This window comes from Coregonus lavaretus (genome assembly GCF_964263955.1).
Source record: "Coregonus lavaretus genome assembly, chromosome: 18".
Classification (NCBI taxonomy): domain Eukaryota; kingdom Metazoa; phylum Chordata; class Actinopteri; order Salmoniformes; family Salmonidae; genus Coregonus; species Coregonus lavaretus.
In genome coordinates this window covers 48,720,572-48,854,663 of record NC_140005.1, presented here as the reverse complement: position 1 = coordinate 48,854,663, position 134,092 = coordinate 48,720,572, and the positions used below count along the sequence as shown (strand labels likewise).

The 134,092-nt window shown below is 42.3% G+C and overlaps 1 protein-coding gene across 2 annotated transcripts; it reads right to left on the bottom strand.

Moving 5' to 3' along the window:
• Window positions 1-25,249: 25,249 nt before the first annotated feature.
• Window positions 25,250-71,562, bottom strand: LOC311145886 (molybdenum cofactor biosynthesis protein 1-like). Of its 2 annotated transcripts, none has more exons than XM_084182246.1 (11): window positions 71,235-71,562; window positions 61,154-61,289; window positions 52,398-52,565; window positions 44,564-44,728; window positions 43,018-43,079; window positions 42,228-42,339; window positions 37,772-37,884; window positions 34,563-34,673; window positions 33,569-33,689; window positions 28,033-28,095; window positions 25,250-26,964 (listed from the first exon to the last, which is right to left on the bottom strand). In XM_084182246.1, exons 1-10 carry the CDS (start codon window positions 71,451-71,453, stop codon window positions 28,040-28,042), a joined length of 1,263 nt encoding a protein of 420 aa, XP_084038372.1. In that variant the 5' UTR covers window positions 71,454-71,562; the 3' UTR covers window positions 25,250-26,964; window positions 28,033-28,039. The 2 variants fall into 2 exon arrangements, with proteins under 2 accessions (XP_084038372.1, XP_084038371.1); XM_084182245.1 differs by having other exon boundaries at window positions 28,048-28,095.
• Between the last annotated feature and the right edge of the window lie 62,530 nt (window positions 71,563-134,092).

Below are 134,092 nucleotides of genomic sequence, written 5' to 3'. Positions count from 1 at the left end.
CTCCTCTACCACGTCGCATTCCCGAGGACTCACTCCCAGACGGAATTTCACAGAGCGAGAGCACAACACTTCCCAGTAGAAACGTGTGGGGGAGTACCCGTGCCCCAAAGTGGGACTGTGCTACAATTAAGGGTCAAGTTCACCTTTTACTATTCATTTGTCTTTAACAATTTGAAGAAGAGAAGGATTGTTTTGGCATTACCCTGTGCCAAAGCAACAGAAAAACACTATATATACATACAGTACCAGTCAAAAGTTTGGACACACCTACTCATTCCAGGGTTTTTCTTTATTTTTACTATTTTCTACATTGTAGAATAATAGTGAAGACATCAAAATTATGAAATAACACATATGGAATCATGTAGTAACCAAACAAGTGTTAAATCAAAATATATTTTATATTTGAGATTCTTCAAAGTAGCCACCCTTTGCCTTGATGACAGCTTTGCACACTCTTGGCATTCTCTCAACCAGCTTCCATATGTGTTATTATTTCATAGTTTTGATGTCTTCACTATTATTCTACAATGTAGAAAATAGTAAACATTAAAGAAAAACCCTTGATTGAGTAGGTGTGTCCAAACTTTTGACTGGTACTGTGTATATATATATATATTAATACAAAAAGTACTGCAATTAGGAAGCCATTTATATATTTATATTTAGAAGCAAACATGCTAATTGCAAAGAATAAGGGTTTTTATGTTTCATGGCATTATGTTCTTGTTTGTACTCCTGATGTATTATTTGTTGGTGTCTTTCAGTTCACATTTCAATCGGTTAATGTTTTTTCTTTCATTTATTTGAGCTTTTTGTAAAAGATCATGCCCTGTCTTTTACATCCAGGTTTCATTTGCACTGGTTTGTCTCTGAAAACCCCAAACCCTGCGACGCTCTCCTATATGCTCTTCTCACCCCCACAGCCTCTATTATTTAACCACTAGGCAATCAAACGTCCCCTGTCAAGTATCATCTATGTTTCCTAACACATTGATAAAATGGTACATATTCCAATGGAGCTAACGCAATGCATTTTGTCACTTTTATCCTCTAATAATAATTATGTGCTAGGTTGGTTATACCACAAGCAGCTAACTCCATTCTGATCAAAATGGTGGTTACTGGTACTAAGATTTGGGGGTCACGATTAAATAACAATAATACATATAATTGAAGGGGCATCCTTTTTCTCGTCTCTTTTCTTTGGACTTTGTGATTTGTGACCATCCCATCCAGTGGGATCTCAATGTAATTGTAACGTGAGGATGAATGTACACAGCACTTAAAAGGGTGAAAGATTTCTTGGAGTGGTCTCAAAGCAAATTGGTAGCTAGCAAATGTTGCTTCTAAACTAAAATATGATGCGCAACTGACTATAGGACTGACAACAGGCAAAACAGACGAGCGGCGACACCTGTGTTTTTAGCCTGGAAAGACTTCCTCCCTTTATCCTTCACCCCTTATTCCCTGGGTCCCCCATGTATCTTTTAGCTTAAGGGATCGTTCTTCTGACAGTAGGTCAGTGGTTCAGACAACTCCATGGAAGAACAAGGCCACACAGTTCACATACTGCAGCCCACTTGGGTATTTTATTTTATTTGTTTCAGTTTTGATTTATTCCTATTATTTTGTTGTTATACACATTTCTAATACTTTAGCAGTAGGCAGGACAAAGGCTGCATGTATGTGGACGTTTGGCTCTTTTGGCAGTCCTGGGGTTGGTCTGTATATGTTTGTCTGAGAGTTTGGGCTTCTGAGGTGAATTATGTGGATGTGGAGGGAGGTTAGAGGAGAGGGGGGAGGAATAGAGGTCCTCTCCCCAAGGAGAGAGCTCCATTCCTGGGGTCATGATTTCTCTGTGCCATGGGGGATTGGCTCTCAGACATAGTGGTTAGGGAGATGAGGCCAAGGGGGTAACTAGACCATACTATGGTCTGGACTGTCAAATGAAGGGGCAGACATACTCTAAACCTATTTAGACTAAAAAACACCCACACATATTACATAGAAAATAAACATGTACACATTTTGTACATTCAAAATATACAAAAATACAGTCACATGTGAGCAGTGCCTGACACATACTTAACCCCGCCCCTACTCACACACACACACACATAAACCCAATGAAAAGAAAATTCCTTTCCACTAAAATTAAAGCACATATCCTGAGGGAGACATTGGAGCAGATTCCTGGAGGGCAAAAGCCTGGGAACCCCCATGAAACCATGCTAGGGATCAGAGTGGAGCGGGCCCGAACACAAAAACAAACATGGCCACCGTCCATCATCCATGTCATAACACTGGCTCTCTTCTTGCTGAGGCCGGGCAGAGCAGAGACGACAGGTGGGCTGCGTAGCACAGTAAAGGTCACCACTTTTCCACATCCAGTGAACTCGAGTCGAATTAGACATTGAATCTCATGAAGTTAAATGAAGACAAGGCACTTTTCAATAATTGACCGTTCATTGCACAGGAGGCTGGTGAGGGGAGGATGGGTAGTAATAATGGCTGGAATGGAGTGAATGGAATGGTATCATTTGATACCATTCTATTTATTCTTTTCCAGCCATTACTATGAGCCTGTCCTCCCCAATTAAGATGCCACCAGCCACCTGTGGTTCAGTGCTAGAAAAGGTTGGCAAAATTATGATTATTCTTAGTTGATTACATCGGTGTTGTTCTATGATGGCCCCTCCTGTTCTATGGTTCTATGGTGACAGTTATACAGTATGTGTCCATATGTGAGGAGCCCAACAGTGCAGTAAGAGGATTGGACTTTTAAGGGTAAATAGAAAATTGAACACATTCTGTGATAATCTCTTCGTGTGTGTTTAACCCTCCCTGGTGAATGGAAGAAGGCAGTGTTCAAGACATGTTCCCGCTACACCCAGGGCCTAGAATATTACCATGCGGCTCAATACTGCCCTATCTAAGCTTTAGAGACTGGACACTGGGTCGTGTTCAGTAGACCCTGGAAATTCTCAATTGCTTTTTATGAGGCAAAGGGGGATGAATTAACATCCCATGTTGCAGTTCCGAAGCAGATAAACGGGTATCCAGAGGTAGAACTAACAATCACACTGGTCCCAAAATGAAACAGAATCATCAATCTCGATATTATGGCATCACTGACATAAGAAATATGGTCGGTGAGGAGGTGGTGCAAAGGGGGGTGCTGTGGGATTATTTAAGATACTCTTTGAAGCGGAAGGGTTTCGGAAGATTGGCAGGAACTCTGCTGTCCTATCTTAAGGGGGAACAGAAAAGACTTGGACTGGGCTGAGCGGGAGCTGCCCTCCCGTAGTGGTGGGAGGGCCAAGAGACCAGAGGTGGCAGAATAGAGTGCTCGGGTTGGGGTGTAGGGTTTGAGCATAGCCTGAAGGTAGGGATGGGCAGTTCCTCTTGCTGCTCCGTAGGCAAGTACCATGGTCTTGTAGTCGATGCAAGCTTCGACTGGAAGCAAGTGGAGTGTGCGGAGGAGCGTGGTGACATGGGAGAACTTGGGAAGGTTGAACACCAGACAGGCTGCAGCGTTCTGGATAAGTTGCAGGGGTTTGATGGCACAAGCGGGGAGCCCAGCCAACAGCTAGTTGCAGTAGTCCAGACAGGAGATGACAAGTGCCTGGATTAGGACCTGTGCCGCTTCCTGTGTGAGGTAGGGTCATACTCTACGGATATTGTAGAGCATGAACCTGCAGGAGCGAGTCACTGCTTTGATGTTTACAGAGAACGACAGGGTGTTGTCCAGGGTCATGCCAAGGTTCTTATACAGTACATTAAAAAACATGGGAAACATGCCCCCCCCCCCATCACCACCATGATTCCTCCTCTTAGCCACGCTTTCCTCCTTTTCAGTTTTGTTCACCTTTAAGTGCATCTTGATCTATTTTGGATGTGTTCCTTTCCTGCCGTCATTGGTTTTTCCTGAAATGTCGATGGTTATTAATATGGAACTGAGAAACAGTGGATAGGTTGGAAGTGTGCAGAGATTGGATAGAAATAAGCACCTGTCTTGGGGTTTTGGATGGTTGAGAACCATGTCTACCCACCCTCTACTCCCATAGTGTGTAGCTCAGTTGGTAGAGCATGGCGCTTGCAACGCCAGGGTTGTCGGTTCGTTTCCCACGGGGGACCAGTATGAAAATGTATGCACTCACTTAACTGTAAGTCGCTCTGGATAAGAGCGTCTGCTAAAATGTAATGGGTTGACCTTGCATTTTGTGCTCTGGAGCTTAAAAAGTACTACATCACCCAGGTATTATTTTCAACCCAAAATACTCCCCATTCCCTTTATAGTGCACTACTTTTGACTATAAGAGGAATAAGGCGCCTTTTGGGACTCAGTCATTATGTACAGTATGTCAGTTATGGTATTGATAAATTCTGTTTCATAAGGGAAACTGGAGTTTAAGGTTTTAGTAATCTAACCATGAGGTTTGCCCTGCCATCTGTGTGCTGAAATCCCTCTTAGGACCCTTCTCTTTACGTCCAAGGGAATAACAGAAGCTTGAATCTATCCATAATCAATCATCTTGCACTTGACAGAGTCACAGAGTTGAATCTGCATTAAGCGGAGCTTTCACACTGAGGTCCCGAAAACAATTTTTCCGCGTCATGTCTTTTTTTGGAGAGGGTGAAGAAAGGATCTTGCCGTCAAGTTAGCACTCACCCCACTCCTTGATGTTAATTGTTATACCAAAAAGAAAACCCACTCAAACTTTGTAGTGTTGCTCCAATTGGAGAAAAAAATATTAAGACCCAACTGAGGAAAAATCTAACATTTTGACAACATAATTGCTCTTTCCTCAACATCAATGTATATTTGGCATTTAGGGCTATTCTATTTTCCATTCTTTTTCTTTTGGCTTTTTATTTATTTTCATTCTTAGGCGAGCGATTTAGCAGTTGCTACTGGTAACAGTCCATTGTACAACATTATAGTTTTTCGAAAGCTTTAATTGTTTTTATACACGACATGACCAAAAGTATGTGGACACCTGCTTGTCGAACATCTCATTCCAAAACCATGGGCATTAATATGGAGTTGGTCCCCCCCCTTTGCTGCTATAACAGCCTCCACTCTTCTGGGAAGGCTTTCCACTAGATGTTGGAACATAGCTGTGTGGACTTGCTTCCATTCAGCCAGAAGGGCATTAGTGAGGTCGGGCACTGATGTTGGGCGATTAAGCCTGGCTCGCAGTCAGCGTTCCAATTCATCCCAAAGGTGTTCGATGGGGTTGAGGTCAGGGCTCTGTGCAGGCCAGTCAAGTTCTTCCACACCGACCTCGCTTTGTGCACGGGGGCACTGTCATGCTGAAACAGGAAAGGGCCTTCCCCAAACTGTTGCCACAAAGTTGGAAGCACAGAATCATCTAGAATGTCATTGTATGATGTAGCGTTAAGATTTCCCTTCACTGGAACTAAGGGGCCTAGCCCAAACCACGAAAAACAGCCCCAGACCATTAATTCCTCCTCCACCAAACTTTACAGTTGGTAGTGGGGCAGGTAGCGTTCTCCTGGCATCCGCCAAACCGAGATTTGCCATCAGACTGCCAGATGGTGAAGCGTGATTCATCACTACAAATAATGCGTTTCCACTGCTCCAGAGTCCAGAGCCGACGCTTGGCATTGCGCATGGTGATCTTAGACTTGTGTGCGACTGCTCGGCCACGGAAACCCATTTCATGAAGCTCCCGACAAACAGTTATTGTGCTGACGTTACTTCCAGAGGCAGTTTGGAACTCAGTAGTGAGTGTTGCAACCGAGGACAGACGATTTTTATGTGCTTCAGCACTCGGCAGTCCCGTTCTGTGAGCTTGTTTGGCCTACCACTTTGCGGCTGAGCCATTGTTGCTCCTAGATGTTTCCACATCACAATAACAGCAATTACAGTTGACCGGGGCAGCTCTAGCAGGGCAGAAACTGGCTTGTTTGAAAGGTGGCATCCTATGACGGTGCCACATTGAAAGTCACTGAGCTTTTCAGTAAGGCCATTCTACTGCCAATGTTTGTCTATGGAGATTGCATGGTGGTGTGCTAGATTCTGTACACGTGCCAGCAACAGGTGTGGCTGAAATGGCCAAATCCACTAATTTGAAGGGGTGTCCACATACTTTTGTATATATAGTGTACTTACAGAACTGAGGGGTATTTAAAAAAAATCAACTGTATTATTTTATGTTTGTATTGTACACATTTGGTATAGGTATATGTTATTTTGGCCATTGACTGGCAGTGCGGAGTTGGAAGAGAAAATTAGAGAAAATGTAGCTTGTTGCTGAATGCACTTTTAATATGGTTCATTTCCATTCAGACACCAATGCGGGCCACCCATTTGCTCCCCAGGTGAAAGGGTGCAGCTTGTGGTGATTCTGTGGCGATAACCCACGTGAAGATGGAGAAAGAAAAAAAACACGTGAGGTTGGGTATTACCGGCTGGGCTGCTGGTGTCACACTAGTAAAAATTAGAGATGGAGAGGGCGGGACTTGTGCTAGTAGGCAAGCGTGGGCATCCCTGGTGGGGATGCTCCAACTTAGCAAGACTGAATCAAGTTTTAGGTCCTCACTTTTCTTGTCTGCATCACTTGCTTTGCATCTTTTGGCGTGCCTAGAATGTTATTCCACCACATCTGTCTGATTATGCACTTGGTATTGGCCCACATGCCCAAAAAGGGGTGCACAAAGTGTGATCTTTTGACTTTTCCTTTCATTTTAATGCCTGCAACATGCCTGCAAAATGTTACACATTTGTATTGCTTGAGAAAAGTTGCACCCGATTTTAAGAGGTTGTAGAATTGTACGGAGTCAGTATTTTTATGGTTGATTTGACAAAACGCTCCACCGAAAAATGTACAGTTCTAAAAAAGAAAAATGTACACCATTATTGTTGTTTAAGATAAGGTGAAAAGGTAAAAAAAAGTTGAGGAATGTTCACTTTTCCTGTAAATTGTACCTCTATTTATTTGCCTTATTTAGTTTGCTATATTTTGTATGTATACACAGCATAACAAAATGTTATAATAAAAAATATAAATATGAATAATTATTATACTGTGGTTCTGTGTATGTTGGATAGTTTCCAACTGAATGAGAACCTTTTTTTTCTTAATTTCTATATTAAAATCATTGCTCGCCTTGTCATTTTGTAGGGTTGCAATAAACTTTTGTCCCTTGCACTTTGTGTATTTCGTTAATATCCATTTAAAGGTAGACTCAGCGATATGATGTACGGCATAGTGGGTCAATTTCCTCTACAACTAAGAGCATTGAAGTGCGAGGCTCAATTCCTCTTTTTGGTCCCCTGGCTACCACGCGAACCCATGCACATGTGCAGATACTGTGTGTGACCGTGTGAGAGCGAAATCTTGCATCTCGCTCATCTCAATATCTGCAGTGCTGCTCATGTCAACTTAATTTCACTGAGTTTACCTTTAACACAAGCTGATACTAATTATCCTGTGGTCTAACAACTTCCACCACATGAAAAACAAGGGTACCTAAGCTAAATACTGCCCTCTACTGCTGGGAGAATGCAGTCTACAGTGTGGTCACAGAATGGGCATTGCACACTGAAGACAGTGGGAGCGTCCCCATATCGCTAACACTTTATGTTAAGGGTCAATAAGAAACCCTTTATAGCCTCCCGAGTGGTGCAGCGGTCTAAGGCACTGCATCGCAGTGCTTTAGCTGTCACTACAGCCCTGGGTTCGATCCCAAGCTGTGTCACAGCTGGCCATGACCGGGAGACCCATGAGGCGGCGCACAATTGGCCCAGCGTCATTAGGGGAGGGTTTGGCCGGCCGGTATTTCCTTGGCCCATCGCGCTCTAGCGACTCCTTGTGGCGGGCCGGGCAAGCTGACTTCGGTCGCCAGCTGGACGATGTTTCATTTTAGTCATTTAGCAGACGCTCTTATCCAGAGCGACTTACAGTTAGTAAGTGCATACATTTTGTCATACTGGCCCCCCGTGGGAATCAAACCCACAACCATGGCATTGCAAGCACCATGCCCTACCAACTGAGCTACACGGGACCTCAGACACATTGGTGCGGCTGGCTTCCGGGTTAAGCAAACAGTGTGTGAAGAAGCAGTATGGCTTGGCAGGGTCGTGTTTCGGAGGACGTATGGCTCTCGACCTTCACCTCTCTGTAGGGGAGTTGCAGCCCTAACTACCAATTGGATATCACAAAATTGGGGAGAAAAAGGGGTAAAAGTACAAATAGAAAAATATATAAACTCAGCAAAAAAAGAAACGTCCCTTTTTCAGGACCCTGTCATTCAAAGATAATTTGTAAAAATCAAAATAACTTCACAGATCTTCATTGTAAAGGGTTTAAACACTGTTTCCCATGCTTTTTCAATGAACCATAAACAACTAATGAACATGCACCTGTGGAACGGTCGTTAAGACACTAACAGCTTACAGACGGTAGGCAATTAAGGTCACAGTTATGAAAACGTAGGACATTAAAGAGGCCTTTTTACTGACTCTGAAAAACACCAAAAGAAAGATGCCCATGGTCCCTGCTCATCTGCGCGAACGTGCCTTAGGCATGCTGCAAGGAGGCGTGAGGACTGCAGATGTGGCCAGGGCAATAAATTGCAATGTCAGTACTGTGAGACGCCTAAGACAGCGCTACAGGGAGACAGGACGGACAGCTGATCGTCCTGCAGTGGCAGACCATGTGTAACAACACCTGCACAGGATCGGTACATCCAAACATCACACCTGCGGGACAGGTACAGGATGACAACAACTGCCCGAGTTACACCAGCAACGCACAATCCCTCCATCAGTGCTCAGACTGTCCGCAATAGGCTGAGAGAGGCTGGACTGAGGGCTTGTAGGCCTGTTGTAAGGCAGGTCCTCACCAGACATCAACGGCAACAACGTCGCCTATGGGCACAAACCCACCGTCGCTGGACCAGACAGGACTGTCAAAAAGTGCTCTTCACTGACGAGTCGCGGTTTTGTCTCACCAGGGGTGATGGTCGGATTTGCGTTTATCATCGAAGGAATGGCAGGTCCTCACCAGACATCAACGGCAACAACGTCGCCTATGGGCACAAACCCACCGTCGCTGGACCAGACAGGACTGTCAAAAAGTGCTCTTCACTGACGAGTCGCGGTTTTGTCTCACCAGGGGTGATGGTCGGATTTGCGTTTATCATCGAAGGAATGGCAGGTCCTCACCAGACATCAACGGCAACAACGTCGCCTATGGGCACAAACCCACCGTCGCTGGACCAGACAGGACTGGCAAAAAGTGCTCTTCACTGACGAGTCGCGGTTTTGTCTCACCAGGGGTGATGGTCGGATTTGCGTTTATCGTCGAAGGAATGAGCGTTACACCGAGGCCTGTACTCTGGAGCGGGATCGATTTGGAGGTGGAGGGTCCGTCATGGTCTGGGGCACTGTGTCACAGCATAATCGGACTGGGCTTGTTGTCATTGCAGGCAATTTCAACGCTGTGCGTTACAGGGAAGACATCCTCCTCCCTCATGTGGTACCCTTCCTGCATGACAATGCCATCAGCCATACTGCTCGTTCTGTGCTTGATTTCCTGCAAAACAGGAATGTCAGTGTTCTGCCATGGCCAGCGAAGAGCCCAGATCTCAATCCTGTTGGATCGGAGGGTGAGGGCTAGGGCCATTCCCCCCAGAAATGTCTGGGAAGTTGCACGTGCCTTGGTGGAAGAGTGGGGTAAACATCTCACAGCAAGAACAGGCAAATCTGGTGCAGTCCATGAGGAGGAGATGCAGTACTGCAGTACTTAATGCAGCTGGTGGCCACACCAGATACTGACTTACTTTTGATTTTGATAGGGACACATTATTCCATTTCTGTGGAACTTGTTCAGTTTATGTCTCAGTTGTTGAATCTTGTTATGTCCATACAAATATTTACACATGTTAAGTTTGCTGAAAATAAACGCAGTTGACAGTGAATGGACGTTTCTTTTTTTGCTGAGTGTATTAAATCATTGCTCGTACTTTTGTAAATTTAGTAAGCTAGTTATTCACACATACAGTGCCAGAGCCGGGAGGTAGCTTAGTGGGTAAGAGTGTTATGCCAGTAACCGAAAGGTCGCTGGTTCTAATCCCTGAGCCGTCTAGGTGAAAAATCTGTCGATGTGCCCTTAAGCAAGGCACTTAACCCTAATTGCTCTTGTAAGTCGCTCTGAATAAGAGCGTCTGCTAAAATGTAAATGTATTCAGACCCCTTGACTTTTTCCACATTTTGTTATGTTACAGCCTTATTCTAAAATGGATTTAAAAATATATATATATATATATATATATTTTATTTTTTTCTCTGCAGATCCTCTCAAGGTCTGTCAGGTTGGATGGGGAGCTATTTTCAGGTCTCTCCAGACATGTTAGATCGGGTTCAAGTCCGGGCTCTGGCTGGGCCACTCAAGGACATTCAGAGACTTGTCCCGAAGCCACTCCTGCGTTGTCTTGGCTGTGTGCTTAGGGTCGTTGTCATCCCAGTCTGAGGTCCTGAGCGCTGTGGAGCAGGTTTTCATCAAGGATCTCTCTGTACTTTGCTCCGTTAATCTTTCCCTCGATCCAGACTAGTCTCCCAGTCCCTGCCGCTAAAAAACATCCCCACAACATGATGCTGCCAACACCATGCTTCACCGTAGGGATGGTGCCAGGTTTCCTACAGACGTGACGCTTGGCATTCAGGCCAAAGAGTTCAATCTTGGTTTCATCAGAACAGAGAATCTTGTTTTTCATGGTCTGAGAGTCTTTAGGTGCCTTTTGGCAAACTCCAAGCGGGCTGTCATGTGCCTTTTACTGAGGAGTCGCTTCAGTCTGGCCACTCTACCACAAAGGCCTGATTGGTGGAGTGCTGCATAGATGGTTGTCCTTCTAGAAGGTTCTCCCATCTCCACAGAAGAACTCTGGAGCTCTGTCAGAGTGCCCATCGGGTTCTTGGTCACCTCCCTGACCAAGGCCCTTCTCCCCCGATTGCTCAGTTTGGCCGGGCGGCCAGCTCTAGGAAGAGTCTTGGTGGTTCTAAACTTCTTCCATTTAAGAATGATGGCGGCCACTGTATTCTTGGGGACCTTCCATGCTGCAGGAATGTTTTGGTACCCTTCCCCAGATCTGTGACTAGACACAATCCTGTCTCGGATTCCTTCGACCTCATGGCTTGGTTTTTGCTCTGACATACACTGTCAACTGTGGGACCTTATATAGACAGGTGTGTGCCTTTCCAAATCATGTCCAATTAATTAAATTTACCACAGGTGGACTCCAATCAAGTTGTAGAAACATCTCAAGGATGATCAATGGAAACAGGATGCACCAATTTCGAGTCTCATAGCAAAGGGTCTGAATACTTATGTAAATAAGGCATCAGTTTTTTATATTTAATGAATTTGCAAAAATTTCTAAAAACCTGTTTTCACTTTATCATTATGCGATATTGTGTGTACATTGATGATAATTTTTATTCATTTAATTCATGTTAGAATAAGGCTGTAACATAACAAAATTTGGAAGAAGTCAAGGGGTCTGAATACTTTCTGGAAGGTCTACCAATGGCATGAGAAATTACACTGGTCACTCAAAATATTTATAAAGTATTTAGATTATGGACAGCAAAAACTTTACTAATGATTAGTAAATGGTCTATAAATGTGGGAGTATTGATTAATAAATGATTAACACTATAAATGCCTTAAATTGTTTATTATGGTTTTTATTACTATCTAGCCCAGTGGTTCACAAACTGTTGGTTGTAGGATGACATTATTTGTGCATTGTCACAATTCATGTCCAAATCATCATAAAGTATGTACAATTGATTGTGTAACTCAATCAACTTGTAGATTATTTGGACATGAAGCGCAAAAAATGCTAATATCGGCACCATTGACTTGCGTTGGATTTGGAAACAGTGGCCAGGTAAACAAAACCAAAGCATGAACTGCTGTCATACCTTGTACATAGACTGCTTACAGGGTAAGGAAACCAATATTTGTAATGTGGGTGAACTACAGTGGGGGAAAAAAGTATTTAGTCAGCCACCAATTGTGCAAGTTCTCCCACTTAAAAAGATAAGAGAGGCCTGTAATTTTCATCATAGGTACACGTCAACTATGACAGACAAAATGAGATTTTTTTTTCCAAAAATCACATTGTAGGATTTTTTATGAATTTATTTGCAAATTATGGTGGAAAATAAGTATTTGGTCAATAACAAAAGTTTCTCAATACTTTGTTATATACCCTTTGTTGGCAATGACACAGGTCAAACGTTTTCTGTAAGTCTTCACAAGGTTTTCACACACTGTTGCTGGTATTTTGGCCCATTCCTCCATGCAGATCTCCTCTAGAGCAGTGATGTTTTGGGGCTGTCGCTGAGCAACACAGACTTTCAACTCCCTCCAAAGATTTTCTATGGGGTTGAGATCTGGAGACTGGCTAGTCCACTCTAGGACCTTGAAATGCTTCTTACGACGCCACTCCTTTGTTGCCCGGGCGGTGTGTTTGGGATCATTTTCATGCTGAAAGACCCAGCCACGTTTCATCTTCAATGCCCTTGCTGATGGAAGGAGGTTTTTACTCAAAATCTCACGATACATGGCCCCATTCATACTTTCCTTTACACGGATCAGTCGTCCTGGTCCCTTTGCAGAAAAACAGCCCCAAAGCATGATGTTTCCACCCCCATGCTTCACAGTAGGTATGGTGTTCTTTGGATGCAACTCAGCATTCTTTGTCCTCCAAACACGACGAGTTGAGTTTTTACCAAAAAGTTATATTTTGGTTTCATCTGACCATATGACATTCTCCCAATCCTCTTCTGGATCATCCAAATGCACTCTAGCAAACTTCAGACGGGCCTGGACATGTACTGGCTTAAGCAGGGGGATACGTCTGGCACTGCAGGATTTGAGTCCCTGGCGGCGTAGTGTGTTACTGATGGTAGGCTTTGTTACTTTGGTCCCAGCTCTCTGCAGGTCATTCACTAGGTCCCCCCGTGTGGTTCTGGGATTTTTGCTCACCGTTCTTGTGATCATTTTGACCCCACGGGGTGAGATCTTGCGTGGAGTCCCAGATCGAGGGAGATTATCAGTGGTCTTGTATGTCTTCCATTTCCTAATAATTGCTCCCAGTTGATTTCTTCAAACCAAGCTGCTTACCTATTGCAGATTCAGTCTTCCCAGCCTGGTGCAAGTCTACAATTTTGTTTCTGGTGTCCTTTGACAGCTCTTTGGTCTTGGCCATAGTGGAGTTTGGAGTGTGACTGTTCGAGGTTGTGGACAGGTGTCTTTTATACTGATAACAAGTTCAAACAGGTGCCATTAATACAGGTAACGAGTGGAGTACAGAGGAGCCTCTTAAAGAAGAAGTTACAGGTCTGTGAGAGCCAGAAATCTTGCTTGTTTGTAGGTGACCAAATACTTATTTTCCACCATAATTTGCAAATAGATTCATAAAAAATCCTACAATGTGATTTTCTGGAAAAAATTTCTCAATTTGTCTGTCATAGTTGACGTGTACATATGATGAAAATTACAGGCCTCTCTCATCTTTTTAAGTGGGAGAACTTGCACAATTGGTGGCTGACTAAATACTTTTTTCCCCCACTGTATGACAGATGTGTATTTGGTTCACCAGCTTGCTAGCTAGCTATCTAGCTACAGTGCCTTCAGAAAGTATTCATACACCTCAACTTATTCAATTTTTTTTTGTGTTACAGCCTGAATTCAAAATGGATTAAATATAACAAATAATCTCACCCATCTACACACAACACTCCATAATGACAAAGTGAAAGCATTTTTTTAGAAATGTTTGCTAATTTTTTGAAAATTATATACACAAACATCTCATTTCGATAAGTATTCACACTCCTGAGTCAATACTTAGTAGAGGCACCTTTGGCAGCGGTTACCACACCTGGATTGTGCCACATTTGCCCATTATTTTCAAAATTATTCAAGCTCTGTCAAATTGGTTGTTGATCATTGCTAGACAACCATTTTCAGGTCTTGCCATAGATGTTGAAGTAAATTTAAGTCAAAACTAACTCAGACACTCAGGAACCTTCACTGTCTCCTTGGTAAGCAAATCCAGTGTAGATTTGGCCTTGTGTTTTAGGTTATTGTCCTGCTGAAAGGTGAATTCAAAAGATAATTTGTTTATCTGGAACCATTCAGAAAATGTGTCCATGCCTGAGTTGGCTTCATTAATTAGTGAATCAAAATGATTGTAATAAAATCAAATTGGTATCATCAGCAAAGAGAATGGGAAGTACGGTAGAAGACACAGCAGCAAGGTCATTGATATAGATTAGGAATAACAAAGGTCCATTTACCGAACCCGGTGGGACATCTTGGCCCTGTAGATGCACAGCTGTTTGCATAAACACATTGTTCTCTATCATAAACATAACTATATAACCAATTATGAAGTATGTATAATCATAAAAACATAATGCAATTTAGAAAGTAATATTTAATGATCAACCGTGTCAAATGCTTTGGATAAATCTAAAAAGATGCGAAGAGCGTATTCATTGTTAAGGACTGTAAATATTTTATCCACAAGTTGCAAAAGCGCCATATCTGGGGAATAGTTTTTATGGAAACCATATTGGTCAAGAGTTTTCTTTTCCATATATATTTAAAAAATGTTAGAATTTTTGTGTAGATCGTTTCTGAAGGCACTCCAAAAGAAGGACAACCATCTCTGCAGCACTCCACCAATCAGGCCTTTATGGTAGAGTGGCCAGACAGAAGCCACTCCTCAGTAAAAGGCACGACAGCCCGCTTGGAGTTTGCCAAAAGGCACCTAAAGACTGTCACGGCCCCTCCTCTGCAGTGCAGGGGCGGTCCCTCCTGCAGGCAGAGGGGCGTTAGTGATTGGAGTTGGTGTGATTGGAGCCACCTGGGCTCAGGGTATTTAAAACTGCTTCACTAACCACTCTCTCTCTCTCTCTCCCTGCTCCTCCAGGTATGGTCCTGTTTTGTTTGTTCCTTTGTTGGTTTACTTAGTTTCCACTCAGTCATGTTCACACACAGATTCATGCATCCATGCACCTTACCTACACCCTACATTATGACATTTCCACACCTCATTCCTTTTTCTTTGTTTAAAGTTAATAGTTTTTGGTTTACAATAAAGAACCTTTTGATTGGCCTATACCTTTTGTTCATGTCCCCTCATTTTTGCCACAGGCTATGAGCCGGCCTGTGACAACTCTCAGACCATGAGAAACAAGGTTCACTGGTCTGATGAAACCAAGATTGAACTCTTTGGCCTGAATGCCAAGCGTCACGTCTGGAGGAAACCTGGCACCATCACTACGGTGAAGCATGGTGGTGGCAGCATCATGCTGTGGGGATGTTTTTCAGCTGCAGGGACTGGGAGACTAGTCAGGATCGAGGGAAAGCTTAACGGAGCAAAGTACAGAGAGATCCTTGATGAAAACCTGCTCCAGAATGCTCAGGACCTCAGACTGGGGTGAAGGTTCACCTTCCAACAGTACAATGACACAGCCACAGCCAAGACAACACAGGAGTGGCTTTGGGACAAGTCTCTGAATGTCCTTGAGTGGCCCAGCCAGAGCCCGGACCTGAAGACGATCTAACATCTCTGGAGAGACCTGAAAATAGCTGTGCAGCAACGCTCCCCATCCAACCTGACAGATCTAGAGAGGATCTGCAGAGATCACAATCTGGGTCAGCTGGGCATTATTTTAAAGCCTGTTCTATTGCCAACATGACTATTTAAGTTATAAAATACGATATTACAGTGTTTCATAAAGCATTTCAGGGAAACAGAATTTTGGTGCGCATAGAAAGGAATCATGAGTACATTCAGGTGCGTGTGCCGCTGTGAATTTTCTTCACAATAGACAAACAGGCTCACATTGTTCAGAACAACCATGTTTGATTTAACTGTACATCAAACACAGTGATCATAAACGTTGACACTGTATATAACATGAGCTTTATATGGAAATGTACATAAGGGTCCTCTTCATTTACAGTATTTCCCTCACTCGGACAACAAAAAATTAGCTAAATTTGGCCAATTAACGGGAGGGATGGGGGCAACTGCTTGCCGCGCGAGGTGCTCAGTCAAAACCCATACATCATGTGAAGAGCAGAGCCAGAGCTCTGACTTCATGTACAGAATGTTACTGTACAGCCACTGCGTTTCAATTTAGGCATTTATCAGTGCCCAAATCTGCCATTTTAAACCTGTATATGGGTACAAGTGTAAAGGGTTAAGCACCAATTTCAGTTCAATAAAGGTTTTCTGCAGGGCAATAAAGGCAAATTTAAGCTCTGACAGCCTAGTCAGCTGTGAGAGCAATAGCATACACCACAGTGTCATCTGCATACAGGTGAAAGTTATTATTTATTTAAACCAATATTGTTCATTTATATTTTATTTTTTTATTTCACCTTTATTTAACCAGGTAAGCCAGTTGAGAACAGGTTCTCATTTACAACTGCGACCTGGCCAAGATAAAGCAAAGTAGTGCAATAAAAACAACACAGAGTTACATATGGGGTAAAAAAAACATAAAGTCAGAAATACAACAGAAAATATATATACAGTGTGTGCAAATGTAGCAAGTTATGGAGGTAAGGCAATAAATAGGCTATAGTGCAGAATAATTACAATAGTATTAACACTGGAATGCTAGATGTGCAAGAGATGATGTGCAAATAGAGATACTGGGGTGCAAAAGAGCAAAATAAATAACAATATAGGGATGAGGTAGTTGGGTGGGCTAATTTCAGATGGGCTGTGTACAGGTGCAGTGATCGGTAAGGTGCTCTGACAACTGATGCTTAAAGTTATTGAGGGAGATAAGAGTCTCCAGCTTCAGAGATTTTTGCAATTCGTTCCAGTCATTGGCAGCAGAGAACTGGAAGGAATGGCGGCCAAAGGAGGTGTTGGCTTTGGGAATGACCAGTGAGATATACCTGCTGGAGCGCAGACTACGGGTGGGTGCTGCTATGGTGACCAATGAGCTAAGATAAGGCGGGGATTTGCCTAGCAGTGATTTATAGATGGCCTGGAGCCAGTGGGTTTGACGACGAACATGTAGTGAGGACCAGCCAACAAGAGCGTACAGGTCACAGTGGTGGGTAGTGTATGGGGCTTTGGAGACAAAACGGATGGCACTGTGATAGACTACATCCAATTTGCTGAGTAGAGTGTTGGAGACTATTTTGTAAATGACATCGCCGAAGTCAAGGATCGGTAGGATAGTCAGTTTTACGAGGGCATGTTTGGCAGCATGAGTGAAGGAGGCTTTGTTGCGAAATAGGAAGCCGATTCTAGATTTAACTTTGGATTGGAGATTCTTTATGTGAGTCTGGAAGTTGAGTTTACAGTCTAACCAGACACCTAGATATTTGTAGTTGTCCACATACTCTAGGTCAGACCCGTCGAGAGTGGTGATTCTAGTCGGGTGGGCGGGTGCTAGCAGTGTTCGATTGAAAAGCATGCATTTAGTTTTACTAGTGTTTAAGAGCAGTTGAAGGCTACTGAAGGATTGTTGTATGGCATTGAAGCTCGTTTGGAGGTTTGTTAACACAGTGTCCAATGAAGGGCCAGATATATACAAAATGGTGTCGTCTGCGTAGAGGTGGATCTGAGAGTCACCAGCAGCAAGAGCGACATCATTGATATACACGGAGAAAAGTGTCGGCCCAAGAATTGAACCCTGTGGCACCCCCATAGAGACTGCCATAGGTCCAGACAACAGGCCCTCCGATTTGACACACTGAACTCTATCTGAGAAGTAGTTGGTGAACCAGGCGAGGCAGTCATTTGAGAAACCAAGGCTATTTAGTCTGCCAATAAGAATGCGGTGGTTGACAGAGTCGAAAGCCTTGGCCAGGTCGATGAAGACTGCTGCACAGTACTGTCTATTATCAATCGTGGTTATAATATCTTTTAGGACCTTGAGCGTGGCTGAAGTGCACCCGTGACCAGCTCGGAAACCGGATTGCATAGCGGAGAAGGTACGGTGGTATTCGAAATGGTCGATGATCTGTTTGTTAACTTGGCTTTCGAATACTTTCGAAAGGCAGGGCAGGATGGATATAGGTCTGTAGCAGTTTGGATCTAGAGTGTCACCCCCTTTGAAGAGGGGGATGACCGCGGCAGCTTTCCAATCTCTGGGGATCTCAGACGTTATGAAAGAGAGGTTGAACAGGCTAGTAATAGGGGTTGCGACAATTTCGGCGGCTAGTTTTAGAAAGAAAGGGTCCAGATTGTCTAGCCCAGCTGATTTGTAGGGGTCCAGATTTTGCAGCGCTTTCAAAACATCAGCTGTCTGAATTTGTGTGAAGGAGAAGCGGGGGGGGGCATGGGCAAGTTGCAGCAGAGGGTGCAGAGTTGGTGGCCGGGTTAGTGGTAGCCAGATGGAAAGCATGGCCAGCTGTAGCAAAATGCTTGTTGAAATTCTCGATTATTGTAGATTTATCGGTGGTGATAGTGTTTCCTAGCCTCAGTGCAGTGGGCAGCTGGGAGGAAGTGCTCTTATTCTCCATGGACTTTACAGTGTCCCAAAACTTTTTGGAGTTAGTGCTACAGGATGCAAATTTCTGTTTGAAAAAGTTAGCCTTTGCTTTCCTGACTGCTTGTGTATATTGGTTCCTAACTTCCCTGAAAAGTTGCATATCGCGGGGGCTATTTGATGCTAATGCTGTACGCCACAGGATGTTTTTGTGCTGGTCAAGGGCAGTCAAGTCTGAGGAGAACCAGGGGCTATATCGGTTCTTAGTTCTGTATTTTTTGAATGGGGCATGTTTATTTAAGATTGAGAGGAAATTACTTTTAAGGAACAACCAGGCATCCTCTACTGACGGAATGAGATCTATATCCATCCAGGATACCTGGGCCAGGTCAATTAGGAAGGCCTCCTCGCTAAAGTGTTTTAGGGAGCGTTTGACAGTGATGAGGGGTGGTCGTTTGACCGCAGACCCGTTACGGACGCAGGCAATAAGGCAGTGATCGCTGAGATCCTGGTTGAAGACAGCTGAGGTGTATTTAGAGGGTATGTTAGTCAGGATGATATCTATGAGGGTACCCATGTTTAAGGATTTAGGGTTGTACCTGGTAGGTTCGTTGATAATTTGCGTGAGGTTGAGGGCATCTAGCTTGGATTGTAGGATGGCTGGGGTATTAAGCATATCCCAATTTAGGTCACCAAGCAGTACAAACTCAGAGGATAAATGGGGGGCAATCAATTTACATATGGTGTTCAGGGCACAGCTGGGGGCTGAGGGGGGTCTGTAGCAAGCGGCAACAGTGAGAGACTTATTTCTGGAAAGGTGGATTTTTAGAAGTAGAAGCTCAAACTGTTTGGGCACAGACCTGGATAGTATGATAGAGCTCTGCAGGCTATCTCTACAGTAGATTGCAACTCCACCCCCTTTGGCAGTTCTATCTAGACGGAAAATGTTATAGTTGGGGATGGAAATTTCAGAATTTTTGGTGGCCTTCCTGAGCCAGGATTCAGACACTGCTAGAACATCAGGGTTGGCAGAGTGTGCTAACGCAGTGAATAACTCAAACTTAGGAAGTAGACTTCTGATATTTATGTGCAAGAAACCAAGACTTTTGCGATTACAGAAGTCATCAAATGATAGCTCCTGGGGAGTAGGAGTGATACTGGGGGCTACAGGCCCTGGGTTAGCCTCTACATCACCAGAGGAACAAAGGAGGACTAGAATAAGGATACGGCTAAAGGCTTTAAGAACTGGTCTTCTAGTGCGTTGGGTACATAGAATAAAGGGGGCAGATTTCCGGGTGTTATAGAAAAGATTCAGGGCATTATGTACAGACAAGGATATGGAAGGATATGAGTAAAGTGGAGGTAAACCTAAGCGTTGGGTAACAATGAAAGAGATAGTATCTCTAGAGGCATCAATTGAGTCGGTCTCTGAGTGTATGGGCGGAGGGACAAAGGAGCTAACTAAGGCAGGTTTAGCTAGGCTGGGGGGTCTACAGTGATATAGTACAATTAGAAATAACCGAAACAACAATAAACTAACCATGTTTGGGCTGAGGCTAAACATAAACAGGATGTAGTACCGTAAAAAGGAACAGTCCAGCAGATATCAGCTGTATAGCTGAGTTATCATAAGGTCCGGTGGTGAAGCGCTAGTGAGTAAGAGGCCACGGCTAGCGTGTGCTACGTCCGTTTTGTTGTAGCCAGCTGGTAGCGATGAATCCGGAGTTAAAGGTCCAGTGATTCAGTGATTCCGGCGGAAAAACTGATATGTTCTGGGTCGATAACGCGCTGTGCAGACTGGCCAAATATCCGGTGATCAATGTCCAGTGATTAAAAATTAATCCCGCGGAAAAAAAAATCCAATATTCTGGGTGCAACACCGCTAGCTGTGGCTAATAGCAAGTAGCTAGTTCAGTAGCTAGTTCAGTTTAGTGAGTAAGAGGCCACGGATAACGTGTGCTAACGGGCCAGGGCTAGCAGATGGATGGAATCTTCGTGGTTAACGTCGTAACCACATCAGACGATTTCGTCGGCAGACCAGTCGTGTAGGATCGGCGGGGCTCCGTGTCAACACTAGGTGGTCCCGTCCGGTTGATAGAGAGGTAGATAGCCGGGAGATGGGCCTAGCTCGGGATGATTAGCCAGACCACAGCGTCCGTTTTGTTGTTGTTGTAGCCAGCTGGTAGCGATGAATCCAGAGTTAAAGGTCCAGTGAATCAGTGATTCCGGCAGAAAAACTGATATGTTCTGGGTCGATAACGCGCTGTGCAGACTGGCCGAATATCCGGTGATCAATGTCCAGTGATTAAAAATTAATCCCGCGGAAAAAATCCAATGATCTGGGTGAAACACCGCTAGCTGTGGCTAATAGCAAGTAGCTAGTTAGCTGGCTAGCTAGTTTCAACTGGAGATTCTAGATTCTAGATTCTAGATAAAAGGTAAGTCAATAATAGAATCCGTTCCACATTGAGTGAGGCGGGTTGCAGGAAAGTATATTTTGTAGAAGGATGAAAAGTCTGATAGGGAAATATGTACGAAAAATACAAAAAAACAGGGTATTTACAGGCTATTTACAGACACACGACAGAAACAGGACTGCACTACTTCGCCATCTTGGATAATTTAAATAGTGAAAAGAACCAGACCAAGAATCGATCCCTGTGGGACACCCTTTGTTATGTCCAGAAAACTTGATTTAACACCATCAGTAAATGCACACCGCATTATGTCCTTTAAATACTTTTCAAACCAGCTACTGGACAGGCAGCCTGGTCCAGGCCAACTGATGAAAGCCTCTGAATAAGTAATGAGTGATCCACAGTGTTTCTTCGTATTCAAACAATTAAGAACAGCATTTAAAACCAAAGAAGTAGCAGAGACGGTGCTATGACCTGGTCTGAAACCTGACTGATGTACATTTAGAATCGATTTTGTAGTTAAAAAGGATCTAAATTGAGTATTTACCAAGGATTCTTGATATTTTGCTAGGCAAGAGTTTGGAAAGGGGACGATCATTATTTAGGTCACACAGGTCACCACCTTTGTGAAGGGGGAGTATATAGGCCGCCTTCCAGAAGTGCTCTTAAACACTTGTAAAACTAAATGCATGCTCTTCAACCGAACGCTGCCTGCACCCGCCCACCCGACTAGAATCATTTCTCTCGGCGGGTCTGACCTAGAGTATGTGGACAACTACAAATACCTAGGTGTCTGGTTAGACTGTAAACTCTCCTTCCAGACTCACATTAAGCATCTCCAATCAAAAGTTAGATCTAGAATCGGCTTCCTATTTCACAACAAAGCCTCCTTCATTCATGCTGCCAAACATGCCCTCGTAAAACGGACTATCCTACCGATCCTTGACTTCGGCGATGTCATTTACAAAATAGCTTCCAACACTCTACTCAGCAAATTGGATGTAGTCTATCACAGTGCCATCCGTTTTGTCACCAAAGCCCCATATACTACCCACCATTGTGACCTGTACGCTCTTGTTGGCTGGCCCTCACTACATATTCGTCGCCAAACCCACTGGCTCCATGTCATCTATAAATCACTGCTAGGCAAATCCCCGTCTTATCTTAGCTCACTGGTCACCATAGCAACACCCACCCGTAGTCTGCGCTCCAGCAGGTATATCTCACTGGTCATCCCCAAAGCCAACACCTCCTTTGGCCACCATTCCTTCCAGTTCTCTGCTGCCAATGACTGGAACGAACTGCAAAAATCTCTGAAGCTGGAGACTCTTATCTCCCTCACTAACTTTAAGCGTCAGTTGTCAGAGCAGCTTACCGATCACTGCACCTGTACACAGCCATTCTGAAATTAGCCCACCCAACTACCTCATCCCCATATTGTTATTTATTTTGCTAATTTGCACCCAAGTATCTCTATTTGCACATTATCATTCCAGTGTTAATTACGAAATTGTAACTATTTTTGCACTATGGCCTACTTATTTATTGCCTTACCTCCATAACTTACTACATTCGCACACACTGTATATATATTTTCTGTTGTATTTCTGACTTTATGTTTTGTTTACCCCATATGTAACTCTGTGTTGTTTTTAATCACACTGCTTTGCTTTATCTTGGCCAGGTCGCAGTTGTAAATGAGAACTTGTTCTCAACTGGCTTACCTGGTTAAATAAAGGTTAAATAAAAAAATTATTTAAAAAACCTGGGGATGGTACCAGAAATAATTGCAAGGTAAAAAATGTGTTAAAGATTCTGCAATCAGAGCAAAAATCTGCAGCAAGAAAGGACAAGCAAATCAGCTCCAGACCAGTGGATTTTTCTTACATCAATCTTACGCAAGGCGTCTAGCACATCACAAGTAGAAAGTTGTTGAACTGAAACAAATATTCATTAGAAGTTCCATCGAGCCAACTAGAGGCTTGGAGAGGGGCAGGCAGTCGACTAGCTGACCATGGTCAATTAAACCAGCATTTATTTAAAATAAAAAGCCTGCCGAGATAAGTGATGCTTTTAATCAGCATTTTATCTCATTTTTCTCAGTAATGATGACAGACTGACAAATTGCTTAGGCAGGGAAGCAGAGGAATTTCCACACCTCAGTGCATTAACTGTTTTCCAAAATTACTTGTAGGGGCTATTTGTCAGAACTAAGTAAATCAGTGAGGAGTTTGCTGGATTTTTTAAAAACATTTATCCGTGTGGGTTTTGCGATCAGTTGAGTCACATTAAAGTAAAAAAATATACATCTTAAAATGGTCTGAGGCCGGGGTAAGCCAATCTAAGTTGAAATCCCCTAAAATTACTAATTCAGATGACAGAAAATGTTTTAAATACTCAGAAATAGTAAAAATAGCTAGAGCCCTGCACGGGCATGACTTTTAAGCCCTGCATACTCACCAGACATGTCACTCATTGAGCAAATTTGGAATGCTCTGGATCCAAGCGTTCCAGTTTCCGTCAATATCCAGCAACTTCGCACAGCCATTGAAGAGGAGTGGGACAACATTCCACAGGCCACAATCAACAGTCTGATCAATGAGGCAAATGGTAGTCACACCAGATACTGACTGGGTTTCTGATCCACGCCCCTACCTTTTTAAAAAGTTATCTTTGACCAAGAGATGCATATCTGTATTCCCAGTCATGTGAAATCCATAGATTAGGGCCTAATGCATTTCTTTTATTTGACTGAATTCCTTATATGAACTGTAATTCAGTAAAACCTTTAAAATTGTTGCATGTTGCGTTTTATATTTTTGTTCAGTGTAATATAACATGGGATAATGTTTGACAAATAAAGGAAACTCCACATGCAGAACACCAACTACTAGAGTTTTGTGTGGTCTTTAAATATAGATAATGAGAGCAATGTTAACATATTAGCTTATTGTTTATTTAATTAGTATTCCATAGGTGCAGTGCTGAACAATGACAAAGAAAAGATAATGCATATCACATGATAATTAGTAACTTTGAATATATTCAACAATCAGTGTACAGCACTTAACTGTATTGTGCGAAATTATCAAATTAATTTAGTGTCACCTTAGAACATGGGTGTCAAACTCATTCCATGGACGGCCGAGTGTATCGTCATTATTTCCTTTCAATTTGTATCCAATTAAGACCTAGACACCCAGGTGAGGGGAGTTCCTAACTAATCAGTGACGTTATTGATCAATCAAGTACAAGGGAGGAGCTAAAATCCGCAGACACTCAGCCCTCCATGGAATGAGTTTGACACCTGTGCCTTAGAACATGAGGCAGCAAACATGAAGTGAATCTGATTGTCTTATCACAGATGGTTGAGAGCAAGGGTTAAGTTTGAGGGGTTAACACACACCCTAGTCCAGGGTTCCCCAACTGGTGGGCCAATTTTCTGAGCAAAAATAAAATAAAAAATGTTTGTGTGGAATTTTCATTGTTGGACATAAGACTGTAAAAACAGCAGGAAATCAGCTCCAAGTGATTGTAATTGAAGAAATATGTTCCCAAGTATTCCCACGCATAATAGAGAGACGTGATCGTATACAAATGTAAGCAAGGTTTGAAATTGTTACGTTTTAGTCAAAGATGCAGGTATCGGTTTGGGCTTCTTGCGGTCAATTTGCAGTCTAAACTATTTGTAATGTTCCAGCCCCCTGACCATCCGCTCAAGAAAAGAAAATCGGCCCACGGCTGAATCTAGTTGATGATCCCTGCCCTAGTCCATAATTATTTTCTTTATTCACTTTCCCAAAAAGGACTCCAGCCTCAACGTTATGGGTGCATCACAAAAGTAGCTTCCTCATCGCCATTCCTTCATCTGCACTGATTTGGAGAAAAAATGTGTAACCCACACTTTCTTTGTGCGGGTCTGGGACATACTGTATAAAAATAAGGGTCGTGTTCCAGAACGATTATATTGCAGATGCTGCATTGCGTATTTTAAGGTCATTTTTCATACCAGCATACTGACCTCAAATTGTGTGCATTGGTATGCAAAATGCGTGCAGGTTGGCAGGTCTGCAAATGTACTGTACACATAGCCAGCGTAAACATATCTGATCCTAACAATCTGGTACAATGGAAAGATCAATACTGATCAGCAAGTCATGGCACCAGCCTACCAGCCAGACAATATGATTTGAATCACATAGAAAAGGTCTATGGAGTTTAAGCTTAAGATGTACTTAATCAGTGGATGACTTACAGTGAGGCATTTCTTGATCCTCTAAAAAATTTGGGATTCTGAAAGGAGATGTACCATGCAGGGTTGGGGGCTTGATTCAATTTTTTATTCAGTCAACTTGGGAAGTGTAGTTCTCAATTCACCACCTGAGTTAAACCAACGAAATAAAAATATTGTATAGATCAGGTAAGAGTTTGACCAAAACAACCACACATGCGTTCCCCACATAGATAGATCCAGAATCTCTGCATTGCAGTCCATCAAAATATGCCAACATTTAGGCTTTCATTTATGTGTATTTCACACCATGTTGGGGTAAAAATCAGAGTACAATGCTTGTAAACCCCAATACATGTTCATGTCACCAATCAACTGCATTACACTTAAAAATGACTAATTACCACCACTGATTTCTATATGGTATGCTATGCTACCAGCTTATACAAGCATTTAGCAGATTTTTTTCTAAACCCGAAAAGGACAACTTCTAGATATTATACAGCAAAAACAGCCAAATATATTCAAATCAGATTTTAGTTAACACATTGTGGGCCTGTTAGAACACATAAATCATGACGGATTTGACGAATATCCACTTTGTTAGATCAGATTTGAAAGGAACGGCATCCTTATTCTATCCCCCATGGTCTGCATTCCATTGATCCCTTTACCGTATGTGCTGACCCCCAAATCTGGTGCCGTGGAGATCAGGTTCCAGTCAGGGGTTAGAGGTCAGGGTTCACAGTGGAAGTCCCTTTTGCACCCCGTCAAGCTTGATGTCTGTGACGGTGATGTCATGACTCACCACCTAGCACATGTAGTAAAGCGTCAATGTTGCCACTGCGACCACAGTCAGCGCCTCCATCTCCATGCTGGTACAGTCTGTGATAAGGGCGGTCGTCGTAATAACGGCCGCGTGGCGTCGAAGGCGACAGAGTACTGGTCTAAGGGCAGCAGGTTGCAAAGCGGGATGAAAGTGCTGGTCTGCTTGGCGCCCATGATGCCTGCAAGCTGCGCAACGGCTAACGCGTCACCCTTGGCTAACTGGTTGTCCCGGAGCAGGAGGAAGGCAGTGGAGCCCAGGTGAACGGTAGCTGTGGTGCTTCGACGTGTGGGGGACTTGCTGCCCACATCCACCATGGAGGCTTGGCCTTTGGCGTCAGTGTGGGTCAGTTGGGCAGTGGAGGTGTTGTCCGGCTTGGGGGAGTCAGAGGAATTTGCGCTTGGAGGTCATCTCTGGATGTTTGTCTGTGGCACTGCCTTATGCTATGCTGGCTTAGGCGGGGCCCTGTTTTAGCGTTTCTCAGTAGTGTGCAAAGGGAGGGAATCTTGGGGGTCCTTGTAGAGGCATTCTTTGTTAAGTTTGGATTCCTGGCAAGTGCGTACCTGAGACAGTATATGTCATTGTGACTCAATGCATTTGTGCGTGTGTCAGAATCAGCAGCCTTGGTTTGAGAACTGGGGGTTGTCAGTAAGTCAATCCCATATTTTCTGAGGGGGGCTACACTAGAGGCAGCGGCACCCCTGTAAAGGATTATTTTGACAATATGGAACAACTGAGGGCTCCTTTAACACTGGTGGGTTCCCGAACCGCTGACATCAGGCAGCACTGTTAAAACTGTGTAGCCTAAAAAGGCACGATACATCCTTACTGGGTTAGCCATTCCGCTTCTGGAGTGGTACTGTTGGATGGCCATAGCTGAGGTGAGGACTGCAGGATCTGGACATAGAAGAGGGTGGAGAGGACCACTGGCAGACTCTGGACTTGGGCAGGGACAGGGGCCTTTGGGGTGTGGTGTCTGAGAGACAGGGATGAAATTAAGATTAGCGTTTAGGAAGACAACTCTAAATAACAGTATTGTAATATGGTAAAGCATTATCATTATTGCCATTCAATCAGTGTTAGTAATTTTATTTAAAAAGTTACAACATGATTTAGAAGTAAAAAGGCCTCTATCCAAGAGGATCATGGTTTCCCATTTTGTATGCCAGAAGAATACGATGTAGCTGGAAACACCACTCATAGAGATTTACTAGAGACCACATCTCAATGGCCGAATCTGTGAGAACATGGGCAGCACCCTTTTGGGATAGTCTGCGTGGGACTTGCTAATCAGGAGGGGTCAAGACAATGAATTATACTCCTGTGCAAACATTCCATCAAAGATGGTGGATAAATTAAGATGAGCGACTCAAACCATTTACCATGTACATTTCTTTTTCAAGGTTCCTGTTTGTGTAAGTGGGTGTTCCCTCTTTCACAGTTCCTCCATAACCTCTGGCATGTTCACGCGAGAGAGGGAACTGCTGGCTCTGGTCTACTTATTTTCCCTTCCCGCTCACCTCCATGCGACCAGAAAATATGAGCCGGTGTATCCTTTCTCCGCCTTCTCAGGGGCACCCCCTCCGCGGGGCGGGGGCAATAAGTATACCAGAGCAGCCACGCCCCGATCAGAAAAAAATTCGGGAACGGGATGACTAGCTTTCTCTACCATCTGTGAGTCCATAACTAAAGGTGGCAGTAAATCACCTATCTTGGCTTTATACCTGTTCAGACTATACACACTCCAGCACAGTAGGTAGTGGAATGCACCTTTTCAGTTTATTAATGAACTTCCAATACACTCATAGAAGTAGAAAAATCTGGAATGGACTACTTTAAAATGAAGATTTAATCACACCTGATGAAGTCACCTGATGAAGTGAACCCTAGTAAAACTATTGGTTCACTTCATCAAATTCAATCAAATGGACTGAGGGTACGAGATTAGAAGGAGAGAGGGAGCGAAGGAGAGAGAGGGGGGTGAGAAGGAGAGATAGGGGTAGAGGAGAGAAAGAGGGGAAACGAATGCGAGAGTGTTACGTACAGCCGCGTCACCCACCGATGAGGATCATGGGTCTGTTCTTCATCTGGGAGATGCTGAACATGCCTGTGGAGAGGGACGGGGAGAAAGAGTGAGTTTGTGAGGACTTCAATGGAGGACATGGGAAGGATAGGAGAGGAGAAAATAGAAAAATAAATTATGATTTGTGCGGGAGCCTCACCCACCACCCTCTCTCTACCTGTTCTTCCCTCTAAATTCTGTGTCCCATTCTACATTTCAACCTGTCTGGAAAAAACTACATGTGAGGACATCGGAGCCCCTGGTATCCTTTACAAGAGAATATATATACAGTATATATATATATATATATATATATATATATATATATACACACAGTATATACATACAGTATATACATATATATACAGTATATACATATATACACACACATACATACACAGTACCAGTCAAACGTTTGGACACACCTACTCATTCAAGGGTTTGTCTTTATTTTTACTATTTTCTACACTGTAGAATAATAGTGAAGACATCAAAACTATGAAATAACACATATGGAATCATGTAGTAACCAAAAAAGTGTGGCTATTCTTCAAATACTTTGTCTTGATGACAGCTTTGCACACTCTTGGCATTCTCTCAACCAGCTTCATGAGGTAGTCACCTGGAATGCATTTCAATTAACAGGTGTGCCTTGTTAAAAGTTAATTTGTGGAATTGCTTTCCTTCTTAATGCGTTTGAGCCAATCAGTTGGGTTGTGACAAGGTATTTTGATTTGTTTAACACCTTTCTGGTAACTACATCATTCCATATGTGTTATTTCATAGTTTTGATATCTTCACTATTATTCTACAATGTAAAAAATAGTAAAAATAAAGAGAAACCCTTGAATGAGTAAGTGTGTCCAAACTTTTGACTGTATATATATTTTTTTTAATTAAGGAGGGATAATACATTAAGAGTCAGTGGATGTCCAACAGAGGGAGAGAAAAGGAAAGAAGTCATAATCTCGTCTGGTTTGAAATCTACACTGAACAAAAATATAAATGCAACTTCAAAGATTTTACTGAGTTACAGTTCATATAAGGAAAAATCAGTCATTTGAAAAATCAGTCATTTGCCTCATGCAGTGCGACACATCTCCTTTGCAAAGAGTTGATCAGGCTGTTGATTGTGGCCTGTGGAATGTTGTCCCATCCCTCTTCAGTGGCTGTGCGAAGTTACTGGATATTTGCAGGAACTGGTACACGCTGTGATACACGTCGATCCAGAACATCCCAAACATGCTCAAAGGGTGACATGTCTGGTGAGTATTATTATGCAGGCCATGGAAGAACTGGGATATTTTTAGCTTCCAGGAATTCTGTACAGATCCTTGCGACATGGGGCCATCATGCTGAAACATGAGGTGATGGTGGCGGATGAATGGCACAACATTGGGTCTCAGGATCTCGTCATGGTATCTCTGTGCATTCAAATTGCCCTCGATAAAATGCAATTGTGTTCATTGTCCGTAGCTTATGCCTGCGCATACCATAACACCAACACCACGGGGCACTCTGCTCACAACGTTGACATCAGCAAACCGCTCGCCCGCACGATGCCATACATGCTCCATGCTCCTGACCTCCTGAGTGGCGCAGTGGTCTAAGGCACTGCATCGCAGTTCTAACTGTGACACTAGAGATCCTGGTTCGAATCCAGGCTCTGTCGCAGCCGGCCGCGACCGGGAGACTCATGGGCGGCGCACAATTGGCCCAGCGTCGTCCAGGGTAGGGGAGGGAATGGCCGGCAGGGATGTAGCTCAGTTGATAGAGCATGGCGTTTGCAACGCCAGGGTTGTGGGTTCGTTTCCCACGGGGGGCCAGTATAAAAAATTTTTTAAAAAAAAAATGTATTCACTAACTGTAAGTCGCTCTGGATAAGAGCGTCTGCTAAATGACTAAAAATGTTTTTTTTTTAAATGCTGTCTGCCATCTGACCGGTACAGTTGAAACCGGGATTCTTCCGTGAAGAGCACAATTCTCCAGCGTGCCAGTGGCCATCGTGAGCATTTGCCCACTGAAGTCAGTTACGACGCCGAATTGCAGTCAGGTCAAGACCCAGGTGAGGACCACGAGCAGATGAGCTTCCCTGAGATGGTTTCGGACAGTTCGTGCAAAAATTATTGTGGCTGGTCTCAGACGATCCCGCAGGTGAAGAAGCCGGATGTGGAGGTCCTGAGCTGGCGTGGTTACACGTGGCCTGCGGTTGTGAGGCCGGTTAGACATACTGCCAAATTCTCTAAAATGATGTTGGTGGTGGCTTATGGTAGAGAAATGAACATTCAATTCTCTGGCAATAGCTCTGGTGGACATTCCTGCAGTCAGCATGCCAATTACACATTTTAGAGCGACCTTTTATTGTCCCCAGCACAAGGTGCACATGTGTAATGATCATGCTGTTTAATCAGCTTATTGATATGCCACAACTGTCAGGTGGATGGATTATCTTGGCAAAGGAGAAATGCTCACTAACAGGGATGTAAACAAATTTGTGCACAACATTTGAGAGAAATAAGCTTTTTGTGCGTATGGAACATTTCTGGGATCTTTTATTTCTGCTAATGAAACATGGGACCAACACTTTACATGTTGAGTTTATATTTCTGTTCAGTATAAATCAGTGTGTGATCGAACCCTCTGTGATTAGGGTGCCGTTCTGATGCCATTGAAACACAATGAGCAATAGAAAAGGATCCAATTTGATAGATCCACAGCGACCCCAGCTGTCGAGCTGAGCCCAACTGTGGATCCGAGTCACAGCACCAGTATAACCGGCATTACTGTGCTAGCTTAGCATATAGCGCTGCCTCCCTGAACCTGCCTCTGACTGGGCTTGAACCAGGGTCCTCTCCCTCGCCAACACACGACAACCCGCTTCACAACATATGAACTGATTGAGCTACAGTGGGGAAAAAAAGTATTTAGTCAGCCACCAATTGTGCAAGTTCTCCCACTTAAAAAGATGAGAGAAGCCTGTAATTTTCATCATACGTACACGTCAACTATGACAGACAAATTGAGAAAAAGAAATCCAGAAAATCACATTGTAGGATTTGTAATGAATTTATTTGCAAATTATGGTGGAAAATAAGTATTTGGTCACCTACAAACAAGCAAGGTTTCTGGCTCTCACAGACCTGTAACTTCTTCTTTAAGAGGCTCCTCTGTCCTCCACTCGTTACCTGTATTAATGGCACCTGTTTGAACTTGTTATCAGTATAAAAGACACCTGTCCACAACCTCAAACAGTCACACTCCAAACTCCACTATGGCCAAGACCAAAGAGTTGTCAAAGGACACCAGAAACAAAATTGTAGACCTGCACCAGGCTGGGAAGACTGAATCTGCAATAGGTAAGCAGCTTGGTTTGAAGAAATCAACTGTGGGAGCAATTATTAGGAAATGGAAGACATACAAGACCACTGATAATCTCCCTCGATCTGGGGCTCCACGCAAGATCTCACCCCGTGGGGTCAAAATGATCACAAGAACGGTGAGCAAAAATCCCAGAACCACACGGGGGTACCTAGTGAATGACCTGCAGAGAGCTGGGACCAAAGTAACAAAGCCTACCATCAGTAACACACTACGCCGCCAGGGACTCAAATCCTGCAGTGCAAGACGTGTCCCCCTGCTTAAGCCAGTACATGTCCAGGCCCGTCTGAAGTTTGCTAGAGTGCATTTGGATGATCCAGAAGAGGATTGGGAGAATGTCATATGGTCAGATGAAACCAAAATAGAACTTTTTGGTAAAAACTCAACTCGTCGTGTTTGGAGGACAAAGAATGCTGAGTTGCAGCCAAAGAACACCATACCTTCTGTGAAGCATGGGGGGGGGGAACATCATGCTTTGGGGTTGTTTTTCTGCAAAGGGACCAGGATGACTGATCCGTGTAAAGGAAAGAATGAATGGGGCCATGTATCGTGAGATTTTGAGTGAAAACCTCCTTCCATCAGCAAGGGCATTGAAGATGAAACGTGGCTGGGTCTTTCAGCATGACAATGATCCCAAACATACCGCCCGGGCAACGAAGGAGTGGCTTCGTAAGAAGCATTTCAAGGTCCTGGAGTGGCCTAGCCAGTCTCCAGATCTCAACCCCATAGAAAATCTTTGGAGGGAGTTGAAAGTCTGTGTTGCCCAGCGACAGCCCCAAAACATCACTGCTCTAGAGAAGATCTGCATGGAGGAATGGGCCAAAATAACAGCAACAGTGTGTGAAAACCTTGTGAAGACTTACAGAAAACGTTTGACCTGTGTCATTGCCAACAAAGGGTATATAACAAAGTATTGAGAAACTTTTGTTATTGACCAAATACTTATTTTCTACCATAATTTGCAAATAAATTCATTAAAAATCCTACAATGTGATTTTCTGGATTTTTTTCCCTCATTTTGTCTGTCATAGTTGACGTGTACCTATGATGAAAATTACAGGCCTCTCTCATCTTTTTAAGTGGGAGAACTTGCACAATTGGTGGCTGACTAAATACTTTTTTTCCCCACTGTATATAAAAGGATCCAATTCGATAGCACTATTAGTGACATTTCAAGCTGGCTGCGGAGTAAGTTTACGGCATATTACGGTACGTTCTTATCTCCGTTACACAACAATGAATCTTGCAAAATGACATCATACACAGCAGGACGACTTCCTGCTTAAAACATAGGTAGTTGTGAAAACAACAACTGTTGTGTTAACATTTTTGTGCAGACAAAATTTAAAATAGCACAACCGTTGTGTCGAATATGTACGGGGCCATAAAGCCATTGTTATTCAAATTAAAGTTAACTAATCAGCGATTGCTGGGAATGATGATGTCTGATGTCCTATTGCAAAACAGAGTCTACTTTTAATGTGCATTATCAGAGTAGTAATAAACCTGGGGCGGCAGATAGTCTAGCGGTTAGAGCATTGGGCTAGTAACTGAAAGGTCACTAGTTACAATCCCTGAGCCGACAAGGTGAAAAATCTTTCGATGTGCCCTTGAGCAAGGCACTTAACCTTAATTGCGTCATTGATATTGGCAGACGCTGGCCATGACTCCACTCTCTGAAGGTGTCTCAGGGGGAGTGGGATATGCCAAAAAAACAAAATAGGACAAATGTAAGCACCCACCTAATTATTATTATTATTATTATTATTATATTCACTAAGAATGAAATGAGGGACTTATCTGAACTTGTCCAATAAGAAACACTCCTTTTTGTTGCAAAATGTTTTGCTACGGTGTGCACTTAAGCAATAAGGCCCGAAGGGTGCTGTGTTCTAGCACTCCGCGTTGCGTCGTGCGTAAGAACATGCCGTGGTATATTGGCCATATATCACAAACCCCAGAGGTGCCTTATTGCCATTATAAACTGGTTACCAACGTAATTAGAGCAGTAAAAATAGATGTTTTGTCATACCCGTGGTATACGGTCTGAGATACCACGGCTTTCTGCCAATCAGCATCCAGGGCTTGAACCACCCAGTTTATAATAATGAATATACCCCAGGTAACGTGCTCTTACTACCTGCATGTTGTTTCTTCTTCCGGCCCACGGCGGCGCCAATGATCTCCAGCAGCTCCCGGTCAGACACTCCAGAGCGCAGAACGTCCCTCAGGGACACCTCCGTGTTCCCAAACAGACACACCTGGGGACGGGAAAGAGGTGGAGTCACTAACACACACACCCCTGACAAACATGCACAATCACACATACAGAGACAGACATATCCGCAAACACACACACACTTGTACACACACACATACACACATCTGGGGACAAAACAAAGGACGAGTAACTAACACACACACCCGATGCACGTACATCAGGGATCATCAACTAGATTCAGCCACGGGCAAATTTTTTCTTGAGCGGATGGTCAGAGGGGCGGAACATAATACAAAAATATATTTTTAAGACTGCAAATAGACCGCAAGAAGCCTGAACAGATATAATATTTGACTAAAACATAATCATTTCAAACCTTGATTACATTTGGGAACATTGTCCTGCGTAGGGTGCCGTCTTTCAGATGGGAAATTAAAACGGGTGTCCTGACTCTCTGTGGTCATTCAAAAGCCCATGGCGCTTATTGTAAGAGTAGGGGTGCTACACATTGATGGTGGATGAGGTGAGTTTCCCCCTACTATGTAAAGCACTTTGAGTACCTCAGTTGGTAGAAAAGTGCTATATAAATCCAATCAATTATTATTTATTATTATTTGTATACGATCACATATGTCTATTATGCGTGGGAATACTTGGGAACAGATTTCCAAAATGAAAATCACTTGGAGCTGATTTCCTGGTCTTTTATGTCCAACAATTATTCTTTAAATATAAATATATATTTTGTTTGTCTTTTGCTCAGAGAACTTGGGGGTGCCAACCCTGACGTACGTAATCACACACACACGGCCGACTGTCTGTCTGTCTGTCTGCGCGATTATGTAAGTACACAGACGTCCACCCACCCCCAAAGTCACGCCTTCACTGGCTACCTCGCATGTGGGCTGTTCACCTTGAGGTTGCCGTCTGCCGTGATGCGTAGTCGGTTGCAGGAGCCACAGAAGTGATCCGACATGGAGGTGATGAAGCCCACCTGGCCCTGAAAGCCTGGCACCTTAAATGTCTAGGGAACAGAACAAATCGTAAGAACATGGTTTAAGGTAATCCTGTCCCCAGCCCGCTTTCTCTTTGTCGAACTGTCTGGTTTCCCCATACATTCGATCCCCGCATGAGCGTTACGCATTCCTCATCCCTCTACTCTGTCTCCCTGCGCCTATCCTTTGGCTAATAACTAAAAAAATATGTAAGGACTTTGGATTTCTGTTCTTTTATTTTTGATATAGCACATCTGTTCAGGAAAGGACAGGTGATTGTTATACTGGGGTCATTTGGAACAGACACTGACCACGTTTATATGCACACCAATATCCCGTTATTATTCGGGATACTCAAGTATTCTGTTTTTAAGTTGACACATATAAACATCATATCCCGTTTAAAATAACCCAAATAAGCTTGTATCCTGGTTATAAGAAACCCAGATAAGATGCCTGGGATATGCTGATCTTAGACGGGATACTTATCCCGTTTACTGTTGTTTTTGCGGTCTGCACAGGCTCAGTTTAGCATAGTATCATGGGTGTTGTGTGATGACGTTTTCATCAGATTGCAAAACAAATCACTTCAAAAAGTAGGATACCTGCGCATGTTCAAACCACCATAATAATTCCATAATTTATTTTACTGGTACTCTGTACCGGACCGTATCAATTAGGCTCCTTTCACCCCTAATTTCACCCCTAATGTTTCTGCTTATAATTTCCGACATTTAGTAGGCCATTTGCTCGTCAACATGTCTATAGTTAGATGTAGCTTTTCTTTTGTCATAACTTGTTGCCCTTGCAGACTAAATAAAGCAGTGCTCACCAGACTAATGTCTTAAATCAATAGAATGAATGCATTAGTAATCTAGTTGACACTGGTAAAGTTGTCCGTTTCACTTCAGCGAGGACGTTTAGGGATCGGGAAGAAAAAGCAATAACTCCAAAACAGTGGAAAGATTGTTCCTGTGCAAAATGTCCAAATGCCATCAATTTCACCGGTTTTAAGGAAATGAAAAGCTGAGAAAATGATTAAACATGTTTCTGTTAAGACTGCTTGCATGGAGAGTACCAGTCAAAAGTTTGGACACACCTACTCATTCAAGGGTTTTTCTTAATTTTTTACTATTTTCTGCATTGTAGAATAATAGTGAAGACATCAAAACTATGAAACAACACATATGGAGTCATGTAGTAACCAAAAAAGTGTTAAACAAATCAAAATATACTTTATATTTGAGATTCTTCAAAGTAGCCACCCTTTGCCTTGATGACAGCTTTGCACACTCTTCAAGTTTCTTCAAGTGCAGTCGCAAAAACCATCAAGCGCTATGATGAAACTGGCTCTCATGAGGACCGCCACAGGAAAGGAAGACCAGAGTTACCTTAGTTTATTTGCAGCCCAAATAAATGCTTCACAGAGTTCAAGTAACAGACACATCTCAACATCAACTGTTCAGAGGAGACTGTGTGAATCAGGCCTTCATGGTTGAATTGTTGCAAAGAAACCACTACTAAAAGGACACCAGTAATAAGAAGAGACTTGCTTGGGCCAAGAAACACGATGGAAATCTGTCCTTTGGTCTGAGGAGTCAAAATTTGAGATTTTTGGTCCGAGACGCAGAGTAGGTGAACGGATGATCTCCGCATGTGGTTCCCACTGTGAAGCATGGAGGACGTGATGTTATGGTGTGGGGGTGCGTTGCTGGTGACACTGTCTGTGATTTATTTAGAATTCAAGGCACACTTAACCAGCATGGCTACCACAGCATTCTGCAGCGATACCCCATCCCATCTGGTTTGCGCTTAGTGGGACTATCATTTGTTTTTCAACAGGACAATGACCCAAAACACACCTCCAGGCTGTGTAAGGGCTATTTTACCAAGAAGGAGAGTGATGGAGTGCTGCATCAGATGACCTGGCCTCCACAATCACCCAACCCAACTGAGATGGTTTGGGATGAGTTGGACCGCAGAGAGAAGGAAAAGCAGCCAACAAGTGCTCAGCATATGTGGGAACTCCTTCAAGACTGTTGGAAAAGCATTCCTCATGAAGCTGGTTGAGAGAATGTGAAGAGTGTGCAAAGCTGTCATCAAGGCAAAGGGTGGCTACTTTGAAGAATCTAAAATATTTTTTGATTCGTTTAACACTTTTTTGGTTACTACATGTGTCCATATGTGTTATTTCATAGTTTTGATGTCTTCACTATTATTTACAATGTAGAAAATAGTAAAAGTAAAGAAAAACCCGAGAATGAGTAGGTGTGTTTTTTCTTTTGACTGGTACTGTAAGTGTCAAAGATAGCATGTTACATGCGGTCCATAACCGCAACTTTCTGAAGAGATGCTGAAAGAAATACATCATATTTCTCCACTGCTCTTTCCGAGAAAAAATTAACATTTCGTGCTAATCATTTAACAGCAATAGAAAAAATAGAAATAGAAGTTCATATTTTAGTTAATATTCGAGTTAATATTCTATTAGGCTACATCTGAGAGGTTATAGGCCTACAGTCAGTGTCTAGATTTGTAGCTTTTATTCCATTTAACCCATATGAACCTAAATTAGGAATATTCTGTTTATTCATGGTTAGAGGGATACTCGTGAGCGGGATATCAAAGGTGCATGTAAACAGCTTATCCCAAATAAGACCTTAACCGGGATATGAGCTATTATCCAGAATACTGTGCGCATGTACATGTGGTCATTGAGATCATTAGCCTGAGTGCCAGTCTGTTTGGCTTGACGATGAGCAATGAAGTGCACAAACAGATCTGGGACCAGGCTACAAGATCATTAAAAAAAGAGACCAGCTTTGCTATCGGGCATCACTGTATCTTGACATTTTCATTAGCATCTGATTTAGCTTGCACAACCATGTGAGTGTACTTACTGTCAAATAAACAATTAATTAATTAATTAATTAATTAATGCAACCAGCACACACTGTGGGAATTACTGCATCTCCGATGTAGCAGAAATGGATGACGTGTCATCATAATTGGTTCCTGTGTGGACCTGGCACACTGAATATTTAATTTAGCCGAGTTGCAGACAAAGCGGATTAATAATTTAGATATTATATGTGGGAATTTGAGCGGGCTGGGGGGAGAGAGGAACCTTGGCTGTGTCCGTCTTTCCGAGTGGAAGCTTTTCCAAACTGGGCCACTGCTGTCTGATGCGGTCCAGCATCTCCTGGTAGCTCACCATCTTCTTGAAGTTCCATTTGTTTCCTGCAGGAGGTGGCAGAGGTCAACAGAATGGAGTGAATGATCTAGTCTAGAGGTGCATTCACACAGTGTGGATGACAGACCGTGATTTAAATACTATTTATTTTCTCTCAAATACGTTCAGTGCGCTTGATTGTGCTTTGTGCTTTCCTGGCGCACCAGGTGGGTTGGTTTTTCACATTTTGGACTGTTCTATTGGTTCAATTAGGCCGAGCAAGCTAAATCAAGCATACCTAAAGTATTTGAAAGAAAACCAATTCTATTCGCACCCAGGTCTAGTTGAGGATAAACTTGTACAGTACGTAAGTGTCATGGAGACTCTCTCTCTACATTAAACACTGTTGGTTACCATGTGGTTCTGAACAGTGATGACATATTCTAGTGAAGACCAAATTCAGGACTCTTAGGCCCTGTTTGGATGACAATTCATTTTCTTGCCTTCCTTGAAGTAATCGCTGATCAGCGAAGCAGTGCATGCTTTTACAATCCAATCATGTTTTTACATTTACAAAAAGGGAGGTCCTCCTTTTTCAAAGTATTTGAACGGGGTGAGTGAGGGTTTAAATGCTAACCTCTGTCACCCTGTCTGTAATCTCCTATCTTTTAAACAAGAACGAGGAGATTAGCTAACACAAACTGGTGCTATCACTTTATCTTCAGTATTTCTAGAAACTGCCAATTGTAAACTCATTAGTTACCCTATTCATAAAGGAACATTAGACTCATAATAGTTTGATTTGAAAGTGTGAGACTGCATTGAACCATTACAAACATAAGCCTATGTAAAATGAGGTCTACAATTTGAATATAAGGTAGATGGCTAAGAACCCTGTTTTTATTTCAGTATTACAGCAACTTAAAACCCACAATGACGGAAATCGAGAGAGTATTATTAGTCTTCTTTTTAGGGAATTGAAAATACTGAGACAATGACCCTATTTTACTTCTGTAAAAAAACAGAAACTTGGACAATGCAGTAAAACGGCAACATTTACAGTGGCAATTATCATATGTACACTACCGGTCAAAAGTTTTAGAACACCTACTTTCTTTATTTTTTGTATTTTCTACATTGTAGAATAATAGTGAAGACATCAGAACTATGAAATAACACATATCGAATCATGTAGTAACCAAGAACGTGTTAAACAAATCAAAATATATTTTCTATTTGAGATTCTTCAAACAGCAACGATTTGCCTTGACACTTTTGCACACTCTTGGCATTCTCTCAACCAGCTTCACCTGGAATGCTTTTCCAACAGTCATGAAGGAGTTCCCACATACAGTTGAAGTCGGAAGTTTACATACACCTTAGCCAAATACATTTAAACTCAGTTTTTCACAATTCCTGACATTCAATCCTTGTAAAAATTCAATTTCATAGGTCAGTTAGGATCACCACTTTTATTTTAAGAATGTGAAATGTCAGAATACTAGTAGAGAGAAGTATTTATTTCAGCTTTTATTTATTTCATCACATTCCCAGTGGGTCAGAAGTTTACATACACTCAATTAGTATTTGACAGCATTGCCTTTAAAATTGTTTAACTTGGGTCAAACATTTTGGGTAGCCTTCCACAAGCTTCCCACAATAAAATGGGTGACTTTTGGCCCATTCCACAACTTCCTGACTGATGTCTTGAGATGTTGCTTCAATATATCCACTTAATTTTCCTTCCTCATGATGCCATCTATTTTGTGAAATGCACCAGTCCCTCCTGCAGCAAAGCACCCCCACAGCATGATGCTGCCAACTCCGTGCTTCACGGTTGGGATGGTGTTCTTCGGCTTGCAATCACCCCCTTTTCCCTCCAATCATAACGATGGTCATTATGGCCAAACTGTTCTATTTTTGTTTCATCAGACCAGAGGACATTTCTCCAAAAAGTACGATATTTGTCCCCTTGTGCATTTGCAAAACGTAGTCTGGCTTTTTTATGGCAGTTTTGGAGCAGTGGCTTCTTCCTTGCTGAGCGGCCTTTCAGGTTACGTCGATATAGGACTAGTTTTACTGTAGATACTTTTGTACCGGTTTCCTCCAGCATCTTCACAAGGTCCTTTGCTGTTGTTCTGGGATTGATTTGCACTTCTCGCACCAAAGTACGTTCATCTCTAGGAGACAGAACGCGTCTCCTTCCTGAGCGGTATGACGGCTGCGTGGTGTTTCTACTTGTGTACTATTGTTTGTATAGATGAACGTGGTACCTTCAGGTGTTTGGAAATTGCTCCCAAGGATGAAACAGACTTGTGGAGGTCTACAATGTATTTTCTGAGGTCTTGGCTGATTTCTTTTGATTTTCCCATGATGTCAAGCAAAGAGGCACTGAGTTTGAAGGTAGGCCTTGAAATACATCCACAGGTACACCTTCAATTGAATCAAATGATGTCAATTAGCCTATCAGAAGCTTCTAAAGCCATGACATCATTTTCTGGAATTTACCAAGCAATTTAAAAAAGGCACAGTAAACGTCTGACCCACTGGAATTGTGATACAGTAAATTATAAGTGAAATAATCTGTCTGTAAACAATTGTTGGAAAAATTACTTGTGTCATGCACAAAGTAGATGTCCTAACCGACTTGCCAAAACTATAGTTTGTTAACAAGAAATGTGTAGAGTGGTTGAAAAACTGAGCAGGGATGTAGCTCAGTTGATAGAGCATGGCGTTTGCAACGCCAGGGTTGTGGGTTTGATTCCCACGGGGGGCCAGTATAAAAAAAAAAAAAAAAAAAAAAAAAAAATTGTATTCACTAACTGTAAGTCGCTCTGGATAAGAGCGTCTGCTAAATGACTTAAATGTAAATGTAAATGTAAAAATGAGTTTTAATGACTCCAACCTAAGTGTATGTAAACTTCCGACTTCAACTGTATGCTGAGCACTTGCTGGCTGCTTTTCCTTCACTCTGCGGTCCGACTCACCCCAAACCATCTCCATTTGGTTGAGGTCAGGGGATTGTGGAGGCCAGGTCATCTGATGCAGCACTCCATCGCTCTCCTTCTTGGTAAAATAGCCCTTACACAGCCTGGAGGTGTGTTGGGTCATTGTCCTGTTTAAAATGATAGTCCCAATAATCCCAAACCAGATGGGATGGCGTATTGCTGCAGAATGCTGTGGTAGCCATGTTGGTTAAGTGTGCCTTGAATTCAGCAAAGCACCCCCACACCATAACACCTCCTCCTCCATGCTTTATGGTGGAAAATACACATGCAGATCTCATCCATTCACCCACACCACGTCTCACAAAGACAGCGATTGGAGAAAAAACATCTCAAATTTGGACTCCAGACCAAAGGACACATTTCCACCTGTCTAATGTCCATTGCTCATGTTTCTTGGCCCAAGCAAGTCTCTTCTTATTATTGGTGTCCTTTAGTAGTGGTTTCTTTGCAGCAATTCGACCATGAAGGCCTGATTCACACAGTCTCCTTTGAACAGTTGATGTTGAGATGTGTGTTACTTGAACTCTTGTGAAGCATTTATTTGGCCTGCAATTTCTGAGGCTGGTAACTCTCTAATGAACTTACCCTCTGCAGCAGATGTAACTATGGGTCTTCCATTCCTGTGGCGGTCCTCATGAGAGCCAGTTTCATCATAGCGCTTGATGGTTTTTGCGACTGCACTTGAAGAAGCTTTCAAAGTACTTCACATTTTCCGTATTGACTGACCTTCATGTCTTAAAATAATGATGGACTGTCGTTTCTCTTTGCTTATTTGAGCTGTTCTTGCCATAATATGGACTTGGTCTTTTACCAAATAGGGCTATCTTCTGTATACCACCCCTACCTTGTCACAACACAACTGATTGGCTCAAACGCATTAAGAAGGAAAGCAATTCCACAAATTAACTTTTAACAAGGCACACCTGTTAATTGAAATGCATTCCAGGTGACTACCTCATGAAGCTGGTTGAGAGAATGCCAAGAGTGTACAAAGCTGTCATCAAGGCAATGGGTGGCTATTTGAAGAATCTCAAATATAAAATATATTTGGATTTGTTTAAAAAAAATAATCCATGTGTGTTAATTCATAGTTTTGATGTCTTCACTATTATTCTACAATGTAGAAAATAGTAAAAATAAAGAAAAACCCTTGAATGAGTAGGTGTTCTAAAACTTTTGACCGGTAGTGTATATCTTTTTTTTTGTGTGTGGTATTTTGACAATCAGACAGTAAAGAAATCAAGGAGGGAGACAGGCAAGTGGGAGAAACAGTGGTTAGGGTGGATACAGGGATTCAACATCCGGTCTCCGGTGAAGAGTAGTACTCTGACGTGACAGGGAATGTTACCACTCGACCACGGCTCTGCACTGGTGGCAATGGTCTTTAAGAATGGTCCACTCACCGTCGAAGGGCATGTACTCGATGAAGCGTACTTCCAGAGGCTTCTTCTCTGTCAGGGCCACAAAGTCCAGAAGCTCGTCCTCATTGAGGCCCCGCATGACCACACAGTTGACCTGTAGAGGGCAGTAGTGAGCTACATTTACATTTTAGTAATTTAGCAGACACTCTTATCCAGAGTGACAGTGCATTCATCTTAAGATAGATAGGTGAGACAACTGTAAAGGACATCACGCTGCTTGCTTAGAAAGTACCACTTCCTCCCATTTCGGTCCATACCTGGCATGAACCGCTGACTTGCTAACACACATTACCGCTCTCCTGAAGCGTCTTACAAGTCGGCGCCGCGCGAAAAGCTAGCTATTCGCTGGCGCAAGTGGGGACACTTCAGGCTGAGGAGTAAGTTTCACACATCCCCATGTGCTACACAACCACATATCACAGTCATAGTAAATGCATTTTTTTCTTCAATAAAGTCAGTGCTAGTAGCTATAGGCCTTGCACCAGAGAGCTGCCAAAACTGCACTAATCTGTTTGTTTTGACTGACTACATGCAGTACTAACACAAGCCATGCATTAAGACACTATGGAGGGAAAGCTTTCATAGTAACAAATCAACACACACTCAAACATGTCTAAGAGCGAAAACATGCACACACACTGTCAGTCACACACACACACACACACACACGGTTGAACTTAAATCATTAACGTGACAAGTACGGCTTCCACCCTACAGCTCCTTTGGAAGAATGAGCAAATGAACAAAGTCGAGTGGGACTCTGATCTTTTACCTTGATAGGGTTGAAGCCCATCTCAATGGCTTTGTCAATACCTTCCATGACCTTGTGGAACCCTAGGAAAGAGAGGAAGGCAACAATGAAAACAGAGCAGTAGCCTATAGTAGCTAGGCTTATGTGATACATTTGATTCTAAGCTACTTCCAAATGGCAAAGACACAATAAATAGACGACGTCACATTGTGTCACCCACCCGAGCTCTCCCTCTCCAAACACACCAGGAAAAGTCCCAGACAAAGCTTAGCAAACTAGTCTCAAGACCTGAGAACAACTGTCATTTCAGTTGAAAGGTACACTACTAAGGTCAGCGCTACCAAAGATAATGTATCTTCCTGTGTTTTGATTCAGCCAACCCTGCAGAGGGAATGTGAAGGCTAGTTTGTTTCCATTCCATTGATTCTAATTGGAAGGGCAGTCGCTTCTACCTGATAGCTCCATGTTACAGTTTAATGGGTGTTAAACAGAGGATTCAAGTGAAATGGCTAATTTGGCCCACAGCTTGGTTTTGGCTAAATTGTGTTTTCAAATGAGATTTTGAAAAGGCACTGACCTGCTGTAGTAGGAGGTTTTTGCGCCTTTGAAACAGGAAGTTAATCAACGAAAAGTATTTGCGAATCAAGTTGAGAAATTTCATATTTGGGTGTCATGTAGGAAAATCTTACAGTTCAATACAATTCTGTCACAAACATTTCCATGATATGGTTTAAAAATGTATCGGGTTGAAATAAATTATCCAAGTGCTGTGATCATGAGTCATTTGAACATTATGTTAAATCATTCACGTATCAGTATGTACCAGAGGGTTAGACAAATATTTTATGTATGTTAGCTTTTAGTTTAGTTTGCTCATTACATAAGGTGAATAGGGCTCAACCGTTTCGAGTTTTCAAAATGTGCACGGAAAATGTAATGTTCTTTTGTTGTGCACTTCCCTTTATATCTTATCAATAAACCCTAAATTGTCCATGGTGAATGTGTTGTTTTGTGTCCCTCACTTCATACTTTATTAACATACTGTAAGTATGTGTAGCCCTAACAGTAATTTCACACAAAAAAAGTCAAAAAAATAAAAATAAGAAAAGGTTAAATTAAATCCAGAAACACAACAGTAAAGAAACTTTATCCCTACTCTGAACTTGATGAGTTTTTAATACAATTGTCAATACAACAACATACATTTACCTCATTTGGAGACAGACATATACTGGAAGAACAGCTTTCCCCACATCTTCTATATCCCCCACGACAATGAAACTAGTCAGCCCAACAGTGAAAGCCCAGTGTAGTGTAAGAGGTTACGCTCTGAAACCTTACCTTTTCCTGTGTGCTGCTACTCTCCTTCCTAAGCCTGTCTAGTCCATCTGTCCCTGCCTCCCAGGATCCTGCCTCCCTAAGCTCTCCAACTCTGTCAATCCCCAGCATTGTCTCCAGTCGCTGGAAGGGGCGCTAAGCACACATTGGCTCCTTCCACAACTATGTGCATTTCGGCACAAAATGGCTACCATGCAACATTCAGTAGGTTATGGAGAAGGTGGGTTACCTTTCCGCCGGACGATGAACTCAAACTTGGCCGGCACCAGGGTGTCCAGGCTGATGTTGAGCAGATCCAGACCAGCATCCTTCAGTTTAGGCAGCAGCCTCGCAAGGTTCATACCATTGGTGGTCACAGCGATGGTCTTCAGGCCCTCCAACTTCCTCAGCTCCGCTGGACAGACGGACAGACAGACAGATGATAAAGTGTTACAGCACAGTGACAAATGGCATACAATTCCTGGTTGAATTGAACTCTATGTTGACTACAAAGTAAGTGGGTGTGACTGGCTAAGCATGCATATCACAAGATGGGGTTTGGGGATCATTTGCAAGATCATCAACCACAAAACCCATTTGTGGTTTTTGGATTCCACTTCACACACCCATGGAGACCTCAGACACTCCAGTGTAACGTTTCCAGGATCAGCTTCCCTTCCCCCAATCCTAACCATAAACATGAGGGGGGAAATGCAAAACTAACCCCAGATCAGCATCTAGGAGCAACTTCACTCCACACCACTTCAGACACCCTGAGATGACCTTTGAACTCAAAAGAAAAGTGTGAGTAGACATGTCTGGTGACGTCACGGTGCCAATCGGAAAGGTAATGCGTCTGATCAGCACATGACCAATGGTGAGCTGTGTCCACATGGACGCCATCCCTACCAGAAAATCCAGTTTAGACACGCTCGATTTGCCTTTTCGCCATGACGTGTTTCAGCTGTGCAATTTCCCCTTTCCCCATTAGGCATTCCCCTTGATGATAGCACATACTGCAGATGCACTGTCCATCCCCACAAACCTCATAGAAAATAAATGGATTCCAATGCCTGCCATTATGACATCTACTAAATAGCACCTCTAACAACTTGAACTCAAAACGAGCAACCATGGACAAAATTCTAATTTGGGGAATTATTGTGTAAATCCTGTATCAATGAAAATGAATGGGAATATCGGATGACGAGTGTTAAAAAATTCTGCCCAATGTCAGCATCTCAATAAAGTTATAATCGGTCGGTAACAGCAATGGTAGGATATCACATCACAAGATACAACACACAGTCATGGCATAGTGAATCCATTCCCCCTTACACATGCTTCATTAAGTTGAAAGCATGCGTGGAGAGTGAGAGAGTCATGAGCCTCGTCTCTGCAAAACACTTACAAGCCTCTCTCGCCAGCAAGGGGAGTTGCCTTACGAATCATAGATAACTGAAGTTTATACAAAATCTTAGATCACTGCTCATCCCAATGTCACTACATCCACTTTAAGTCACAATCATAGCTATTGGTTCTTCTCATTTAGTAGGAAGTAATTCCTCCGCCTAGCAAAAATAATACAGGAACTGGAAAAACTGCAAGAGAAAAACAGAGGTTTATAATTGTAGCAGGCTTGGTTTATGTGCAAAAAAAAAAAAAAAAGTGTTAGTCGCATGTTTCATGACCTGAAATAAAAGATCCCAGAAATCTTCCATATGCACAAAAAGCTTATTCTCTCCAATTTTGTGCACAAATTTGTTTACATCACTGTTGGAGAGTATTTATACTTTGCCAAGATAATCCAGCCACTTGACAGGTGTGGCATATCAAGAAGCTGATTAAACAGCATGATCAATACACAGTTGCACCTTGTGCTGGGGACAATAAAAGGCCACTCTAAATGTGCAGTTTTCACACAACACAATGCAACAGACGTCTCAAGTTGAGGGAGCATGCCATTGGCATGCTGACTGTACGAATGTCCACCAAAGCTGTTGCCAGAGAATGTTAATTTCTCTACCATAAGCCACCTCCAAGAATTTGGCAGTACGTCCAACAACCACAGACCACGTCAGCCCAGGAAATCCACATCCGGCTTCGTCACCTGTGGGATCACCTGAGACCAGCTACCCGGACAGCTGATGAAACTGAGGAGTACTTCTGTCTGTAATAAAGCCCTTTTATGGGAGAAAAAAAAAACGAATTCTGCTTGGCTGGGCTTTTTGTGGAACATTTCTGGGATCTTTTATTTCAGCTCATGAAACATGGGACAAACACTTTACATGTTGAGTTTATCTTCATGAAATAGATTTCCATGGCCAAGCAGCAGCACACAAGCCTAAGATCACCTTGCGGAATGCCATGCGTCGGCTGGAGTGGTGTAAAGATTGCCGTCATTCGTCTCTGGAGCAGTGGAAACGCGTTCTCTGGAGTGATGAATCACACTTCACCATCTGGCAGTCTGACAGACAAATCTGGGATTGGCAGATGCTAGGAGAACGCGACCTGCCCCAATGCACAGTGTTAACTGTAAAGTTTGGTGGAGGAGGAATAATGGTTGTTTTTTCATGGTTCGGGCTAGGCCCCTTAGTTCCAGGGAAGGGAAATCTTAACGCTACAGCATACAATTACATTCTAGACGATTCTGTGCTTCCAACTTTGTGGCAACAGTTTGGGGAAGGCCCTTTCCTGTTTCAGCATGACAATGCCCCCGTGCACAAAGTGAGGTCTGTACAGATGTGGTTTGTCGAGATCGGTGTGGCAGAATTTAACCTGCACAGAGCCCTGACCTCAACCCCATCGAACATCTTTGGGATGAATTGGAACGCCGACTGCGAGCCAGGTCTAATCGCCCAACATCAGTGCACAACCTCACTAATGCTTGTGGCTGAATGGAAGCAAGTCCCCGCAGCAAAGTTCCAACATCTAGTGGAAAGCCTTCCCAGAAGAGTGGAGTCTGTTATAGCAGCAAAGGGGGGCCCACAATTTTGGAATGAACTTTTGGCCGTGTAGTGTATTTCAGTTGTGTATATTACTTAGTTTTTAGTTGATTACTTTATTATTTTTCATTCTTTAAAGTTCTCATCTCTGCTCAGGCAGTTCTCTGTGCTCCACATACTGTACTGTCTTTAGTCATCCTATTTAGCTAGGCTAGCCTGCATAAGCATGCTGCAGAGCTATCTGACGAAATAATTTGACTTGTTCTTCAAAGTAGGCATACTTTCACAAACTGTCTCTATCCCTCTCGTCATTGTGTTGTGTATATTCCTCTCTCATGCGGTCTGTGTGTGTATCTAACCTAACATAGCAGGAGTAAAAGTGTATCCTTCTCAATCCGAGCCAAGAAAAAACAAGCACAATGGATTATGGTCATTGTAGTTAATTACCACATTCTTGCGATGAACTAAGTTGAATATTTGCTTAGTGAAAACTACAACTCCCTTCATCCCAGCGTCCCACATACAGTACCAGTCAATAGTTTGGACACGCCTACTCATTCAAGGGTTTTTCTTTATATTATCTACATTGTAGAATAATAGTGAAGACATCAAAACTATGAAATAACACATATGGAATCATGTAGTAACCAAAAAAGGTGTTAAACAAATCAAAATGTATTTCACATTTGAGATTCTTCAAAGTAGCCAACCATTTGCCTTGGTGACAGCTTTGCACACTCTTGGCACTCTCTCAACCAGCTTCATGAGGTGGTCACCTGGAATGCATTTCAATTAACAGGTGTGCCTTCTTAAAAGTACATTCGTGGAATCAATTTCCTTCTTAATGTGTTTGAGCCAATCAGTTGTGTTGTGACAAGGTAGGGGTGTTATACAGAAGATAGCTCTATTTGGTAAAAGACCAAGTCCATATTATGGCAAGAACAGCTCAAATAAGCAAAGAGAAATGACAGTCCATCATTACTTTAAGACATGTTCAGTCAATGCAGAAAATTTCAAGAACTTTGAATGTTTCTTCAAGTGCAATCGCAAAAACCATCAAGCGCTATGATAAAACTAGCTCTTATGAGGACCGCCACAGGAAAGGAAGACCCATAGTTCATTAGAGTTACCAGCCTCAGAAATTGCAGCCCAAATAAATACTTCAGAGTTCAAGCAACAGACCCATCAGAACATCAACTGTTCAGAAGAGACTGTGAATCAGGCCTTCATGGCCGAATTGCTGCAAAGAAACCACTACTAAAGGACACCAATAAGAAGAAGAGACTTGCTTGGGCCAAGAAACACGAGCAATGGACTTTAGACCAGTGGAAATCTGATTTGAGTCCAAATTTGAGATTTTTGGTTCCAACCGCCATGTCTTTGTGAGACGCAGAGTACGTGAACGGATAACCTCTGCATGTGTGGTTCCCACCGTGAAGCATGGAGGTGGTGGTGTGATGGTGCTTTGCTGGTGACACTGTCAGTGACTTATTTAGAATTCAAGGCGCATGGCTACCACAGCATTCTGCAGCGATACACCATCCCATCTGGTTAGCGCTTAGTGGGACTATCATTTGTTTTCAACATGACAATGACCCAACACACCTCCAGGCTGTGTTCTCCCGAGTGGCGCAGTGGTCTAAGGCACTGCATCGCAGTGCTAGCTGTGCCACTAGAGATCCTGGTTCGAATCCAGGCTCTGTCGTAGCCGGCCGCGACCGGGAGACCCATGGGGCGGCGCACAATTTGCCCAGCGTCGTCCAGGGTAGGGGAGGGAATGGCCGGCAGGGATGTAGCTCAGTTGGTAGAGCATGGCGTTTGCAACGCCAGGGTTGTGGGTTTGATTCCCACGGGGGGCCAGTATGAAAAATAAAAAAATTATGTATGCACTCACTTAACTGTAAGTCGCTCTGGATAAGAGCGTCTGCTAAATGACTAAAATGTAAAATGAATGATGCCCAGCTTAAGGCAAACAGCTAATTTCCCTTTGACTTTTTCAAATCAGTCTCACACCTCATATCGGCCTATATATTTCTATAAGGATTGAACAACAACTAAAGTGGCCAAATAACTTCTTAAAATTAAGCACATTAATCCTCTTTACAACGGGTGTACAGCCTAACTGGCATACATACGCAGCACTTGCATTTCAAGTTTGGGGAAGATAATTTGAGAATGGTGTTTCCTGCTAATGGAATATTGGTGCTCATAGCCTACTGCCGCTTGCGCATTGCTGCACTTATGTGATCGCCTAATAGTTTATCAACATTTTAATCTAAACTTTATCTTCTGTTGCGTCAGGCTCATTGCTTAAAAAAGGTTTTTTGATGCTAGTGGTTGTATTAATTTGAGATCTATCGCATCCCACCACTGTCCTGGACTATGTTTGGAATATTTATTTCTCGCACAGAATAGGTCAACCTTTGTACTATAGGGGATAGTAGATTGACATAGGCTAGTGCTTTTGCTGTTCTTTAGGCCTACTCATCTTGTTGGCTGACGAAAAGTAAATGTGGACAGTTCTTCCAAGATCTTCAATATGCGCCTCAGAATTGGATAAGGACGTGCGCAGTTGCGTCCCCGATGTGTCTGTCTTCACTTGTAGCCATGTGAACGAGAAGTGCTTCGGCACGCAGCGGGGAGAAGGGAATTATAATTATTATATTCAGCCCAAGGGCACAACGGCCACTGGCCGCAAAAGGCATTTCTTTTTTTAGGGGGATTATGGCCACACAAAGGGGATGCAGCCGGGAAATTCGAGGCATTATCAATGCTTGTCAAATTGTGAACGAGAGACTGATGAAGTGTGTACAGCCTGCGCGAAAAACAAAGCAGAGCTCATGCCTTTCAGATTGTCGCATCATGCAGCCTTAGAATCTATAAAAAATCTAAACATATAGCCCAACATTTGTATCACAACTAAAAGTAAAATAAATAACTCACAATTAAGCATATACTATAGGAGTACCTGTTTCTTTGTTAACCGCTCAACACAGAATAGCCGCATGTGCACACTCCCTCAAATCATTTGGAGAAAATATCCTTTCTATTTTATTCAGCTATGTTCAATTGTATTCTTCATACAAAAATTATAAAATAATGCCACGGAATTCTAAGCAAATCTTGTCTGCTAAATGAACTAGTGTAGCCCACAGCCATATGGCATAGCCAGATCAGGGCTTAACATAAGGACAACGCAGAGTATGCTATTCTGTTCTTCTGAAAGAGACTACATTTTCTTCAAATCATGTTTCTTTAGACCTGTCTAAAATAAATAACGGATTTATTGTGATGGTGTAGGCTATATTACATGGATTTATTTTCCAAAGGTCTGCATCGGTGGCTTGTAGGCTATGCGTGGAAGCCAGGAGATGCTAAATGTGTTTATGTTAATTAACGGTCAATTACCCTGAGACTGGCAGTTATTTGCTTGACAATCACCAGCTGACAAAATTTCATGACTGCCACAGCCCTAGTCACACCAGATACTGACTGGTTTTCTGATCCATGCCCTTACCTTTTTTTGTTAAGGTATTTGTGACCAACAGATGCATATCTATATTCCCAGTCGTGAAATCCATAGATTAGGGCCTAATGAATTGATTTAAATTGACTAATCTTCTTATATGAACTATAACTCAGGAAATCTTAGAAATTGTTGTTTATATTTTTGCTCAGTATATTTAAAAAAATCTTTCCAGCTCTCTCCCTTTCGATAATCACTCAGCGTCAAAGGGAAAAATGCCATGCTCTGATCCAGTGGAAAAAATAAAATAGGCCTACCGGAGCTCACTGGCACAGGAAACTCTTGAAAGCCCAGAATATTTTATACAATGTTGCAAGTTTGCTAGCACGAGCTTCGGGCAGGGCCCAAGTTAATAGTTGATACAATGTTTCAAGTTTGTTGCAGACAGGCCATGCATAGCCAACCTGATTTATAGGATATTTATTTTTTAAATCAGGACATTTTCTACCTGCAATGTTTTTATTTGTTGGCTTTATGTAGGCTATTTTTACATAGTTGGCAATGGCAATAGAAGTTACTTTTTAGGTTTGTATTATTTTCATTTAGATACAGTTTTGATTAACCACATGACAATGATTTTATTATAAATTAAATGAAACTGTTCCACAAAAATGTGCATATGAAAACACTAACTTGCACGCAGATGAGTAGAAATTGTAAGATAAATTGGCATTCTACATAAGAAAAGGTTGCCAACTCCTCGTGTAGCCTATTACCAGCAACTTCAGGAGCGTAATGGAAGAATCTGCGAAAGCCAGCTGGAGGATGGTCGGGTCAGGTTAAGGTTTTTTCTGCTGGTTATCATGATCTCTGGCTCCCTCTTGAGTCATTTGTGTCTTCTTTCATCAAACAGTGCGCTTAAAGCATAAAAAAAGCTCAATGCATATAGTTGATTTTATTAAAACATAGGGTGTGTCTATATATGGAAAAACACACATTTAAACTTTTTTTGTCAGGGACAGCCCTAGACAATACGTCTCAAAGGCTTAAAAATCCTTATTTAACCTGTCTCCTCCCCCTTATCTACACTGATTGAAGTGGATTTAACAAGTGACATCAATAAGGGATCATAGCTTTCACCTAGATTCACCTGGTCAATCTAGCTCATGGAAAGGTTCGATCTCCGCATGAGATCTATACTTTTCTTGTCCTACTCTGTCTGGTCCCTGCTTCTGCTCCTATCCTGTCATAAAAATAATAAACATGAAAGGAGTTCGGAATTCGGTTCCCCTTAAAAAAAAACGGACTTGTTTAGAACTGAACATGGTGGTGTACAACATTTATTTGACTCCAGGATACACTATGACAGCTTCTGAAACTATTCATGGGGACCCCTAGGGTGTGCACATTTTTGTTATAGCCCAGCTCTAACACACTTGATAATGAGCTGATTACTGTAGTTGGATTAGGTCCCTATGGGAATCAACTGAGAAATACAGCATTATGATGTTAACTTTTAATAAATATGATAAAGACCAGCATATTATCAGACATTAGCGAATCGGCTTTTCTACCCAAATAATAGGGTGCAGTCGTTTTAGCCCGCCAGACGCACCGGGTGGGCAGAGTTTGCACATTTGAGACCTAATCAACACAACCCACGCCCCACTCACTGATGATGTTCAGGACGTCTGGTCGGATTAGGGGTTCTCCCCCAGTGAGGCGGATCTTCTCCACGCCCTCTCGAACAAACAGCTGGGCCACGGTCAGCACCTCAGAGGTAGACAGGAGCTGAGCGCGAGGGGTGAGCTTTACCCCCTCTTCTGGCATACAGTACTGACCTGCAGGGGGAGAGATTGAAGATTATAACAAAACGTCATTACAGTATGAACTCATGAAGTATTACATTTGGTATTTTTTATGATAAAGACCCATCTACAATGAACAAATAAAACCAGTCAACAATCATTAGTCCAAATATGGGAAAAGTAGGCCAGAGCTTTTGGTGATACTAAGATAAGAGTAGAATGTATCGCATAAACACTATGGGAGACAATTTTTGGCATCTCAATTAATCCCAATAAACCTCATTGCTAGTATCCCCCACTAGAAAAGCATAAATGTACAAGCTAGCTTGGTAATGCTGTTTTACAACTACCTCATCTAAAGTGTTCTTGTGCAGAAGAGATACAAAGCTCGACAATAACGGAAGGAACAAGCATTATCTTAATAGGAGTCAAATAATAAGAGGGTATTTAACAATATTTAATTGGTTAATATGACTAATGGGAATGGTCCTTTAGACGGAAAGTGACTAGGCATCAGGATAGACAATAACACGAGTAGAATAAAGAACAGAGTAGCAGCAGCAATTATGAGTAAAAGTGTGTGTATGTGAATGTGTGTGGGAGTGTCAATGTAGGTGTTAGTTAGCGTGTATATACAGTGGGGGAAAAAGTATTAAGTCAGCCACCAATTGTGCAAGTTCTCCCACTTAAAAAGATTAGAGAGGCCTGTAATTTTCATCATAGGTACATGTCAACTATCACAGACAAAATGAGAAAAAAAAATCCAGAAAATCACATTGTAGGATTTTTAATGAATTTATTTGCAAATTATGGTGGAAAATAAGTATTTGGTCAATAACAAAAGTTTCTCAATACTTTGTTATATACCCTTTGTTGGCAATGACTCAGGTCAAACGTTTTCTGTAAGTCTTCACAAGGTTTTCACACACTGTTGCTGGTATTTTGGCCCATTCCTCCATGCAGATCTCCTCTAGAGCAGTGATGTTTTGGGGCTGTCGCTGGGCAACACAGACTTTCAACTCCCTCCAAAGATTTTCTATGGGGTTATGATCTGGAGACTGGCTAGGCGACTCCAGGACCTTGAAATGCTTCTTACGAAGCCACTCCTTCGTTGCCCGGGCGGTGTGTTTGGGATCATTGTCATGCTGAAAGACCCAGCCACGTTTCATCTTCAAATCCCTTGCTGATGGAAGGAGGTTTTCACTCAAAATATCACAATACATGGCCCCATTCATTCTTTCCTTTACACGGATCAGTCGTCCTGGTCCCTTTGCAGAAAAACAGCCCCAAAGCATGATGTTTCCACCCACATGCTTCACAGTAGGTATGGTGTTCTTTGGATGCAACTCAGCATTCTTTGTCCTCCAAACACGACGAGTTGAGTTTTTACCAAAAAGTTATATTTTGGTTTCATCTGACATTCTCCCAATCCTCTTCTGGATCATCCAAATGCACTCTAGCAAACTTCAGACGGGCCTGGACATGTACTGGCTTAAGCAGGGGGACACGTCTCGCACTGCAGGATTTGAGCCCCAGATCGAGGGAGATTATCAGTGGTCTTGTATGTCTTCCATTTCCTAATAATTGCTCCCACAGTTGATTTCTTCAAACCAAGCTGCTTACCTATTGCAGATTCAGTCTTCCCAGCCTGGTGCAGGTCTACAATTTTGTTTCTGGTGTCCTTTGACAGCTCTTTGGTCTTGGCCATAGTGGAGTTTGGAGTGTGACTGTTTGAGGTTGTGGACAGGTGTCTTTTATACTGATAACAAGTTCAAACAGGTGCCATTAATACAGGTAACGAGTGGAGGACAGAGGAGCCTCTTAAAGAAGAAGTTACAGGTCTGTGAGTGCCAGAAATCTTGCTTGTTTGTAGGTGACCAAATACTTATTTTCCACCATAATTTGCAAATAAATTCATTAAAAATCCTACAAATGTGATTTTCTGGGAAAAAAATTCTCAAATTTGTCTGTCATAGTTGACGTGTACCTATGATGAAAATTACAGGCCTCTCTCATCTTTTTTAAGTGGGAGAACTTGCACAATTGGTGGCTGACTAAATACTTTTTTGGGTGACTCAGATATAAGACAGGAACAAGAACGTGATGAGGTAGACAGAGTGAGAAAGTGAAGGAGGGAGACGTGCAGTATTATAGGCTGCCAATGAACAGCATGGGAAAATCCATCTCCTACAATGACGTAAGACCAAGCTGTCAAATGACATGAGGCACCTCTAAGCCCCCAAATCTCTCAAACCATTCCCTAACTCCTCAAAATCCTCATTGACATCTCAGTCATCTTTAATTCATACTTAATATAAATCACTTTATCTCCTCTCCCAACCCAAGATACTTTCATTGTCTCTCTTAGATTTGTTTGAGGGAGAAAAAAAGCGGAGTAGCTTTACATTAAGTTAGATATTGTAGGGAGAACCAGTGTGATTCTCAGTTATGTACAGGTATATACATGAACTGTTAACGATTGTTAGGCATTTCAATCTAACTGCTGATTGAAAGTTGCTGAAGGTCATTGATTGAATACCAACTTACATTACCATATTGACTTTTGTTTGAAGGCCATAACCCAAAATATAACATAGCCTTTTTGAGAACACCTAGATTTTTCTAGATTCAAGTTTAACGTGATTTACTTCCATCCTTCTCTTGTGCAATTGCAACTTTGCTATTTAAAAGTATTTGCTGCATTTTCTTGCACAGAGAATTTTGAAAGTATCATATTGCCCAATGAGAGAGCGAGAGTAATTATGCAATATGAGATTATGCATGCAGTATTGAAGAGTCGGGGGATCTAAACTTCAATATCACACCCTGAAATATTTATAGTTTGGAAAATAAATAGTTGTCCAGCAATAATGATAAACCACCTTGTATTGAAAACTTAGATGGAAATCTACTGAGGATGGTAGCGGACTATATTGCCACTCTATTTGTCATATTTTTTATCTGAGTCTGGAGAAAAGACATTGTGTTTGACCAATATACAATTATATTTCTCTGTAAAGAAATTAACAACAGACTTTCAGGATGGTTATAGAGAAGGGCACTCAACATGTACTGCACTGACACAAATAACTGATGGTTGGTTTAAAGAAATTGATAATAAGACGATTGTGGGAGCTGGACTGTTAGATTTCAGTGCAGCCTTTGATATTATTGACCATAACCTGTTGTTGAAAAATGGCTTTTTCAACCTCTGCTATATCGTGGATTCAGAGCTATCTACAGTGGGGAGAACAAGTATTTGATACACTGCCGATTTTGCAGGTTTTCCTACTTACAAAGCATGTAGAGGTCTGTCATTTTTATCATAGGTACACTTCAACTGTGAGAGACGGAATCTAAAACAAAAATCCAGAAAATCACATTGTATGATTTTTAAGTAATTAATTTGCATTTTATTGCATGACATAAGTATTTGATGAATCAGAAAAGCAGAATTTAATATTTGGTACAGAAACCTTTGTTTGCAATTACAGAGATCATACGTTTCCTGTAGGTCTTGACCAGGTTTGCACACACTGCAGCAGGGATTTTGGCCCACTCCTCCATACAGACCTTCTCCAGATCCTTCAGGTTTCGGGGCTGTCGCTGGGCAATATGGACTTTCAGCTCCCTCCAAAGATTTTCTATTGGGTTCAGGTCTGGAGACTGGCTAGGCCACTCCAGGACCTTCAGATGCTTCTTAAGGAGCCACTCCTTAGTTGCCCTGGCTGTGTGGTTTGGGTCGTTGTCATGCTGGAAGACACAGCCACGACCCATCTTCAATGCTCTTACTGAGGGAAGGAGGTTGTTGGCCAAGATCTCGCGATACATGGCCCCATCCATCCTCCCCTCAATACGGTGCAGTCATCCTGTCTCCTTTGCACAAAAGCATCCCCAAAGAATGATGTTTCCACCTCCATGCTTCACGGTTGGGATGGTGTTCTTGGGGTTGTACTCGTCCTTCTTCTTCTTCCTCCAAACACGGCGAGTGGAGTTTAGACCAAAATGCTATATTGTCGTCTCATCAGACCACATGACCTTCTCCCATTCCTCCTCTGGATCATCCAGATGGTCATTGGCAAACTTCAGACGGGCCTGGACATGCGCTGGCTTGAGCAGGGGGACCTTGCGTGCGCTGCAGGATTTTAATCCATGACGGCGTAGTGTGTTACTAATGGTTTTCTTTGAGACTGTGGTCCCAGCTCTCTTCAGGTCATTGACCAGGTCCTGCCATGTAGTTCTGGGCTGATCCCTCACCTTCCTCATGATCATTGATGCCCCACGAGGTGAGATCTTGCATGGAGCCCCAGACCGAGGGTGATTGACCGTCATCTTGAACTTCTTCCATTTTCTAATAATTGCGCCAACAGTTGTTGCCTTCTCACCAAGCTGCTTGCCTATTGTCCTGTAGCCCATCCCAGCCTTGTGCAGGTCTACAATTTTATCCCTGATGTCCTTACACAGCTCTCTGGTCTTGGCCATTGTGGAGAGGTTGGAGTCTGTTTGATTGAGTGTGTGGACAGGTGTCTTTTATACAGTTAATGCGTGGAGAACAGGAGGGCTTCTTAAAGAAAACAGGTCTGTGAGAGCCGGAATTCTTACTGGTTGGTAGGTGATCAAATACTTATGTCACGCAATAAAATGCAAATTAATTACTTAAAAATCATACAATGTGATTTTCTGGATTTTTGTTTTAGATTCCGTCTCTCACAGTTGAAGTGTACCTATGATAAAAATGACAGACCTCTACATGTTTTGTATGTAGGAAAACCTGCAAAATCGGCAGTGTATCAAATACTTGTTCTCCCCACTGTGTGTGTGTGTGTGTGTGTGAGTATATATATATATATATATATATATATATATATATATATATATATATATATATATATATATAGTCTAGTGAGTGTGCGTAGGGTCATTGGAAGATAGTTTGGGTATCATTAATAGACTATTTAGCAGTCTGGCTATTTAGCCGTCTTAAGTCTTGGGGGTAGAAGCTGTCTCAGAGCCTGTTGGAAACACCAGGCTCAGTGTTTCAGCTGAATAGGCACAATCAGGACACAATGTGATTCAGACAGCAGCTCATGGAGCACACACACTGCTGCACAAGACTCTAACCCAAGTCTGCAGGCCTATACAGGACAGGGCACAGGAAAATCCTCTGTGCTGACCGACTCACAGAGGGCCAAGGGGAGAACAGGCAAGACTTTCTAATTCACAGGACAGTGCATTTTACAAGAAAACATGGAAGAAAACCCTCTCATCACCATTATCCAAAGACCGAATTAACTTGCTATGTTAGTCAGTAACATTCCTTTCTGCCACCCAGAGACATTTCTCTTTGATGGTGACATTTTACAGCGCAGGTCCTTCATTGTCATTTTAACATGGCATAGAGAGTAGAGCCCAAACTAGCTAAGACCTCGAACAGTACACATTTTACGTTTACATTTTAATCATTTAGCGGACGCTCTTATCCAGAGCAACTTACAGCATCAATTACGGTTCAGTGCCTTGCTCAAGGGCACATCTACAGATTTTTCACCTAGTCGGCTCGGGGATTCAAACAAGCGACCTTTCGGTTACTGGCCCAACGCTCTTAACCGCTAGGCTACCTGCCGCCCCAGAGGGCAGGTTTTAGAGCTAGTTAGGAGCTGCCAACATGTGGCTCCAGATAGCCAAGGGTTATTAAAAGGAGCACTACGGTAACGAATACAAGATAGCAAATGCATACATGGAAAAGGCTTTTAGCAGCACTGTCCCAGACTCCTTGATCTCATTCAGTTCCTTGAAAAATAGGTGAGAATAGCCACGTATCCAGTGATTGGCGAAATTCAAGATCCTACACCATCCAGAGGCAAGACTCAAAGGCCACAGTCAAAGCTCATTCACGAGTCCACAGGGAGCAGCTTTGCTACCAGTGTGTCATCAACACAGCAAACCCAACACGTCTGTTGTTTAACAGTGGTCACAAATTGAAGCGGCGTCACATCTGTTTTGGTTGCTTGTCAAGCGACTGCAAGCGTCTCATATGCAGTGTATGTAAACAAACTCACCCAAGTGTGCTTCTTATTGATCAGCGAGACAGAGGAACAGCAGAGCAGTCATCAGAAGCGTCAGTGAGCATTGCACTGGTTTCTCTGAACACATATGGGCATACTGGGGCTGGGGACCAAGAATGCGTGCTTGCTATTGTTCAAGTGCAGGTCAAACACAGTAAAGGCAACAAGGTTGTCCAGACGTATGCCTAGACCTAGGAAGCACAGCCACATTCTGCACAGAGAGACTGATGACACAGCTTGGCATCACAGGAAGAGAAGCCAAAATGCTGTTAAAACCATGAATCAAGTGGAAGGAAAGTCTGTGCACACTCATGTTATCAAAGGATTGGACGTTTGAGTTGGAGAGAGACAACTTTATCGAGCTCCCCGAAGTCCACACTCAGAACGAGATGCCGGTGAATACAGAAAATATCCCCACACAGACAGACCTGTCCAAATGGTCTTAAAGACTTCTGAAATCAATGCAGAGGTGGAGCTGTTGATAGGAACCAACTCTCCCAAGCTCATGGAACAATACGAGGTGGTTAACAGCTGTGAAGATGGACCATATGCTGTGAGGACCCTACTGGGGGGTGGGGGGGGGGGGGGTGTCAATGGCCCCCTTAGAAGCCATAACAATGACGACAAGAGTAGCCGTCCTACCGTTACAGCTAACATAATCTCTGTTTCAGATCTGGAACAGCTGTTGACTTGCCTAGTTAAATTAAGGTTAAATTAAATAAAAAATCAATACAACACAGATTTCAAGGAGAAAAAATGTAAATGTCAGTGGAAGAGAAAAGGTTTATGAACATAGCCAATGATTCTGTCAAGTTACAGGAGAGCCATTACAGCCTGAGGTTACCTTTCAGGAAGGATGACATCACCTTACCTGACAACTGTCATGTTGCTGAACAGCGCCTCCTAAACGTGAAGCGGAAGTTCAAGATAATGAACACTTCCATGAGAATAAGAAAGGTTTCCTCTATGATATCATCGACAAGGGGTACGCTGAGAGTGCCAGAAGAGCAGCTAGAGTATACAGATGGTAAATTATGGTATATTACACACCTTGGGGTATATCAACCAAAGAATGGAACAATCAGAGTTGCTTTTGACTGTGCTGCTACATTCAAGGGCACATCACTGAACTCTGATCTGACTAACAGTCTTGTAGGTGTGCTCACACGATTCCGCCAGGAGCCTGTAGCAATGACGTTTGACATGCAAGCAATGTTTCACCAGGTAAAGGTATCACACAGTGATGTTGATTTCCTGAGGTTCCTATGGTGGCCTGGATGGGACACTAACCTCTCACCCGTTGAGTATCACGACTGTTTGGAGCTGCCTCTTCACAGCGCTATGCAAGCTATGCATTAAAGAAGATGGCAGAGGAATGTTGTCATCCGGAAGTGATTGACATAATCAGAAGAACATTTTATGTAGATGACAAGATGAGGCATTGCAACTTCCCAAAGAGATCACAGCTACTAATCACAAAAGGAGGATCCATCTCTCCAAGTGGGTGAGCAATAGTCGAACTGTACTAGCCTCCATCCCGGAAGCTGATAGAGCTAAAGAAGTAAAACAGTTGAATTTGGATGGAGACAAACTCCCCATTGAAAGAGCACTGTGAGTACAATGTTTAACCTTTAATGTTGCCATCAAAGACCAACCCAGCACATGTAGAGGAATTCTATCCATGGTGAGTTCCATCTATGATCCCCTGCCAAACTGCTGTTACAGGAGATGTGCAGGAGAAGATGTGGCTTTAGTTAAGTAAACTATATTTTTTGCTTAACTTCTTCCAGTGTGAAGTAATTGGTAGTTTGGTAAACTAAATCTTCAGAGTAGCTTCCCCAACACTGTTAGTATGTGCAGTACGCCTGAAGACAAGAACCAACATTATGGAAAGGCCAATATCCAAGATCTGCCTACTGCAAGAAGGTGCATTCTAATAGTAAGGCTCCTTCAAGTTAAGTAAAGAATTGTTTTGATTTCACACCAAATACAATTGGGACCGGTGTGTAGGAGCCAAATAGTATATTGTATATTTTTATGTTTCAAATGGATAATAAATGAATGTATATGTGTGATTGCCACTAGTTTTCTGTGAAGTGTGTGTACCCCCCCTCTACAGGCTGAAGGGGAAGAACATTAAAAAGGCCTTCAGGCTCCAAGGCCCATTGGGCGTGACTGGAATGGCAGCCACAGTCTTTTGACCATGCTTAGGCATACCAGACCATGCTTACCATACCATGCTGTTTATTTCTTCAGTTTGAATTTAAGGAATTTGTTTTGTTAGATTTTTCTTTACATTTTTGTAACCAGAAGAACGACAAATAAATTGATTATTATTTTTCAACTTGAATCAAACACTGGACATTGGATTTGTATGCATCGAGACTTACATTTCACCATTGTGGATAAAGGATTAGGATGGAAATTGTATTGGGACAATTATATTGGACAATTTAGCCACTACAGTGACAGAGATGAATCACACCATTAGGGAATAATTTCAGTTAAACAGTGTTTTATATTGAGACTGTAAGCAGTCTTCATAATGGTGCTTACAGCGAAGGTTACATTTCTCCGTCAGGGAAATGCGCAGGTAGCTGTGCCTTCGGCCAAAGTTGTCTGTCAGGAAGGCAGAGAAGGGTAGAACTTCCTCATTCAACCTTCGCCTCTGGCCCACTGGTACAGCCACCTCCTGGACGTAAACAACAAAGGACAAAATTAACTGTGAGCAAGCCACTTAGGAGGCTTAATTACTCAGCCCAGCATTTTCCGTGCTTCATGTCCAAATCATCTTAAAGTAGACTTACTTCGTTGCGCTTGACAATACATTTTAGACACTTTAGGATGATTTGGACTTGAAACGCAAAAGGGATATTGACATTAATTGGTTTTGGGCCACAAATGCTAAATATATATTTATCAACTAGGCAAGTCAATTAAGAACAAATTCTTATTTACAGTAGATTGTTTTCAATCCAATTGGTGACAGATTTTCATGCGAATATTCAAAAATCTGCATGAAGAAAATATGCACATTTTCTCACCAGTGGTGTGTTTCCACCAAATTGACTTGTTTCGGAAAAAATCCGTATGTGATGACAGTGCACACAAAATGTAGTTTTCGCTCAAGTTTTCATGTACCGAATAAAAATCTAGAGTTCAACGTGTTTCTATCCCATTTTCAACTCTACTGATAGTTTTGTCACAAAAACTGTTGCGTAAAATAGCAAATGTGCCTACTCTGGTCTTGGCACGTGCGCTCTAGCCAACAGCTTGCAGATACAGTGCAGGTGGGCTAGTGAGTCTACATCAGGGATCATCAACTAGATTCAGCCACAGGCCTATCTTTTCTTGAGCGGATGGTCAGGGGGCAGGAACATAATTACAAATAATTTGTAGACTAAATTGATCGCAAGAAGGCCAAACCGATATATTTGACTAAAACAATCATTTCAAACCTTGCTTGCCTGCTTGCCTACCTACAGTGAGGGAAACAAGTATTTGATCCCCTGCTGATTTTGTAAGTTTGCCCACTGACAAAGACATGATCAGTCTATAATTTTAATGGTAGGTTTATTTGAACAGTGAGAGACAGAATAACAACAAAATAATCCAGAAAAACGCATGTCAAAAATGTTATAAATTGATTTGCATTTTAATGAGGGAAATAGGTATTTGACCCCCTCTCAATCAGAAAGATTTCTGGCTCCCAGGTGTATTTATACAGGTAACGAGCTGAGATTAGGAGCACACTCTTAAAGGGAGTGCTCCTAATCTCAGTTTGTTACCTGTATAAAAGACACCTGTCCACAGAAGCAATCAATCAGATTCCAAACTCTCACGATGGCCAAAACCAAAGAGCTCTCCAAGGATGTCAGGGACAAGATTGTAGACCTACACAAGGCTGGAATGTACTACAAGACCATCGCCAAGCAGCTTGGTGAGAAGGTGACAACAGTTGGTGTCAATCTCCCTCGGCCTGGGGCTCCATGCAAAATCTCACCTCGTGGAGTTGCAATGATCATGAGAACGGTGAGGAATCAGCCCAGAACTACACGGGAGGATCTTGTCAATGATCTCAAGGCAGCTGGGACCATAGTCACCAAGAAAACAATTGGCAACACACTACGCCGTGAAGGACTGAAATCCTGCAGCGCCCGCAAGGTCCCCCTGCTCAAGAAAGCACATATACAGGGCCGTCTGAAGTTTGCCAATGAACATCTGAATGATTCAGAGGAGAACTGGGTGAAAGTGTTATGGTCAGATGAGACCAAAATCGAGCTCTTTGGCATCAACTCAACTCGCCGTGTTTGGAGGAGGAGGAATGCTGCCTATGACTCCAAGAACACCATCCCCACCGTCAAACATGGAGGTGGAAACATTATGCTTTGGGGGTGTTTTTCTGCTAAGGGGACAGGACAACTTCACCGCATCAAAGGGACGATGGACATGTACCGTCAAATCTTGGGTGAGAACCTCCTTCCCTCAGCCAGGGCATTGAAAATGGGTCGTGGATGGGTTTTCCAGCATGACAATGTGGAATTGACGGTACATGTCAATGTGGAAGTTGCAATGTGGTCCTCTGTAGCTCAGCTGGTAGAGCACGGCGCTTGTAACGCCAAGGTAGTGGGTTCGATCCCCGGGACCACCCATACACAAAAATGTATGCACGCATGACTGTAAGTCGCTTTGGATAAAAGCGTCTGCTAAATGGCATATTATATTATTATATTATTATTACAATGACCCAAAACACACGACCAAGGCAACAACGGAGTGGCTCAAGAAGAAGCACATTATGGTCCTGGAGTGGCCTAGCCAGTCTCCAGACCTTAATCCCATAGAAAATCTTTGGAGGGAGCTGAAGGTTCGAGTTGCCAAATGTCTGCCTCAAAACCTTAATGGACTTGGAGAAGATCTGCAAAGAGGAGTGGGACAAAATCTCTCCTGAGATGTGTGCAAACCTGGTGGCCAACTACAAGAAACGTCTGACCTCTGTGATTGCCAACAAGGGTTTTGCCACCAAGTAAAGTCATGTTTTGCAGAGGGGTCAAATACTTATTTCCCTCATTAAAATGCAAATCAATTTATAAAAATGTTGACATGCGTTTTTCTGGATTTTTTTGCTGTTATTCTGTCTCTCACTGTTCAAATAAACCTACCATAAAAATTATAGACTGATCATGTCTTTGTCAGCGGGCAAACGTACAAAATCAGCAGTGGATCAAATACTTTTTTCCCTCACTGTATATAGAGAGAGATATATACACATACTAGGGGTGTGCTGAAATGGCCATACTCGTAATCGTATCCGTAAATTGACAGTTGATAGTCGGATCGGACGATACTCGCGATTAGGGCTGTGGCGGTCATGAAATTTTATCAGCCGGTTATTATCATGCAAAAGACTGCAGGTCTCACGGTAAGTGACCGTTAATTAACATAAACCCGTTTAGCATCTCCAGGCATACAAGCTACTGATGTGCTCCTTTGGAACAGCTACATTTAAAAATTATAATAAATCAAATGTAATATACACCATCACAATAAATCCATTATTTATTTCAGTCAGGTCTAAAGGAACATGAAATGTATTTCAGAAGAACAGAATATGAGTAGGTCTACTGTAGGCCTATGTTATCCGGCTATGCTCCATGCCATAGGCTGTAGGCTTGTTCATTTAGATGACAAGATATGCTTATAAATCCTGTGCCATTATTTTTATTTTATAGTAAGTAGAACATAATTTAACTTAGCTGAATAAAATAGAAAGGATATTTTTTCCCATTAGGGAGCAAGGGCACATATGAAGTAGCTATGTTGCGCATAAAAGTGATCATTTGAAACAAGTCCTATATGCTAGATTTAGAGTTATTTGGCAACTTGATACAAACCTTAGAATATCTTGGAAATCAAAACATATATGGGATACATGGTGCGACTGTAGACTATTGATTATTTGAGAAAGTAGCAAAAAAAGCTTGTGATTTGTTCCTTGCATCAGGCTGCACAGCTGTTCTCATCAAGTGATCATAGTTTCACCCATCAGACTATTCTCAATTTAATCTTGTCTTTACTAAATGTCAAATTAGTTTCGATTGGCCTATTATCAAATGATTGGGAGTCCCATAGGGCGGCGCACAATTGGCACAGCGTCGTCCGGGTTTGGCCGGGGTAGGCCGTCATTGTAAATAAGAATTTGTTCTTAACTGACTTGCCTAGCTAAAAAAGACATGTCATCTGTATGCACTGGAATAGCGAATGGAGGCTGAACGCTTTCCTGAAGGTCCGTTTTGTAGGCTAGTTTAATTTTATAGCGGAGCATGTGCTTAATATGAGCAGCTGAGAAATAAATATTAGAACACGTATTTCACTCCAAGCATCAACTAGTTTTTGAGGAGCATGCTCTCGCTGCCCGACAGGTGACATTCCGCACAAACTCTGTATGCCATAGGCGCTCCAACCTTGTTCCTGTACCTACCCAGTGCTGGGAAAACCAAGTGAAATCTGTTCGGGAACATCGATAGTAACATGTTTTCGCAACAAAATATTTCACTGAAAGGAATAAAGGAGAGAGAGGAAGAGATGTAAACGCATGGTGGTGAGATATTTTGTATAGCTAAAGTTAATGTGTCACCCAATTAATTATGAAAATATTTAAAAATTCCCTATTACGAGGCTACTCAAAATCAAATACAAATGCACTAATTGTAGGCTAACTATAAGTCGCCCTGCACAATCCATGAACCAACAGCATCGCCTAGGGCTATATGTTCTCTCCCAGACTCATGGATAGAAATGTTGGAGCATAGCATAAGGTAACCAGTCCATCCAGTATGCATAATAATACAGTCCACACTCAAAGGTGATTACTCCGTGTTAATTTTGGAGTATAGGCTAGAACGATTATGTACCAAAGACATCTTAAATCAAGTCCATTTCATTGTGTTAGGCTTTGAAACAACATCCACAAGAACCACGTCTTACACTGTTTCAACCTGCTGTTGAACTTCTTTCTTCAAATTGATATTCACAGTGAGGTGAGTTTTAAAAGTACGATAGGCCTACTGTTTTGATGATAAGTGTTTGATGTGATTTTCGATTGCATTTATGTCAGAGTGGTTTGAGGGACAATAGAGCCCTGAATACCAGGCCATTAGGACCTGATGGTAGTTAGGTTGTTGGATACTACCAAAGCATGTCCAGAGTGCATAAAAGGAGATTACCGTGTCATGTGGAATTTTACTGTGGTCATGACTCATGACTGCCAGTGTAGACATCCTTACTCGTGATCAGATGAAACGGAAGTGTTTTAATATGCCTAAATAGCTGTTGGCAAAATACCTCCCTGCACGTTCTCACTGCCAAAAAAACTGCAGATTAGAAACAGCGCACGGAGGGGTGGGTGTTTCCTCAACTTGCAGCCAAGTTTGCTATCACTCAGTCAGAATGTGCATTAGCGTTTCATATATTTTCCCTACCCTTGCCTCACTTGCTAGATATTATGCACATTGATAGCTTGATGGCAAACGTCCTCGCCATGTGATTTATCATAGTAGCAGGCAGCAGCAATCCAAATGATCAGACCGAAAACATGTGAGGAAAAGTGATTGGGTGAAATTATGAAGCTAGTGGATGGAGAAATACAGCTTCAATCTATCCAATCAGAGCAGCAGGATCAACGTACAGCCAGCCCTTCTCTTTACAGACAGGCAAACTAGCCAGTCAAGGTATTTAGACGACGTAGAACCTCGCACATGGCGGACATGAGAAAGATGCGTGCTGGCACCCGAAAATAACTATTCTTCCCAATCACGGATAATTACAAAAAAATACTCGGATCATAATCGTATCACAAAACTTGCCCATATCCGTTACAATACTCATTTTGTCCGACTACTCGGCACACCCTTAGTCTCTAGTATGCATGGGAATACTTTGGAACAGATTTCCAAATGTAAAATCACTTGGAGCTGATTTGTTAGTGTTTTTACAGTCTTTTGTGCCCAGCAATACATTTTTGTTTTTAAACAACTACTTTTTGTTGCTCAAAAACTGTTGGGGAACCCTGGTCTACATGATGAGATTATTATGGATAAGAAGCAGAATATTTGTATTTGTCAAACAGCAATCAAGCATTGATCATCACATCACCAGAATAAGACCCTCATTATTTACTGGAAAGGAGCATCAAACTCATCACCATGCACTTCCACCACCCTGTGAAGTTCATTACAACGTCTTTATTCTGTAGCCTAATAAACTGCATGGTTTTCCGAGTCGTAATGGGAGGACCACAAACCATGTCATCGTGTGACTCCAAGTTTACTTTGATATGATGGTTAATATATCAATATTTGCACATAAAGTCGTTTCCACCGCCTTTTGTTGCATTTAAAAAATTGTACTGAAGCTTCCTGTTTCCATCACAGCTGTCATGATTTTAAAAAATTATACGATATGACTTTACTCGCATAAAAACTGTGGATGGAAGCGTTGTTAGTGACAGCCTACCAAGAGGCAAAAGGCCTCCTGTGGGGACAGGAGCTGGGAATAAAAATAGAAATGTAGGACAAAACACACATTACACAGAAAAAGACACCACAACACTACATAAAGAGAGACCTAAGACAACATGGCAGCAACACAACATGGTAGCAACACAACATGACAACAACACATGGCAGCAGCACAACACGGTAGCACCACAAACATGGTACAAACATTGTTAGCACGATGGACAAAGAGGTTAGAGACAACAATACATCACGTGAAGCAGCCACAGGTGTCAGTCAGAGTCCATGATTGAGTCTTTGAATGTAGCCACTAGGGCTGAACCCATTTAGTCGACTGGTCGACTGTTAGGTCGATAAACATTTCTGTAGTCGAGCAGTCGCAAATAAATACATAAATAAATATATATACAGTGGGGATAAAAAGTATTTAGTCAGCCACCAATTGTGCAAGTTCTCCCACTTAAAAAGATGAGAGAGGCCTGTAATTTTCATCATAGGTACACGTCAACTATGACAGACAAAATGAGAAAAAAAAATCCAGAAAATCACATTGTAGGATTTTTAATGAATTTATTTGCAAATTATGGTGGAAAATAAGTATTTGGTCAATAACAAAAGTTTCTCAATACTTTGTTATATACCCTTTGTTGGCAATGACACAGGTCAAACGTTTTCTGTAAGTCTTCACAAGGTTTTCACACACTGTTGCTGGTATTTTGGCCCATTCCTCCATGCAGATCTCCTCTAGAGCAGTGATGTTTTGGGGCTGTCGCTGGGCAACACGGACTTTCAACTCCCTCCAAAGATTTTCTATTGGGTTGAGATCTGGAGACTGGCTAGGCCACTCCAGGACCTTGAAATGCTTCTTACGAAGCCACTCCTTCGTTGCCCGGGCGGTGTGTTTGGGATCATTGTCATGCTGAAAGACCCAGCAATGTTTCATCTTCAATGCCCTTGCTGATGGAAGGAGGTTTTCACTCAAAATCTCACGATACATGGCCCCATTCATTCTTTCCTTTACACGGATCAGTCGTCCTGGTCCCTTTGCAGAAAAACAGCCCCAAAGCATGATGTTTCCACTCCCATGCTTCACAGTAGGTATGGTGTTCTTTGGATGCAACTCAGCATTCTTTGTCCTCCAAACACGACGAGTTGAGTTTTTACCAAAAAGTTATATTTTGGTTTCATCTGACCATATGACATTCTCCCAATCCTCTTCTGGATCATCCAAATGCACTCTAGCAAACTTCAGACGGGCCTGGACATGTACTGGCTTAAGCAGGGGGACACGTCTGGCACTGCAGGATTTGAGTCCCTGGCGGCGTAGTGTGTTACTGATTGGAGGCTTTGTTACTTTGGTCCCAGCTCTCTGCAGGTCATTCACTAGGTCCCCCCGTGTGGTTCTGGGATTTTTGCTCACCGTTCTTGTGATCATTTTGACCCCACGGGTGAGATCTTGCGTGGAGCCCCAGATCGAGCGAGATTATCAGTGGTCTTGTATGTCTTCCATTTCCTAATAATTGCTCCCACAGTTGATTTCTTCAAACCAAGCTGCTTACCTATTGCAGATTCAGTCTTCCCAGCCTGGTGCAGGTCTACAATTTTGTTTCTGGTGTCCTTTGACAGCTCTTTGGTCTTGGCCATAGTGGAGTTTGGAGTGTGACTGTTTGAGGTTGTGGACAGGTGTCTTTTATACTTATAAGAAGTTCAAACAGGTGCCATTAATAAAGGTAACGAGTGGAGGACAGAGGAGCCTTTTAAAGAAGAAGTTACAGGTCTGTGAGAGCCAGAAATCTTGCTTGTTGTAGGTGACCAAATACTTATTTTCCACCATAATTTGCAAATAAATTCATTAAAAATGCTACAATGTGATTTTCAGGATTTTTTAAAATCAAGTTGTCTATCATAGTTGACGTGTACCTATGATGAAAATTACAGGCCTCATCTTTTTAAGTGGGAGAACTTGCACAATTGGTGGCTGACTAAATACTTTTTTGCCCCACTGTGTGTGTGTATATATATATATATATATATATATATATATATATATATATATATATATATATATATATATATATATATATATATATATATATATATTACACAGTGCATTCGGAAAGTATTCAGACCCCTTGACTTTTTACACATTGTTACGTTACAGCCTTATTCTAAAATGGATTAAATTATTTTTTTCCCTTATCAATCTACACACAATACGCCATAACGACAAAGCGAAAACAGGTTTAGAAATGTTTGCAAATGTATTACAAATAAAAACATTCAGACCCTTTGCTATGAGATTTGAAATTGAACGCAGATGCATCCTGTTTCCATTGCTCATCCTTGAGATGTTTATACAACTTGATTGGAGTCCACCTGTGGTGAATTCAATTGATTGGACATGATTTCGAAAGGCACACACCTGTCTATATAAGGTCCCACAGTTGACAGTGCATGTCAGAGCAAAAACCAAGCCATGAGATTGAAGAAATTGTCCGTAGAGCTCCAAGACAGGAATGTGTCAAGGCACTGATCTGGGGAAGGGTACCAAAAAATGTATGCAGCATTGAAGGTCCCCAAAAACACAGTGGCCTCCGTCGTTCTTAAATGGAAGAAGTTTGAAACCACCAAGACTCTTCCTAGAACTGGCCACCTGGCCAAACTGAGCAATCGGGGAGAATTGGTCAGGGAGGTGACCAAGAAACTGATGGTCACTGACAGACCTCCAGAGTTCCTCTGTGGCGATGGGAGAACCTTCCAGAAGGACAACCACCTCTGCAGCACTCCACCAATCAGGCCTTTATGGTTGAGTGGCCAGACGGAAGCCACTCCTGAGTAAAAGGCACGACAGCCCGCTTGGAGATTGCCAAAAGGCACCTTAAGGACTCTCGGACCATGAGAAACAAGATTCTCTGGTATAATGAAACCAAGATTTAATTATTTGGCCTGAATGCCAAGCGTCACGTCTGGAGGAAACCTGGCACCATCCCTACGGTGAAGCATGGTGGTGGCAGCATCATGCTGTGGGGATTTCTTTCAGCATCAGGGACTGGGAGACTAGTCAGGATCAAGGGAAAGATTAACGGAGCAAAGTACAAAGAGATCATTGATGAAAACCTGCTCCAGAGCGCTCAGGACCTCAGACTGGAGCGAAGGTTCACGTTCCAACAGGACAACGACCCTAAGCACACAGCCAAGACAACACAGAAGTGGCTTCGGGACAAGTCTCTGAATGTCCTTGAGTGGCCCAGCCAGAATTGAACCCGATCGAACATCTCTGGAGAGACCTGAAAATAGCTGTGCAGTGACGCTCCCCATCCAACCTGACAGCACTTAAGAGGATCTGCAGAAAAGAATGGGAGAAACTTCCCAAATACAGGTGTGCCAAGCTTGGAGTGTCATACCCAATAATATTTGTTTTATTTTTATAAATTTGCAAACATTTTGAAAAACCTGTGTTTGCTTTGTCATTATGGGGTATTGTGTGTAGATTGAGGGGGGGGGAACAACAATCAATTTTAGAATAAGGCTGTAACCTGACAAAATGTGTAAAAAGTCAAGGGTTCTGAATACTTTCCGAATGCACTGTAGATGTCGTTCAATTGGCAATATAAATGTTTGTCTTCAACTAATGCCTCTTAAGAGGAAAGTAATCTCATTACTGATTACAATTTTGGAAAGGTAAGTAGTAGCCTAACTTTAACGGATTACATTTAGAAAGTAACCTACCCAACCCTGCTTAGAACGTATCTGGAACTCACCCTTTATGTCAAAGAGCCCTGTCATAGCGTCCACCAGGCAGCTATGGTAACTTTCGAGTAAACCAAATTATTTCAGGCAGTCACTGGCGTACTACACAATCCCGCAGCCCCTGCCCCCACTCCCCAGATAGCATATAAACAGGTCATAAACCACAGCCCAAAAAACATGAATTACAAGAAATAAACTGTAAACTGAAATGTTATCTCAGCCTCATGGCAAAATGTGTAGATTAGCATGAGATTATCTATAAAACTGCACATTTTTGCCCCCACCCCACACAAAACAACTGCACAGAAAAAAAAAATGCGGTAACGTTATGGCACGGCGTTTATAAAATAGCTATAGCTAGCTTTTCTTACCTGTGTCGTCCCAATTTTTGTTGCGGGGACAGGTGCACTTGAGTTTGCAAGAGATACGAGTTCAAGTTCATTTTCCTCTTGCGTAGCACTGGAATACCACCGCCGCAACTTGGGTGTTGAGCTTGGTGCAAATAGTTTCACGTGAAGCGTTGACAGGGCCTTGACATCGTAATGTCTGCCTAAAACAAGGCGGCAGCACTTGCTACCATGAAAAGCCATGTTATAAATGTAAATTAACTGTTGTAATATCTGTTTACCGTCAAAGGAAGACAGTTAATGATATTGGAGCCTCATAATATCTTCAGAGTTGCTGTAGCCACATTCGAGTGGGAGTGGGCAGCTTCAGCCAATCGTCTGAAACTGCAATATTGTTGCCCTATGGGTAGTGTAGTTCTTGTTCTTCTATGGTGTAATGGCGTTCGCAACAATTGGATGTGCATTCCGCCACCTACTGTGCTGGTTGATAATAAGGATTCCAAAAAGGCAATATGTGGGTAAAACGTTTATTTAAAAAAATGAATTAACTAAACAAAATCAACCTCCTTTTCTGTAAAAAACATATTCTAATCAGGTCCCTACACAGGCTCAGAAGACTCCTGTGAGGGCGGGCATTTCCTAGTGAAATCTGCTGTACAGCCCTGATCCTTGACACCTCAACCTCTTTCACCCTAACAGGGCACTCAAGGAAGTCCGGAGTATTTATCCCCACCACAGTTGCAACATTTTCCATTCACAGATTCTTCAATACCATACTTCTCCCGTCTGCAAATATTTTACACGTGACCATATCTTTTACAATTCCCACACCGTAGTGGTTTGGACACAAATGCTCTCACCCCAAACCTCACATAGCCAAGCTTCACATGTTCAGCTAGAGTCTCCTCAAACAACAATAGTATCGATAGGCTTTTCTCCTTCCATTTAGCTTACGGGTCAGGCGATGTGCACTGACCACTCTTGGGATTTTCTGAATAAGGTACTCGTCATCTATATCTAATGAGACTCCAGCTATAACTCCTTTGGCAGGCGCCCTGCTTCGAAGATCAATACAGGTTACTTCTGACGTGGGACATTTTGCCAGATCCAGTGCACGCTTGTTCTTCATCGACACAATTAACCAAAACAAGGCCGCTTCTAGTCACCTTGATTAAATCCACCTTTCCCACTGCTCTCTTCACAGTCCTCGATAGTATAAATGGATTTCCCAAATGCACCTCCTTGTTCAAAAAATGCAGTCCAATAAGAAATGCGGTCCTTGTCTTCTACTACAACTTTTGCTTCTTTTGTTCCATTCTTTGATTTTACTATTTTCCATTCATTGTCACACACTTCACTTGCCGCATTTTGAGTTACAAGCAACAATTCCATGGACGCTGCCATTTTGGAACCGTCATCCATCTCCGTACATGTGACTCTCTTCGCAACCTCCTTAGGTAGTGTAGTTTTACAATAGACATGCGTTTGAATATAATAGAACATCTTTTGTTTTACCTTTCGATTTTTAATTACAGTGACATTGGCATTAATGGGCTGCTAGAAGAACATAGAAGTGATTACAAGTAGTGTGAAGTCTGATTAAGAGCAATTGTGTAATTACTGGGTAGCCTACATGGAAATGATAAGAGGACCCATCCTTCAAAAACTATTTGAGACAATGGGCGTGTTTGAGTTGTAAGACTGAAGCAACCGCCTGCAGACGAAAGTTGAGGAGTGAAGTCGGGGTGATGCATCTGATACAGCGGAAAGTTGGACACTGATGTGGCTTTCCAACAGCAAGGCTCAGTGCAACATGGCAGTTTTGTTGTTTATAAAAGTTTGTCTTTGTAATGTCGAAATAAACATGTCTCCAACATGTTTGAGACAGCCTCAAATATCACATTCATTTGTACATATCCACTGTTTCAGTCACGTCTTTGGTCCCATTCGCGTCGGTCAAACACTAATGATTGGTTGACAAATAGTGCCTCCCACATTGCAGGCGATGGCTGCAAGTTGCATTTGGTGAGGAGCAACTGCCGAAAATTGAAGTCGACTACAGTCTAAAATTCAGGGCATTTGATCACATGGTTGTTGTAAAGTTCATGTAGTCGACATGTAGGCGCAAGTCTGGCAATCCCCTAATGCAACACACTTTGAAAGGCGGTTACCAACGATTGTCTTCGACTTGACAAAAGTGAGCAGCTCGAACGCGCCCAATAATTGATTGTGAATTGAAATCATTTGGAAATGGCACTGAAAAATACAGGCCTACCTCAAGAGAGCTACAATTTGTGATCTGAAAACTCATAACCTTGTACTCTTTGGTCTAAACCAATCTATCCAATTGTCAACACGCCATTCCACTCCCAGGATATTTCTAAGAAATGTTGTATTTAGGTTTTTTACACAAGAAGTTAATGGCATTGCTCAAAATTGTCTGAATAACGTACTCGGCAAAATTGTCTACTCTAACAATGGTGCAGGAAAAATGTAATTGAGGCGCTAAACATGCACTGTGGTTGTTCTTACAAATGGTTTTCAATGCAATACTATGCGAACAAGCCCTAACAAACAAGGGACGGCAATAACTGCCACAGTGTTATATCATACAGCTACTGTTCAGGGCAACATTCTACATTCTGTAGTTTCAATGATAGAAAAGAGGGATACAAGAGGTAAGCAAAGAGCAGAGAAAACACCTGTGCTTGACTATCAGTTCTATTATGTTTGGACCTACATAGGGGAATGGGTCTGTTAAAAAGAAATCACCACCACCACCTACTAGATCTCTAGTGAGTACCTTGAACCCATTCTCTCCACATCAACTGTCATTCAAAGTCTGCTGACCAATCAGAGTTTTTTTTGTGTATTATGTAACCACCTTTAACGATGACGTTTGTGTCACTTAAATCTCCATAAAACAACTTGAGAAATGCAATGCAAAGATACACACCTAGTGGGTGAGGCAAGGAAACCTAAACCATGTGAGTCTGTCCGTGTCACAGTTCAAAACTTCAAGAGCTGCATACTCCACCCACGCAGGACTTTACCCCCGGGTTCCTAACTCGCATGCACGTTTAGCAGATGTTATTGCAGGTGTAGTGAAATGCTTGTGTTCCTTGCTCCAACAGTGCAGTAATATCTAACAATACACAACAATACACACAAATCTAAAAGTAAAATAATGGAATTAAGAAATATATAAATATTAGGATGAGCAATGTGGGAGTCCGGAGTATAGCTGTCATCAAGGCAAAGGGTGGCTGTTTGAAGAATCTCAAATATAACATATATTGTGATTTGTTGAACACTTTTTTGGTTACTACATGATTCCATATGTGTTATTTCATAGTTGTGATGTCTTCACTATTGTTCTACAATGTAAAACATTTTAAAAATAAAGAAAAACCCTTGAATGAGTAGGTGTGTCCAAACTTTTGACTGGTACTGTATATAAGTATACAGTAGTGATTTTAGCATGAAAATCTTGGTGGGGCAAACTCCCCCAATTTTTTTTTAATGCATGCCAGCAAAGCCACTACACAACACTAACAATACATTAATTGCACTGTAACGGTGACAAACGGTGACCACAAACTGTTAGGGCGTACATAAAGCTGTCCCAGCACCTCACCACTGCTACACCTGGCTATCAGCGGAGCCTTGTCTGGCAGCGAAACAGTTAATTCAGCCTCATTTACTGCCTTATAAAAAAACATAGCTGATATGGCTGACTTGCTTAAACAAATGTGGTTTCTTCTGACAATTGAGATGTACAAACTATGGCATGAGGGGACGACGAGCGGATAAGAGGCAATACGTATTTCGATTAAGACATTAATAAGCGAGCTAGGAAGGACGTAGTCAATATAACTATTTGTTCAACACTTTTGAAATGTACGGCGACAGAATTCAGAACATGGGCCGTTCTTACAGTATTCTCCCTCTACACAAAGTCAGAACCGTAGGCTAAATAAAGGGGGCATATAAGCAGAAAATGAAAGCTCTTACAATATTTGATGATGACATTTCTCTAAAAGGCTATAGGCTAAATGTGCACCACCAAGTCAGAACAGTAGGCTAAGTTATGAGGTGAAAAGGGAGCAAATTATTAGGGTGAGGCACATGGGTTACTAACAGCTTACTACACAACATACACTTAGTTGTACTTTCTTAGCTACAGTATACATATCTCCCTGGCATTTTACATCATTTATGCAGCAGCATACAATACATTTTTGGACTCACCTTGTTGTGCTGTGCTCACTTGAATAGGAAGGTGGCTCGGCGGTCCTCCTTGTGGGCTCTAGAAAGAGGCCCGAAATCCCGACTGGGAATTCAGAGTTTGATGACCGTTCAAAATTATTTTCCATATTTTCCCAGTCAGAGCTAGTTTTATCCGAGTTCCCAGTTGTCTTGAACTCACTGAGATTTCCCAGATCCGAGTTTCCAGTTGTTTTGAATGCGGCAGAAGTCATGCTGGATTGACAGCATGGCCAATGTATTCAAACTTTTCTGGCCCATGGCGTTACCCCCTTTTTCGTGATATCCAATTGGTAGTTACGATCTTGTCTCATCGCTGCAATTCCCCTATGGACTCGGCGAAGGTCGAGAACCAAGCCACACTGCTTCTTGACACACTGCTCGCTTAACCCGGAAGCCAGCTGCACCAATGTGTCGGAGGAAACACTGTCGAACTGACGACCGAAGTCGACCGACCAACCTGCCACAAGGAGTCACTAGAGCACAATGAGACAAGGATATCCCGGCCGGCCAAACCCTCCCCTAACCCGGATGATGCTGGACCAACTGTGCGCCGTCCCATGGGTCTCCCAGTCACGGCCAGCTGTGACACAGCTTGGGATCGAACCCGGGGCTGCAGTGGCGCCTTAGCACTCATTGTTGAATTTGCTGTGTAATGTTAATGTACAATGGCCGATGAGCACCGATACGTTTTATCTATAATTTCTCTTCATATGACAAGGATTGAAAAGGATTTGCCAGTAGATTGCTGACTTGAGGCATGATGATGACTGCTTGTCTAGCTTCCTAGCTAAGATTTTGAAAGTATGATGTTGACATGATCAGTCCAATCAAAGCTGAGGTAGATATAACGTGATTTGACGTCATTTTATCTGTGGCCAATGACCCTGAGCCTTCTTGGATGGGCACTTCTAATGTAAGTCTATGGCAGCACCAAAGGGGCTTGAATTTTCTAGCTCTACCCGTAGATTTTGCAGTGACGTAGTGTCCCCACGAGTGACAGAACACTGAGCCAATCATGTCGCAACTAGAGAACATTACCAACCCCTACGCCCCGTATTTTCCACTAGCTGCCCCACCACCACAGAAAGCACAGAGCTAGGCTGAAACACCTGCATTTTGGAGCTGCCTTACTCAAGAAAGCAAAAAAGAGACCATGCTTGTATGCGGCTTTATTAACTCAATGTTTTATTTATTTGACATTGTTTGCAAACTGATATGTGACACGTATTAATGCTATTATATATTTTTTGCTAAACAGGTGAGGCCCTGAAAGACGCGTCACCACTGTACATATGTATGTGTGTTGGGATGCATAGACAGTATGTGGCTAGAACTAATGGGGTTACAGAAAATGACCTGCTCGGTCGTCCACAGCTGACATCCCCTGGACAATGGAATATTCTGGCTCAGGGAGAAATCACTACAAACTGTGCCCACACAATATTCATATATAAGTACATTGATAAGAGGAATACATTTGATAATGCTAGAAAACACACTCCACTGCAAACGGCATAAAGATGGTGCTCTGTCACAGCAAACTGTTTTAATGATGCTCTCACACAGAAGTCCAGCCCCGGAATAACCACTGACTTAGGGGGACCCACTGTACTGCTTTTGGGGGGAGTATATTGGCCTAGTTGAAATGACAAAGCCCTGGAGGCACACAGACACACGGGACAAACAGTTTAGAGATAAGGGGGATACGTTCTCTTCCCTCTCGTTCAACTGGCCTCGCTCGTGGAAGAAAACTGTATCCCCAAAATAAAATAAAAAGAAATAAAGAAGAGAGAGAAATCTTGAGCTCCTTCTGGCCGTCGCTCTGCCCCGTTGTGTGGGTTGGCTATATTTTTTATGTATCTTTGCCCATCTCTGCTCCTATACTGAGCCTTGCTGATTCCTCTACCTTTAATATGCTCTGTCATGACTCTCATGTGATGGTCCCATGTGAGAAGCCCAAGATCAGAATACAAAGAAGCAACAGTCTACAGATCTCTCTCTCCCGTGGTCATTTTTATGAACACAAGATTGATTGATGTGGGGGGTTTTATGACCCCTCGCACCTTTTCTAAATGGTTTGCAACAAAAGACTCCATGTTGGTCCCTGGTATTGGCGATCTGAATGTCTCTGTGTTACAGGGACAGATTGCCGCCAAAACCTTTTTCTCCAAAAGATTGGACAATGGAACGGTATTTCTGACATCTAGGTGGTTGGAATGATTGGTGGGGATCACAAAGTTTATTGCTTTGTGATGTCATTAAGGAATGTATTACTAAATAACTGTATCTCTGGAAGTGTACACATTTCAGTTATCAGGTTTGCATCTAAATGTTGTATAAAATATATGATTAAGTATGAGAATACGTTTGTGAAGATAGCAATGTGATTTTAACCTTTTAAATGAGATAATCGTTTTTCATAGAAACTTTTGCCAGTCAGTAACCACACCCAAGTAAGCACAGACATTAGGTCGGCGTGATGGAACGCCCCGTTTTACCAGAGTATAAAAAGCCTTGAAAAACGAATTAACATTAGACCAGGAAGCCCCACGGCTTAAAATGGTTGACACTAAACGTTACAAAATGGTTAGACTAGAAAGACCAGAAAACGTGAGATGGTAGTCTATACGTTTGAAATGGTGAAACTCTGAAACTCTCAACCTCTACACGAGGTGAAGAAGAAGACCATGCACTGGACCTTATCATATCAGTCTGCAGCTGGCATGTATAGTCGTCTAGAGAATTTTCACTAAAGACACGAGTTGGGAAGGACAATCCCTCTCAGACAACCGTTGGTCCATCTGAAGTATCTATTCTAACACATCAACTCTATGAACTACAGGGTATGCTGAAGTATCCATTCTAACCACCACTATGACCAAAAACTCTACCAAGGACATTGGGATCTCTGGTGGGCAAACCAGAGTCCTACATTATCAACTCAACTATCGAGGACAGCTACACGTAAATACATGTTGCATTTCTAATCCGAATGAGCGGCTGCTAAGCATTTGTATTTCCATGAGTGTAGTTTACAAATGTCCGATAGGTGAATTCCTTTGTCTCTGTCTTTCCTCCCCTCTCTCTGAATCCGCCATCGTGTTATAACCAAACTGTCCTGTATTGTTAGTCCGCTAGACTGTATAATGTTAGTGTTTTATGTATTCTGGAATTGTTATTGAGTTAGTTAGTAAATAAATAATTGAGCCAATTTGTGTATTGCTCATTCATCAATAAGGTTAGGGTTCTTGCAGGTTCAAGGATTATGCGACGTTCAGAATGAGACTGATAAGAGGTAATTATTTAATAAGTGACTGTTATCGATATATAACATATTTATCTTCTAAGAGTTTAATTAGGGAGATGGTAACTCGTTAAACAACTTCTTCCGTGGTGCCCCAAATTCCTAATTAGTTCATTGTTACATGATTAATTTAATCGAGTGACAATTAAACATAGTTAGTTGATTAGATAAATAATAGTCGCATATTAATGAAAGTCACGTCACGACAGCTCTGTATTAAAAACAGTACTTATTTACACTTATTCGCTGTAGGTGTGGTCTGTGCATAATGAAAGCTTACCAATTGGTTGATATTTCTACAATAGTCTTCTATTTAGAAGATCATCTTGTTCCCTCATTAATCTCACATAATCCTTTTTTTCCACAAATATTTTTTGGGGATTTTATTTCTCCAGCTCTAGTAAACCAATTAAATAAATATGGCACTTTACAAAACAAATGCCGTTCATACATTATCATAGATCATACTGTATAATGTTAACATCCTAGAATATGGGAAGGGGAAGGAAGGGGTGAAGGTGTGCATTTCTTAAGATTTACTTAAATGTTCAAGCGTCTACAGGAGTACACACACATACATGCACATGCATACCCATATAAATACATAAACACCCAGGGCAAATCCCACATAATCCTGTCATGGTTGGCCAATCTTGGTACAAGAAGGCTTACCAGCCATGGGGTCATTGGAGATGTGTTGTTATTAAAATATGTCATAGCTCCCTCTCCTGTAAATTGCTTTAGAAACTAACTTTCAATTTTGCAGGACTGACTGGGTATCAAATCAAATCAAATCAAATTTTATTGGCCACATGCGCCGAATACAACAGGTGCAGACATTACAGTGAAATGCTTACTTACAGCCCTTAACCAACAGTGCATTTATTTTTAACAAAAAAGTACAAATAAAACAACAACAAAAAAAGTGTTGAGAAAAAAAGAGCAGAAGTAAAATAAAATAACAGTAGGGAGGCTATATATAGAGGGGGGTACCGGTGCAGAGTCAATGTGCGGGGGCACCGGCTAGTTGAGGTAGTTGAAGTAATATGTACATGTGGGCAGAGTTAAAGTGACTATGGATAAATAATTAACAGAGTAGCAGCAGCGTAAAAGGATGGGGTGGGGGGCCAGTGCAAATAGTCCGGGTAGCCATGATTAACTGTTCAGGAGTCTTATGGCTTGGGGTTAGAAGCTGTTCAGAAGTCTTTTGGACCTAGACGTGGCACTCCGGTACCGCTTGCCGTGCGGTAGCAGAGAGAACAGTCTATGACTAGGGTGGCTGGAGTCTTTGACAATTTTGAGGGCTTTCCTCTGACACCGCCTGGTATAGAGTTCCTGGATGGCAGGAAGCTTGGCCCCAGTGATGTACTGGGCCGTACGCACTACCCTCTGTAGTGCCTTGCGGTCGGAGGCCAAGCAGTTGCCATACCAGGCGGTGATGCAACAAGTCAGGATGCTCTCGATGGTGCAGCTGTATAATTTTTTGAGGATCTGAGGACCCATGCCAAATCTTTTCAGTCTCCTGAGGGGGAATAGGCTTTGTCGTGCCCTCTTCACGACTGTCTTGGTGTGTTTGAACCATGATAGTTCGTTGGTGATGTTGACACCAAGGAACTTGAGGCTCTCAACCTGTTCCACTACAGCCCCGTCGATGAGAATGGGGGCGTGCTCAGTCCTCTTTTTTTTCCTGTAGTCCACAATCATCTCCTTTGTCTTGGTCACGTTGAGGGAGAGGTTGTTGTCATGGCACCACACGGCCAGGTCTCTGACCTCCTCCCTATAGGCTGTCTCATCGTTGTCGGTGATCAGGCCTAACACTGTTGTGTCGTCGGCAAACTTAATGATGGTGTTGGAGTCGTGCCTGGCCATGCAGTCATGGGTGAACAGGGAGTACAGGAGAGGACTGAGCACGCACCCCTGAGGGGCCCCCGTGTTGAGGATCAGTGTGGCAGATGTGTTGTTACCTACCCTTACCACTTGGGGGCGGCCTGTCAGGAAGTCCAGGATCCAGTTGCAGAGGGAGGTGTTTAGTCCCAGGATCCTTAGCTTAGTGATGAGCTTTGAGGGCACTATGGTGTTGAATGCTGAGCTGTAGTCAATGAATAGCATTCTCACGTAGGTGTTCCTCTTGTCCAGGTGGGAAAGGGCAGTGTGGAGTGCAATAGAGATTGCATCATCTGTGGATCTGTTGGGGCGATATGCAAATTGGAGTGGGTCTAGGGTTTCTGGGATAATGCTCTTGATGTGAGCCATGACCAGCCTTTCAAAGCACTTCATGGCTACAGACGTCAGTGCTACGGGTCGGTAGTCATTTAGGCAGGTTATCTTAGAGTCCTTGGGCACGGGGACTATGGTGGTCTGCTTGAAACATGTTGGTATTACAGACTCAGTCAGGGACATGTTGAAAATGTCAGTGAAGACACTTGCCAGTTGGTCAGCACATGCTCAGAGTACACGTCCTGGTAATCCGTCTGGCCCTGCGGCCTTGTGAATGTTGACCTGCTTAAAAGTCTTACTCACATCGGCTATGGAGAGCGTGATCACATAGTCATCCGGAACAGCTGGTGCTCTCATGCATGCTTCAGTGATGCTTGCCTCGAAGCGAGCATAGAAGTGGTTTAGCTCGTCTGGAAGTCTTGTGTCACTGGGCAGCTCGCGGCTGTGCTTCCCTTTGTAGTCTGTAATAGTTTTCAAGCCCTGCCACATCCGACGAGCGTCAGAGCCAGTGTAGTACGATTCAATATTAGTCCTGTATTGACTCTTTGCCTGTTTGATGGTTCGTCGGAGGGTATAGCGGGATTTCTTATAAGCGTCCGGGTTAGAGTCCCGCTCCTTGAAAGCGGCAGCTCTACCCTTTAGCTCAGTGCGGATGTTTCCTGTAATCCATGGCTTCTGGTTGGGGTATGTACGTACGGTCACTGTGGGGACGACATCATCGATGCACTTATTGATGAAGCCAGTGACTGATGTGGTGTACTCCTCAATGCTATCTGAAGAATCCCGGAACATGTTCCAGTCTGTGCTAGCAAAACAGTCCTGTAGCTTAGCATCTGTGTCATCTGACCACTTTTTTATTAACCGAGTCACTGGTGCTTCCTGCTTTAGTTTTTGCTTATAAGCAGGAATCAGGAGGATAGAGTTATGGTCAGATTTGCCAAATGGAGGGCGAGGGAGAGCTTTGTATGCGTCTCTGTGTGTGGAGTAAAGGTGGTCTAGAGTTTTTTTTCCTCTGGTTGCACATTTAACATGTTGGTAGAAATTAGGTAGAACGGATTTAAGTTTCCCTGCATTAAAGTCCCCGGCCACTAGGAGCGCTGCATCTGGATGAGCGTTTTCCTGTTGATTTATGGCCTTATACAGCTCATTCAGTGCAATCTTAATGCCAGCATTGGTTTGTGGTGGTAAATAGACAGCTATGAAAAATATAGATGAAAACTCTCTTGGTAAATAGTGTGGTCTACAGCTTCTCATAAGATACTCTACCTCAGGCGAGCAAAACCTCGAGACTTCCTTAGTATTTGATTTTGTGCACCAGCTGTTGTTTACAAATATACACAGACCGCCACCCCTTGTCTTACCGGAGTCAGCCGTTCTATCCTGCCGATGTAGCGTATAGCCCGCTAGCTGTGTGTTATCCATGTCGTCGTTCAGCCACGACTCGGTGAAACATAAGATATTACAGTTTTTAATGTCCCGTTGGTAGGATAACCGTAATCTTAGGTCATCCAATTTGTTCTCCAATGATTGAAGATTGGCTAATAGGATTGATGGAAGAGGCAGTTTACTCGCTCGCCGTCGGATCCTTACAAGGCACCCCGACCTACGTCCACGATATCTCCGTCTCTTCCTCATGCGAATGACAGGGATTTTGGGCCTTGTCGGGTGTCTGTAGGATATCCTTCGCGGCCGCCTCGTTGAAGAAAAAATCTTCGTCCAATACGAGGTGAGTAATCGCTGTCCTGATATCCAGAAGCTCTTTTTGGTTATAAGAGACGATGGCAGAAACATTATGTACAAAATAAATTACAAATAACGCGGAAAAACACACATAATAGTACAATTGGAAAGAGGGCTGTAAAATGGCAGCCATCTTCTCCGGCGCTGGTATCATATGTTTTGGGAGAAATAAGCACCTACAGTGAGGGAAAAAAGTATTTGATCCCCTGCTGATTTTATAAGTTTGCCCACTGACAAATAAATTATCAGTCTATAATTTTAATGATAGGTTTATTTGAACAGTGAGAGACAGAATAACAACAAAAAAATCCAGAAAAATGCATGTCAAAAATGTTATAAATTGATTTGCATTTTAATGAGGGAAATATGTATTTGACCCCCTCTCAATCAGAAAGATTTCTGGCTCCCAGGTGTCTTTTATACAGGTAACGAGCTGAGATTACGGAGTGCTCCTAATCTCAGCTTGTTACCTGTATAAATGACACCTGTCCACAGAAGCAATCAATCAATCAGATTCCAAACTCTCCACCATGGCCAAGACCAAAGAGCTCTCCAAGGATGTCAGGGACAAGATTGTAGACCTACACAAGGCTGGAATGGGCTACAAGACCATCGCCAAGCAGCTTGGTGAGAAGGTGACAACAGTTGGTGCGATTATTCGCAAATGGAAGAAACACAAAATAACTGTCAATCTCCCTCTGCCTGGGGCTCCATGCAAGATCTCACCTCGTGGAGTTGCAATGATCATGAGAACGGTGAGGAATCAGCCCAGAACTACACAGGAGGATCTTGTCAATGATCTCAAGGCAGCTGGGACCATAGTCACCAAGAAAACGATTGGTAGCACGCTACGCCGTGAATGATTATAATGACTGAAATCCTGCAGCGCCCGCAATGTCCCCCTGCTCAAGAAAGCACATATACATGCCCGTCTGAAGTTTGCCAATGAACATCTGAATGATTCAGAGGAGAACTGGGTGAAAGTGTTGTGGTCAGATGAGACCAAAATTAAGCTCTTTGGCATCAACTCAACTCGCCGTGTTTGGAGGAGGAGGAATGCTGCCTATGACCCCAAGAACACCATCCCCACCGCCAAACATGGAGGTGGAAACATTATGCTTTTGTGGTGTTTTTCTGCTAAGGGGACAGGACAACTTCACCGCATCAAAGGGACGATGGACAGGGCCATGTACCGTCAAATCTTGGGTGAGAACCTCCTTCCCTCAGCCAGGGCATTGAAAATGGGTCGTGGATGGGTATTCCAGCATGACAATGACCCAAAACACACGGCCAAGGCAACAAAGGAGTGGCTCAAGAAGAAGCACATTAAGGTCCTGGAGTGGCCTAGCCAGTCTCCAGACCTTAATCCCATAGAAAATGTGTGGAGGGAGCTGAAGGTTTGAGTTGCCAAACGTCAGCCTCGAAACCTTAATGACTTGGAGAAGATCTGCAAAGAGGAGTGGAACAAAATCCCTCCTGAGATGTGTTGGCCAACTACAAGAAACGTCTGACCTCTGTGATAGCCAACAAGGGTTTTGCCAACAAGTACTAAGTCAACGTACAAAATCAGCAGGGGATCAAATACTTTTTTCCCTTACTGTATATATATATAATATGCCATTTAGCAGACGCTTTTATCCAAAGTGACTTACAGTCATGCGTGCATACATTTTCGAAACCTTAATGACTTGGAGAAGATCTGCAAAGAGGAGTGGAACAAAATCCCTCCTGAGATGTGTGCAAACCTGGTGGCCAACTACAAGAAACGTCTGGCCTCTGTGATTGCCAACAAGGGTTTTGCCACCAAGTACTAAGTCATGTTTTGCAGAGGGGTCAAATACTTATTTCCCTCATTCAAATGCAAATCAATTTATAACATTTTTGACATGCGTTTTTCTGATTTTTGTTGTTGTTATTCTGTCTCTCACTGTTCAAATAAACCTACCATTAAAATTATAGACTGATCATGTCTTTGTCAGTGGGCAAACGTGCAAAATCAGCAGGGGATCAAATACTTTTTTCCCTCACTGTAACACTTTGTGTTCAGGACAAAAAGTGAATTGGTTTGCCAATTTTTTGCAGTATTACATTAAGTGCTTTGTTGCAAACAGAATGCATGTTTTGGAATATTTGTATTTTGTACAGGCTTCCTTCTTTTCACTCTGTCAATTAGGTTAGTATTGTGAAGTAACTACAATATTGTTGATTTATCCTCAGTTTTCTCCTATCCTATGTTTCTGAGTAACTTGGTCACGCGGCCAAAGACAAAGAGCCTCTGAGAGTGACCATCGTTTTTGGTCCATCCTGTTCTTTTCGTATATTTCAAGGGCACAGCTGTGTGGAGATATGAAGAGAACAGAGGCTAGCTTGAGCAGCAGCGACAATTCTATCAGCAGAAAGGAGTAACAAAACTGGCGTTATCACTTGTTACCGCTATGTTCCCACCAGGCTCTCACATATCTGCTAAACTGCCACGTAGACAAAGGTTATAAAAGCTGACCCAACGCTTGTTCGTTGGGCTCTTAACGCTGCACTGTTGAGTGGATTGTTAACTGCTCCAGATTTGCAAATCTTATAATAAAAAGTTGTTGTTTTGAAGAATCTGCAGTCTCTTCCTTTTGATTAGAATTTCCACGACACAACTGAGTTAGGAAAGACGCCTGTATCTTTGTAAAATGGAAATATGATATTTACATAAGTATTCAGACCCTTTACTCAGTACTTTGTTGAAGTACCTTTGGCAGCGATTACAGCCTCGAGTCTTCTTGGGTGTGACGCTACAACCTTGGCACACCTGTATTTGGGGAGTTTCTCCCATTCTTCTCTACAGATCCTCTCAAGCTCTGTCAGGTTGGATAGAGAGCGTCACTGTACAGCCATAAAGGCCTGATTGGTGGAGTGCTGCAGAGATGGTTGTCCTTCTGGAAGGTTCTCCCATCTCCTCAGAGGAACTCTGGAGCTCTGTCAGAGTGACCATTGGGTTCTTGGTCACCTCCCTGACCATGGCCCTTCTCCCCCGATTGCTCAGTTTGTCCGGGAGGCCAGCTCTAGGAAGAGTCTTGGTGGTTCCAAACTTCTTCCATTTAAGAATGATGGAGGCCACTGTGTTCTTGGGGACCTTCAATGCTGCAGACATTTTTTTATACCCTTCCCCAACACAATCCTGTCTCGGAGCTCTACGGACAATTCCTTCGACCTCATGGCTTGGTTTTTGCTCTGACATGCGCTGTCAACTGTGGGACCTTATATAGACAGGTGTGTGCCTTTCCAAATCATGTCCAATCAATTGAATTTACCACAGGTGGACTCCAATCAAGTTGTAAAAACATCTCAAGGTTGATCAATGGAAACAGGATGCACCTGAGCTCAATTTCGGGTGTGAATACCTACGTAAATAAGTCATTTTTTTTGTTTTGTTTTTTATCTGCAAAAATGTCTAAAACCTGTTTTCGCTTTGTCATTATTGGGTATTGTGTGTAGATTGATGAGGAAAAATGTTTATTTAATCAATTTTAGATTAAGTCGGGGAAACTCCAGGGTTGGATGGCATACCAGTCGAGGTATACCAAACCTTTTTTGATATACTCATAGGACCGTTATTAGCATGTTTTAACCACTCCTATGTAAATGGTAGATTATCAGACTCTCAAGAAGAAGGTCTGATTTCATTATTACTGAAACAGGATACAAGTGGAAAATATAAAGATCCAGTCCATTTAAAAAATTGGAGGCCCCTTACGCAAAAATTCTAGCAAAATGTATAGCGCATAGAATTAAAAAGGTATTGTCTGACATTATTCATTCTAATCAGACAGGTTTTTACATGGGCGATACATTGGAGATAATATAAGGCAAGTACTGGAAACAATAGAACACGGCCCCATGTAGCTCAGTTGGTAGAGCATGGTGCTTGCAATGCCAGGGTTGTGGGTTCGTTTCCCACAGGGGGCCAGTATGAAAAGATTTATGCACTCACTAACTGTAAGTCGCTCTGGATAAGAGCGTCTGCTAAATTACTAAAATGTAAATGTAACACTGCGAAAAATCTGGGAAACCAGGCCTACTATTCATAGCAGACTTCGAAAATGCATTTGATAAAATACGACTGGGGTTTATACAATGGGGAAAAAAAGTATTTAGTCAGCCACCAATTGTGCAAGTTCTCCCACTTAAAAAGATGAGAGAGGCCTGTAATTTTCATCATAGGTACACATCAACTATGACAGACAAAATGAGAAAGAAAATTCCAGAAAATCACATTGTAGGATTTTTAATGAATTTATTTGCAAATTATGGTGGAAAATAAGTATTTGGTCAATAACAAAAGTTTCTCAATACTTTGTTATATACCCTTTGTTGGCAATGACACAGGTCAAACGTTTTCTGTAAGTCTTCACAAGGTTTTCACACACTGTTGCTTGTATTTTGGCCCATTCCTCCATGCAGATCTCCTCTAGAGCAGTGATGTTTTGGGGCTGTCGCTGGGCAACACGGACTTTCAACTCCCTCCAAAGATTTTCTATGGGGTTGAGATCTGGAGACTGGCTAGGCCACTCCAGGACCTTGAAATGCTTCTTACGAAGCCACTCCTTCATTGCCCGGGCGGTGTGTTTGGGATCATTGTCATGCTGAAAGACCCAGCCACGTTTCATCTTCAATGCCCTTGCTGATGGAAGGAGGTTTTCACTCAAAATCTCACGATACATGGCCCCATTCATTCTTTCCTTTACACGGATCAGTCGTCCTGGTCCCTGTGCAGAAAAACAGCCCCAAAGCATGATGTTTCCACCCCCATTTTGGTTTCATCTGACCATATGACATTCTCCCAATCCTCTTCTGGACCATCCAAATGCACTCTAGCAAACTTCAGACGGGCCTGGACATGTACTGGCCTAAGCAAGGGGACACGTCTGGCACTGCAGGATTTGAGTCCCTGGCGGCGTAGTGTGTTACTGATGGTAGGCTTTGTTACTTTGGTCCCAGCTCTCTGCAGGTCATTCACTAGGTCCCCCCGTGTCGTTCTGGGATTTTTGCTCACCGTTCTTGTGATCATTTTGACCCCACGGGGTGAGCTCTTGCGTGGAGCCCCAGATCGAGTGAGATTATCAGTGGTCTTGTATGTCTTCCATTTCCTAACAATTGCTCCCACAGTTGATTTCTTCAAACCAAGCTGCTTACCTATTGCAGATTCAGTCTTCCCAGCCTGGTGCAGGTCTACAATTTTGTTTCTGGTGTCCTTTGACAGCTCTTTGGTCTTGGCCATAGTGGAGTTTGGAGTGTGACTGTTTGAGGTTGTGGACAGGTGTCTTTTATACTGATAACAAGTTCAAACAGGTGCCATTAATACAGGTAACGAGTGGAGGACAGAGGAGCCTCTTAAAGAAGAAGTTACAGGTCTGTGAGAGCCAGAAATCTTGCTTGTTTGTAGGTGACCAAATACTCATTTTCCACCATAATTTGCAAATAAATTCATAAAAAATCCTACAAAGTGATTTTCTGGATTTTTTTCCTCAATTTGTCTGTCATAGTTGACGTGTACCTATGATGAAAATTACAGGCCTCTCTCATCTTTTTAAGTGGGAGAACTTGCACAATTGGTGGCTGACTAAATACTTTTTTTCCCCACTGTATATAAATGCCTGGAGCATATCCATTTTGGACAATCTCTTATAAATTGGGTTAAAATCATTTATAGTAACCCTAGGTGTAAAATAGTAAATAATGGCTATTTCTCAGAAAGTTTTAAACTGTCAAGAGGAGTGAAACAAGGTTGTCCACTATCGGCATATCTATTTATTATTGCCATCGAGATGTTAGCTATTAAATCCAACAATAATATCAAGGGATTAGAAATTCAAGGCTTAAAAACAAAGGTGTCATTGTACGCTGATGATTCATGTTTTCTTTTAAATCCACAACTTGAATCCCTCCACAGCCTCATAGGCTCACTTTAAGTTATTTGAAAATGAAATAATCTCCCAAATATCACTATTTCTAAAACAAGCCATAGAAAGTTGGTTGCAATTTCAATTTAATCCTCCAGAAACGACAGAACAAATAACGCAACAAATATTGTGGTTAAACTCAAATATACTAATTGATTAAAAAAACTTGACAAGGTTAAAAAGGTATTATCTTCGTAAATGATATTATCGGTAGGACTGGTGGAGTTATGTCGCACATGCAGCTAACAAAAACATATGGAAATCTCTGCTCTACCCAAAATTACAACCAAATAATTGCAGCATTACCGCAAAAATGGGAAAGGAAAGTGGAAGGGGGAAAAAGTAAGGAACTTGTTTTTGGACACATGTCCAGGAATGGCTAAAGGATTGCAATATTTACCTGGAGCTAACCCTGCAGATAGCACTACTGGGTGATCTGAAAAGTCATAGTCAATCGATCAATAATATAATAATACTTTTAGCAAAAATGTTTCTTTTCAATTTACGATCTGTAGAAACAATGAGAATAGAAAGGTTCAGAAATGTTGTAAAACATCAGAGTACAGTTGAAACAATATATGGCAAATATAAATCCAATATGGAGGGTGTTAAGAGATAGATGGGAGGTGTTGAATGGAGCTGAAGGATGGGACTAATAACAACAACTAATAAAAACAAGATAACTAATGTAAAGCATACGGTGTCCATAATAAGTATATAGGTTATAGGTTGAGAGCTTTTGTGAAAGAGCACAGTTAGAAAAATATGGCATATAGAAGCAAACCAGATGGACATCATGAAAATGATCGGGAGGAAGTTCAGGAGTAAAACAAAAAATATATAATTTTTGTAGAATTTGACTGTGTCCATAAAATGTATATAGTATGTATGGGCTGGAAGTAGGGGCCTAAGCGTTGTTGTTCACTAGTTTACTCCAATTGGGGAAGGGGTGGTAGGGTTAGAAAGAAATGAAGGGAAATATAATTTAAAAAAGGATATGTATGTGTGTGTATGTATATATATATATATATATATATATATATATATATATATATATATATATATATATATATATGTGGTCCTCTGTAGCTGAATTGGTAGAGCATGGCGCTTGTAACTCCCTTTAAGAGTGTGCTCCTAATCTCAGCTCGTTACCTGTATAAAAGACACCTGGGAGCCAGAAATCTTTCTGATTGAGAGGGGATCAAATACTTTTTTCCCTCATAGTATATATACAGTGGGGAGAACAAGTATTTGATACACTGCTGATTTTGCAGGTTTTCCTACTTACAAAGCATGTAGAGGTCTGTAATTTGTATCATAGGTACACTTCAACTGTGAGAGACGGAATCTAAAACAAAAATCCAGAAAATCACATTGTATGATTTTTAAGTAATTAATATGCATTTTATTGCATGACTAAGTATTTGATACATCAGAAAAGCAGAACTTAATATTTGGTACAGAAACCTTTGTTTGCAATTACAGAGATCATACGTTTCCTGTAGGTCTTGACCAGGTTTGCACACACTGCTGCAAGGATTTTGGCCCACTCCTCCATACAGACCTTCTCCAGATCCTTCAGGTTTCGGGGCTGTTGCTGGACAATATGGACTTTCAGCTCCCTCCAAAGATTTTCTATTGGGTTCAGGTCTGGAGACTGGCTAGGCCACTCCAGGACCTTGAGATGCTTCTTACGGAGCCACTCCTTAGTTGCCCTGGCTGTGTGTTTTGGGTCGTTGTCATGCTGGAAGACCCAGCCACGACCCATCTTCAATGCTCTTACTGAGGGAAGGAGGTTGTTGGCCAAGATCTCGCAATACATGGCCCCATCCATCCTCCCCTCAATCGGGTGCAGTCGTCCTGTTCGCTTTGCAGAAAAGCATCCCCAAAGAATGATGTTTCCACCTCCATGCTTCACGGTTGGGATGGTGTTCTTGGGGTTGTACTCATCCTTCTTCTTCCTCCAAAGACGGCGAGTGGAGTTTAGACCAAAAAGCTCTATTTTTGTCTCATCAGACCACATGACCTTCTCCCATTCCTCCTCTGGATCATCCAGATGGTCATTGGCAAACTTCAGACGGGCCTGGACATGCGCTGGCTTGAGCAGGGGGACCTTGCGTGCGCTGTAGGATTTTAATCCATGATGGCGTAGTGTGTTACTAATGGTTTTCTTTGAGACTGTGGTCCCAGCTCTCTTCAGGTCATTGACCAGGTCCTGCCGTGTAGTTCTGGGCTGATCCCTCACCTTCCTCATGATCATTGATGCCCCACGAGGTGAGATCTTGCATGGAGCTCCAGACCGAGGATGATTGACCGTCATCTTGAACTTCTTCCATTTTCTAATAATTGCACCAACAGTTGTTGCCTTCTCACCAAGCTGCTTGCCTATTGTCTTGTAGCCCATCCCAGCCTTGTGCAGGTCTACAATTTTATCCCTGATGTACTTACACAGCTCTCTGGTCTTGGCCATTGTGGAGAGGTTGGAGTCTGTTTGATTGAGTGTGTGGACAGGTGTCTTTTATACAGGTAACGAGTTCAAACAGGTGCAGTTAATACAGGTAATGAGTGGAGAACAGGAGGGCTTCTTAAAGAAAAACGAACAGGTCTGTGAGAGCCGGAATTCTTACTGGTTGGTAGGTGATCAAATACTTATGTCATGCAATAAAATGCAAATTAATTACTTAAAAATCATACAATGTGATTTTCTGGATTTTTGTTTTAGATTCCGTCTCTCACAGTTGAAGTGTACCTATGATAAAAATTACTGACCTCTACATGCGTTGTAAGTAGGAAAACCTGCAAACTCGGCAGTGTATCAAATACTTGTTCTCCCCACTGTATATATATATTTGTGAGAAAAAAACATATGGGGGATTGGAAGTGATGCAGACCATTACATTGATGGAAGTTACATCTATCTGAAATATTAAAGCTGATCTACCCCATAAATAAAAAATATAAAAAATAATACATGTTTTTTTTAGATTAAGGCTATACCGTAACAAAATGTGGAAAAAGTCAAGGGGTACTTTCCGAATGCACTGTATGTGATGGGTACAGCGATGAGGTAGTCATTAAAAAATCATGTAAACTGTTATAGCACACAGAGTAAGTCCATGCATCTTATTATGTGACTTATTTAGGCTTGCCATAACAAAGGGGTTGAATACTTCAGCTTTTCATTTGTAATTAATTTGCAAAAATGCCAAAAACATAATTCCACTTTGACATCATGGGGAATTTTGTGTAGGCCAGTGACAAAACATCTCAATTTAATCCATTTTAAATTCAGGCCGTAACAACAAAATGTGGAAAAAGTCAAGGGGTGTGAATACTTCCTGAAGGCACTGCACGTTAGCCTTTTCAAATGCTTCAGAACTGGAAGTGATCATGTTGAAAGTTTACTGACACAACCAACAGAACACATTTAACTAGAACAACATTCTCAGTAAGGGTTACAGAAACTGAACACTTTCAAAACACACTGCGTATTATACTAATGAGCTCCGCCCCAAAGGAGCCAAATTTGGTCGATCCACCCTGGCCATAGACATTGATTTTCGGACTGGTTCCGGATTTGATCAAATCAACGGCAGTCCAGACAGACTAAATCTAGACCAAACATAGACTTAGATTTTTAGTCCTGTCCGACATGGCCCAAAAATAGACATCTTTGATTGGTCCAAATGTATTCCGTCCGGACCGGCCCAAATATCAACGTCTGTGGACATTTGACTGAAAAACTAATTCAGGATTGTGGCTTTGTTCGTTCTTCATCCAGAACAACTAGATATGGGTGGATTATTTGTGAAATCCATCCACCTCTCTTTCTCTCTGTCTCTCAGACGCACACACACACCATGGACACTAGATGGCAGGCAAGCATAACATATTGAGCAGTCCTGCAGTTGAAAACAGTCTTACAGTATGTCCAGATTGCTTGAACACTGAATGAAATTGGGATCCAAATGAACGGTTTGTGATTTCTCATTGTTTTCACACTAAATGCAAATCCTAAACAATTGTTTGGAAAACTGTAGACACAATCCACTGGGCACAGACGTCAATTCAACGTATTTTCCACTTTGGTTCAACGTAATTTCATTGAAATGACGTGGAAACAACGTTGATTCAACCAGTGTGTGCCCAGTGGGAACTTTCTATCAAGACATAGAGACTTTTTGCAAAACAGTCGTTAGCATCTTATTTTAAGGTACACATATTATGCACTAATTTGTAGCTTATAGATATGTGTAAGTAGCTTATAAAGCCTTTATTGGCCATTTAAAAAAAGGTTTATTCAGTGTTTTCCAATTTTCACACTATGAGTCATGTGTTAATCGTTTTTCATTAGTTACATCCTTATTTTCCACAGTCAAAGCTTATCAATAGTTCATATGGAGCAAATTACACATGCAAAAGACTGTCTGTATATGCAGTCTTAATAAGGGACTGAAAGGGGCAAAGTACCCATATAATACTCAAATAAAGGTTCCCCATTCTAAAGTGTGGTCTTGCTCATAGCCAATGCAATCGGTTCCCTATTCTGAAGTGTAAACACATTTCTCCTTAATAAATGTATAATAAGTCATTATTACTCCAAACTAGGTTCCTTATTCTGAAGTGAAGGATCACAGTTGCATTTTGGTGGAAAGAAACAGCACAGAGTAAATATCTCCTGTGTACATGTTTTTCTTTATTTGTGTACAAAATTGAATTGGACTAAAGTTCGGGTGCACTTTAAAATATGTTCTGCCAAATAAAAAGGCCTTGGGAGTCTCACTTCCTGCCACCATGTTACACTTCCTGTAACTTATTCCTGATGTCATGCAAAAGCATACCAAGTGGCCCGTCTCTATGGTGATCACCTCACCAGTATGTCCACTCAATCACATCCAAGTGATCTTTGAGCAAGTTCTCTGTGTGGTTGCCTCTAAGTCTCCAAACAGTTGAATTAAATAAACCCCAGAATCTCTCTACGTTTTGGGTATGCGCACCTGTGATAGGGTCAACAAAATTCTCTCGATGGTTGACGGTAAGATGGTTGTAACCTTCATTCCTGAAACTGTTATAAAGAGCTCCATCCATCAGAGATCACGGTGCTCCCTCCTCGGATGTACTTTTGAACGATGGGCACAAGGTGTCTGGTAGGATGACGTTTCCCAATCCTCCGAACTGGTCGACTTACTGACACCCAGCATACCAAATACCCAAGAGCTTCTGTTGCACGCTATGCCCCTGTTGTACTAAAACAAACAAAAATAAAAACAATTTCAATATCATCTAACAAACAAAATGTCATCCCTGCAACTAGTGAAAAGTAGGTTTTTCTGTTGCACTGCAGGTTATATTGAGCATTATTTTGTGTTAGGTTTATCACAGTATAAAAAATATATATAAAAAAATGTATGCACTCACTAACTGTAAGTCGCTCTGGATGACAGCGTCTGCTAAATGACTAACATGTAAAATGTAAGAATAAGAGGTGGCGATGGGACATTAGTAAGGGAAGGCTAGACTAGGGCGGCAGGTAGCTTAGTGGTTAAGAGCGTTGTCCCAGTAACTGAAAGGTCGCTGGTTCTAATCCCCTAGGTAAAAAATATGTTGATGTGCCCTTGAGCAAGGCACTTAACCCTAATTGCTCCTGTAAGTTGCTCTGGATAAGAGCGTCTGCTAAATGACTAAAATGTAAACTAGGGATTGAGAGTGGGACGTGAACCCTAATCTTGGGGGTTGTATACAGCATGTTGGTTAGTATCATCAGCATTACTTCTAGACCAGACAACAGTACTTTAAGCTGTATTTTATCTTATTTTACCAGGTAAGTTAACTGAGACCACATTCTTATTTACAGCAACGACCTGGGGAATAGTTACAGGGTAGAGGAAGGGGAATGAATGGGCTAATTGGAAACTAGGGATGATTATATGGCCATGATGGTGTAGCAGTGCGGTCACGGTTTTATTCATTGTCCTAGTGTAAATATCCCGTTTCTTGTTTTTTTTTGTCTATTTTGTATATATTTCTCAATTTTTACTTTTCATTCTTTAACTAAATATACTTTCCTGCAACCCGCCTCACCCAACGTGGAAAGGATTCTATTATTTCTTTATAACTTTCATCAAGAACCTTAAGCTGAAACTAGTGTACCTGCAACTGAATGGCTACTTGCTATTAGTCACCGTTAGCGTCTTCACCATTGTCCGTGGCCTACACTATCCACCAGCCAGCTCTAGCTCTAGCCTGGACAATTCGTCGGCCAGTCTGCACAGCGTGCTATCGACCCAGCGCTTATCGGACTTTCTGCCGGAATCACTGGACCCTAGCGCCGGATCATCGCAACCAGCTAGCTAGCTGCAACCTGTTGTTGGCTAATTACCATTGCCCTATAGCAAGCACCAGTTAGCCTTGAGCTAGCCTCAGGCCCATCTCCCGGCTATCTACCTCTCTGTCAACCGGACGGGACCTCCTAGTGTTGACACTGAGCCCCGCCGATCCAACACGACTGGTTTGCCGACAAAATCGTCTGATGTGGTTTCAACAGGCTTCCCGTTGCGACGACCACGAAGATCCATCTGCCAGCCCCGGCCCGCTAGCACACGCAAACTACAACTGTGCTCCCTGCTAGCTGTGCTGAAGCACCAATTTGAACTGCTCTCGGACTCACATATTGCTGTTCACTGGACCTTATGATCACTCAGCTGCACAGCTGATGCCTGCTGGACTGTTCCTTTACACGGTACCCTGTCCTGTTTATTCTGTTTAGCCTCAGCCCAAACTTTATCGCTATTACCAGTTGTTGTCTTAGCTCTCTCTAATAACACCTGTGATTGCTTTATGCCTCTCTCGCTTGTCAATATACCTTGCCTATTGCTGTTTGGGTTAGTTCTTATTATACAATTTCACTGTAGAACCCCTAGTCCCTCTCAAACTGCCTCAAATAGTTCCTTTGTTCCACCCCAATACACGCCGAGACCGGCTCAATCGGTGCCTCCAGTGATGCTATCTCTTTCATTGTTACCCAACGCTTAGGTTTCCCTCAACTGTACTCATATCCTTCCATATCCTTTTCTGTACATAATGCCCTGAATCTTTTCTACAACGCCCGGAGAACTGCCCCCTTTATTCTATGTACCCAACGCACTAGAAGACCAGTTCTTAAAGCCTTTAGTCGTATCCTTATTCTAGTCCTCCTCTGTTCCTCTGGTGATGTAGAGGCTAACCCAGGCCCTGCAGCCCCCAGTATCACTCCTACTCCCCAGGAGCTATCATTTGTTGACTTCTGTAACCGTAAAAGCCTTGGTTTTCTGCACGTAAATATCAGAAGCCTACATCCTAAGTTTGAGTTATTCACTGCGTTAGCACACTCCGCCAACCCTGATGTTCTAGCAGTGTCTGAATCCTGGCTTAGGAAGGCCACCAAAAATTCTGAAATTTCCATCCCCAACTATAACATTTTCCGTCTAGATAGAACTGCCAAAGGGGGTGGAGTTGCAATCTACTGTAGAGATAGCCTGCAGAGCTCTATCATACTATCCAGGTCTGTGCCCAAACAGTTTGAGCTTCTACTTCTAAAAATCCAGCTTTCCAGAAATAAATCTCTCACTGTTGCCGCTTGCTACAGACCCCCCTCAGCCCCCAGCTGTACCCTGGACACCATATGTGAATTGATTGCCCCCCATCTATCCTCAGAGTTCGTACTGCTTGGTGACCTAAATTGGGATATGCTTAACACCCCGGCCATCCTACAATCTAAACTAGATGCCCTCAATCTCGCACAAATTATCAACGAACCTACAAGGTACAACCCTAAATCCGTAAACATGGGTACCCTCATAGATATCATCCTGACTAACTTACCCTCTAAATACACCTCCGCTGTCTTCAACCAGGATCTCAGCGATCACTGCCTTATTGCCTGCGTCCGTAACGGGTCCGCGGTCAAACGACCACCCCTCATCACTGTCAAACGCTCCCAAAAACACTTCAGTGAGCAGGCCTTCCTAATTGACCTGGCCCAGGTATCCTGGATGGATATAGATCTCATTCCGTCAGTAGAGGATGCCTGGTTGTTCTTTAAAAGCAATTTCCTCTCAATCTTAAATAAACATGCCCCATTCAAAAAATACAGAACTAAGAACAGATATACAGTGGGGAGAACAAGTATTTGATACACTGCTGATTTTGCAGGTTTTCCTACTTACAAAGCATGTAGAGGTCTGTAATTTGTATCATAGGTACACTTCAACTGTGAGAGACGGAATCTAAAACAAAAATCCAGAAAATCACATTGTATGATTTTTAAGTAATTAATTAGCATTTTATTGCATGACATAAGTATTTGATACATCAGAAAAGCAGAACTTAATATTTGGTACAGAAACCTTTGTTTGCAATTACAGAGATCATACGTTTCCTGTAGGTCTTGACCAGGTTTGCACACACTGCAGCAGGGATTTTGGCCCACTCCTCCATAGAGACCTTCTCCAAATCCTTCAGGTTTCGGGGCTGTCGCTGGGCAATACGGACTTTCAGCACCCTCCAAAGATTTTCTATTGGGTTCAGGTCTGGAGACTGGCTAGGCCACTCCAGGACCTTGAGATGCTTCTTATGGAACCACTCCTTAATTGCCCTGGCTGTGTGTTTCGGGTCGTAGTCATGCTGGAAGACCCAGCCACGACCCATCTTCAATGCTCTTACTGAGGGAAGGAGGTTGTTAGCCAAGATCTCGCGATACATGGCCCCTTCCATCCTCCCCTCAATACGGTGCAGTCTTCCTGTACCCTTTGCAGAAAAGCATCCCCAAAGAATGATGTTTTCACCTCCATGCTTCACGGTTGGGATGGTGTTCTTGGGGTTGTACTCATCCTTCTTCTTCCTCCAAACACGGCGAGTGGAGTTTAGACCAAAAAGCTCTATTTTTGACTCATCAGACCACATGACCTTCTCCCATTCCTCCTCTGGATCATCCAGATGGTCATTGGCAAACTTCAGACGGGCCTGGACATGCGCTGGCTTGAGCAGGGGGACCTTGCGTGCGCTGCAGGATTTTAATCCATGACGGCGTAGTGTGTTACTAATGGTTTTCTTTGAGACTGTGGTCCCAGCTCTCTTCAGGTCATTGACCAGGTCCTGCCGTGTAGTTCTGGACTGATCCCTCACCTTCCTCATGATCGTTGATGCCCCATTAGGTGAGATCTTGCATGGAGCCCCAGACCGAGGGTGATTGACCGTCATCTTGAACTTCTTCCATTTTCTAATAATTGCGCCAACAGTTGTTGCCTTCTCACCAAGTTGCTTGCCTATTGTCCTGTAGCCCATCCCAGCTTTGTGCAGGTCTACAATTTTATCCCTGATGTCCTTACACAGCTCTCTGGTCTTGGCCATTGAGGAGAGGTTGGAGTCTGTTTGATTGAGTGTGTGGACAGGTGTCTTTTATACAGGTAATGAGTTCAAACAGGTACAGTTAATACAGGTAATGAGTGGAGAACAGGAGGGCTTCTTAAAGAAAAACTAACAGGTCTGTGAGAGCCGGAATTCGTACTGGTTGGTAGGTGATCAAATACTTATGTCATGCAATAAAATGCAAATTAATTACTTAAAAATCATACAATGTGATTTTCTGGATTTTTGTTTTAGATTCCGTCTCTCACAGTTGAAGTGTACCTATGATAACAATTACAGACCTTTACATGCTTTGTAAGTAGGAAAACCTGCAAAATCGGCAGTGTATCAAATACTTGTTCTCCCCACTGTAGCCCCTGGTTCTCCTCAGACTTGACTGCCCTTGACCAGCACAAAAACATCCTGTGGCGTACTGCATTAGCATCAAATAGCCCCCGCGATATGCAACTTTTCAGGGAAGTTAGGAACCAATATACACAAGCAGTTAGGAAAGCATAGGCTAACTTTTTCAAACAGAAATTTGAATCCTGTAGCACTAACTCCAAAAAGTTTTGGGACACTGTAAAGTCCATGGAAAATAAAAGCACTTCCTCCCAGCTGCCCACTGCACTGAGGCTAGGAAACACTATCACCACCGATAAATCTACAATAATCGAGAATTTCAACAAGTATTTTGCTACGGCTGGCCATGCTTTCCACCTGGCTACCACTACCCCGGCCACCAGCTCTGCACCCTCCGCTGCAACTTGCCCATGCCCCCCCCACTTCTCCTTCACACAAATCCAGAAAGCTGATGTTCTGAAAGAGCTGCAAAATCTGGACCCCTACAAATCATCTGGGCTAGACAATCTGGACCCTTTCTTTCTAAAACTAGCCGCCGAAATTGTCGCAACCCCTATTACTAGCCTGTTCAACCTCTCTTTCGTAACGTCTGAGATCCCCAGAGATTGGAAAGCTGCCGCGGTCATCCCCCTCTTCAAAGGGGGTGACACTCTAGATCCAAACTGTTACAGACCCATATCCATCCTGCCCTGCCTTTCAAACGTTTTTGAAAGCCAAGTTAACAAACAGATCACCGACCATTTCGAATCCCACCATACCTTCTCCGCTATGCAATCCGGTTTCCGAGCTGGTCATGGGTGCAATTCAGCCACGCTCAAGGTCCTAAACGATATTATAACCGCGATCGATAATAGACAGTACTGTGCAGCCGTTTTCATTGACCTGGTCAAGGCTTTCGACTCTGTCAACCACCACATTCTTATTGGCAGACTAAATAGCCTTGGTTTCTCAAATGACTGCCTCGCTTGGTTCACCAACTACTTCTCTGATAGAGTTCAATGTGTCAAATCGGAGGGCCTGTTATCTGGACCTATGGCAGTCTCTATGGGGGTGCCACAGGGTTCAATTCTTGGGCCGACACTTTTCTCTGTGTATATCAATGACGTCACTCTTGCTGCTGGTGACTCTCAGATCCACCTCTACGCAGACGACACCATTTTGTATACATCTGGCCCTTCATTGGACACTGTGTTAACAAACCTCCAAACGAGCTTCAATGCCATACAACACTCCTTCAGTAGCCTCCAACTGCTCTTAAACACTAGTAAAACTAAATGCATGCTCTTCAACCGAACGCTGCTTGCACCCGCCCACCCGACTAGAATCACTACTCTCGACAGGTCTGACCTAGAGTATGTGGACAACTACAAATATCTAGGTGTCTGGTTAGACTGTAAACTCTCCTTCCAGACTCACATTAAGAATCTCCAATCCAAAGTTAAATCTAGAATCGGTTTCCTATTTCGCAACAAAGCCTCCTTCACTCATGCTGCCAAACATGCCCTCGTAAAACTGACTATCCTACCGATCCTTGACTTCGGCGATGTCATTTACAAAATAGCCTCCAACACTCTACTCAGCAAATTGGATGTAGTCTATCACAGTGCCATCCGTTTTGTCTCCAAAGCCCCATATACTACCCACCACTGTGACCTGTACGCTCTTGTTGGCTGGTCCTCACTACATATTCGTCGCCAAACCCACTGGCTCCAGGCCATCTATAAATCACTGCTAGGCAAATCCCCGCCTTATCTTAGCTCATTGGTCACCATTGCAACACCCACCCATAGTATACGCTCCAGCAGGTATATCTCACTGGTCATCCCCAAAGCCAACACCTCCTTTGGCCGCCATTCCTTCCAGTTCTCTGCTGCCAATGACTGGAACAAATTGCAAAAATCTCTGAAGCTGGAGACACTATAGCCTATTTATTGCCTTACCTCCATAACTTGCTACATTTGCACACACTGTATATATATTTATTTCTGATGTATTTTTGACTTTGTTTTGTTTTACCCCATATGTAACTCTGTGTTGTTGTTTTTATCGCACTGCTTTGCTTTATCTTGGCCAGGTCGCAGTTGTAAATGAGAACTTGTTCTCAACTGGCTTACCTGGTTAAATAAAGGTGAAATAAAATAAAAATAAAAAAATGGTATGAGGGCCAGATTGGGAATTTATCTTACGATAAGTGCCTTGGGATCTTTAGTGACCACATAGAGTCAGGTCACCCGTTTAACGTCCCATCCGAAAGACAGCACCCTACACAGGGCAATGTCCCCAATCACTGCCTTGGGGCATTGCTTTCAAAGATAAATGTTTGTCTGTGCTTTATGAAGACAAATAATTATGACTGAGTGGAAACCAAAAATACACAATAAGAAATAACATAATATATTTCATTTATGGACAAATTTGCTTTCATCGATCATAACTATTTCTCGTCTTCTCATAATTTTCTGCTGGCCCTTTCTCCTCATTCTTCTCATTGCAGACTTGCACACCTTATGCATCCTATGTGCAATTTTCTATAGAGTAGCAGAGCTCCCAGTGATGCCTTCCTGTTCCTGCACCATGTCCAATTGATGCAACCAGAGACCTCAGGAAAATCTGTAATCACACACACCAAGCACATTTGCTCTGTTCATCTTTCCCTCGATCCTGACTTGTCTCCCAGTCCCTGTCGCTGAAAAACATCCCCACAGCATGAAGATGCCACCACAATGCTTCACTGTAGGGATGGTGCCAGTTTTCCTCCAGACGTGATGATTGGCATTCAGGCCAAGGAGTTCAATCTTGGTTTCATCCTTTATGTGCCTTTTGGAAACTACGCTCACAGAAATCAGAATACTTAGCACCCTAACCACAGCCCATTCGGATAAGAAATGCAATATATACAAATATGGGTAGATGTCCTTGTTCGTCTATCTCTGTTGGACTCGATCGATCCTTCAATGGAAAAGGGGGTCGTTGGCTTGTCCACCAGAGGTCACAATGTCCTTTGTAGAGCTTCTCTGGTAGTGGAGTGTTCCAATAGACAGATGCTTCAGATGCACCAATTGATGTCTGAGATGGGATTCTCCTTTCTTCCCACCTCGTGTCTTTAGTCAAAGTTCTAGACTACTTTACATGTACAGCTGGAGACTGGTAATGCTAAGGTCTAGCGCGTTTCAACCATTTGTAACGTTTAGCGCACGCTTAATGTATGCTGGTCTCACCATTTCAAACGTGTGGACTACCGTCTCACGTTTTCTGGTCTGTCTGGTCTAACCATTTTAAGCCATGTAGCCACAGCTCCACGCTTTCTGGTCTTAGAGTTTCAACCATTTTTAACGTTCAGCTCACGCTTCACGTCCGCTGGTCCACTGGTCCAAAGTTCTAACCATTCTAACTCTCACGTTTTCTGGTCTGAGGTAAAGTTTGTTACCAAAGCTTTAGTATCCTCGGGTAAAAAGGGGGCGTTCCATCACGCCGACACAATGTCTGTGCTGCCTTGGGGCGGGCAAAAGTTTGTATGAAAAACTATTATCTCATTAGGAGTGTGATTTTAGTCTTCTATCTTCACCAAAATACTCTCATACTTAATCATATGTTTTATACAACATTTAGATGTAAACTTGATAGCTAGAACACTTTCCGACTTAGTTATTTCTTGATACCATCCTTAATGACATCACAAAATAATAAAAAATATGACATGATTAACTTTAGATCCCCACTGACCATTCTTAACATTCGGATGATAGAAATAAATGTTCCAATGTTAACTTTTTTTGGAAAAAGGTTTTGGTGGCAAAAGTCTCTCTCTACACAAAGGCATTATTTTCTCAATACTAGAGAGCCAGGGAGAGAGTTCTCTCCTGCTTAAATGTACGACCCAGTGTTAAGATGTCAAGACCGGCACACACCCCCCTCCCCTCTTCTGTTTGTGAGAGGGTCTGTTTGTTGTCAGCCATTTGCCTAGCTGATCTGAGTCCTTTGATCCACTGTCAGGAGAGTCATGACAACTGTCAACTGTGGGACCTTATATATACAGGTGTGTGCCTTTCCAAATCATGTCCAGTCAATTGAATTTACCACAGGTGAACTCCAATCAAGTTGTAGAAACATCTCAAGGATGATCAATGGAAACAGGATGCACCTGAGCTCAATTTCGAGTCTCATAGCAAAGGGTCTGAATACTTATGTAAATAAGGTTTTTCTGTTTTTGCTTTGTCGTTATGAGGTATTGTGTGTAGATCGATTAGGATTTTAAAAAATGCAATCCATTTTAGAATAAGGCTGTAATGTAACAAAATGTGAAAAAAGTCAAGGGGTCTGAAAACTTTCCGAATGCACTGTATTTGATACCATTCCACTGATTCTTCTCCAGTCATTACCACGAGCCCATTCTCCCCAATTAAGGTGCCACCAACCTCCTGTGATGTGTATGTCTACTGGGGCGAATGGGATACACAAAATACACATTTATTTTGATCATGTGATAAATGGAAAATAAAGTAATTTTAAACTTACCAAGATATAATACTTATGTTGTTAAACCTCTCACCTGTAAATTAAATGCATCCAAGTTTGCAGACTGACAAGGGAATTAGCTAATATTGAGCCCTTGCGAATGGACCTGATAACAGATGTCCTGTTGTCTCAATCATCTCGGCACACCCTGATGAGAAAATAGCTAGGTAAATCAGTTCATTAGCAAAATAGCAAAATGGTGGTTGGTAATACATGTCTAGTATGAAAACGTTTTGGAACATTGCAGATAGAAATGCTATGAATGGAACTGACGTGATTCTTTATTCTACATGTCAGAGAGGCATGTTTGTTCTACATGGCATATTTATATCTGAATTTCAGCTGAATGTGCCCCTGGCTATCTGTACCTTTCCAGCCTATTCATTTCAGAGTTAATTTCATTGGGGGGAAGACATATAATGTTTGCAAATAGCTAAGATAAGCTAATTAACACAGGTTAGTAAAATGTAGGTGCTAGCTAGCATAAACAAACTTACCATGCGAACTCCTCACCATAAGGTCTTTTGAAGTTCATGAAGTGTGGTGGCAGTAGGGGTTGTTTCATCAACCATTTTATAAACATTTTGTTCTGCCTGGGAGAAGTATATCTAAGCACGCTAAAGCGCGCACGTTCACACAACATTAAACAGGGAGAAACCGGACACATGCTCTCCAAACAAAGACAACAAAGAAATTGACAGTAAACTGGTAAATGCAATTAAATTAACCAAAAGTTATTAATCACAAGTGTTGCGCAGTTTGTGAGCTTTCTAAACAACGTTTCCACTTGGAGAATGAGAATGGTATGAATGTATAATATATTTAATGAATTATCAACATTTCCGTAACCAAACATAAATTATTGGGGGAATATGTTGGGATTAACAGTAACTTCACTGATGAATATATATTTCACAGGGCATGGATAAACATTGACAAACAATTAAACAAATAGTGTGCACTAATTGGCGGGAGTCAGTGCGCAATAGTGGAGAGAGAGATGTGCCTATAGCGCGTCTTTGAAACACCCCTTCCCTTATTCTTTTTTTATTTCAATTTTTTTATTTACCCCCAATTTCATGATTATGATCTTGTCTCATCGCTGCAACAATTTTTTCTTTTACCCCCTTTTTTGTGATTACAATCTTGTCTCATCGCTGCAACTCCCCAGGAGAGGCGAAGGTCGAGTCATGCATCTGCCGAAGCACGACCTGCCAAGTCGCGCTTCTTAACACCCACTTGCTTAACCTGGAAGCCTACTGGGGTCAGTCTGCAGGCGCCCGGACCGCCACAAGGAGTCGCTAGAGCGCGGACCCCAGGCTCGAACCCCAGGCTGTAGTGACGCCGCAACACTGCGATGCAGTGCCTTAGACCGCTCCGCCACTCGGGAGGCACCCCTTCCCTTATTCTGGTCTAGACTTTTTAAATTATGCTCCAGACTTGTTCCAAACACTTAAGCAGTAACCTCAAACATTGTGAGGACATAGCAGTGGTTTCCCTTCAACTGAAATCATTATGGTTCAGTATTTCTAACCACCCCCCTTAAACGCACACACTACACAAACTAATGGATGTGACAGCAAGGCAGATTGGCACATTCCAAATGAGCAGTGGGTAAATGATACATATTGACCAACATGGCATGTCCATTTGGTGAATGTTGATTGGTGGAGCAAATAAAGGAACATCATACCAGTTGCCCCGAAGCAGATGAATACTTTGCCCAGGCCCTACACACTGTACACTAACCTTTTGGCGATGTGCGGGCACAAAGTTCCCCGCATGTGCCTTTGTTGAAGCAGGTAAGGGTGCATGCTCTCCCGAATTATGCACAGTGGACACTGTGGTGCAGTAATTTTCTCTCCAAGCCTGTGGAAAGGGTCAGAGCACACACTCTCCTCTCCAGGCTCGTAGAGAGCTCAGTCATTATCAATTCAGTGCCAGTCAAGGTCGGGATGAAAACCTCACACACCCCATCATAGGGCTGACTCTCCTGCAGAGCGCCCCCCCATAGGAAGAGCAGAGGAGCAGGAAGGAGACAGCTCGGCCTCCAACACGGCTTACTCACCAGGACCCCGCCCTTATAAATCAAAATCAAATATCAGCTTATTCACTTGGCCTACCACAGAGATTAAGTGTTTTTTCCCTCTTTTTATGGTAACCCAAGGAGTCATACCTAACCACCCCAGTGGCTTTCTACAGCCCCCCTACACACAGCGCTGCACGCTCTGTCCATTATGCTGACACAGCGCAGAGGTGATACCGATTTCACTCCATCATTTTAACTTTTTTGCTATTTTTATATAGGGATATAAAACTAAAACTGAGCGGTCACAAGTTTGAGCTAAGCCCCCTTTAGCCCCCTTGTGGAGCAGGGTACGGTGTGACTGTGCCAAAATTACCCTGGACTAGAGGTCTGTGCTGGACAGATTTCTTCATCTCGCTCCCACCTGCGCCTGCAGCTGTTCATACTGCACCCGTCCGCTCTCAATGGCTGTCCGACTCCCACCCACTACCGCAAGAACTGGTCCCGAACCCAACCGCAGTCCCGCAATGTTATTTTAGGCGTATGTGACGCAGCACACTTGCCAGCCATGGTACCAGCAATTGTGTGCCCAATAGGCAATATCAAAATGCGCAAAATATGTTAAACAATACAAAACATCGACATACAAACAACAACATACAGACACTCACAAACATCCACAACATCACCCCTGCCCAGACCCACCTGCTCACACCCCCATTTCCAGCGCTCGCATCACTCTCTGCCACATGGCCTCAAACTGCACCATTTTGTTTCTCTCCGTCGCTCACACACATTCAACATTTAGATAATAAAGCATTTGACCTTTCAATTGTGCTAATGATGGAGGATTCGTTGATTTCCACTTTAGTATACGTTTTTTCAAGATGATTGAGGAGAAAACTATTGTCCAACCCATCGGGTATCTCACTGCACCCTCATATGCCATGTCTTGAAATATGCAGACAGACAGATTAAAAGTACATTTACATTATAATACTTCTGAGAGATAACTTTCTAACTTTGCCCATAATTTGACTTAATTGCATTCCCAGAAGGCATGTATTATTGAGTCATTGTTAGTTTTACACTGAAGACATGACTCTGCCATTGTGCTGTAGAATTTGTGAATTTTAAATTCTATACATTAGTATATACTGGATTAAGTGTACATTTTCGTTAAATGTAATTTCCCCAGTTATGTTCCAACATTCCCTCTATCTTGTGGCAAGATCAGTTATTTTTAAGTCTTCCAATAGTTTCTATTTTTTTCTAAGAGATTGTCATGTTGTCACGATCGTCGACAGATGCGGACCAAGGCGCAGCGTGATATGCGTACATACTTTTATTGTACTGAATACACGATCAAAACCAACCAACAAACGATACGTGAAGTCCTAGGTTATACAACAAAACAAACCTTACGGAACAAGATCCCACAATAAACTAGTGCCAAAAGGCTGCCTAAGTATGGTTCCCAATCAGAGACAACGAGAATCAGCTGCCTCTGATTGGGAACCACCCTGGCCAACATAGAAAACACGAACTAGAACACAACATAGAAAATAACACATAGAAACTCCACACCCTGGCTCAACATATAAGAGTCCCCAGAGCCAGGGCGTGACACATGTGGCAGTGTTTCTACATATAACCACAGTTTTCTTGGTACAAAACGGAGCTACTCACTCCCCATGTGTCCCATCGGTACGCGCATGTGCCTCCCTCCCATTACATTAGTCTCCCTCCCATTATGTGGCCCATTATATTAGGCTATCGGTATTACTGGGCTATATCAGCCTATAGGCTAGACCACTGGTTTAACGCTGTTTCCCTGGACACCCTACCGATTGCTGTCCATGGCGCTGAAATTGCTATGTCTATGAGGCTGCATGCCTATCGAATCGATGATAGGCTTTCTGTGGTGCCAGAGCTTTGCTTTATCTAATGGATAAATGTTTATTGGTAGGCCTATTTGGTCTTCATTTTTTCATGTTAAGCCTAACATTTCACAAAGATATACATGGTGTCGTAATGTTGGCATTTTTAGACTTCTGGCTGCTGGCAATATGTATGTATTGTAATGTTTTTAAAATTGTATAACTGCCTTAATTTTGCCGGACCCCAGGAAGAGTATCTGCTGCCTAGGCAGCAGCTAATGGCGATCCATAATAAATATAAATACGAATAATGTAATTACTTGTTTAGTAATTAAAGTTGGAAATTCAAACATTGCAGATTGTAAAAATAAATGTTTGATGCAACAGCATACTAATCATCTACCAGTAGATTAAAAAAAATATATACAACTGTCCTGTGTAGGCTACCTGAACATGACATGAGTCATCCTCACGCTCTCTCCCAGCTTGGATAAAAAGTTAATGTGAAATAATACAGTCAGTCCACCCTCAAAACACTATCCTACTAGGGATTGTTGCATTATGCTGTGTACTATCTATAGCTACAGTATATACCGTATTTAGCTGCTATTTATAAACTTGTTATAAGAATTACACATCAAATGGCCAAACAATGATGAAAAAAGTAGTCGGCTTGAGGATAAACTCAGCCACTGTTTATTGTTGAACTAAGCAGGTTTTGTATGGCTAATAGCCTACACAAATGGGCTGCAATATTCAAGGTAAATTAAATATTTTAGTATTAGATTTTTTTCTCTCCAAACACAAACTTATACGAACAACTATTTACAGATGCACACAAACAACGACTACATATAATCTGTCCAGACCCGCCTGCTCTACACTACATCCCTAGTGCCTGCATTATTGTTTGCCACTTGGCCTTAAATTGTAACAATTCGTTTTTCTCGATTGCCCATGCTATTTCAATATTTCAATAATAAATCGTTAGATTTTTCCATTGTGTTAATGATGGCGAATTGATTGATTTCCAAGTTGTTTTAGTATAAGCTTTTTCAAGATGTGTAATGAGAAGAGTATCTATCTACACCCCCATATGCCATGTCTTGAAATATGCAGACAGATGGATTAAAAGTACGTTTACATTGTAATACTTCTGATAGCCAACTTTCTAGCCCCGCCCATAACTTTTGGACTTTATATATTGTTCTCAGAAAGTATGGATTGTTGAGTCATTATTAGTTTTACACTTAAGACATGACTCTGCTGTTGTGCTGTAGAATTTGTGAATTTTGTCTCTTGTATAATACATTCTATACATTAGTTTACACTGGATTAAGTGTACATATTTGTTAAATGTAATTTTGTTAGTTATGCTCCAACTTTCCCTCCATCTTGTGCCAACATCAGTTATTTTTAAGTCTTGGTTCCAATAGTTACTATTTTTTTCTAAGAGATTGTCAGTTGAATATGCTCTCTGCAAGGTTTTGTATATCTTCACTATCATATGAACATCCTTTTCTGACTTAAATAAGATTCCCTCAAGGTTGCTCTGATGTCCAAAATATTTCAAATCGAAATTTTGTGATGTGTAACTTTTAAATAGCATGTATTCGAAACTATCTACATTGGTCAGTCCAAAATTACTTTTTAATTCTGTAATGGAAATAAATGTATTTCCTGTCAGACCCGGGTTTGATCCCAGGCTGTGTCACAGCCAGCCGTGACCGGGAGACCCATGAGGCGGCGCACAATTGGCCCAGCATCGTCCGGGTTAGGGGAGGGTTTGGCCGGCCGGGATTTCCTTGTCCCATCATGCTCTAGTGACTCCTTGTGGTGAGCTGGGCGCCTGCAAGCTGACTTCGATTGCTAGCTGGACGGTGTTTCCTCCGACACATTGGTGCGGCTGGCTTCCGGGTTAAGCGAGCATTGTGTCAAGAAGCAGTGCGGCTTGGCAGGGTCGTGTTTTGGAGGATGCATGTCTCTCAACCTTTGCCTCTCCCGAGTCCGTAGGGGAGTTGCAGTGATGGGACAACACTATAACTACCAATTGGATATCACAAAAAAGTTGTAAAAAAAAAAAACTATGAACTTCTTAATGTTCTTAGCTTTATCCTTTGAAAATAGACATCTACAACATTTCTGGGGATGAGCATGTACCCATTGTTCCTTTATTGCATTTAACTATATGTCGCAAGTAAAAGACAACTCTGGAAGGTTAAAACCACCCTCCTTTTTATTCTATGAATTGTATTTGCACATATAAAGTCTGTTGTGACCGAGTATACTTTTTAAAAGAATGTCTTCGGTAGGGTAATTGGTATTACTAAAAATAAATACAAAAACTTTGGGAGCCATGCTCTTTATTTCAAGGGGTTTATTCTACCTGTCAGATTTATGGGAAGATTATTCCATTTAATTACATCTGATTTAATTTTGTGGAGTAATGGAATAAATGTATCTTTATATATTTGTTGTTTGTTATTAAGCATTTCATATTTTTTTGTGGTCCACAGGATTGCGAGTTATTTTTAATGTACATTTTAACATTTACATTTTACTCATTTAGCAGACACTCTTATCCAGAGCAACTTACAGTTAGTGAATACATGTTTTTTATTTTATTTTTATTTTTTTTATACTGGCCCCCCGTGGGAAACGAACCCACAACCCTGGCGTTGCAAACACCATGCTCTATCAACTGAGCTACATCCCTGCCGGCCATTCCCTCCCCTACCCTGGACGACACTGGGCCAATTGTGCGCCGCCCATGAGTCTCCCGGTCACGGCCGGCTGCGACAGAGCCTGGATTCGAACCAGGATCTCTAGTAGCACAGTTAGCACTGCGATGCAGTGCCTTAGACCACTGCACCACTCAGGAGTTTTAAAATCATGAGATTCTTTAGTATTCTGAAATTATTTTTTTGCAAAGGGGGCATTGAGTTTTCAAAATTGATCAAGTATATCAGGAGATAATCTGAAAATAAGTTTGGTTTATATTCATGTTTACCAATACTGATACCTGTTACGTTTGGGTCCTGTCAAATTCTTTCTGCAAACGGTTCAATTGCCAGTGCAAACAGGAGGGGGGAGAGAGGACATCCCTGTCTTTTGCCCCTTTCTAAAGCAATTTAATCAGATAATGTATTATTTGTGTATATTTTTGCTTTAGGACATTTATACAATCATTTTATAAAAATTATTATTTCAGCTGGAAAGTTGAACGTTTCCAAAGTTTTTAATAGAAAATGCCATTCAACACGGTCGAAAGCCTTTTCGGCATCAACAGCCATAGTTACAATCTGATGCCATGTTCAAAACAACTGGGAACTCGGAACTGGGAAATCTCTGACTTCCGACAGTTTTTTCAAGACAACTGGGGACTCTGAAAAAAAAGAGCTCAGACTGGGAAAAATCAGTTTGAATGGTCATCCAACCCGAGAACTCGGGCCTCATGAGTTGACCTCGTATTTTTCAGAGTTTCCAGTTATCTTGAAAGCACCACAAGTCAGTTGAGTGAAATATCCCTTCACCTCGTTTTGTTATATAATTGGTCAGATAGAAGCTTACGTTACATTTACATTTTAGTCATTTAGCAGACGCTCTTATCCAGAGCGACTTACAGTTAGTGAACACATATTTTTTTTATACTGGCCCCCCGTGGGAATCGAACCCACAACCCTGGCGTTGCAAACGCCATGCTGTATCAACTGAGCTACATCCCTGCCAGCCATTCCCTCCCCTACCCTGGGCCAATTGTGCGCCGCCCATGAGTCTCCCGGTCGCGGCCGGCGGCAACAGAGCCTGGATTCGAACCAGGATCTCTAGTGGCACAGTTAGCACTGCGATGCAGTGCCTTCGACCACTGCGCCACTCAGGAGTACATGACAACCTACGTGACACATAGCTGGCAAATAGCTTAGCATTAGCTCAACATAATCAGTACAACCTTTTAAAAAGTATTTTACACATTTGTGTCCATTACAATCTATGCAAGAATCGGAATGCAGTACTTGAAAACATGTGAATAAAACAGTAAATACATTGTTCCATACATACATACATACATACAGTATGCAAAAGTAAAAACGACAACACGATATACAGAAAATAAGGCACTTACTTTGATAGGAACACACACATGTCCAAAGTTATTATTTTTAAGGGACACAACAATGAAGGCAATGTGAGCGCCAGTCAGAAAATGTACCAGGGGGCAAATGTTTGTGCAAGACTGCAGAAATGTCTGCATACTTGAGCTGGGGAAACACTAGGGAAGTGCTTGGGCTCTCATAGATGAGAGAAGTTTGTCTGGCTCAGTAAAGCCTCAAACATAAACTGTACGCAACACTGAAATGCGCTACTTCTATGTGGATTAATGAGGAGGCGTAAAACACCTCAATTCAAAATGTTTTTAGAAAATTTAACTTGTTTGAAAATAATTGGAAATTGACAAGTTGAAACATAGCCTGTAGATAATTAACAGGCAGCATGTCTTGGTTTGAGGGCAGCACGGGTAACTGTCCTGTTGCATAACAATCACATTTTGGAACAGTGAATGCATTCTGACATCACCCGCATAAAAAAAAAAACTCATGCTGGGGCGACCGTTAGAGATACAGTATTTGGAACTCACGCGTGAAAAAGTTTTTTAACTAGCAGTATAAAAAATATCAATATGATCTACTGTATATGGAAAACCAAACAACTGACCAATGAACTATTTCATATGTATTCATGGATGGATTGCAAAGAGTTTTCAGTTGGTGGTAGAGATATACTATTATGGGAGTCATTATTATTCACTGTGTAAAAATTATTTAGTTTTATATACTTTACACAATAGAATGTTGTGTCTTGTGTACTTTGGTGGCTTGGGTGGCACTTAGGCACTAATTTGTAGATTATACTGTAAGTGAGTGTGTAAGTAGCTTATAAAGCCTTTATTAGGTATTCTTGGCCATTTATAAGGCCTTTATTCAGTGTTTTCCTATTCTCCCACTATAAGTCATGCATTCATAGTTTTTCATTAGTTACATCTTTATTTGCCACAATCAAAGCTTATCAATAGTTAATAAGGTGCAAATTACACATGCAACATACTCTGTATATGCAGTCTTAAAAGGGGACTGATAGGGGCAGAGTACCCTAAAATAAGTATTCCACCTTGTAAGAGCTTAATATTGGTCGTCATTCTTATGTAATTCAACAGTGAACTGTAGGCCTTCACAGTGCCCAAATAACTCGAAAAAATTCTCTAAAACTCAAATTATGGTTTCCCATTCTAAAGTGTGGTCATGCTCATAGCCAATGCATGTACAATACACCACTTGTTTGCAGACATAGGCTCCCTATTCTGAAGTGTAAACACTTTCCTCCTTAATAAATGTATAATAAGTCATTATTACTCCAAATTAGGTTCCCTATTCTGAACTGAAGGATTTTAGTCAGTTGCATTTTAGTGGAAAGAAACAGAGGCAGAGTAAATATCTCCTGTGTACAAGAATGCTTATTTGTGTACAATTTTTATTTTCCTGGACATGGAAAAGTGCATAATAGCAGCTGACATAGCTATATGCCTATAAAAAGTGATTGGGTCACTTTTATTAACTAAGTTTGCATCCGTTCTTCTATCTAGAACATTTACATTTACATTTTAGTCATTTAGCAGACGCTCTTATCCAGAGCGACTTACATGAGCAATTAGGGTTAAGTGCCTTGCTTAAGGGCACATCGACAGATTTTTCACCTAGTCGGCTCGTGGATTAGAACCAGCGACCTTTCGGTTACTGGCACAACGCTCTTACCCACTAAGCTACCTGCAACCTTAAAGGGTTCTTCAGCTGTCCCCATAGGAGAACCCTTTTTGGTTGCAGGTAGAACCCTTTTGGTTCCAAGTACAACCCTTTTGGGATCCATGTAGAACCATTTCTACAGAGGGTTCTACATAGAACCCAAAAGGGTTATACCTGGAACCAAAAAGGGGTTTTGGGGACAGCCAAATAATAGTATTTAGTCAGCCACCAATTGTGCAAGTTTTCCCACTTAAAAAGATGAGAGAGGCCTGTAATTTTCATCATAGGCACACGTCAACTATGACAGACAAAATGAGAAAAAAAAATCCAGAAAATCACATTGTAGGATTTTTTATGAATTTATTTGCAAATTACATTTATTTTCTGCAAACATTTCTATAAACCTGTTTTCGATTTGTCATTATGGGGTACTGTGTAGATTGATGAGCAAAATGTGTTATTTAATCCATTTTAGAATAAGGCTGTAATGTAACAAATTGTGGAAAAAGGGAAGGGGTCTGAATACTTTACAAATGCACTGTGTTAATCAGACAGGGTTTATTAAAACAAATTAGGTAATAACAGTGTTTGTGTTGTTTTCCTAATTTGAGTTAAAATAACCATTGGCCATAACAAAGTAGACACTGTAAGAGAACAGAAATGAATTCCTATAAGATAATTTAGTGACAACACAAATATGATAGAAACAAAATGTTTTACACCTCATCTCATGACCCCTGTTGATGTTAAATTCATCTAACATCTACACCTGATACTGTTAGATTGCTTTTTTAAAGTAGCTTTTTAAAAGAACTGCAGACTGCATTGGTGCCTAGAAAATGAGTTAGCCAAATATGAGGTGTAACTGGGGAAATGACCACCAACAACACCTCTGATGGGCAGAACGAGAGATGAGAAAGATACCCCACTCTGTTCTCTCTCTCTCTCTCTCTCTCTCTCTCTCTCTCTCTCTCTCTCTCTCTCTCTCTCTCTCTCTCTCTCTCTCTCTCCGTCTCTCTCTCTCTCTCTCTCTCTCTCTCTCTCTCTCTCTCTCTCTCTCTCTCTCTCTCTCTCTCTCTCTCTCTCTCTCTCTCTCTCCCTCTCTTTCTGGTTATTAAGTTGAGGCTGTTGCGGCTAGGCGCATTACGAAATTGCTGATTACAGTCGTAATCCGATACAAATGAGGAGGTTGCCCCTGACTGTTAATTGGTAGAATGTAATAAAGGGAGGCGATATGTGGGCCTCTAATTGTGTGTTTACTGCACTATTTATTGGAAAATGTCCTCCCAGGGTCGGTGTTGATGAGGTGAGCTGTGTTCTCAGTGGCCTGTGCTCCTGGCATGTCATTAATATTGCTTTATAACGGCTTTTAACACGAGCGAAGGGTGAGTTTGTCGCACAGAGGTGATATTCGTAGGCAGAGGCATTACTAATATTGAGTTAAGCAGTGCCAAAGGAAGATTTGGGAAAGCAGGAATGCAAAGACAGGTAAAAGGCCTAACTTCCAGGGTGATTTTTCAAAGGAAAGCAAAAAAAAATGTGTGTATAGGCTATGCTAGAACATTAGCATCCCACGCTATTGGTATTGTCTGGCCATCCTAAGAACCCAATAGAGATTTGTCCCACTTATCTTTTTGTCTGACTGTCCACACTGGGTTTTACATGTCAGTAGTTATTGTAGGGTGGTTTCTGTAAAACTATTTTTCACACCTCGTTGATTGATGAGGGGGGCGGGACTTCTGCCTAGGTTTTTAATTTCACACCTAGGTGTTTGATATGTAGGTACTTAAAATTCTAATCATGTTAAATGTCAAAGACTCACAGCTGGAGCCACCTTCCTGATTTATTGGAGTGATAATGGCTTGTTTATGTGACCACTCTTTCTTCAGGCATTGTTATGACTTTAACTACGCTAGTACTGATAGGGAGACCTGATAGGGAGACCTGGGTTCTATCAGGTGGAGCCTATATGTATAGGTTAGTGGCAGTAATAGACAAGGGGTTGTATACGGGTAGCATCTAGGCCTACAGGACACTGTATGTGTATTACCATGAGTCTGTAAGCCCATGAACGATACAGGGGTAAGATATACCATGAGACTGTATATGTACCACGTATAGAATAATGCAGTGTCTCCACCTAATAAGCAGGTGAAAGGTTATAACTATCTTATTAGGAAACTATATGATACACCCACACAATGGCAACACAATGACCTTTTCCCTCCACGTTAGTGGAATTAATGCCAACTAAAGATAATGGTCAAAAATAGATAAGTAAAAAAGGACATAGCAATTATCACAAAGGACAACGAACCACCAGAGGACCACAGAATAATACTGGACCTAATAAAACCCTGAGATGAATTGTAAACGGGTATAATATTAAAACCTCAAAATGAGAAAAGGATTAGAATAAGACACATACATTGAAGGTCCCCAAGACCACAGTGGCCTCCGTCATTCTTAAATGTAAGAAGTTTGGAACCACCAAGACTATTCCTAGAGCTGGTTGTGCGGCCAAACTGAGCAATCAGGGAGGTGACCAAGAACCCAATGGTCACTCTGACAGAGCTCCAGAGTTCCTCTGTGGAGATGGGAGAACCTTCCAGAAGGACAACCACCTATGCAGCACTCCACCAATTACATTAACATTTACGTCATTTAGCAGACGCTCTTATCCAGGGGGGGGGGGGGGGGGGTAGAAGGATTACTTTATCCTATCCCAGGAGTGGCTTCCATCTGGCCTTTATGGTAGAGTGGCCAGATGGAAGCCACTCCTCAGTAAAATACAAATGACAGCCCACTTGGAGTTTGTCAAAAGACACCTAAAGACTCTCAGACAATGAGAAACAAGATTCTCTGGTCTGATGACACCAAGATTGAACTCTTTGGCCTGAATGCCAAGCGTCACGTCTGGAGGAAACCTGGCACCATCCCTACGGTGAAGCATGGTGGTGGCAGCATCATGCTGTGGGGATGTTTTTCAGCGGCAGGGACTGGGAGACTAGTCAGGATCGAGGCAAAGATTAAATGAGAAAAGTACAGAGAGATCCTTGATAAAAACTTGCTCCAGAGCGCTCAGGACTTCAGTCGAAGGTTCACCTTCTAACAGGACAACGACCCTAAGCACACAGCCAAGACAGCGCAGGAGTGGCTTCGGAACAAGTCTCTGAATATCCTTGAGTGGCCCAGCCAGCGCCCGGACTTGAACCCGATCGAACATCTCTGGAGAGACCTGAAAACAGCTGTGCAGCAACGCTCCCCATCCAACCTTACAAAGCTTGAGAAGATCTGCAGAGAAGAATGGGATAAACTCCCCAAATACAGGTGTGGCAAGCTTGTAGTGTCATACCCAATAAGACTTGAGGCTGTAATCACTGCCAAAGGTGCTTCAACAAAGTACTGAGTAAAGGGTTTGAATGTTTACACTACCGGTCAAACATTATAGAACACCTACTCATTCAAGGGTTTTTCTTTATTTGTACTATTTTCTACATTGTAGAATAATAGTGAAGACATCAAAACTATGAAATAACACATATTTTAGATTTTAGATTCTTCAAATAGCCACCCTTTGCCTTGATGACAGCTTTGCACACTCTTCGCATTCTCTCAACCAGCTTCATGAGGTAGTCACTTGGAATGCATTTCAATTAACAGGTGTGCCTTAAAAGTTAATTTGTGGAATCTCTTTCATTCTTAATGCATTTGAGACAATCAGTTGTGTTGTGACAAGGTAGGGGGGGTATACAGAAGATATCCCTATTTGGTAAAAGACCAAGTCCATATTATGGCAAGAACAGCTCAAATAAGCAAAGAGAAACCACAGTCCATCATTACTTTAAGACATGAAGGTCAGTCACTCCGGAAAATTTCAAGAACTTTGAAAGTTTCTTCAAGTGCAGTCGCAAAAACCATCAAGCGCTATGATGAAACTGGCTCTCATGAGGATCGCCACAGGAATGGAAGACCCATAGTTACCTCTGCTGCAGATGATACGTTTATTAGAGTTACCAGCCTCAGAAATTGCAGCCCAAATAAATGCTTCACAGAGTTCAAGTATCAGACACATCTCAACATCAACTGTTCAGAAGAGACTGTGTGAATCAGGCCTTCATGGTCAAATTTCTGCAAAGAAACCACTACTAAAGGACACCAATAAGAAGAAGAGACTTGCTTTGGCCAAAAAACATGAACAATTGTCATTAGACAGGTGGAAATGTGTCCTTTGGTCTGGAGTCCTATTTGGAGATTTCTGGTTCCAACCAGCGTGTCTTTGTGAGATGCGGTGTGGTTCAACGGATGATCACCGCATGTGTATTTCCCACCGTAAAGCATGGAGGAGGAGGTGTTATGGTGTGGGGGTGCTTTGCTGGTGACACTGTCTGTGATTTATTAGAAATCAAGGCACACTTAACCAGCATGGCTACCACAGCATTCTGCAGCGATACGCCATCCCATCTGGTTTGGGCTTAGTGGGATTATCAATTGTTTTTAAACAGGACAATGACCCAACACACCCCCAGGCTGTGTAAGGGCTATTTGACCAAGAAGGAGAGTGATGGAGTACTGCATCAGGTGACATGGCCTCCACAATCCCCCGACCTCAACCAAATTGAGATGGTTTGGGATGAGTTGGACTGCAGAGTGAAGGAAAAGCAGCCAACAAGTGCTCAGCATATGTGGGAACTCCTTCAAGACTGTTGGAAAAGCATTCCAGGTGAAGCTGGTTGAGAGAATACCAAGAGTAAGCAAAGCTGTCATCAAGGCTAAGGGTGTCTATTTGAAGAATCTCAAATATAAAATAGATTTAGTTTAACACTTTTTTGGTTACTACATGATTCCATATGTGTTATTTCATAGTTTTGATGTCTTCATTATTTATTCTACCAAATAGTAAAAATTAAGAAAAACTCTGGAATGAGTAGGTGTTCTAAAACTTTTGACCGGTAGTGTATGGAAATGTGATGTTTCCGTTTGTTTTTTAGTTTTTTTACATTTGCAACAATTTCTAAAAACCTGTTTTTGCTTTGTCATTATGGGGTAATGTGTGTAGATTGATGAGGGAAATAAAACAATTTAATCAGTTTCAGAATAAGGCTGTAATGTAACAAAATGTGGAAAAATCAAGTGGTCTGAATACTTTCCAAATGCACTGTAAAGCTACCTATATGCCGTCAGATAGTGAAGTAAAAAAACTTGAGAGTTTTCAACTAAAGTTTACAATCAATAAAAACCTCTAATACACTGTGTTGTATGCCATTTCTGTCCCCTGCAACATTGTACAAGAGCGCCTTCTTTTTTTATGTGACTTGTCAATTTATACAGTATTGCCTGTCTCTCTGCTTACAGTGTATCAATGAAATTCAGATAATGAGTGAAATATATTGTTATATAAATATAGAAGATATTTCAGCAGTGCATTGCACACTACAGTATAATTCCAAATGGTAGCACATAGAGTGACTCTTTCCACTTTGTCCTATGATGTAGAATTTACAGCCACATCCATTTATGATTTGGTTTTACATGCCAACATAAACTATACCCCTTTATGAGGTAAACATTTTAGTATTCAGCAGTTATCAAACCATATATGTTAACTAGGCACTATATCATTTTGGTTCAGTAGTTATCCGTTTTGAGCAGTTTGATGAAGTGATAGTTAATTGTATTGTTAACATGACAAGAAACCATATCAAAAGTAAAGTGAATATTGCATTTTGAAAATGTGATACTTAGATTGAATATGTCTCCAAATTGAAAGAGTGACCTGGTACATTGGAAAATGATATTTACCATCTAATATACATGTTTTCAAATGTTATCTGAGTTGTTTAAAAACATATTAATCTAATACTAATGTGAAGTGGTGGTGTGTGTATATTAACTGTTTTGAATTTACCCCACTCTACTTTAGTATCAGATTAATATGTTTTTAAACAACTCAGATATTTTAAAACATGTCTACAACTCACAAGTATTATTTAACAATCAGATTAACTTGAGAGACACGTATATTAACCAATTCTCAATATTCACCAGAGACAGTGATTCTAAATGTGTAATTAAAATTAAAATTAAAGTATTTACATGTACATGTACATAATATTATATAGTGTCAGTGTATGCTGCCTTAGATACTGTGGTGATATGTGGTATTGCATACATTTTCCACATGCTAATAGTCATTAACCCTCTACACTCGTGGGAAATGGCCTATGTGGATAGGGCTATACTGAAATGTTAATTACAGAAGAAACATGGAAATGCATATGCATCATAGCAATTGAAAGGGAACAGTTTGGAGATTGTGGATAAATTACTAGGCCAAAAGGTGAGGGCACAACCATTTACCTGACACAAGACTGAATCCAAACATTACACTGTTGATTTTAATGTGCATTTTACATTTACTGTATTTTTCCCGCATTTGTTGCCAATGAAATGTGAAAATACTCTGGATACATTTAGTAGCATGATAAGAATATTCCTAGAAATGTGGGGTAGGTGTACCGTAAGACAAAAAATGACAAGGGTTTGAGTGAGAGGACTGATAGGTGTCTCCAAGTGGCCACACACCTCTCCAAAGTGTGCACAGTTCCTAAGTAAATCCAATGTACTTTTATGACTCAAAGAAGAGTCTTCAACTATAATGGTGTTTTTAAATTAATTTTTTACTGTGCTGTTGAGGAACCCAACCTTGTAGTTGTTTTGTGTGGAACACACCCCTGCATCCCCGCCATCATACAATTACTGTTGTTGTTTACACAATCCAAAAACGATCCATTATCTGGGTCAGGTGGGCATCATTTGAAAGCTTGTTCTATTGCCAACTTGACTAGCTAAGTTATGAAATACGATCTTACAGTTTCAGGCTTTCACAAGGCAATTCAGAGAAGCAAATTGTAATTTTGGTGCACATAGAAAAGAGTCATGAGTGCATGCAGGTGCTTGTTCTGCAGCGAATTTCTTAAAAATAGACAAACACAGGCTCATTCTGTTCAGAACTACCCAGGGTATGACACCATGTCATCTTGTAACTGTACATAAAACATAGTGATCAAAAACGTTGACATTGTTTATGACATGAGTTTTCTGATATATAAATGTAAAATGCACATTTGGTTGTTTGGCTTGATTGTAGACATCAAAGCGGTATTTATTAGAATCCTCAACGTCTTCTCTTTCAAAATACATAGAGTCCTCTTAATTTACAGCATTTGTCCCACTCAGGCAAGCCTGAGCTCTGACGTAATTTGTTTCATGTTACTGTACAGCCACTGCGTTCCAGTTTAGGTCCTTATCAGTCCCCAAATCTGCCATTTTCAACCTGTATAAGGGTTACCATCTTGGATAGTAGTACAGTAGTAGTATGTTACAATGTAGTATTAGTGTAGTAGTACAGTCCTGACATATCTTGGCAACTAATATATATACAGTCCCAGTCAAAAGTTTGGACACACCTACTCATTCAAGGGTTTTTCTTTATTTTTACTATTTTCTACATTTTAGAATAATAGTGAAGACATCAAAACTATGAAATAACACAAATGGAATCATGTAGTAACCAAAAAACTGTTAAACAAATAGAAATATATTTTATATTTTAGATTCTTCAAAGTAGCCACCCTTTGCCTTAATGATGGTTCCAAACTTCTTCCATTTAAGAATGATGGTGGCCACTGTGTTCTGGGGACCTTCAATTCTGCAGACATTTTTTGATACCCTTCCCCAGATCTGTGCCTCGACATAATCCTGTCTCAGCGCTCTACGGACAATGGCTTGGTTTTTGCTCTGATCTGCACTGTCAACTGTGGGACCTTACATAGACAGACCTTCCAAATCATGTCCAATCAATTGAATTTACCACAGGTGGATTCCAATCAAGTCATAGAAACGTCTCAAGGATGATCAATGGAAACAGGATGCAACTGAGCTCAATTTCGAGTCTCATAGCAAAGGGTCTGAATACTTTGTTGTTATGGGCTATTGTGTGTAGATTCATGAAAAATTATATATATTCAATCGATTTTAGAATAAGGCAGTAACTTAACAAAATGTGGAAAAAGTCAAGGGGTCTGAATACTTTCCAAATGCACTGTATGTGTAGCATATAAAACATCAGTGGCTCCCTGTTTCACCATAGGGTATATTTATAGACAGCTTAAAATATAAACAATATTTCACTCCCCTGTAAAAACGTATTTTTTAAGTATTAAGGTGTGAAATGGGGCTGCTAAAATAACCAATGTAATGTCATATCCATCAAAAACCAAGGGTGGGTCAAAATTATTCCACACAATTATATGAATTATTTTACAACCTGTGAATGATTATTTTTTATGTGTAAATGAAAGCATGAAACTGCAACACATACTACAAACAAAATCCATATATACACAACACCGTGGGACTAACCGATTATGAAAAACACAGATAAATAAAATCACATCAGCAACAGCAGAAGATCTTTCAGAAAAGTGCAAATGCCTGTTCTCCATATGGAATAATTTTAGTACAGAGTACTTTTGTGTAAAAGTTGTAAATAGGAAATTCGGCAGTGTGGTAAAGGTTCTGAAAAAACATCAACTAGATAGTTGCTTTATGTTTGTGCGAACTTTTAAATGTACTAGTGATGGGGGACGGATATGGAAAATCCATCTAATGCATCAGATAATGATAGGCTCACCATTTAGTATTTTTAACTACCATTTAATCCAATAGCAAAAATACAAAATACACATTTCAAAAACTGTTCTTTTTGAAGTGCTCAACAGAAAGAATATTAGATGGTAAATATCATTTTCCATGCAGTATTTGACTATAACATGACAAAAGAATGCGGACATCTGCTCGTCGAACATCTCATTCATTTACATTTACATTTACATCATTTAGCAGACGCTCTTATCCAGAGCGACTTACAAATTGGTGCATTCAATTTATGATAGCAAGTGGGACAACCACATTTTTTCTTCTTTTTTTTATGGGGGGGTGGGGGAGGGGGGGGGTTAGAAGGATGACTTTATACTATTCCAGGTATTCTTTAAAGAGGTAGGGTTTCAAGTGTCTCCGGAAGGTGGTCAGTGACTCCGCTGTCCTGGCGTCGTGGGGGAGCTTGTTCCACCATTGGGGTGCCAGAGCAGCAAATAGCTTTGACTGGGCTGAGCGGGAACTGTGCTTCTGTAGAGGTAGGGGAGCTAGCAGGCCAGAGGTGGATGAACGTAGTGCCCTCGTTTGGGTGTAGGGTCTGATCAGAGCCTGAAGGTAAGGAGGTGCCGTTCCCCTCACAGCTCCGTAGGCAAGCACCATGGTCTTGTAGTAGATGCGAGCCTCAACTGGAAGCCAGTGGAGTGTGCGGAGGAGCGGGGTGACATGAGAGAACTTGGGAAGGTCGAACACCAGACGGGCTGCGGCATTCTGGATAAGTTGTAGGGGTTTGATTCCAAAATCATGGGCATGAATATGGAGTTAGTCTTAGAGTGTGAGGCTCTCCTTTTCTTTTTCAAGTGTTCTACGCCGCCAGCACCTCACCTAAATAGGTGTGCGTTTCTTTCGCCTCCAGATTGACCTGTTACCCAGTATACAGCACCCAACCGACAAAAAGCTCTAAAACAGGGGTGTCAAACGTCCGGCCCACGGGCCGGATCAGGCCCACAAACGGGTTTAATCCGGCCCGCGAGATGATTTAAAAAATAAATAAAAATAAAAAATAAAATTTTTTTATAATAATTTTGTAAAGTATAAAAATGCGCTGCAATTTTTCAATAAAATAAACTGATGTTCCAATTGCGTCCACTGGATGGCGCAATAGCAATTGTGTTAAGCAAGCAAACTGTTTATACCGGGGCAGAGCAAGTAGGTCAAGCACATGCAGCCAATGAGCTACTTTGTTTTGCCCGCGGTATTTATTACGGCTTCTACTTTTAACATTATGTGCTTTGGCACCCTCATTGCCCCAATATGTCTCTGTCAAAAAAGAGAAAAGTGGATGCAGAGTGCAGAGTGTTCCAAGAAAAATGGTCATCCTATTTATGCTGAAAGAATATAACCTTCGTCGCCACTATGTGAGTCTTCATGCCGACAAATATGACAACTTTCAAGGACAGCGGAGATGAGAGAAGGTGAATGAACTGTTGGCGGGTCTGAAGAAACAGCAGTCTGTGTTTACTCACAGCCGAGACATCAGTGACGCTGCAGTGAAAGCTAGCTACCTCATTGCTAATGAAATCGCAGTGGCTTCAAAACCATTTAGTGAGGGTGAATTTGTAAAAAGATGCATGATGAAGGCAGCGGAGATTGTGTGCCCTGAAAAGCGGCAGGCTTTTGCAAATATCAGCCTGACAAGAAACACAGTTGCAGACAGGATTTCCGATCTTTCAGTGGATTTGGACAGCCAGTTGAAGCAAAAAGTAAAGTCATTTATTGCGTTTTCGGTTGCAATTGATGAAAGCACGGACATTACAGATGTTGCACAACTGGCCATTTTCATCCGCGGAGTTGATGACACATTGACCGTCACCGAGGAGTTCGTGGAGTTGGTGCCGATGACAGATACAACGACAGCAGCTGATATTTTTACCGCACTCGTCGGCGCGCTGGACAGGGTCGGAGTGGACTGGTCCCGCGCTGTCAGCCTGGCTACAGATGGTGCGCCCTCAATGATCGGGAATAAAGCAGGCGTTGTGACAAAGTTCAGAGAGAAAGTGCAATCTGCAAATGGAGGACGTGATTCTTTGACTTTTCACTGCATTTTGCACCAGGAGGCTTTGTGTTGCAAGTCATTAAAGATGGATAACGTCATGAAGGTGGTCATCCAAACTGATAATTTCATCCGATCCAGAAGCCTGAATCACCATCAGTTTGACAGCCTTCTCAGAGAGAAAGACCACATCTATGGCCTGCCATACCACACTGAGGTAAGATGGTTAAGCCGAGGTGCTGTGCTGAGGCGTTTCTTTGATTTACGAGAAGAAATTGAACAGTTCATGGAAGAAAAGGGCAAACCAGTGTTAGAATTTCATTCTGCAGAATGGATGCAGGACCTTGCATTTATGGTGGATGTTACAGAGCACCTGAATAACTTGAACAAACAGCTGCAAGTGCGCAACAAAGTTGTCACGCAGTATTATGACAGCATACGTTCTTTCAAGTTGAAGCTGTCATTGTGGGAGACGCAACTCGCTGGTGGTGATGCAGCTCACTTCCCCTGTCTGAAAAATGTGGCAGACATGAAGCGGTTCAAAGATAAAATAACGGGACTGTTACGGGAGTTTGAGCAACGCTTTCAGATTTATGTTTATATGTTTTTATGTTGATGTGCTATTGTTTTTAATTGATTTTATTTTATTTGTATATTTAACCTATTCTTGACTCTGTGGTTCTTGCACTTGTTTGGGGAACAGGATTTCATTATTTTTATCTACATTTCTGCCTGAGAAATGACATCCTGATATAGTTCTGTGATCTGTGATATACTTCTGTGAATCACTGAAGCATTGTGTGTTTGTGTGTTCTTTGTCCTCAGAACTTTCAAATAACTTGAGGTGTTTTATGATTAATAGTGATGATGTGCTTTTGGACACTGTCCTCAGGCTCCAGCTTTATGTTTATATGTTTTTATGTTGATGTGCTATTGTTTTTAATTGTTTTTATTTTATTTGTATATTTAACCTATTCTTGACTCTGTGGTTCTTGCACTTGTTTGGGGAACAGGATTTCATTATTTTTATCTACATTTCTGCCTGAGAAATGACACCCTGATATAGTTCTGTGATCTGTGAAACAGTTCTGTTAATCACTGAGGCATTGTGTGTTTGTGTGTTCTTTTTCTTTAGAATTTTCAAATAAACTTGACGTGTTTTATGATTAATAGTGATGTTGTGCTTGTACTATTTTGGACACACTGTCCTCAGGCTCCAGCTTTATGTTGTATGTTGATCGTATTAAAACAAAGAAAACAATCTGAAGTTGTTGTTTTTAAGTTATATATACCATGATTTTTCCGGTCCGGCCCACTTGGGAATAGATTTTCCTCCATGTGGCCCCTGAGCTAAAATGAGTTTGACACCCCTGCTCTAAAACGATGCCGAATTATAATTCCTTTCCTGACACTGGTCAAAGATCCAAACAAGTCTGCTTTGAATACAGCCAAAGGGAACGTGATAATATAATTGTATCTGATTCCCTTTTTGACATGCCGGGAGGTAACTCTGACCTCTCGAAAGAACTGTTAAACATATCTAAGCGCCAGACGAGAACGCATCTACTTTACATATTGTCACTCTCAGTGATTATGTGCGTCAAGGCATTATTCCACGGGGACTCAGGTGGAGAACAGTGCACAGATGAGTGCTGGTGTGCAATCCTGAACAAATGAACAATCCTGAACAAATGCTCTATTGATTTAATGACATTCATTGTTGACCAGTTGAAAAAGGATTTTAATTAAATGGATAACACGATTGAAGAGAAACACACAGCTCTGCAAGGAGCTGTTAATGATGATGGCATATTCAATGAACTGATGAAAACTAAACAAGAGCTCCAAGACAAGTTGTATATAGGAGCGTAAAATCAAGAAATTCAACCAAGACAAAAAAGACAAGGCCGAGAACAAAGTCTACTTCTGGAGAAACCCTGAAAAAATAGATCCTGTTCCTCCTCTCCATGACAGATGCAGGAGGGAGGCCGCTTACTTCTATCCACTCCCGTCTGACCAACGCTCTACAACCAGCGCCTCATCCGCTTCCAGTGCCAGTTTTTTATCCAACGACAGACTGGGCCGACGGAAGCGCGGAGGTGGCCGCGGTCACGCGTATGGACGAGATGCCGTACCCGACGGTGTAAGAAGAAACGACTACCAGAGGCAGAAGGGACTGAGTGTCTTTAAGAAATGACTACTGGAACCCATGGGACTGAGTGTCTTTAATTTATCAAGCAAGATATTGAGCCCTGCCCATTTCTCCTTGCTTAAAATGGGTTATATTTTGTGCATACAACTCAGTGTAACGATTTCGATGTTAAGGTAGACATGTTTAATTTTTTTTAGAAACATCAGTTTAAGAGAATACTTTTGCTCCCTTAATCCTGATATTTCAACTGAACATGTAGGCTGCTCACCTGCACATACTCCGACTCCTTTTAGAAGTAAGAGTTATTTTGTACCTCCAGCCAGTGGCGATTTTAGCATGTAAATCTTGGTGGGGCAAAAAAAACAGAAAAACATATATGCATGCCAGCAAAGCCACTACACAACACAACACTAAAAAATACATTAATTGCACTATAATGGTGACAAACGGTGCCCACAAACTGTTAGGGCCTACATAAAGCTGTCCCAACAGCAGTCCCAACACCTTACCACTGCTACACCTGGCTATCAGCGGAGCCTTGTCTGGCAGCGAAACAGTTAATTCAGCCTAATTTACTGCCTTTTAAAAAACATAGCTGACATGGCTGACTTGCTTAAACAAATGTGGTTTCTACTGACAATTGAGATGTACAAACTATGACATGAGGGGACGACGAGCGGATAAGAGGCAATCCGTAATTTCGATTAAGACATTAATGAGCGAGCTAGGATGGACGTAGTCAATATAACTATTTGTTCAGCACTTTTGAAATGTACAGCGACAGAATTCAGAACATGGGCCGTTCTTACAGTATTCTCCCTGTACACCAAGTCAGAACCGTAGAATAAATAAAGGGGGCATATAAGCAACAATGAAAGCTTTTACAATATTAGATGATTACATTTCTCTAAAACAGGTTATAGGCTACATGTGCACCACCAAATCAGAACAGTAGGCGAAATAAAGAGCGGAAAAGGGACCAAATTATTAGGGTGAGGCACATGGGCTACTACCAGCTTACTACACAACATACACTTAGTATTACTTTCTTAGCTACAGTATACATATCTCACTGGCATATTACATCATTTATGCAGCAGCATACAATACATTTTTGGACTCACCTTGTTGTGCTGTGCCCACTTGAACAGGAAGGTGGCACGGCGGTCCTTCGTGGGCCAACTTTGTCATCAAAGTCTGGCGTTCTCTGGATTTATTGTGCTTTCAAGACAACTGGGAACTTGGAAAAAAAACAAGGTCGAATCATGATGACATCAGTGATCTTTAGGTCGGAGCTCTAGAAAGAGGCCCGAGTTCCCGACGTGCAATTCCGAGTTGGATGACCGTTCAAAACGTATTTTCCCAGACGGAGTTCGTTTCTGACTCACTGAAGTCACATTTCCCAGTTCTGAGTTTCCAGTTGTTTTTAGCGCGGCAGAAGTCATGCTGGATTGACAGCATGGCCAATCTTGAATGTTTATCCTTTTAAGCTTGGAGAAGAGACCCTTAAACCCAGACTTGGGACCACACACTCACTCCACTGAATAGCAGGCTAGTGTTTGCTTTGCAATGCTTGCAGTTAGGCACTGATTCCTTCCAAGCCACTCATTGTTGAATTTGCAATTTCCAACTTGTTGTGTAATGTTTATGTCCAATGGCCGATGAGTACTGATACGTTTTATCTATAATTTCTCTCCATTATTTATCTTCATATGACAAGGATTGTCGACTTGATTCATGATGATGACTGCTAGCTTGCTAGCTAAGATTTTGAAAGTATGATGTTGACATGATCAGTCCAATCAAAGATACTGTAGATATAATGTGATTTGATGTCATTTTATCTGTGGCCAATGACCTTGAGCCTTCTTGGATGGGCACTTCTAATGTAACTATATGGCAGCACCCAAGGGGGTTTAATTTTCGAGCTCTACCCTTAGATATTTAGATGGCGCCGGAGAAGATGGCTGCCGTTTTACAGCCCTCTAACCAATTGTACTATTATGTGTGTTTTTGCGCGTTATTTGTAATTTATTTTGTACATAATGTTTCTGCCATCGTCTCTTATAACCAAAAAGAGCTTCTGGATATCAGGACAGCGATTACTCACCTCGTATTGGACAAATAATTTTTCTTCAACGAGGCGAACACGATGGATATCCTACAGACACCCGACAAGGCCCAAATCCCCGTCATTCGCATGAGGAAGAGACGGAGATATCGTGGACGTAGGTCGGGGTTCCTTGTAAGGATCCGACGGCGAGTGAGTAAACTGCCGCACCCATCAATCCTATTAGCCACTCTTCAATCATTGGAAAATAAATTGGATGACCTAAGATTACGGTTATCCTACCAATGGGATATTAAAAACTGTAATATGTTATGTTTCACCGAGTCGTGGCTGAACGACGACATGGATAACATACAGCTAGCGGGCTATACGCTACATCGGCAGGATAGAACGGCTGACTCCGGTAAGACAAGGGGTGGTGGTCTGTGTATATTTGTAAACAACAGCTGGTGCACAAAATCAAATACTAAGGAAGTCTCGAGGTTTTGCTCGCCTGAGGTAGAGTATCTTATGATAAGCTGTAGACCACACTATTTACCAAGAGAGTTTTCATCTAAATTTTTCATAGCTGTCTATTTACCACCACAAACCAATGCTGGCATTAAGATTGCACTGAATGAGCTGTATAAGGCCATAAGTCAACAGGAAAACGCTCATCCAGAGGCAGCGCTCCTAGTGGCCGGGGACTTAAATGCAGGGAAACTTAAATCCGTTCTACCTAATTTCTACCAGCATGTTAAATGTGCAACAAGAGGAAAAAAAACTCTAGACCACCTTTACTCCACACACAGAGTGTCACGATCGTCGAAAGGATTGGACCAATGCGCAGCGTGGAATGCGAACATACTTATTTATTATATTCACCACACGAACAAAACAACAAAACGATACGTGAAGTCCTTGGTAACAAAACACAAACCATACACGGAACAAGATCCCACAATACACTGTGCCAAACAGGCTGCCTAAGTATGGTTCCCAATCAGAGACAACAATCAACAGCTGATTCACGTTGCCTCTGATTGAGAACCACACCGGCCAACATAGAAAACACATAACTAGAGACTACCATAGAAACACAAAACATAGACAATACACACCCTGGCTCAACATAAAAGAGTCCCTAGAGCCAGGGCGTGACACAGAGACGCATACAAAGCTCTCCCTCGCCCTCCATAAGGCCATAAATGAACAGGAAAACGCTCATCCAGATGCAGCGCTCCTAGTGGCCGGGGACTTTAATGCAGGGAAACTTAAATCCGTTCTACCTAATTTCTACCAACATGTTAAATGTGCAACCAGAGGAAAAAAAACTCTAGACCACCTTTACTCCACACACAGAGACGCATACAAAGCTCTCCCTCGCCCTCCATTTGGCAAATCTGACCATAACTCTATCCTCCTGATTCCTGCTTATAAGCAAAAACTAAAGCAGGAAGCACCAGTGACTCGGTTAATAAAAAAGTGGTCAGATGACACAGATACTAAGCTACAGGACTGTTTTGCTAGCACAGACTGGAACATGTTCCGGGATTCTTCAGATAGCATTGAGGAGTACACCACATCAGTCACTGGCTTCATCAATAAGTGCATTGATGATGTCGTCCCCACAGTGACCGTACGTACATACCCCAACCAGAAGCCATGGATTACAGGAAACATCCGCACTGAGCTAAAGGGTAGAGCTGCCGCTTTCAAGGAGCGGGACTCTAACCCGGACGCTTATAAGAAATCCCGCTATGCCCTCCAACGAACCATCAAACAGGCAAAGAGTCAATACAGGACTAAGATTGAATCGTACTACACTGGCTCTGACGCTCGTCGGATGTGGCAGGGCTTGAAAACTATTACAGACTACAAAGGGAAGCACAGCCGCGAGCTGCCCAGTGACACAAGACTTCCAGATGAGCTAAACCACTTCTATGCTCGCTTCGAGGCAAGCAACACTGAAGCATGCATGAGAGCACCAGCTGTTCCGGATGACTATGTGCTCACGCTCTCCGTAGCCGATGTGAGTAAGACTTTTAAGCAGGTCAACATTCACAAGGCCGCAGGGCCAGACGGATTACCAGGACGTGTACTCCAAGCATGTGCTGACCAACTGGCAAGTGTCTTCAATGACATTTTCAACATGTCCCTGACTGAGTCTGTAATACCAACATGTTTCAAGCAGACCACCATAGTCCCCGTACCCAAGGACACTAAGATAACCTGCCTAAATGACTACCGACCCGTAGCACTGACGTCTGTAGCCATGAAGTGCTTTGAAAGGCTGGTCATGGCTCACATCAACACCATTATCCCAGAAACCCTAGACCCACTACAATTTGCATACCGCTCCAACAGATCCACAGATGATGCAATCTCTATTGAACTCCACACTGCCCTTTTCCACCTGGACAAGAGGAACACCTACGTGAGAATGCTATTCATTGACTATAGCTCAGCATTCAACACCATAGTGCCCTCAAAGCTCATCACTAAGCTAAGGATCCTGGGACTAAACACCTCCCTCTGCAACTGGATCCTGGACTTCCTGACGGGCCGCCCCCAGGTGGTAAGGGTAGGTAACAACATATCTGCCACACTGATCCTCCACACAGGGGCCCCTCAGGGGTGCGTGCTCAGTCCCCTCCTGTACTCACTGTTCACCCATGACTGCATGGCCAGGCACGACTCCAACACCATCATTAAGTTTGCAGACGACACAACAGTGGTAGGCCTGATCACCAACAACGATGAGACTGCCTATAGGGAGGAGGTCAGAGAACTGGCCGTGTGGTGCCAGGATAACAACCTCTCCCTCAACGTGACCAAGACAAAGGAGATGATTGTGGACTACAGGAAAAAAAAGAGGAATGAGCACGCCCCCATTCTCATCGACGGGGCTGTAGTGGAACATGTTGAGAGCTTCAAGTTCCTTGGTGTCCACATAACCAACGAGCTATCATGGTCCAAACACACCAAGACAGTCATGAAGAGGGCACGACAAAGCCTATTCCCCCTCAGGAGACTGAAAAGATTTGGCATGGGTCCTCAGATCCTCAAAGAATCCTACAGCTGCACCATCGAGAGCATCCTGACTGGTTGCATCACCGCCTGGTATGGCAACTGCTTGGCCTCCGACCGCAAGGCACTAGAGAGGGTAGTGCGTACGGCCCAGTACATCACTGGGGCCAAGCTTCCTGCCATCCAGGACCTCTATACCAGGCGGTGTCAGAGGAAGGCCCTCAAAATTGTCAAAGACTCCAGCCACACTAGTCATAGACTGTTCTCTCTGCTACCGCATGGCAAGCGGTACCGGAGTGCCAAGTCTAGGTCCAAAAGATTTCTCAACAGCTTCTACCCCCAAGCCATAAGACTCCTGAACAGCTAATCATGGCTACCCGGACTATTTGCACTGCCCCCCTACTCTGTTAATTATTTATGCATAGTCACTTTAACTCTACCCACATGTACACATTACTTCAACTACCTCAACTAGCCGGTGCCCACGCACATTGACTCTGCACCGGTACCCCCCTGTATATATAGCCTCCCTACTGTTATTTTATTTGACTTCTGCTCTTTTTTTCTCAACACTTTTTTAGTTGTTGTTTTATTTTACTTTTTTATTAAAACTAAATGCACTGTTGGTTAAGGGCTGTAAGTAAGCATTTCACTGTAATGTCTGCACCTGTTGTATTCGGCGCATGTGGCCAATACAATTTGATTTGATTTGATTTGATATGGCGGTGACGTAGTGTCTCCATGAGTGACAGAACACTGAGCCAATCACGGCGCAACTAGAGAACTGTCACGACTTCCGCCGAGGCTGCCTCCCCTCCTTGTTCGGGCAGGCTTTGGCGTTCGTCGTCACCGGCTTACTAGCCACTGCCGCTCCATATATCATCATTCCATTTGTCTTGTCTTGTCATTACACACACCTGGTTCATATCCCCTCATTGGTCCGTGTATAAGTGTTCCCTCTGCCCCCTTGTCCTTGTGTGTGATTGTTTTATGTGAGATGAGTGTAGCCCGGTGGAGCTACTCGTACCTTGTATTGCCGGGGTAGAGTATTCCCCTGTGCCTGTATTTTGTTGACGGGTCGCCACTGCCTCCAGCCAATCACAATCACTCTATTGAGACATATTGCAGACTCATTGAAAAAGATATTGGTAATCTCCTTAAGAACAAACATGAGTACATATCTTTCCATACTTTACCCAAGGAAGAAAAACAGGCTTTGCTTGATTTACAATCCGATATGTCAGTGGGTCAGTTGTACTCATGGACTCATGGACTCATGGATGGGACAGTTTATGTAAATGAGTGTCATAGACAACTGCTTGACAACGGTTACACTTGACAACACCTTTTACAAGAAACTCAGAAGTGACCCCACTTCATTTCAGAACAATATCTTTGCTGTCCTAGATGGGTATTTAAGTTCGGGTCAAATCACAAAAAAATAACATGACTTTTTGGCTATTCAACACCCTAAAATTGCCACTTTCTATACTTTGCCGAAATTACACAAGAACGTTACAAAACCTCCAGGGCGCCCTATTGTAGCGAGCATTGATGAAGTAACAGCCCCTTTATCGACTTTTGTTGACTCCTATATTAGACCACAAGCAGAACAGCTCCCCTCCTTTGTAAAGGACACCAGCAGTATGATCTTTATTATTGAATCTCTTGATCCTCTCCCTGAGAATACTTGGTTAGTTACTTTTGATGTTGAGTCAGCCAGACGGAGCTGTGGTCGGGAGAGGTTGTGTTTTCTCTAGCAGGAGGTAAGCTTGAGGTAAGCTTGGCTTCTTATATGGTGTTGAGTAAAGCTTAAACCATGCATTTGATCGTAGGTAGGTAGTTGTAGTTAGGTATTGTAGGTAGTTTATTTAGGTAGTTATTGTAGGTTTCCGTAGGTAATTATTGTAGCTAAGTATTGTTTACGGCGGAGCCCGGCGAAGCACGAGGCTAGCTAGCTAGCGGGTAGCTACTGGTAACGTTTAGCAACGGTGGAGAGTTGTTTCCAATGTTAATGTGCTAGCTAGCCAACGTTTAATTTTTGCTGCGTTATGAAAGGAACTAGACACGGACACGAATTATCTGTTTAGTGTGTTAACACACTATTGGTAGTTTGTTGTAACCAAGTATTGGTGCTAAACTGTGTGTTATTGGATGCTAGCATGCTAGTTAGCTATGGCGTCATAGTTAGGCATCGTGGGCTGTTGTGGGTAGTTACTGTAGGTTAGCATTGTTTTTCGGCGGTGCCGGGTGTAGCACGAAGCTAGCTAGCTAGCCGTTCTTCAAACAAAGTCAACACAGTGGCCATTGCTAGCTAGCCAACACGACCAGCTAACTGTACTGTAGTAGCTAAATACAATATACTTATGCTAGCTAGCCAACGTTTTATTATTGCTGCGTTATGAAAGGAACTAGACACGGACACGAATGATCTGTTTAGTGTGTTAACACACTATTGGTAGTCTGTTGTAACCAAGTATTGGTGCTAAACTGTGTGTTATTGGATGCTAGAATGCTAGCTAGCTATGGTGTCATAGTTAGGCATCGTGGGCTGTTGTGGGTAGTTACTGTAGGTTGGCATTGTCTTCGGTGTAGCACGAAGCTAGCTAGCTAGCCGTTTTTCGAACAGAGTCAACACAGTAGCCATTGTGTGCTGTACTGTGGCAGCTAAATACAATATATTTGTGCCAAGCTAGCCAACGTTTAATTATTGCTGCGTTATGAAAGGAACTAGACACGGACACAAATTATCTGCTTAGTGTGTTAACACACTATTGGTGGTTTGTTGTGACCAAGTGTTGGTGCTAAACTGTGTGTTATTGGATGCTAGCATGCTAGTTAGCTATGGTGTCATAGTTAGCTAGCTGAATAAAGTGGGTTGAGTCTATTCCTTTAAACATTGAACCGCTGTGGTTCACAACAATTCTGATTTCTAAAGGTGGAAGTTGGGAGAGTATTTGTTCGGGTGGTTCAGTGAAACAATTATAGTTTCTGAGGTGGAAGTTTTGGTGAGGGAGGCCCTGCTCTCTCCTCTCCCAGATGTTTAGTTCATTTCATTCCGATCTCCTCTGCATTATTGTAGCCATTTGCTACAGCCTGTCAACTATGCCTCTGCCTATCCCTGTTCTCTCCTCTCTGCACAGGCTACACAAACGCCTCACACCGCGTGGCTGCTGCCTCTCTAACCTGGTGGTCCCTGCACGCACCCCACACCTGGAGTTCCAGGTCTCAGGCAGCCTCTGGAACTGCCGTTCTGCTGCCAACAAAGCTGACTTCATCCCAGCCTATGCTAACCTCCAGTCCCTCGACTTCCTGGCGCTGACGGAAACATGGATTACCACTGAAAACACTGCTACTCCTACTGCTCTCTCCTCGTCTGACCATGTGTTCTCGCATACCCCGAGAGCATCTGGTCAGAGGGGTGGTGGCACAGGAATCCTCATCTCTCCCAAGTGGACATTCTCAATTTTTCCCCTAACCCACCTGTCTATCTCCTCATTT

What these genes read in the sequence shown, in the direction of transcription:
- LOC311145886 (XM_084182245.1), bottom strand. Translation starts at nt 71,453, where the DNA reads ATGGCTTTTCATGGTAGCAAGTGCTGCCGCCTTGTTTTAGGCAGACAT. An exon ending in CAAAAATTGGGACGACACAG is followed by an intron (nt 61,290 to 71,234) that starts GTAAGAAAAGCT and finishes GTTTACGTCCAG; the next exon opens with GAGGTGGCTGTACCAGTGGG. An exon ending in AGACGTCCTGAACATCATCA is followed by an intron (nt 44,729 to 52,397) that starts GTGAGTGGGGCG and finishes CCGTCTGTCCAG; the next exon opens with CGGAGCTGAGGAAGTTGGAG.